Source organism: Artemia franciscana, chromosome 20 (genome assembly GCF_032884065.1).
Source record: "Artemia franciscana chromosome 20, ASM3288406v1, whole genome shotgun sequence".
In the NCBI taxonomy this organism is placed as follows: domain Eukaryota; kingdom Metazoa; phylum Arthropoda; class Branchiopoda; order Anostraca; family Artemiidae; genus Artemia; species Artemia franciscana.
Genome location: NC_088882.1, coordinates 11,040,214 through 11,166,005, shown reverse-complemented (window position 1 = coordinate 11,166,005; position 125,792 = coordinate 11,040,214). Strand labels below are relative to the sequence as shown.

Sequence of the window (125,792 nt, the reverse complement as noted above, 5' to 3'; positions counted from 1 at the left end):
TTTTGTATCCCCTTTCCCCGAAAAAAATCCTTGATACAACATTGATGTTATGCCATCACTAAGTGTAGTAAAATGTTTCAACATTATTTTTTGTTTTTTATTTCTATTTTTTTGTCATTTTAATCAATTTTGATGTCTCAACAGTATCAAGCTCATAAATTATTTCTTGAAAACTTATATTAACTTGAAAACTATATTAACTTGAATTACTGAACTGAACTTAAAATAACTGAACTTATATTAACTTGAAAACTAAATATCTTCCGCCTGTATAACGATACACTATCAGGATTTATTATGCCTTTTGGCCATGTTGAATTGCCAGGCTCAGATTCTAATAAAATTAATTAAGTAAGTAAATTAATCAAATTTGATAAAGTAATTAAATTAGAAATATTAGAAAAAACTATGAAAAATTAATTGCATACAAATATCAAGAATTTGGGTAGAAGAGGCTTTATCGCATGTGTGCTTTTACTGGTTTACAGTTTTAGGTAGTTCTCCTAAATTATGGTTCAGAAAAATAGCTACCTTTAAAATTTGCCAGTTTTTTGTGTACTGTTGTGTATTCAGTCTTCTTTTTTAATCTATTGCTCTTCGTCGATTTATTTATTTGTCTAGTTATTTATTACAGATAATAAATTAAATTAATCATATTAGAGTTATCAGAAATTTCTTGATAGGTAATCATAATCACGGTTTGGTTTTTTTTTTTTTTTTTTTTGCTCCACTAAAGATGTTTTCTTGGTAGTATTGTAAGCCGTTGTCAAGGATTAGGTTAAATGTTTACTTTCCTTCCAAGTGCTCTAAACTGGAAACTATGCTGCGAAGCTTCATAGTTTTCAGTTTAGACCACTTAGAAATCCTAATTCTAGAAGGGCATCCATTTCTGGTTGACCTTCCCCCTCCATGGGGCAAATTAAAAATGCGTAAAGTGGGCTTGCTTACAGGTAACATTACCTATAGAGCGAAGCGTATTAGTCCATGAGTCCCACGGACAGCGGGGCGAGGTCTTTATTCTATATTTATTTAATAAACCTTGTTTTTTTTTAGTTTTATCACTCTTTGTTGAATAAATATAGAATGAAGAACTCGCCCTACTGACCGTGGGGTTCATGGACTTCTACGCTTCCCTCTATAGGTATTGTTACCTGTAAGCAAGCCAACTTTATGCATTTTTAGTTTGCCCCATGGAGGATGAGGGTTAACCAGAAATGGATGCGCTTCTCTAATAATGACAAAGAAACAATATGCGATCATCAGAATCTTGCTATATGCAGTAACACGCACTTTAGAGCACTTGGAACGAAAGTAACATTTACCAGGATTAGAAATATGGCACTTCTGTAAAAATAAAATAACTTTTCAAACATCTAACGCCCCCCTCCCTCTATAAAATTTGTATTTGGTCTTGCTTTGTCTTCAGAAATCAGTGTAGATGCCTGTTTCCTAGTCTAGACAGAACCATCAGAAACCGTACGTGGTCGAACTACTGCTTATTCATGTATGTTCAAAAAAAAACTCGTTTATTAGCTTCTGAATAATACATAATTTAGTGCTAACCTCTAAAGGAAAAAAAAAAAACTAGATACCTAGTTGCAAGGCCTTATCCGAAGGGTCGGAGTTTTCAGGTTTGACCCCCCCCCCCTCCCTGAGAGTTTTGTGTGATTCGTAAAAATGTAACAAATATTAGTAGTACTACCTTCTAAGGTTTTCTCCTGATGCTATGGCAGATCCAACAGCGACACCCCCGGAGATTTTACGGGTCCGGTCATCACCCCTCAATACTTTCTACGGTGCCCACCGGAGTAGGCAACCCTCCGAGCGGCCAGCAAATGTCGTTAAATATTGAACTAGAACAGGTCTTTTGAATATTATTACAAGCGAGGATTTCGCCCAATCACGCGTAGTTCATCGGTTTATTTTGAATTGGAACGGGTTTTCTGAATGTTTTTACAAGTGGGATGTGAAATATGGTAAAATGTGGGACACAGTCAGTCATCAAGTTCGAGGATTTTGTTGTATGGCTTCAGACTTATCCTCTTTTCCACAACTATCCACAAACTACACATTTTGTTGCCATTGAAACTCAGTCTCAAAAAAGTATAAAAAATTGGTATGCATCAATACACACAAAGAATTTTACTGTTTCTGTAACTCCTTGCTAACCTGCGCAGGGGAAATGACAGGGAAAGGAATTTTTTAATCCAATCCATGGAATTTTTTTTCTAACTCGGGCCTTCATTGAAAAGTAAAGAGCAATATCAAACTAAAGAAAGCATCAACATGGCACCTGGGTTGCTTCCGAACTTAGCCCTTCATGTAAATCTCATTTATTTGATTCTGAACAGGTTGTTTTTGGATCTTAACTTTTAATTTCAACCTTTTTTCAATTAAACTCCTCGTAATTCAACATTATTTCAATCTGATATTAATTTAGTGGGATTTTTACAATTCTAAACGTTAAAATTTTTATTTGTCATGAATCGAATAAACCCAATTTAATTTCATTTCAATTTATTTCAATTTAAAATGGAAAACCGCCGACAAATTTCGGGTGTATGCGCCATGTATTTTAGAGACATGGAAAAATAGTTTAAAAAAAATCAGTCCTGAAAAAAATTTAAATCATGGAAAAAAATGTAATTGCAAAAGATATTTTTACCAAAGAAAAAATTGTGATTAATATACGTATGCCATTTTCATTTCATACCCCAAAAAGATTTTTCTAAATTTTTTGAAAAAAATTCAAGACCAGAACATAATTTGCGCTTTACTGAAGAAAAAACAACAATAACAAAACAAATGACTATGGATTGTCAGTTTAACTTACGCATACTGATATTTGTTCATTAAAAGTTTTGATAATTTTTTATTTATGAAAGTAAGAAAACTAAAAACATTTCAAACGTATTTTGTTTTCAGTAAAGTGCAAATTGTTTTGTGGTCTTGAGAAGGTATAGGGATTATCAGCGCTACTCATGTTAATTTTTGCTCCGTGTGAGTTTGACTTGGCCATTTATTGTGATTTCTGTTTGTTTTGAGTTTCATTTGTTTATTGATAGTGATTTGTGAAAGTTTTACGCTTGGAAGCCTTTAGACTTTATTTTTCTTCATTCTTAGCTTAATGGAGCTCTTTACTTTTCTTCGAAAAACTTGTTTTGTGAAAAAAGATAAAATTAATTTCTGTTCGCTTTTTATTGACTTAGTCTTTTTTATGGAAAAATAATATTTTATATCTATTCAGTTTTTCTTATAAGAATCCATAGTATGGGTTGCTATTTGTATGTTGAAGAAACTTTTTCAACAATTTTTAATCCTGACACAAACAGCATTTTTAATTTATTTTTATAGATTTTGAAGTTTACCTGACAAATAAAACTTAATATCACCCCCAAAAGATTCTATCTATGCTCTTTGACACCCTGGGTACACTTGCACCCTTTTTATTTATTTAAATTGTAAGAGCAGAAGTAGTAATAGTAGTATCCCCAAAAGTTTCAACATATTACCCCCTGTCGTGTTCGATATACTGCTGAGGCGGCTTATTGGTAACCATAAACACAATGCCTTTTGATTTATTTTAAAGTAACATTTAGTTTTAAAGCACAATGGGCCAATTACATAATTGTGGGGGGGGGGGTGGCAGGTCTAATATCCCTAAAGACACAGTTGTTGGACCGTTCCATATGCTGAACAGAAAGGTTGTCTCAAAATTCTGACTGGATGTGTTTGGAAAATGAAGGGGTTTGAGAGAAGGGTTGATTACCATCCAATCCCTTGTTACTCTTAAAAAGGGCACAAAAACTTTAATTGTGAGTTGAATTAGCTCCTTTAAAAGTTTCAATCATATTTCTAGCTTGGTGGTGCCTGTGATATTGCTTATATGTCCTTTTGAAAACCTGCATTCACACAGTTTTTTCTTTAATTGAAACTCTTAAACGTTCCCTAAACGTTTCATCTTAATACCTTTAGCATCATTAGTTACATTAACTGTAATGGTAGCATTAGAAGTATACATATAGTGCCTTCTGGCTGGTTGCAAATCCCCTACATCTTAGCCTTAAACCTTAACCTGTATGTTTATATACCTCTTTAAATTTTCATCACAATGGTCTTAGCTCTACAAGTAGTTGCAATAGAAGTAGTAGTAGTAATAGTAATTGGTGCAGTAAAAAAAGTATTAGCAGTAGTGTGCGCATATTGCCTTTTGGTGACATGATCATCCCCATTAAGTATTCTCTGAAAGTTTCAACTTAATACCCAAATCAATTCTTGAGATACGCTATTTTGACAATGTGCTTGTACATAGCGTCTTTTGATTTAGTTCAAATTTTCCCTTAATATTGCGACTCTTAAAAAGGGCATTAAAACTTCCGATTTGCAATCAAATAATATTAATGATTGCATACAATAATATAATACAATAATATAATATTAATGATTAATAATTTATTGCATGCAATAAATAACATCTGATCCAATTTACAACTATCCGTTTCCCTATATGCCCTGGGCGTAATTTACGACCCTTGTCCATGGGGCTCCGGGGAATTGTGTTCACTCTAAAGACAATGTTATATGATTTTTAGAGAGAGCCCCGGATCACTTTGGCTCTTCAAAAGGGAATTAGAACATCTAATTGCGAATAAAATAATCCCCCTCCAGAATTCATACGTCCCATCTTTCCATGAAAACTTTATTTGCCCTCGGGATATAATTTATAACCCTTGCGCTGACGGCTCTGGCGGGGCGTATCATCCTCAAAGACCTAAATTTATGATCTTTCAACTACGCTGAACAAAATGGCTACCTCAAAATTTTGATTAGATGTGTTTTGGGAATTAATGGGCGTCGGGGGGGGGGACTGTTGCCCTCCAATCACTTTTGACCATTAAAAGATTCCCTTTCAATCTCCAATCGACTGAGTCTTTTTTTGAAGTTACTACGACAACAAATGGCCATCCCAAAATTTCTATTAGATGCATTTCGGGAAAATAAGATGTGTCAGGGGGGGGGAGGTATCCTCCCTTCGATCACTTTTAATCTTAAAAAGGGTGCTAGAACTTCTGATTGCCAATCCAATAAGCCCCCTCGAATTTCATACGATCACCTTCTCCATAAAACACCTTATATACCCCCAGGGCGTAAATTGCAACCCTTGTCTTGAGGGGTCTGGGGGGTTTTCATCCTCAAAGATATAATTTCCGGACCTTTCAATTATGTTGAACTACATGGCTATCTCAAAATTTTGATTGGACGTGTTTGGGGAAATGGTGGGCATTGGAGAAGGGTTGGTTGCCCTACAATTACTTTCAACTATTGAAAGGGGTACTATCCCTTTCAATTTTCAATCGAATGACCCTTTTTTGAAGTTTCTACGAAAACAAATAGCCATCTCAAAATTCCTATTAGATGCATTTCTGGAAAATACAAGGTGTGAGGGGGGGGTATCCACCCTCCCATCATTCTCAATCTCAAAAATGACACTTAAACTCCTGATTAGCAATCCAATGAGGCCCCTCCGAAGTTTATATGATGAATCCTTCATCAGAAAATTTCCAATTTCCTCCGAACGCACTGAATCTTAAAAAGGGCACTAGAACTTCTGATTACCAGTCCAATAAGCCTCACCGAAGATTTTACGTTCACCCTTTTTATATATACCTTATGTACCCCCAGGCCATAACTTACAACCCGTGACTCGAGGGCTGTTGGGGGGTCGTTATCCTCAAAGACATAATTTCTGGACCTTTCGATTACATTGAACAAAATGGCTATCTCAGAATTTTGATTGGATGTGTTCGGGGAAATTGTGGGGGTGGGAGGAGAGGTTAGTTGCACTTCACATTCGACTATTAAAAAGGGCACTAGCCTTTTCAATTCCCAATCGAATGAACTAATTTCGTAGTTTCTACGACAACAAATGCCATATCGAAAATTCTATCAGATGCATTTTGGTAAAATACGAGGTGTGTGGGGGGGGAGTATCCATCCTCCCATCACTTTGAGTCTCAAAAGGCAATAAAACTTCTGATTAGCAACCCGATGAGCACCCTCGAAGTTTATACGATTACTGTTTCTATAGAAACCTTAGATACCCCCAGGGCATAACTTACAACCGTTGCCCTGAGGGCTCTGGGGTGGCTGTCATCCTCAAAGATATACATAATCCCAGCTTTTTAACAACGTTGAACAAAATGGCTATCTCAAAGTTTTGATTGGATGTGTTTGAGGAAATGGTGGCGCGGGAGGGGTGTCAGGTGCGCTCCAATCACTTTCGACTGTTAAAAAGGGCACTATTCCTTCCGATTCTCAATGGAATGAGTCCTTTTTAAAGTTTCTATGACAACTCCTTTGGTACAACTGCCCTGGTCTAAAACAAAAAAAAATAAACAAATAATATATTGCTCCCACATCGCTCTGTACTTAGGCAGCGCTATTGCGCTGCCTATGATTATGAGTGGACAATTGATTCAGTCGATAAAAGAGCTTTCGATGGTTATATCCCTGTATAATATACTAGATAAACACATTAAAGTGATTAGTGCTATATATGAGAACATAATTGCTGTGGTTAAGCTAGGAAATGAGGTAAGTAGCTATTTGGTAGTGAATAAGGAGCTATGCAGAGTATCAAACAATTCATTGCAATAAACTGTAAGCAAGGAATGACCCGACTCAATAGTAACCGAAGCTCTAAAATATTTACGATTTAAGGCCATCAAACAAAAGCAGAACACTTACTTTGTTTGGAACAAAACTCGACAAGGACGTGACTGGATCTAGTCGAAAGTCTTTCTCCAAGAATCGCAACTTCTGGTAAGTAAAGTCAATTTGCCTCTGTTCAAGATGTTTAAAGAATACTCCCCTCATGTCTATATTGAGGCTTTAAAAATGGATTAGAGACGTCTTGAATTTGTAATAAGTGAGGAAGATTTAGATCTTAATCTCTAGTTATTTTTTGGAAGCATATCGCCCTTTTTGAAAATAAAGCTGACAATTCTTCCTTAAAATTTTTGCCAAATTTTTTCCTAGCATTGACGTTTCTAACTCCATTCCAGTACTGGTGCAGAGTGTCCGTTTTCTGAGTTAAATATAATAAAGACCCCACATCACAATAGACTCAATATTGAATAATGCTGAATAATGTTGTAAGGAAAGCAAGAAAGTGGAAAGAATAAACTCAAGTTAACCATGTTCCATACTTGATTATGTTTGCTTCGCTGTATAAGTATAAAATATGTTTTATTTTACGTATGGATAAAAAGTAAGTTTTAAATTAAGTCCAAAACGAATTACTCTTTGAGCTGTTTATCTAGATTTCGCTAAAATAAAATGCAATTTTTTAATACACACCTGATTTTTTTTTCATTTCTCCGCCCTCTTGGAGCTTCTGTTTAAAAAAGGTGAGAAATTCCAAAATTGATTATGTTTGCTTCGCTGTATGAGTATCTGTATGTCTTACATGTGGAAAAAAAGTAAGTTTTAAATTAAGTCCAAAACGAATTTCTCTTTGAGTTGTTTATCTAGATTTTGCTAAGTTAAAATGCAATCTTTTAATACACACCTGATTTTTTTTCATTTCTCCACCTTCTTGGAGTTTCTGTTTAAAAAAGGTGAGAAATTCCAAAATTGATTATGTTTGTTTCGCTGTATGACTATCTGTATGTCTTACATGTGGATAAAAAGTAAGTCAAGGAGGCACACTCGTGCCTCTTTAAAGAGGCGAACCACGACAATGTTAAGCGATCTTCGGTTCCAGTGGTCACAAAGGGATGGGGAGGGATGCTTTTCGTAGCCCGAGCTCCAACTAAGAAACCTGCCAAATTTCATCCCCCTCCGACTTTTCCTTCATGGGGAAAATTCCCCCCTTTAACGTTGTCCGATCGGGCTGAAATTCACAAGTTAAGGTTCCCTAGGGCCCAGGAGCTTATCCGCGAAATTTCAGCTCGATCCGATAAGCTCAGCTCCTTCCCTGTTTTCCAGAAACCACGCATAGCCACTTAATGTTCATTTTCTTTTTTTTTCGCCACGCCTACAGGTCACAGCCGACATCGGATCTGGGTGTACGAAGACTCATTCGACGCGGAATTCTCCGAGTTATTGCCCTGGAAAGTTTCGTCGGAAAATCTTAACCCCCCGATTTTCTAGCTTAGAAAAACCCATTTCCCCATAAGAGCCCATGTTAATCTTTGAAATTCTTAAAAGTTATTTAAAAGCTATATTTATACACATGCAGGTATTTTACAAACATGCCCGGTTAGCTCAGTCGATAAAGCGTGGGACTTTTAATCCTAAGGTCAAGGGGTTCAAGTCCCTTATCGGGCGTTTTTTTTTCACAAAATATGAAAAAAACTTCGTTTTCTTAAAGAGTTAAAGAGGCTGCGTCCCAAAGTCGAACCTTAAAACGTACAGGAATTAAGAGAGGCAGTCCTAATTCCTGTACGAGGAGTACAGGAATTATTAAATTACATCCACCATGGATTGTAGAAAAACGTACAGAAATAATATGAAAAAAACTTCGTTTTCTTAAAGAGTTAAAGAGGCTGCGTCCCGAAGTCGAACCTTAAAACGTACAGGAATTAGGAGAGGCAGTTGGGGGGCTGCCGCCCCCCACAACTCATTTCTCCACCTTCTTGGAGCTTCTGTTTAAAAAACGTGAGAAATTCCAAAATTGATTATGTTTGCTTCGCTGTATGACTATCTGTATGTCTTACATGTGGATAAAAAGTAAGTTTTAAATCAAGTCCAAAACGAATTTCTCTTTGAGTTGTTTATCTGGATTTTGCTAAATTAAAATGCAATCTTTTAATACACACCTGATTTTTTTTCATTTCTCCACCTTCTTGGAGCTTCTTGGAGCTTTTGTTTAAGAAAGGTGAGAAATTCCAAAATTGATTATGTTTGCTTCGTTGTATGAGTATCTGTATGTCTTACATGTGGAAAAAAAGTAAGTTTCAACTAAGTCCAAAACGAATTTCTCTTTGAGTTGCTTATCTAGATTTTGCTAAATTAAAATGCAATATTTTAATAGACACCTGATTTTTTTTCATTTCTCCACCTTCTTGGAGCTTCTGTTTAAGAAAGGTGAGAAATTCCAAAATTGATTATGTTTGCTTCGCTGTATGAGTATCTGTATGTCTTACATGTGGATAAAAAGTAAGTTTTAAATTAAGTCCAAAACAAATTTCTCTTTGAGTTGTTTATCTAGATTTTGCTAAATTAAAATGCAATCTTTTAATACACACCTGATTTTTTTTCATTTCTCCACCTTCTTGGAGCTTCTGTTTAAGAAAGGTGAGAAATTCCAAAATTGATTATGTTTGCTTCGCTGTATGAGTATCTGTATGTCTTACGTGTGGATAAAAAGTAAGTTTTAAATTAAGTCCAAAATGAATTACTGTTTGAGCTGTTTATCTAGATTTCTCTAAATTAAAATGCAATTTTTTATTACATGCCTGATTTTTTTTTTCATTTCTCCACCTTCTTGGAGCTTCTGTTTAAAAAAGGTGAGAAATTCCAAAATTGATTATGTTTGCTTCGCTGTATGAGTATTTGTATATCTTACATGTGGATAAAAAGTAAGTTTTAAATTATGTCCAAAACGAATTACTCTTTGAGCTGTTTATCTAGATTTCGCTAAATTAAAATTCAGTTTTTTAATTCACACCTGATTTTTTTTTTCATTTCTCCTCATTCTTGGAGCTTCTGTCTAAAAAAGGTGAGAAATTCCCAAATTGATTATGTTTGCTTCGCTGCATAAGTATCTGTATGTCTTACATGTGGATAAAAAGTAAGTTTTAAATTACGTCCAAAACAAATTACTCTTTGAGCTGTTTATAGATTTCGCTAAATTAAAATTCAGTTTTTTAATACACACCTGATTTTTTTTCATTCCTCCATCTTCTTGAAGCTTCTGTATGTCTTACATGTGGATAAAAAGTAAGTTTTAAATTAAAAACGAATTTCTCTTTGAGTTGTTTATCGAGATTTTGCTAAATTAAAATGCAATCTTTTAATACACGCCTGATTTTTTTCATCCACATTCTTGGGGGCTTTTCTTTTAAAAGGGTGAATGAAGATCACTTTAATAGTTTTTTTCCGCGTGAGAACAAAGTACTGTTGAAAATTACTCGAGAGAAAAGGTCAAATATCACTTGAATCAACTCTATCTTTTAATGCATGGCTGCTGTTGCTGCAAAAGCAAAAACGGGTTCTAATTCATTAAAATTTAGAAAGAAGGAGGGGACTTTCAAATTTTTGATTAAAATACAAAAAGGGTACCTCTAAAATTTGAAGGGGAATTTTTTAATATGATTTCACAAGATTATATTTTTCAAAATATACAGTTAACAACTGTCCACCCCTTCTAAGTGCACTCTTGATAGCAAAATAAAGGCACCCTACCTTGAAAAGAAATCTTCCTATCAAAAGTTATGAAAAAGTTAGGTTTCTAAGAGTTTGGACGTTACGAATTTTTTGTCCGGTGTCAACCCTGGTAATCGCACCTACCTGGCTGGGGAGCTGCCTGGATCATGGCTGAGGCGCTCCGTGGGTGAGGCCTTTCCATTTCATTTCGGATTAGCTGGCACCTTTGATTAACCCAAATTGCGGTAGCTCAACAGCATAATTTCTGCGATTACGCGATAGATCCGTGCGACTCAAATATATATATATATATATATATATATATATATATATATATATATATATATATATATATATATATCACAGATTATACAGTTGAAAGGAAAAAGTATACAATTTAATGTTGTTAAGTCAATAACGGGACTTTTAAAATTAATCATTGGGTCCTTTTGAAAAAATGAATTTCTTGATATACTTAGATATTTGGAATATTACGGAAGAATTGTGATTTAAAATCTAAAGCTTGTGAGAGAGTTAAGCATATAGTCTACAGAAAATGCTTTTGGAATTTTCTCCAAAACATCGTAACTTAGATCTCTTATTTTAAATCTCAGCCAGATTAAGCGTCATTGGGGGGGGCAGTTGGGGGGGGGACCGGAAATCTTAGAAAATACTTAAAGCGGAGAGATCAGGATTAAACTGGATGGGAAGAATAAAAATCTGTCTAAGATACGTGACTGAAATAACCGGACCGGATCTGCTCTCTTTGGTGGATTTGGGGGGGGGGGTAATTTGGAAAAATGAGGTATTTGTAACTTACAAAAGGGTGACCGGATCTTAATGAAATTTGATATTTAGAAGGATCTTGTGCTTTAAAGCTCTAATTTTAAATTCCGACCAGATCCAGTGACATTGGGGGGAGTTGGAGGGGGAAACCGGAATTCTTGGAAAACGTGAAAATAGGGGTATTTTTATCTTACGAATAGGTGATCGTATCTTCATGAAATTTGATATTTAGAAAGAATTCATGTCTAAGAGATCTTATTTCAAATCCCGACCAGATCTTTTGACATTGGGGGAGTTGGAGGGGGAAATCTTGGAAAACACTTGGAGTGGAGGAATCGGGATGAAGCTTGGTGGATAGATTAAGCAAATGTCCTTGATACGTCATTGACGTAACCTTACTGGATTCGCTCTCTTTGGGGGAGCTGGGGGGAGGGGTTCAGTGATTTGGCGAGTTTGGTGCTTCTGGACGTGCTAGGACGATGAAAACTGGTAGGCGTGTCAGGGTGCTGCACAAACTGACTTGATAAAGTCGTTTTCCCAAATTCGACCATCTGTGGGGCTAAAGGGAGAGGAAAAATTAGAAAAAATGAGGTATTTATAACTTACGAGTGGGTGATCGGATCTTAATGAATTTTTATATTTAGAAGGACATCGTGACTCAAAGCACTTGTTTTAAATCCTGACCGGCATTAAGCCTCTGATTTTCCTTTTAAATCAATCTATTGATTCTTAGAATTTTGTTAGAGCTCATACCATATGAGCTCTTGGCTTTTGGCTCTTCTTGCCTTGTCACAAGTGCCATATGAGCTCTTAACTCTTGTTACTGAGGCAGCGCTATTGCTCTGCCTGTAATCAGTCGTTTGCCTTTGTGTTTATTGCTGGGAATCTTCAATGCTAAATTTTTAGCTTGCTAGATTCTTTTATTTAATTCAATTTTTTTGAATATATCTCATTAAAAAAGATTTATGATTACACACTTTTAACAGCCAATAAAGTGCTTCGCCAAAAGTTATTAAAAAAATTGAAAGGGAATTTAAACGATTTAATGTTTTCCAGTCTTATATTTTAGCTGTTAATTCCAGTTTAAGTTGGGAGGGTTTTAATAATTGAATGCTAATTGCTTATTTTCTGATTAAGAAATGCGGAACAGCAGTCATGGTAGTATATGCCCTTTCTGAACCTACAGACGGAGATAGTAGTGACTCAGATAAATACCTCCCACAGCCCCTGGGGAAACATCTTGAAAATATAGAATTTGCCCATTGTTTACGTATAATATCTGTTATTTGGAAGTCTGTATTTATTTTTCGGGTAAAGGATTGAATTTTTTCTGGAGGACTTTTCGTAGGTAGAACTTTCTTTTGGAAAAAGTATTTCCGGGAAATTAAATTTTGAGGGAGAGGTGAGAATTCCTAAACAAAATTATTTTTATTTATGTTAAGTTTCTCTTTGTAAACCCAATCTTACGCGTGCATATTTTAAGGCTAATTGTCTGGGATAAAATCTTAACAGCATTGAATTGTCTAGATGATTTTTTTGGGGAGAGGAATTTTTATGTGGAGGTAGAGCTAGATTTCCTGGCATTTTAAAAAAACCATTTGAAATAAAATAAAAGTTTTTTTTTGTCTGAAAGTATGCCTAAGGAGCAATATTCAAATGGACAAAAAATATTAAATATATGAAGGTGATTGGCCTCTCTCTCTTTACCCTTAAATTTGAACTTAGTTGCGATTCTGTAAGAACAACTCCCAAAACGTAATTTTAGTTTAATTAAAACAAAGAGAAGTTCAAGTACTAAAAAATTTCAGCATGAATAGTCGGGTGTTTAGAAAGGGCAATCCTCTTATTATGTTATCGTTTCTATTCAATTAATTTTTAATGCTGCTTGCTTTCTGGAGATTTTTTTGTTAAATTCCTGGTGTAAGTTAATATTTTTTTGCCGAAGAATTTCAATTAATTTGGAGAAATCATTGCACATGCTATTTCCCTGTTTTTGATTATTGCCTTTCTACTCTTTATTTTTGTCGTCTTTCTTGAAACGATATAAAAGTCTTATTTTTGGGCTAAGAGAATAAAGCAGCAAAAATAATATTAAGCCACAAGCATCAAATTTTCAGTGTTATTCGCCTATTTTTTTTAATTTGAAAACAGTTTTTTCGTTGTGTCCGCAATGTCAGCAATAATTTGTTTTTAGCTATGGGTTCCAATCCTGTACTTTGGCTCTAAAACCTACTCTGTTCGAAACTTGATTTACTACGCAGATTCAAGCCCTACTTGAGCCTGAAAAAAAGCTATAACTGATTTTGGCTCCTAAACGATTGCAAAAAAATTCCATTTCAAACTTGCCCTCAAAAATTCCCCGAATCTTGAAGACTTTCCCCGAAAACTCCCCGAATTTTTAAAACTTGTTCCCGAATTTCGAGATTCGAGAGCGGAAGAATTGTTATTGCACGTTGTGCTGGAAAGTATTTCAAAATGCTAGAATCCACGTGCTTTTCATCAGAAAAACGTTCGAATTCTTGAGGTGTTCCTTTGGCTTGCCAAAGTTTCATTTGGGAAGTTGGGTTATAGAAAATAAGTTCTGAAGCTTCAATAATAAACACTAAAAGAGAACTGAGTACCTTGATGAATGATTGCTCCAGTGAAACAATATGGGTCTAAGTAAGGAATTTGTGCACGACCCTACTCCTTCAAGGGTCAATGGGGTGACCTTTGGTATTGGCTCAAATGTGCAGATTAAGAAAAATTCAGTGGCAAGGGTATGTCGCAATCAAATCTTTGATGAGCAGATGAAACAGATAAAATATGGTATGTATTGGCAGGCTAGCCTATTCAGACTAAGGGGGTAGCCTATTTAATAAATCACTCTAGGTATAATTAGGGTTTATTGTAGATTAGTAGCTTTTTTGGTTAAATTGCAGGCTGTAAATTAAAGTTTAGTTTAATTTGACAAGGAAATAGGGTACTACAAAATTCTGGAAGCTACTTTAAAACATTCTTAAACACTTAGGCCACTTGTTGCCTATCATTTATAAATGTGCATAAAGTAAGCTAAACAGTATACAATTTGAAAATACTTGTGTTGAATTTGGCAATATGCTATTCCCATTATTGATCTATGAATTAGATAAACAAACCCCTCAATCTCTTTTCTATGTTCTTTTTAAATATAGGCTAGTAATCATTTTAGATAAAAATTTGATATTAAGCCTTTATGGACCCTTAAAGATAATATATTTTTGGCTATAGAAAATGGGTCTAAATATTGGTTAAAAACTTACTGTTTAATGATAGCCTAATTCCATTTTGTCAAAGTTATAGTAAAATTCTAAACAATTTATTTTTTTCTTTGTTTGAAAGTGGTTAGGTGAGGAGGATAAAACTATCAGAATGAAAGGAGTAATAAATCCAAGGAGTAAAGGAATAGAGAATAATAGGAGTAATGAATCCAGGTCTAAAAACTTGCTTCAGGAAGATATTACCAAGCTACTGTATTAACCCTCTTCTGATTTCCAAATCTTAGAAATTTGCCTACTTAACAGGTCTATACCAATGTGGATTTTGACAAATAAAAACATAATAGGTCTAGCTTAATTTTATGTTTACACTCTATTTTTCTCTAATTTTAGCTTTGAAAAATATAGTTCCTGTTATTTGAATAGAATTTTAAGCCATATCAAAGTTTTTTCTTCTAAATTTAGGAAATGTATTTGCACCAGTGTCATAATTTTGTCAAAATCCAGGGGTGGGGGGTGGAGCTTCCCCTGTGAAATGACAGTGAAAACTGAAGAATGAGTCCTATAATACTATGAAGGTAAATATATACCAAAGAAAACTGTTCAGTTTCTATAGATGTTTGAATTGTGAGGCTTATCTTAGTTTTGACAAGATTTTTTAAAAACTAAATATCAGCTGGGGGAGATCAATTAGAGCCTGAAACCAAGGTTTAGGAGGGGCAATTGTCCCCCTCCATGCCCCATAGAAAATTATGCCCCTGATTTGCCAATCTTTGAAACCTTACAAATTAGGATTCAGGAAAGCAATCAAACTAAAAATACTTTTCTTGCACTTCATTTAAGTGGAAGACCCATTTTGCAAGGTTTGATTTTTATCACACAATTAAGGTCATCAAGGGTCAGTAACCTCTAGAAAGGGAAGAAGAGGAGGTAGGTGCTTCAAAATACATTCCCAAGACATAGTCTTACTGAGTCTATACATCCATCCCTGAAAGTTTCATTTTCTTAACCTCACCCCTTTCAAAGATAGCTAAAAGTTGCCTGTCTAGAATTTTACCAAAGTTATAGAATTCACAGGTAATTGACTCATCATAGTACAATTGAACAAAAATTTATAAATCTTTTAAAAATTGCCATGTTTACTTTAAGTTGTTTGCATCATGACTATTAAAGCATATTTATCTATAAATTGAAATGACTGGGGCAAAAGGAAGGGCGAGAAAACACACATGAAATGTATAATTTGGAATATATATTTATGCAGTAGAGGTGTTAGGGTTAAAGTATGCCTATAGTGCAGCTGCAGTTGAAAAATGGTAACTACAATTATTCTGCATATTATGGGGCAAGAATTGTTGGTTTTTCCCTTTTCTATAGCCAAAAATAAGAGAAAATGGTATCATCTTTTATGGTTATAAAGGGCTTAAAATGGAATTTCTGAGTGTAGTGATAGTTATATTTGCAAGAATATAAAAGAGGCATGAGTAATATGTTTACCTAATTAGCTCAGTAATGGAAATATCTCCAAATTTACTGCCACTTAGGCTATACCATTCCTTAAAGTGTTTTAATTTATTCCCCCCTCCCTCAGAAGTATATTTAGGGTTTTGTTCAGGGGGGGGGTAACTAAAAGCTGCCAGAGGTCCAGAAACTTATTAGCAATCAAGTATATTACTTTCATAGTCCCCTTTCTGAGCTTATCTATTATTATGCTACTAAAAAAAAAAGATAAAATAATGGGTCCAATAAACCAAGTTGAAGAGCTCTTGCTAATACATCCTAATACTTATACCAGATACAAAACAACATAAGCATTGTAGATGCTTCTTATATTTTAAATTGTCTTGATTTTCTCCCAAAGGTACTTCAAATATTTTCAAAATCCACCTTAATATTGCAATTTATGGATATTTGTGTAATACTATTTAAACTGCCCTTCCCTGTCTGATTGTAGCACTATGTTTTAAGCAGCTTAAGTATGTTAAATGAATGCTCTACAGATATTATGGTAACAGGGATAGTGCAATCAAGGTGTTTAGGTGTCCTAATCATCCCATCATGTACAATAATGTGACCTGTTCATCACCTGAAGACAAGGCTAATGCATTACTACTACTACTCCTACTGCTAACAAGGCACCACTGCACCAAGCCACCTGAGGCCAATACAGCTACGCATGATCCTCCTCCATCCCAGTCTCTTCAAGGCCTCCCTCTTTACACCCTCTCAGGAATTCCCCATTTCCTTTAAATCTTTCTTTATAACATCCTCCCATCCCAATTGCAGACAACCTGATTTCCGTTTAGCCCTTGATGGCTCACTGAAAAGGACAATCTTTGGCAATCTGTCATTCTTTATCTGCAGAACATGCCCAAGCCATCTCAACCTTTCTCTCATTATAGTCCTAGAAAACAGGATTGAACTGTTCTCTTTGTACAACCTACTGTTTGAAATATGATTGGTCAGCCAGGTACCCTGAACAATCCATTGGCAATTTCTCTGGAAAACAACTAGCAAATCTTCATCCACTTTTTGGAGCACCCATGCTTCAGAACCATATTTGAGCAATATCATCACTGTAGCTTCCAATATTCTAATCTGCTTGCAAACTTATCTTTCTATTCTTCCAGACTTTTTTCAACCATGAAAAAACACCCTGAGGCTTGGCTGTTCCTCTTTTAACATCTTCACTGCTCCCACCATCTTTACTACTAATACTACCAAGGTAAGTGAAGCTGTCCACCTGACCAATCTTTTCATTATCCAACATCACCTTTTCATCTTCACTTATTCCTAGCCTTAGCAACTTAACATCAATTCTCAAACTTATTCTAGCACTTGAACTTGCAATCCCTTTAAAAGCTCATTCATTTTGCTCACACTTTCATCTAGTATGCTTAAATCATGTTAAGTCTAGGAAATTTTTTCCTCCCCATTTGATTCCTCATTTAATCCTCAGTTTTCATATTAGAGAATCTTGTATATCATCACAATCTACAAAAAAAAACCTAAAGACTGTACTGTAAATTACCATTCCACCAGCATAACTTCTGCTTCTGTCAAGATTCTTGAGAGATCTGTGAATGAAGCTTTAATGCAGCATTTTGTAGTAGTAGTAGAGGGTATATTAGCAGTAGTAGTAGAGGGCACTGACCTTTGATAGTCTTTCTGTTCTGAAAGTGGAACCTTACAATATGGTCCTACTACTCAAATGAAGCATAGTCTTTGAGTACTGCAAAATAGGGTTACTTTGTACTACTTTTCACACACTTTAGTCTGTAAATAAGTATGTGGAATTGATAATAGGGCGAAGTCTTTAGAGTTCTGTGGTATTATATCTCTCAAAAAGGTTTCCACCAAAAAATGATTTTTTTATTCATTTTTTTTTTAATTTAAGCTAATGTTTGGACCAATCTTGCGCAAGGGTGCGGGGTAACTTTGGGCCTCCTGTCTTTTAAGCATAATTTGATAGTTCCAGTACTGGTTAACTAACTTGGTCCAAAATTGGTATTTTAGAAATTACTTTGACTGCAAAGAATGAAAAAAAAAAAAACAAATAGCAAAAACACATGAGACTTTAATTGGTTATGGCATAGATTGTTTAATTGGCACCACTTTAGTACTTCCTGGGGGTTAAATGGGACAATTCCAGCTCAGTCGGGATTTAAAATAAGAGCTCTGAGACACAAGTTCCTTCTAAATATCAAAATTCATTAAGATCTGATCATCCATTTGCTAGTTAAAAGTACTGCATTTTTTCCCCTCTCCCTTCAGCCCTCCAGATGGTCGAATCGGGGAAAATGACTGTTATCAAGTCAAGTTGCACAGGTCCCTGACACACCTACCAATTTTCATCATCCTAGCACGTCTAGAAGCACCTAACTCGTCAAAGCACTAAAAAACCCCCCAACTCCCCCAAAGAGAGTAGATCTGGTCCAGTTGTAGGCTGTCAATCGTGTATCTAGAACATGTGCTTACTCTTTCCATCAAGTTTCATCCCGATCTCTCCACTCTAAGCGTTATCCAAGATTTCCAGTTTCTAAGATTTCCGTTCCCCCCTCCACCTTCCTGTGTCCTCGGTTCCGATTCTAATCGAAAACGGAGCATCTGAGACATAAGATCTTTCTATATATCTAGTTTCATTAAGATCCGATCACCCATTCATAAGATAAAGGCACCTCAAATTTCGCGATTTCCCATCCCTCCAGGTCCTGGTCCCCAAATGGTCGAATCGGGGAAACGACTGTTATCAAGTCATTTTATGCAGGTCCCTGACATGCCTGCCAATTTTCATTGTCCTGTCACGTTCAGAAGCACCGAACTCGCCAAAGTACTGGACCCTTCTAACTCCCCCAAAGAGAGTGGATCCAGTCCGGTTATGTCAATCACGTATACGACATGTGCTTATTCTTCCCACCAAGTTTCATCCCGATCTCTCCACTCTAAGTGTTTTCCAAGATTTTCGGTTTCCCCTCCAACTCCCCCGAGTGTCTCCAGATCTAGTCGGGATTTAAAATAAGAGAAAAAAAACTTTAGCATAAAGAGCGAGGTAATGACTAGGGGGTGAACCCTCTCAAATACTTAACAATTTCTGTTTGTTTTAAGTTTTAACGTTAAGCCCTCTGGCGATGCTCTAGGACCACTATATCGATAAAATCACCCCTGAAAAAAAAAATTAAATAAACACGCATCCGTGATCCTTCTTCTGGCAAAAACTACAAAGTTTCACATTTTTGCAGATAGGAGCCTGAAACCTTTACTTTATGGTTTTCTAATACACTGAATCCGATGGTGTGATTTTTATTAAGATTCTATTACTTTAGGGGTGTTTCCCTTTTTTTCGAAAATAAGGCAGATTTTTTCAGGCTCGTAGCTTTTGATGGGCAATACTAAACTTGACGAAAATTCTATTTTTGAAATCAGCATAAAAATTTGACTCTTTTGATGTATCTATTAGTATTAAAATTCCATTTTTTAGAGTTTCGGTTAGTATTGAGCCGGGTCGCTCCTTACTTACAGTTCTTTACAACGAACTGTTTGATCAAATAAAAAAGTTTTTTCAACCAAAAGTAAGCAGCAATATTAAAACTTATAACGAACAGAAATTATTCCGTATGTTAAAGGGGCTGTCCCCTCCTCAACACTCCGCTCTTTACGCTAAAACTTTGTATTACTCTAAAAAGGAGAGTTTTGACAAATCTTTAGCGTAAAGAGCGGGGCATTGGGGGGGGGGGCTTTCAAATACGGAATAATTTCTGTTCATTTTAAGTTTTAATGTGACTCCTTATTTTCAGTGAAAAAAAAAGCTTGTCTCTTTTAATATTGAATTTCTGAACGTTTTTCAACTAGTGCAGGTTCGAGTTTGTTCCACCATATATGAAAAATTAAAACAAAATGTGTATATTAATTTTGGAAAAGTCTCTCCCCCCTCCGTGTAAAATTTCCTCTTGGGCACAAAAAAGCTTCTTTGGTAGCACAAAAAAGCTATCAAAATAATGTTTTTAAGAGCTGAAATTATAAATAAGGTACATGAAATTGTTTTCTTTGCTGTAAAACTGTAGTAAACAACACAGTAAGCTGTTGCTGTTGACAGTAATAACAACTGTTTAAATAATCAAGTAATAACAACTGTTTAAATAATCAAGTAATAACAACTGTTATACAACAGTAATAACAACTGTTTAAATAATCAAGTAATAACAACTGTTATACAACAGTAATAACAACTGTTTAAATAATCAAGTAATAACAACTGTTATACAACAGTAATAACAACTGTTTAAATAATCAAGTAATAACAACTGTTATACAACAGTAATAACAACTGTTTAAATAATCAAGTAATAACAACTGTTATACAACAGTAATAACAACTGTTTAAATAATCAAGTAATAACAACTGTTATACAACAGTAATAACAACTGTTTAAATAATCAAGTAATAACAACTGTTATACAACAGTAATAACAACTGTTTAAATAATCAAGTAATAACAACTGTTATACAACAGTAATAACAACTGTTTAAATAGTTTCAGGAAATTTCGTTACTGCAAATTGTAAAGCTATTTTCCCACTTCATAAATCTAAAAAATGATGAGTTAACAATTTCATTAAGTAGCGCAAAGAGCAAGGTATTGAGGAGAGGATGGCCCAAATTGACTCCTCAATTTCAGTTGAAGAAACTAGACTTTTTATTAAATTTCTTATTATTTTTTTTAAGTATTACCGGGAAATCCGGCTTTTCCCTCCATGAAAAATTCTTTCGATATACCCCCCCAGGAAAGTTCCTATTAGACAATTTCATTCTAGCTGAAAATTATCCACGGGAAATTTCTTGCGGATGATAGGGGCTGAAAATTTTTTCTTAACCCACTTTTATTAGAAAAAGGCTTTTATTTTTCCGATTGATTATTAAATTACGCCGAAAATTTCCCTCCATATTCTTCCCAAAAATATTCCCCCGCCCCCTAGTAGAAAGGTGCTCCTGCAGATAATTCTCCCTGGATAATTTATTCTGTGGAAAACTCCCCATGGAGGATTTTTCTGTGGAATCCCCCCCACCTACGGAAAGATAATCTTGACATTTCAACCCGGGTAAATATTTCCCCTGGACAATTCTCCTGAATATGTCCATGTATAAAATTGAGTCGGCTAAGAGAAAGTAAGACAAATAGAAAGAATTTTGCGTAGGAATCCTGGCAAATTCCCCCAGTACAAAATTCCCCCCAGTACGAATCCGATGGTGTGATTTTCAATAAGATTCCTTGACTCTCAGAGGGTGTTCCCCCTCTTTTTTGAAAATCAGGCAAATTTCTCTCAGGCTCGTAACTTTTGATGGATAATACTAATCTTAATGATTTGTATATATTTGGAATCAACATAATAAATCGGTTCTTTTGATATATCTATTGATATTAAAATTCCGTTTTTTAGAGTTTCGGTTACTATTGAGCTGCATTGCTCCTTACTTACAGTTGGTTACCATGAACTGTTTGATGACCTCAAGGGTCGCCTCTAGTTAAGATCAAAGCTACAAGTCAACAACAACTCGCAGAAAAAAGGTGAATACTTTGACTTGCTTCTATACTTTTGTTCTTCACATATAATTTGCTTTTAAACAACCCTGGGTGCTTGACTGCTCTAACTTAATATTAAAAGCTCATAGCAACGCTCATCCCACGAAGATTTTGAGTTAACCATTTGATTGAGCAAAGTCGAAAGGTTCAATAACTATACCTTTGGGGATGACACAACCCCCCTTCCATAGTCCCCGGGAAAATGTCCAAGTTACGTAATTGTCCACTGTTTACATATAATAGGATATTTGCTATTGGGAAATATATGAATTTGGGGGGGGGGGGAGATTTCCCGTGAGGGAGGGAAGTCCCAGTGTGGAACTTCACGGGTATTTTTTACACCGAGGGAGGGGAGGGGTTTCCTGGTGCGTTTGAAAAACGGTAAAATTAAATTTAAAGACAAACAAGTTTTTCCCAACTGAAAACAAGGAGCACATTAAAAATTTATATGAACAGAAACTATTCCGTATACAAAGTGTGCCCTTGCATCAAACCTTGCTCTTTACGCTAATGTTTGATTTTTGTCAGAATTCTTTAATGACTGCTCAAACACAAGGGACGTTGTAATTTTCAATAACTTCAAGACTTGGAGTAAAGAGCGAGAATTAAGAGAGGGGCAGCCCCCTCGTATACGGATTAATTTCTGTTCGTTCTTGATGTGTATATGTTTCTACAGGTGTAGTAATAGGTTATTTTTACACAAAATTCAATACTAATAAGTAATTTGATTCTGCTATATTCTAGGTCCCTTGGACAAACGAATGGGACTTTCATGGAAAGCTCGAGCTGCTGGTCCTGAAGATGAAAGTGGAAGATGTGACACCTGTAAACAAGATTGGCTTATGTGTGTTGGCCACTTTGGCCATATTGATCTTGTAAGGCCTGTTTTTCATATCGGTTTTATGAGCCACATTCTGGGTATTCTGAATATGATTTGTAAAGAATGTGCAAGGATTTTGTTTGACAGCATTTATGTGGAAAAGATTCGGTTGAGATTGAGAAGAAAAGAAGGTATGACATTTGTAGAACAAAAAGCATTATTTAAGAAGATGGTAGCTGACGGAAAGAAAATATCTAGATGTCGTCATTGTAGTGCAAATAATGGCGTTCTGAAAAATGTTGCAAGATTTAAGATCACTTATGAACCGTTTAGAAATGCTAAAGAAGATGACCCGGAGTTTTTGAAATTTAAGGAAGAACAAGACGAAGCAATGTCTAAAAATCGATGGCTTGAAGCATTTCAAGGTGAATATGTGAAGTTTATAAACCCTCAAATGTGTCTGAATCTATTCGAAAAGATTTCAGAAGATGACGCTTCAATTCTAATGCTTCGTCAAGCAAAGAATGAAAAATCTTTAAATTATCCAGTAGACCTAATACTTACACGTTTGCCTGTGGCGCCATCCTGCATTCGGCCTACCGTTCAAAGTGATTTGAAAGATTCCACTAACGAAGATGACATCACTGTAGTGATTAGGAACATTGTTATTGTAAATGAGACTCTACTTGAAGGCCTTAGGAATGGTAGTTTGTCTAGCTCTAAAATGCAAGAGACTTGGGATATATTGCAAATGAAAGTTGCTTTGCTATTTGATGGAGACCCTAGGTATATTCCACAGGATGTGGAGAGGCAATCCTACCGAGGTTTTGTGCAAAGATTAAAAGGAAAGCAGGGCAGATTTAGGCAAAATTTGGAAGGAAAGCGGTGTAATTTCACAGCAAGGAGCGTGATATCCCCGGATCCCAACTTGAAAATTGATCAAGTTGGAGTCCCCAGACTCATTGCACAGACACTGACATTCCCTGAAAAGGTAACGCCAGCAAATATTGAATGGTTGAAGAAGCTCGTGATTAATGGCAGCAAGCATCCTGGTGCTAATTCAGTTCTTCCATCTTCCCCAGAGGTAAAGCGGTATAATCTGGGATTTTTAGACGAAAATAAGCGAAAGCTTTATGCCTCAAAACTTAGAAATGGTGATACTGTTTATCGTCATCTACACGATGATGATATTGTGTTGTTTAATCGGCAGCCAAGTTTGCACCGCATGAGTATAATGAGTCATAGAGTAAAGGTACTGGAGGGGCGCACGTTGAGGTTTAATGAGTGTGCATGTACTCCATACAATGCGGATTTTGACGGTGATGAGATGAATCTTCACTTTCCGCAAACTCAAGAGGCGCGTACTGAAGCTGCTACGCTCATGGACATCAAGCAGAATTTAATAACCCCCAGAAATGGTGAAATTCTAGTAGCACTCACTCAGGATTTCATCACAGGTAATTTTTTATGCTTAATGGGCGGTAACAAGCGTTGTCAGTGATGTAACTTCTTAAATGTCTGAAAATTATTAGAGTAGAACATAAGATAAATATGAACGGTAATTTTTTATGCTTAATGGGAGGTAACAAGTGTTGTCAGTGATGTAACTTCTTAAATGTCCGAAAATTACTAGAGTAGAACATAAAAATCAATATGAACTGTAATTTTTTATGCTTAATGGGTGGTAACAAGTGTTGTCAGTGATGTAACTTCTTAAATGTCCGAAAATTACTAGAGTAGAGCATATAAATCAATATGAACAGTAATTTTTTATGCTTAATGGGTGGTAACAAGTGTTGTCAGTGATGTAACTTCTTAAATGTCCGAAAATTACTAGAGTAGAGCATAAAAATCAATATGAACAGTAATTTTTTATCCTTAATGGGTGGTAACAAGTGTTGTCAGTGATGTAACTTCTTAAATGTCCGAAAATTGCTAGAGTAGAACATAAAAATCAATATGAACAGAAACCATCCATAGTTACAGTGTATTTCATGGAATCGATAAAAATGTAAAAAAAAAGTGGATTTTTTTTTCATCCTGAGGGGATTCCAAGTGTAGCTTTATGTTTTACACTACAACGTCAAAAAGTGAATCTGAAGACTAGCAAATCTGAAAATAGTTGGTCTAAATAGCAATATAAAGGTAAAAAAAAATCGAACAGACGTGAAATTATTTGACAACATGAAAAAGCCGAACGATGGAGCTTTTGGCCAGTAATAAATAGCTAGTTGTGGCAACCATGTTAATTATGAAAATTTTTCATTTTTACAAGATAATAATAAGAATAATCTTACATTTTTGGTAGTTATAAAAATAGTCTTTGAAGTTTCAAGTTAGAAAATTTAGAAAGTTAGAAAGGTCCATCTGAAACAAATATTCGCTTTTCCTTAGCCTTAAATTCATGTTTTTTAACCTAGTACTCTAAAGGCTAGGATATAGAGCAAAAATGCGATTTAGACAGTAAAAAGACTGAAATTAATTGCCAATAGGGAAAACAAAACAAAAATACTTAGTCTAGGGAAAAATCACTAGCTAAGGCAATCATGCTAGTAACTGGAAATTTTTGACAAAGATGATAAACTTTTTATTATTATAAGATAATCATAGGGATTTAAACGGTTTTGAAGCTAAAAGTACTAGTAATTAGAGCTAAAAAATAAAGGAGAATATTTTTAATTTTGTTTTTATTTATCTTACAAGGTAGAGAAAGCAAGATATCCAATTTTTGATTCTTTTTCATTATGGAACTTTATTATTTACTCTGAAGGTATTTCAAGTTTACCTTGAAATCACTTGTCTAATGCCAAAAAAAAGAATTAAAAGACATTAAAATACTTAAACAAGTGGTAAATCTTTGGGCATGACATTTTTGACAAAAATTGTGCCTTATTTATGTTTATCTGTAAATAAAATTGTTATTCATAAAATAAAAATGGGGGATAGTCTATAACCATTAGTCGAGTAGGGTCTGAATGCCTAGGTAGTAGGGTCTGAAAGTGTAGCGGGTCTGAATGCCTAGTGTGTTAGGTACAATTATTCTGCATATTATGAAGTAAGAATTGTTTTCTAACTTCACACTGTCCAAATACTTTACCCCACCTCACCCCCTTAATGTGCAAATATATAGCCCAAACTATATATTTCCCATCTATTCTGTCCCTTCTCTTTGTCTTGTCTCACGCTAAGCCGAAAGAAACTAACAAAAAAACCGTTTCTACTGTACGTCAATGGATGAACAACTTGAGTGGTCGTGACTTTATAATACAAGTACCAGACAAAAATTTTGACAAAAATTGTGCCTTATTTATATTTATTCATAAGTAAAATTCTTATTTATAAAATAAAAATCTGAAACAATCTATTACCACTAGTCGAGTAGGCTACTTGTTCCTTTTTTCACCCAGGAGTTTGTTCCATGTTAAAAGTTTCTGTTGGTCAGCTATAAAGGATTCTTGACCCTCACCTTCTACGCCCTCCTCTTGGTGAGCTAGGTTGTAAAACATAATTCAGGCTAACAGCTTCACGCTCTTTTGAGAATCAAACAACTAGTAAACCCTTTTGCAAGTGTGCATGTAGTGTTTGGCGCATTCAGTACTTATCTGATATAGCGCCTATGTTAAGTTCTTCATCTAAGTAGAACGTGTTTCTCTGACTAATCCTAATGAAATATCATAAAATATGATGAAAATATAATTCTTTAGAAACAAATTTGGGCTATATATTTGCACATCAGGGGTGGGTGTAAAGTATAGCGAGTCTACTTGCAAAATGTGTTAGGTACAATTGTTCTTCGTGTTGTGAAATAAGAACTGTTTTCTAACTTCACACTGTAAAAATACTTTCCACCCACCCGCTAGGCTGAAAGAAACTAACGAAGAAACGGGTTCAACAATGCGTGAAAGGATGAAGAACTTAACATAGGCGCTATAACATATATGTACTACCCAATCTTTGACTCATAGGAAGGGGGAGATCAATTGGTGCAGTATTTGTGGGAGGCTCTTCTGTGTGTAGATATACCTAACCTACACCATTCTACAGCTGTTGGATATATTCTAAGGGTATGGTGTCTGGAATACTCTTGCCTAGAGTAGCCTTTCATAACTTATCTGTATGCCCTGGTATATTGTGTTGCTAATTTTTCCATGTACAGACCTTAGATCAAGGTCATATCTAGGCTTTTTGTTAGGGGTGGGGCACAAAGTCTTTTAAAGACACATCAAGAATTTGGTTATATATTTTGTTATATTTTTACGAGTCGGGCCAAAATATCAGAGGGAGGGAAGTTAAACCCCTAGTTCCCTGGATACGGCCTTGCCTTAGACTAACCTATATTGCTCAGAAGGTGAAGGTTTATCAGAGGGTTAATAAATCTTCATCTTCACCAATTCAACTCAATCGCCATATAGAGTCTATTGGTCATTATTCCTAATGCTTTTTGGGGTGCCTTTTACACCAATATTTGGAGTTTAAGATTTTCGATCTTTCTCAAACCTGTCTGTATTATAACTTCAATTTTGCTATTTATTTTTTAGGTGCCTATCTCCTCAGTAGAAAAGATTGCTTCCTTGACAAAAACAAAGCACAGCAACTAATGGCCCAGATTCTGGTTCACGAAGATGCGAGTTTAAAGGTAAGTTAGATCTTCAGTGGCGCTAATTGACAATTTTTTGGGGAGGGGGTGGACTACGTGTGTATTCTTTTCTAGACTTTTTCAATGTAAACACAAAAAAGGTTATTTCCCATGAAAATAATGACAAAGGTATTTTTAAAAAATAGAGAGGGGAGGGGGGGGGCAAATTAAATAATATTACCTATGTGTTTCTATTTTTCTTATTTCGGCCTGAAGTTTGGCTTTACCACATGACACGGCATATCGAATGATTTTATTGATTTTGTTTTATGTCTTGTATCTTATTGAGGAGGGAGTCAACACACAGATTAAGTCGAAGTTGAACACTGCACAAAAATGTTCTTTAGTTTCGTTATATGAACAGATACCTTTTGTAGTTATATTTACCTTTTCGATAAATGCACTTTCCTTAAAAACCAAAAAACAGAAGAGAATGGGAGGGTACCTAACTTCCGTCTAAGTTTTTTTTTTAGAGAGCTACTACCTAGTAAAATTGGGGGATGTAACCTGATTTTACATTTTTCAAACTTATTAACTGTACTCATTTCCAGGACTCAATTGTTTTACCAACAACCACCTTTGTTCATCTGAAACATTCAGTGGAGTCAATTTGCAAATATTTATGGGGGGGAGGGGGATTTTTATGATTCGAAATCCAAGATAGGGAGATTCGTCGTTTATTTCAATCCAGGTACCAAAAAAGGCCGTTTTTCTATGAAAATTGCCCTCTCAAAAGGTATTTTTTGGATGCACCTCCCTCCTCCAATTGACCTCATTGTAAATGTTCCACCCAAGGGAAATCTAAATCATCTCAGGCTTATCAAGGTAATTTTGCTCACATTTGGACTTATATGAGGTCTTTGGATCCCCCTCTATGAACGAGATGATGTTATATATTGTAGATGGCTGTAGTTGGAAATGTTGTTATTTCTAGAAAGTTCTAAATATTTTATCTTTTATATCTTGCTGATGCATCAACCTTTTTCTGGTAGTAACTGAGACAAAACTAAATTGATGGTTCGCTGCTATTTTCGGCAAGACATTAGAGCTCATAATATCACTAATCGACTTACACAGCTAGTTTTCAATTACAAACAATTGTATTGAAAGTAAGAATGTTACGATTTTGCTTATTAAACTTATCCTAATAAGCTCGCACTATTTAAAAGAAATAATCGTGCTTTTTGGTAATAAGCTAAACATGTGGTAATTAGAACAGTTTGTTTCATGACAATGCTACTCTTATCAGGGCTGTATCCTGGGTTTTTGTTCAAGGGGGGGGGATACAAAAAAGCTTTATAAAAAACAATAAAAATATATTTACATATGTTTTTGTTACTTTTGTACGAGTTGGAGAAAAATTGGGGGGGGGGTTTAAACCAAGTACCCCTCCCCAGAACATTCCTAATATATTCAAATTGAGTGGACCCCATGTAACTCAATCACCGTTTGACTCGATCCCATTCAACTCAAACAGATTCAACTGAACTCCTATGCAATTCAGCCCTTATTACACTCTACTCCCTTGCAATTCCACCCTCAATTAACTGAGTCCTGTGTAACTCAACCCGTTTTTATTTAACCCCATTCGACCCAACCTCAATTCAATTCAACCACTGCAACTGGTCAGGTTGATAGGGATTGCGTTGAATAAATTAAGTTGGACGAATTTGATTTACACACATACCAAATTAAGAACATACTACAACCATTGAATAATTTTGGAAATTGTACACTGTATTTCTTTCCCATGACCCTTTAAGGTATTTGTAAACGAGAAAAATCTTAGGATACTTTTCGTTAGTTATGCTGCCCTTACGTTTTTACAATATTTCCTTATCTTAAATTAGCAATTGAGGATATGACTGCTATATTACAAGACATTTATTCGGCACACTCTTAATACGTTCAACTAGTGTGCAAGAGGTTGTACCGACTATTTTTGTTCAGGGGTGGGGGATAAAAAAAGATCAAAAATTTATTGAGATGTAATTTTGTTATGTTTTTGCAAGTTAGGCAAAAACTTGAGAGGGGGGCTCAAACATTCAATGTCTAAAGTCATAACAATCATCAGAAGCAAACTTTTCAAAGATTAAAAACTAAGAATGAAGATAAGAATTCTAAGTCTAATCAGGTGTAAAAATATTTTCGCGAAAAAGTCCAAAAAGTGTAAATAGTATCAACTACATTACTCAGTTCTTTTTTTAGATTAAAAATTGGAAAAAAAAGATTTTGTTTTGTTGAATAGATATCACACAAAAAAAACGCGTATGTACGGATCAGCAGTCTGTAGTTCAGTAGCGTGATGAGGGAAATGGAGAATAAGTTCCTCAGAAGTTTTCCAAATTTTCAGTATTTCTAGCATTCTAAACTTTCCAAATTTCCAACGTGTCATATTTTCAGTTTGAGATGCCCGTGCCAGCTATTTTGAAGCCAGCAAAGCTTTGGACTGGTAAACAGATTATCTCGTTCATTTTCAAACATTATCAAAATGAAGGCGTTGAAGGTGGCAAAGTGAAGATCAACCTTCGCGCACCAGGAAAACTGTATGAAAGAGATAAACGTCTTCTGGAAATGGATCCTTCTGATAGTTACTTGATCATCAGAAACTCAGACATTATTTCAGGTAACATTCACAGACATACTTGCACTTAGGGATGTTTATAGTTAGTTTTAACTATCAGACGGATGGTTAAGGTTGTTTAAGGATTGTTTTAACTATCAAGAGGATAGTTAAGGATTTTAAGGATAATTTAACTATCAAAAGGATAGTTAAGGACGTTTAAGGATAGTTTCAACTATCAAGAGGATAGTTTAAGAGTTTAAGAGTTAAGGACGTTTAAGGATAGTTTCAACTATCAAGAGGATAGTTTAAGAGTTAATGTTTAAGAGTAGTATAATTATTGCCCATTCTGTGCCACTCATCAAATCAATTAAATTTACTACCTTTTCAATCGAATTTGCATCATTTTAAATGAAAATCTACAACATTTTAACGATTTCCCTCATAACTTTTAACATCATAAAAGGTCTTGTGAAATAAAAATTTGATACATATTCTACTTACATTCAATATTTGTATTAAATACTACTATTTTTTTTAAATACTATTGGTGTAATTTAATTATTTAAAGGATAATTTGATGTAGTATGTTAGTATCAACATCTGAATAATTTTTATTATCTTTATTTTTTCTTTCAATGACTGTTAAAATCATATCTTTATCTAATTTTTTAAATTTCTTTTGAAAATCAGCTGCTGTAAATCAAATCGTTTTGGTGCAAAAAGGTCACCCGTTTCACCTTTAAAATTAATATTAATAACGAGTTTATTTCCATATTTAGTTTTTACCCATTTCATTGTTTTAATTTCATATTCATTTCCTAGATCCAAGTCTTCTTTTTTATCGTTCGATTGTATTTATTTTCGATTTTAATTTTTCTTAAAAGCTTTTCCGTTTAAGAATATTTTAACTATCAAAAGGATAGTTAGGGATCTTTAGGGTTAGTTTTAACTGTCAAAAAGGATAGTTAAGGATGTTTAAGGATAGTTTCAACTATCAAGAGGATATTGAAGGATGTTTGAGGGTAGTTTTAACTATCAAGAGGATAGTTAAGGATGTTTAAGGACAGTTTTAAATATCAAGAGGATAGTTAAGGATGTCTGAGGATAGTTTCAACTATCACAAGGACAGTCAAGATTGCTTAAAGATAGTTTTCACTATTAAGAGGATAGCTACGGATGTTCAAAGATTGTTTTAACTACCAAGAGGTTAGTTAAGGATGTTTAAGGTTAGTTTTAATTATCAATAGGATACTTAGGATGTTTGAGGATAGTTTTAACTATCAAGAGGATAGTTAAGGATGTTTAAGGATAGTTTTAACTATCAAGAGAATAGTTAAGAATGTTTAAGGATAGTTTCAACTATCAAGAGGATATTCAAGGATGTTTGAGGGCGGCTTTAACTATCAAGATGATAGTTAAGCATGTTTAAGGATAGTTTTAACTATCAAGAGGATAGTTAAGGATGTTTGAGGATAGTTTCTACTATCACAGGCATAGTCAAGGATGCTTAAAGATAGTTTTCACTATCAAGAGGATAGTTACGGATGTTTAAAGATAGTTTTAACTGCTGAGAGGATAGTTAAGGATGTCTAAGAATGGTTTTAGCTATCAAGAGGATATTCTGGTTTAGGTAATTGCGGAAGCAAGGATAATAACGCTCGGACGTGTTTTGAGGATAAAGGGTCGTAAGCCACTAAAATTTGTGGTTTATGGGGCCGAATTAAAACATGGCTTTCTCAAATGTATATGAATAGGAAGGCGAAAATTTACGTGAGGGAGTAAAGTGGAAAGTCGTGAATGAACTAACGTTTTGAAGAAGGGTGCACAGGCGTGTAGACACTAGGCAGCTTTGTGCCGTGATGAGTTGCTATTAGTAAATAATATAAATAAAAATGTGGTAAAACTTAGAAGGATTTGTCAAGAAGTAAAAGCTTTAATTAAGAAAGTGAATGATTTACTATCCTAATTATAATTTCTATCTGTTTTATATTTCTGTATGTTTGTTTGTATATTAAAAAGCATGAGAATCTAAGAAATTAGCTGTTAGTAGTTGTAGTAGTAGTGCTAATAGTCATATGATAATATGTTATAAGATTATGATCATTCTTTCCCGGCAGTGTTAATGGGAAACTCCAATATGTTCAACCAGTTTTGGGAAATTAAAATTAGTTTACCATAATGGAAAAAAACACTATGTAGATCCTGGTTGTAAAAAGGACGGATCTGCAATGTCTCAGGAATGGCTAAGTTGAAAGTTTCTGTACTGCCTTAGTAAAAATTATATGGTTTCAATGTTTTGATTATTTATTTTTATCTGGCCACTTCATAATGAAAGAGTTGTCATTGTAACTTTGAAAGGGGGCTATTTAATCAGAAATTGAAAGTTATTGTGCCGTTTTTAAGAATTGAAGGTTATTATAGGGTAACAAGCCTCCTCGCCTTTTTTAGCTGTACTCCTCCCATGGAATCAGATCAAAATTTGGAATTAATTTTCTGTTTAAAATAGTCGAAAGACCCAATAAGAATGCCCCCAAGGATGAAAGGCCCCCCCACAACCCGTGGGGCAAGGATTGTAAGTTATGCAAGGTGCCCGTTGTTTACATATAGGTTTTGCTACGGGAAAAGGGGGGCTAATTTGATCTTGTGTCACCAAAAAGAGTAAGGGTTTTAAGGTAAAACTTTTAAGGAATGTTGAGGGGGATGCTACACTAAATCAAAACACACTGCTGTTAAAACGGCGTATCCGCAATAAAGTGGGATTTTTGGGAAGTGTTGAGGGATATGTTAAACTAAAACAAAACACACTAGTTTCATCCAAGCGGTCAAAATCACGTGTCTTAAACCTTTCAGAAACACCTGAGGGTATAAAGTTGAAACCCCCTGGGATTGTTGATAGGGGTGTTGAATTAAATAAAGGCATTTTGCTCATCCAGTCTTTCAAAAGGACGTATGGGGAAATTCTCAAAAATCACTAAGGGTATTAAGTTGGAACTTGCTTGAAATTTTGAGGGGAATGTGGAATTAAATCAAAAGAACTATGTGCATTCTACTTGTACAAAATCTCAGGAATGGCTTTGGAACGGCAACTTTATCTTGAATACAATCCAAAGTAATGCTCAGATCACATTTTGCAACGAGATAACGAAAAATTAGAAAAAAGAATTCATCACGATTTTAATCGATATTATACCTTTGGCAATCAAAAGGGCATAGAGATTAATCAAAGAATAGTAAACAGGCATATTGAAATCTAAGCCAAGGACAAATAAGCTCCTAAAATAACTCAATCTAAATGCCTTTTAATCACTATCAACGATTAAATAAAGTTCAGAACGATTAGAAATTAAAATCAATAATCACAATAACTATAAGGATAACATATATTCATATAGACAATTAAAAAATCCTAAAATTACCATAAATTATAATGAATAATCAAATCGCTCTTTAGGCGAACTAAAACTATTAAAATCAGAAGTGGGTTTACTACCCCGCGCAACTCCGTAAAAAAATCTTACATATCTATAACGTGGAAAAATTAAAATTTCACAAGCATAATTATCATTACTTGAGACAAACGTCTTATATAGTCCTAAATATTGACGGTGTTTCTTGCATATCGCTTGAAATAATACAAAGGATTGAATACGCTGTCCTAAGTCCTTGGCGGTGTTCAAAATGCGAAAACAGTATCATCTTCGACTATATTATTTTTTCAGCAATTGCTTATCCACAATTACTTGCAATTATAGTATGCGTATTATATCCTTCACTGAAATTGCCCTTTGCAACAATAATTTAAAATTGAACATGCAACTCTTTTAGCGATTCTTGCAAGGCATAAAAAGGCAAAAAGTAACCTCTATGTTTGTATATTTCTAAGGCTTTTGATTCCATTCTTCACTCCAAGTAATTCTGTCTTTCTTTAGAAGTGGAGTTAATCCATTTGTTTGCACCTGCCTGTGGCAGTGGGATCCTCCTCAATCCGGATTCATTGGTAAGGTACTGTTAGTAATCGTATTCGTGTGCGCTGTGGTGTTAAGCAAGGTTCAGTTCTTAGTCCAGCAATATTTGCTTAACTCTATTAGAGAAGTTACTCGACAGATTCCACCATACTTAATTGAGCCATATATTGATGCAAGTCACTTGTCTTATGCCGATGACATTCTTCTTTTGGCTGACAATCTTGGGGCACTCCAAAACGCTGTTGACGTTGTTTCCTCCGGTCTGAAAGAAATCGGTCTTTCAGTTGCTACATCCAGGACAGAGTTTCTTGTCTTTGAACTGGATATCGCCTCCAATGACACAGTCTATGTTGGTCCTGCCGCAATCTCATCTTCCAGTTCATTTAGGTATTTAGGTCTTCCATTGGAACTACAGTTAGATCCACTAGGTAGCTTATAATTGCTTCTTTGAAAGATAAGATAAGAAAATCTTATGGTCTTCTCGCCAGGGTAAAGGGCCAGTTCGATAAGAGAACCCTTGGTCGGTTATATAATGCATTTTTCGCACCGCATGTGTTGTTTTTAACACCTGTTTGGAAATTTTTTCTCTGCATCTGATAAAAAGCAAATCAGACCGCTGTTCTTTAGGTTCTGCAAGTATTTTCTTAATATTCCCATTTGGACTCGACAGTACATTTCGTGACATTACGGTGTTTTTGGAATTTGTCAAAAGTGGACGAACTGTCACGTAGATTTGCTGACCGCTTCAATAGAAATATCGATTTTCCACGGACTTGCCCTCTATCAAGTGCCTAGTGTCGCTAGCTGTGAAAACTTATGATGTTTAATCCATGTACTAGAGCATGAAGAAGACAATGGATAAAGGGTAGATATAGTTATATTTATGTAATGTGCAGAAGAGAGCGGGAGTGAGTTTGAAGAGTCGTATTGGTACCGGCCGGCCTATAGGCCTTAAACTGCTGGGGACAGGAAGCTCAAGTACCCACACTTCCCACAACTCTTCATTAGAATTACGTAATTTCATAAGGAGAGCCCTTTGGTAGCTGATTGGAGGATATTTACTTTTAGTAAAAAAAAGTGTTTTAAAAGTGAAGTTGTCAAGAATTGTGCGTGTTCTTTTTTTTCTGTGCCCTTTTTGTTTTCTTTTCATTTTTTATGCTCCTCTTTAGTGCATTTGTGTTGTATGAAGAGGGTAACAATGAATTATTATTATTATTTGCAATGGGGGTATTTAATAACTGTTCAACAGACATGTGACTACTTTCCAAATTTGGCAAAAAACCTACCATAATATCCATAACAAAACTCAAAGATACTAGCTTCACGATTGATATACCCTGATTAGGTCATTTAACGGCTTAATTTTCAAGGTGACTGAGTTGCTCACTATTTTGGCTAGTATATGGCTCCCGTTGGTCCCAAGATTTCTAACTTCAAATATTTGTCACATGCCATATTCAATGGTTGTTTGAGCTTTGGCGTCTAGTACTCAGTTGTAAATAATTACGATCCAGCAAATTTTCTCCTATTGGCGGTCGCCCGCTTTGCGCAATCAGGGGAATAAAAATTTACAAGAACAGGAGGAACAATGTTATAGTTAACCCTAGTATGGAAACGTTAAGTGGACTTGATGTCTTTCGCAAGTATATGGATCGCCTTCTTGTTACTGAAGAGACCTAGGGCGCAATTGGGCAATGTTTCTCCACTTATCTTAAACAATTATTAGATTAGAAGAGTGTTCGGCTTTCTTTCCTGTTCTAAATCATCGCTGTGATATTCTAGTATTTCGATGCAGTTTTCTAGCGCCGTAACTCTAGTGTAAAATCCGTTGAAGATCTTTTCAATGTAAGCAAATTTAAAAGTTGTTGACTAATTTCTAATATTTAAACAGTCTAACGTTTCCCTTCCATAATAATTCAAATTATATATATAATAAATATAATATATTTTAATATATTTATATATAATAAAAAATCTGTTGATTTTCAAAACTACTAAACTTTCAAAGGAAAGCTAACCTCTTGTAAATTCAACTAAATAAGGTCCTTAACATTAATGCTTTTCGAAATGCTTATTCACCAGTTTTTGTAGAAAATTTAACATTACTGATTCCCTATTTCATCCATCATTTTCACTTTTCATTTTTATTTATTTGCTTTTCACTCTTTCTATTCATTTTATTTTTATTCACTCGTTTGATATTTTGCTTCTCTTTATTTTTATTTCTTATATTTTTTAGGAACTCTTGAGAAAAACACAGTTGGAACAGGGAGCCGAGTAAATGTGTTCCTAGAAATGACAAGACTGTATAATTCGACAGTTGCCACTAAAGCAATGTGGCGGATTGCCAGGGTGGCATCTTACTACTTGATGACTACTGGGTTTTCAATTGGAATCGGTGACGTCACACCGTCTGAAAGACTCTTAAGAAGAAAAGAAAAGTTGCTTAGAACCGGGTATTGTCTACCGTTCATTCTTAAGTTTTTCAATCACTTTTATTAATATTTATTTTTATTAGTTTAGTTATGTTTTTTTTTAATTTATCTCGTGTACAAATTTGCGCAAGACTAAATTTCAAACTGCGTAGAGAATTCAAAAATATAGATTCTCAGTTTCAATTTGAACGTTTTCACATCTGTGAAAACAATTTCTTAAGTTGTTTCTCTTGAAAATAATTTATATCTTCCTTGAAGAAGGAACTCTAGCCAATAGCAACCGAAAATTTAAGAATCCTTCAAATGAGGAAGTGTCGCTATTTGAAGCCAACTCGGATATGGTAACTGCTATTTCAGCTAAATTCTGTTATTTTTGTTAAGCTTACTTTGGCTTATCTTATTGGTAAAGTTTTTGGCGAAAACATTAAGGCTGAAACCCCTCGGAAATGATGTGGGATCGCTCTACCAGTGCACAACTGTACCATAGACAAATGCACCAGTACACTCACCATAGCTGGAAAACCCATTTAGGATTGGGAATTGCAATCCCTAATTTTGAGAAAGCCAGAAAATCATTCAGCCAAATTCTGCAGTGGCGTGTCTGTTTTTTTTTTTTTTTGTAGTTAGTGTGGGACTGAAACATCATAGAGAAATATTTAAGTCTCATTTTAATGGAAATTGCTGTATTTATTGCCTTTTGGAAGCGATAAAAATTAGTATTAAAATAAAATGCAGATTATAATTTAAACTGCATCTTCATATAGAAGAAATTTTCTTCACAAAGAAGAAAGTTTATCGGGAATAAAAGGTGAAAGGCTGGTCCATGTTTTTATCCTATGTGTGAAGCTTTGAATGAAAGTGTGTATCACTTGTGTGAATGTGAAGAACTAAATGATTGGATAGTTGCAGTGTTTTGTAGGGGGGGGGGGAGCTTGAGGGGTTGGTGAGTGTGTACGGATGAACCTTTACGATATTTGGCACGATTCCTGCGTCTCACGACTGACCATAGAGCTAGTTTTCTGTAGTATTATGTTAGGATTGTATTTAGATGTTATGAAAAGAATTATTTTCGCCTTTTTTTTAAAGAAAAGAGAGCTTTTTCTTGTCTTATCCAAACTGACATGCATTATACTAATTACTTTTAAAAATGCTAATTATTACCATTTTTTGAAAACCTGAAACCCCGTGTGGTGTTAGTGTGCACTCATTAATAGACTAAATTTTATATTTTGTTAGGAAAAAAAAATACTGAAAGAGTTGTGAATTTTGTTTATGCTAACAATTTTAGAGGAACAATATAAGCAGAGGTTTATTTCGAATCTATTCCATTTTTTCCTTACATTTTGCGTTGTTACTTATAGCACTTTGTTTGAAAAGTTTTTAGAACTACTCCAACATAAGAATGGTCTAATCAAAAGAATAAACACAAAAATGAGAAACACGCACAAAAAAAACAAACACAAAAATGATCACAGTCTCGGTAAAAACATAGTTCGTAGCAACGGGCGGTCTTACTTTAGACACGACTCGCTCTAAAAAATTACTTAGAATGGTATTAAAGGGAAGTTACCCTAATGACCAGCAGCCAGGTGACTTAACTAACTAGGTGATTTATTAAGAATATCTGCGCCGTAAAGGCTCAAAAAGCAAAAAAAAAAATACTAAAAAACCTAGCTCCTAGACTTTTTACTACGTGAAACTCACTTTTACTATGCCAACTTTAAAATAAGGATTAATATTAGATGGCAGCACCGGCCTGTTTGTACTGCGTAAAAGATGAAAGGGTAGAAAAAAACACGTAATTTCATGCATTAGCTTCTAGAACTGTTTTTTTTATTATTAAGTCGAAGTTGTTTAGTCAAACTTGCAAGAAATTACTTAGAATGGTATTAAAGGGAAGTTACTCTAATGACCAGTATAGACATCTTAAGAGCCACGAACACGGCTTGTAATTATCAAAATAACTACAAAAGAGAAAAGGATTTGTATTTGTATGTTGTTGCATGTTGTTGTATGTTGTTGTATGTTGTATGTATGTTATTTGTATGTTAGGATTTTTGTAATTTTTGTGTAATAGTTGTTTGTTTTATATGTTTTGCGACGGCCTATGGGCTTTAAGCTAAAATAAATTTTACTCATATGAGGTGATATTAAATACGTATATTGAAAAGTTGGGATAACATAATTATTTTTTTTTAAATCATCCAAACTGAAACTTATCAACTGAAAAGGATTTATCATGGACTACGATCTGCAATAATTTTTTGCTTTATACACCTTTTCAAGGAACTAGACAGAAATTTGAGCATTTCATCATGTCAGACGGTTTGTGGTTATGAACTGTAAGCGTGGAGTGACTCAGCCCAATAGTAACTGATACTCTAAAAAGTGGAATTAAATAACAATAGATATATTAAAGAACTGACTTTTTGTACTGATTTTACCCATCAAAAGCTACAAGCCTGATAAAATTTGCTTCGTGTTAGAAAAAAGGGAGGGACACCTACTAAAAGTCATAAAATCGTAATGGAAATCACAGCATCAGGGTCAGCGTATCACAGAACCCTACTCTACAAGTTTCAAGCTGCCATCTGCAAAAACGAGAAATCTTGTAATATTTGGTAGAAGAAAGATCATGGATTAGTGTTTGTTTATTTCAAAGGGTAAGCTCAGCGTATCAAACTATTGGTCCTAGAAAATAAGGGCTGAGCTTATTCGAACGGAAATTAAAAGTTTTAGTCCTCTTTTTAACTTACTAAAAGAATTAGCTTTCTTTTTTTCAATCTAACTAGCATTCTATCACGACCTTTCCCCTCCAAAGGTCATCGGATCAAACTTTCGAGATAACCATTTTGTTCAGCTTAGTTGAAAGGTGTAATAACTATGCCTTTGGAGATGTCATTACCCCCCCCCCCCCCCCACAACCCTCGGGAAAGGGGCTGTAAGTTATGCAATTACTTATTGCTTACATAAAATATTATATTTATTGTATATATTATATCTAAACGTTGGAGAATCTTATTGTACTGATCGCGATGGCATCAGCTGCGTAGAAGATCAAAAGTCACCCTGAATTTCTGTGAACAGTAATACCACTTTCCTTCCACCCGAAATTATGTAGTAAGGACTGCATTATTAAGGACTTCCTCCGCAAAAGTACTGTTCATAGAGTATTTTTGCTAAATTTTCAAAATTTTGTTTAACATTTTAATTCATAAGGAGGAAAACCGAAAAAGTGGGACGCTACTAATCAATTTATAGTTGTTTATAAACAGTTGTAACTGCATGAAACTTGGGGTTAATACGGTTGGGGTAGGTCTGGGTAAGATTTGAATAGCAGTCTGAAGTTAAATTAATTTTTTTTCAACTCAATGTAAGGAGCAAAATTAAAACTTAAAACGAACATATTATACTGTATATGAGGGAGGAGGGCTGTCCCCTCCTCAATCACTAGCTCTATACGCTAAAGTTTCATTTTTAACTAAATTCTTTAAGGACGACTCCTAAAACACAAGATTCTTTGAATGGGAATAAGAAGCTTGTGCTAAGTACTCAATTCTTCAGCTTAGCGAGTAAGGGATTGAAAAGGGGACATGGATTTATTTATATGGGTCATTTTGATGGACTTTATTCTAAGGACACAGTAAAGGCTTTGGGACAACATAGAATCAAATGGGAAGGTAAAACTCTTCTAGACTTAGATTTTGCATGTGATTTGAGTGTCCTAGATAAAAATATTACCAAAATGAATGAGTTTTTGAGTGTTCTGGGACTTCAGGGTGAAAGAGTTGGTTTGCAAATTAATGTTGAGAACGTAGACTAGAATTAAATAATAGTAAAGGAGTGGTGTTTGGTGACGAGGGGATCAATTAAGTGCATAGCTTAACATACCTGGATAATTTTATTAGTAAAAATCATGCATGCAGTCAGGGCTGTTCAAAGGAAGTGGGGGTGAACCTAGGCAAGGCGCCCTGGGAGCCGAGGCGGGGGCACCGCGGCTGGGGTTTCTCAGGTTTTTATATTTATATTTGGGTCAGGAGAGGGTACCGCAACTAATTTTGCTCCAGGTGCCACCAGCCCTAAGAACGGCCCTGCATGCAGTGAAGATTTAAAAAATAGAAAAAGTTTTTGACAACAGGAAGATGAATCTGCGAACCGCGATTGGGATATTATGAGCTATAGTGATGATTGTGGCCAAGTACGGTTCTGAAGCGTGGGTCCTTTACAGACGATGAAGAATATATTGTATGTTTCCCAGAGGAGCTGTCTACAGATTGTTTTCGGTACCCGTTTGATTGGCCGTCCTTCAAACAGTAAGTTGTACGAAAAATGTAGTTCTGTCCCGCTTTCTCGGGCGATAATGAGCAAAAGTTTGAGTTGACTTGGACACGTTTACTAATGAAGGATGACTGATTGTCCTTTCTGACCCCCCATGTAAAGCCAAACTCTGGTTGATTATCCCCAAATGTGCTGGAAATATGTTCCAAAAGGATTTAAAGAAAAATGAAACTTCTCGAGAGGGTTTTTAATAGATTGGATTGGAGGAAAAGTGGGTAGTTGTTTTTGCTTCAGGCTGCATGGTGTTCGAGTGATTTGTTGGTAGTAGGAGAAGTATATATATTTAGGCCAATATATTCAAAATACGTGACTTATATTTTACTTTCTATGTAAATTACGGGTTATGACTTTCCTATGAACTTGATTACGATCAGAAAAAGAGTGCCAAAACAGTTATTTTGTTCTTCTTTTAAAATCTAGATTTTTGTATTTGACTCTGTGTCGTACAAACAGGGTGGTATGTTGATTTTATTGTTGGCTCTTGCTTTTCTATTTTAATGTTTTTACCACGACTAAATTTATATCTTGTTTGTTTGAATTTTTAATTTAGATTTGACAGATGTGATGAAATTTTGAGAAGTCTTGCCATAGGGACTTTGGAGGTAATGCCTGGACGGACAGCTGATGAAACAGCTGAAGGGGATATTTTGCAAACTCTCTCCAGAATTCGAGATGATCTTGGAAAAGAATGTATCAAAGGTAAATATGGAAGCCCATATAAATTGAGGTTTAGTTGCCAAATCTAAAACTGAAAATCTAAAAAAACAGAGAAAAGTATTAGAAATATCCATCCCTTATCTCGATTGATGTATTTTTGTCGGGTGCTTTTTTTGTATTGTTACTGAACCTGTATACTCTTTTTAAATATGTGGGTTAGAAATGAACTAATTGATTAATTAATATTACTAGTATTACTACTAGTAACAACTCACCGCCGCACCAAGCCACCTGAGGCTAACACAGCTACGCACTCTCCTCCTCGATTACAATTTGTTCAAAGTCGTTCTCTTTACACCCTCCCAGTTCCCATTTCCTTTAAATCTTTCTTTATGACATCGTCCCACCCCAACCGCGGACGACCTGATTTTCGTTCAAAGGAAAGGCAATAGCCCTTGACGGTTTGCCGAAAAGGACAATGTTTGGCAACTTGTTATCCTTCATCTGCAGAAGGTGCCCAACCCATCTCAACCCTTCTCTCAATATAGCCTTAAGCGGGATTACCGTCTAGGGCAATAGCCCTAGACGGTTGGCCAAAAAGGACAATCTTTGGGAATCTGCTACCCTTCATCCGCAGAAGGTGCTCTAGTCATCTCAACCTTTCTCTCATTATAGCCCTAGAAAGCGGAATTGAGCCACACTTTTCGTACAGACTACTGTTTGAAGTACTGTCAGTCAGTCGGGCACCCAAAACAATCCGTAGTCATTTTCTGAGGAAAACATCCAGCAAATCATCATCCGCGTTTTGCAGCGCCCATGCTTCAGAGCCATATTTGACGACTGCCATCTCTGTAGCTTCCATAATTCTGATTTTGGTTTCTTGCTATTCTTCCAAACTTTTTTTAACTGTGAGAAAACACCCCACGCCTTGGGTATTATACTTCTAACATTTTCACTGCTCCCACCGTCTTTACTAATAAGACCACCAAGGTAAGTAAAGCTGTCCACCTGATCAATCTCTTTGTTACCCAAACATAAAAGGACTGAAAACTAATAAGGCTCCAGTTGCTGATAGTGTGATAAAATAGTTCCTTAAATATGGCGTCTCTGAGGTTAGAAATAAGCTACTGAAAATTATGAGTAAGATTTTAGAAAAAGGGAAAGTACCTAGCGATTTCAGAAAAATCTTAATCAAACCATTGTATAAGAAAGAGTGAGCGTGGTAATTTTTGAGGCATTAGTCTGGTCCCTGTTTGGTAGCAAATTACTTAGTAATATGATACTTTTTAGGATGAGAGATGCTGTAGAAGTGCCTGAGCTATCAAACACATTTGGTCCTCACTTTTATAGATTATGAGCAAGCGTTCGACTTTGTTGATAGAAGAGTTTTAGCAAATGTTTTATCGTTGTATGGTATACCAGACAAATATATTAAAGTGATTAGTGCTATGTACGAGAATAATACTGTCCTCACTACTTATATACTGATAAAGTCCTCACCTTTATAGCGTCAACACTAATGAGGTCCTCACCTTTATAGCGTTCGACTCTGTTAATAAAAGAGCTTTAGCAAATTTATTATCCTTGTACGGTATACCAGACAAATATATTAAAGTGTTTAGTGCTATGTACGAGAATAATACTGTCCTCACTACTAATATACTAATAAGGTCCTCACCTTTATAACGTCAATACTAATAAGGTCCTCACCTTTATAGCGTTCGACTCTGTTAATAGAACAGCTTTAGCAAATGTTTTATCCTTGTATGGTATACCAGACAAATATGCTAAAGTGATTAGTGCTATGTACGAGAATAATACTGTTCTCACTACTAATATACTAATAAGGTCCTCACCTTTATAGCGTCAATACTAATAAAGAGCTCGCCGTTATAGCGTTCGACTCTGTTAATAGAAGAGCTTTAGCAAATGTTTTATCCTGGTATGGTATACCAGACAAATATATTAATGTGATTAGTGCTATGTACGAGAATAATATTGCTGCGATTAAGATAGGAATTGAGGTCGGCAGCTGGTTTCGTGTTAAATCAGAAGTTAATCAGGGTTGTGTATTATCGCCCTTTATATCGATCATTTTGATGAGTTTTGTCTTAAGAAGCACAGGAAAGGGAATAGGAGACGACGGAATCAAACGAGGAGGAAAAACCCTCTTTGACTTGGATTATGCTGACGATTTAAGCATCATAGATAAAAGTTTGAGCGAACATGAAAGAATTTTTAGAGGTTTTGTGAGTCCAGGGTGCTAGAATAGTCTGAGAATAAACGTTAAGAAGACTAAGTCACTAAGGCTAGGAATAAATGAAGATGAAAAGTTGACGTTGTGTAGCGAAAAGATTGACCAGGCGGGCACCTTAACTTGCCTTGGTAGTGTCATTAGTAAAGATGGTGGGAACAGTGAAGATATTAAAAGTAGAATAGTTAAGGTTCAGGATGTTTTTCCACAGTTAAAGAAAGTTTGGAAGAATAAGTAGAAACCAAGATTAGAATATTGGAGCTTCCAGTGATGACACTTATCAAGCGTGGCTCTAAAGCATGGGCGCTCCAAAAAGCAGATGAAGATTCGCCAGATGTTATCCAGAGAAATTACCGACGGATTGTTCGGTGCATTCGGCTGACTGACCGTATTTCAAACAGTAGGCTGTATGAAAGGTGTGGTTCAGTCCCGCTTCCCAAGGCTATAATGAGAGAAAGGTTGAGATGGCTAGGGCACGTTTTGCAGATGAAGGATAATAGATTTCGAAAGATTTTGCTTTTCGGCGAACCGTCTAGGGCTAAACGGAAAGCAGGTCGTCCGCGGTTGGTATAGGAGGAAGTTATAAAGAAAGATTTGAAGGAGATGGGAACTTCCTGGGAGGGTGCAACGAGGGAGGCTTTGAATAGATTGGGATGGCTGAAGAGCCTGCGTAGCTTTGTTGTCCTCAGTTGGCTGGGTGCTGCAGTGAGTTATTAGTAGTAGTAGTAGTAGTAGTAGTAGTAGTAGTAGTAGTAGTAGTAGTAGTATTGTGGCGATTGTAGGTATCATTCAAAATTCTTTTTGGTCTATGAAACAAAAAGAAGAACCATGATGGGAGTCAATCGAATTGACTCCCAAATTTTGTATACCTCGCATTGGTTAATGTGCTATGAATACAAAGCTAACAACATGCTTTACTTTGACATTATATTTGCCTCGTTCTTATATCAGTCTATATTGAATGTAGTATACTGCTTCCCCGGCTTAGCCAAATGGTTTAGCCAGCCTCGGTTTAGCCTGCTTCCTCGTTTTGTACAGTTTCCTCGGCTCAAACGATATTCAAAATTTCTGTTCTTATTAGACCAATACTTTTGTTGTCCCTTCTTTTAATTGCACGGCTCATTCGTATTCGTTTGTTGAAACAGCTACCGTAACACACAAAAGTGAACGCTAAATTACGCTACTTTTACAATCACAAAATGGTCACTAATTAGATACACTTAGGAAATATGGTACAAAGGAGTTTGCGAATCTGTTCGTATGGCACTTGACTGGTTCTAGTTTGTTGTAATGCCTAGTATGTCTGCTGATTGATGCGGATGATGGAAGTATGGACTGGTGCTTCTCGTTAGTTAATAGTAATTTCCCAAATTTCATTATTAGCCCACAGGAGACCAAAAATTTTTGGTATTGCCACAAAAGAACCAAAAAACCCCGCAAAAATAAACATAAAAGTATAAAATGATGCAACATTTTAAAATAATGAATCTGTGCTAGCAATTTTTTTTTTTCAAACGCCCGCCCCTTTAAGGTTCATTCACAATGAGATTTTACTAATAACATATCAAGATAGCACTAACTTGACCCAATCCGATTTTTCATAGAATTTACTGATTAGCCGAAAATTTTTATGAAAGAATCTGATTGGCTCAAACTAGCGCAATATAAATCTTGGAATTGCTAAAATCCCGACTTTGTGAATGATCATTTCCTAAGCTTTCTATATAAATTGCCTCGCTTTACTAACGCAACTAAGATGTGAGAATTTTGGTTGTCAACCTTTCACCGGCTCCATATAATCTAATAAGTTTTACTGCGTGGAACCCTGATTTTAGGGCTTTTGTCTATACTGTAAAATGGCTATTTTTCAGAAACAAACCTTCTCTTGAAATAAATTATGAATTACCCATCTCTAATCCAAAAAATAAAATTAGCAATGCTTTTCATTAACAATAATCTAAATATTAGAAATCTGTTGATTCCCAAAACCATCTGCGTCTTTAAAGGAAAGTTATGCATTCTTAAGGCGTATGGTGTCATATGTTTTTAGCTTTTTTCTTACCCACTTTTCTTATTTTTTTAACTTGGCAACTGTTCCGGATCAATGCATGGTTCGTTCTCTGCATGATCTTAGAGGTATGAATAATGATTTCCTAAGCTTTCTATAATTGCCTCGCTTTGCCAGCTCAACCTAGATGTGTGAATTTCCGTTGTCAGCCTTTCATCAGCTCCACTTGATCTCGAGGAAATCAAGAAATCTCGAGGAAATCTCCTCGAGATTTCTTTTACCAATGGTTCTCTATGTTTTGTTTTATTAATTTACGTTTGTTTTCTTTTCTTTTCCCTTCTTCTTCTTTTCTTTTCTTACCTTATATTTCTTTTCTTGATGATTGAATGAATACTGTCACCCGTTACGGGCAGTGCTCTCTTAGGGTGTAGTTAGTTTATAATGTGTGATTTGTTTTTTGTTAATAAACGAAATTGAAAAAAAAAATTGATCTAATAGGTCTCACTGCGGGGAGCCCTGATTATTATCTCTGATTTTTAGTCCCCTCATATTGATTAATTGCCATCTAATTATTGACTGTAATAATAATTAATTAGGTGATATTAATCAGATAATTGATATTAATTAGATAATTACAAAACTAGATAATCCTTTTTCCTCAATTTAGCCGAATAACCCAATTTTTCCCCAATCGAAAATGGTTAAGCTGTTTTTACCTTCTGTTTATTATTTTTTTTAAATATATTTATTTTGTCCTTTTTAATGTTAATTAAGAGCTCTTACATTTGAGTTTTGGGATTGACAAAGTGAATTCCTGATCCAAAACATGTTTTAATAGCCTAAAGAACTTGATAACTCAAAGACCTATAAACTAATAGTATAAGTTTTGTAAACAAACCTTAACCTTCCATCTCCAATATCATGTTAATCTTACGCTATATTTTTTCATCTTATAATATCTTTATAAGATAGATTTAACTGCTTAAAACAATAGCTTTGTCGAAATAAAAACTATTTATATAGTTCAAATCTCTTTTAAAAACTGAGTTAGTATTACGATGTATTTCAAAAATACCCGTATTTCGAAGTTAGCTTTGGTATGAATGATAGACTGTTGATAAAGAAATGTAACAGTTAGGCAGAATGTTTTACACCAAGTTTTACGATAAATTTTACTGTCTGACAAAACCATACTTCTAGGTTTTCGTAAACCTAAATGTATTTTGCTTGATTCTAAAGGGTTTTTGCAACAGGGCTTTACTCAAGATGGTGATGAGTGACTCTAAATGTTTGAACATCGACATAAGTCAGGCGGCCCTTTCTGTTTGTCTACGTAAACTAAATGACGCTGCAAGCTCCCTCTCTCAAATCACATGTACGTCTCATGGCTTGAACCCCAGGTTTGGAGGGGTGCATATTGCACTCCTCCCCCTTTCAGATGAATCCAAAGTACAGACACGCTACGGCAAAATTGGATCGTTTGTAACACACAGGCTTTCAGGTGTTATGTTTATAATGTCAGCTTCCTCGCAATAATGCTTCTTTTCTGGTAAATTATATTTATGCCACTACAGAATTACATTATCTCAAAGTTGCACAGTTTCAGGTTCCTCTTTTTTATTTTATTTTATTCTAGAGCTTCCCCGTAATAATGCTCCCCTTATAATGGCGTTAAGTGGGTCCAAAGGATCGAACATCAACATTGCTCAGATGGTTGTTTGTGTTGGTCAACAAGCACTGAACGGCAAACGGGTACCAAACGGGTTTGATGAACGAAGTCTTCCCCACTTTAAAAAGAAGTCCAAGGAACCTGATTCAAGAGGATTTGTGTCGGCATCCTTCTATTCGGGTCTGAAACCCCCTGAATTTGTTTTTCATGCCATGGCTGGTCGTGAGGGTCTTGTGGATACAGCTGTGAAAACTGCAGAAACTGGTAAGTTTGATCTATTGTTTTTTTCAAATATATTAGGAAATAACAGAGAATAGGACCTGACAAAAAACTAGGACTAAGACTAGGAAGCTCAGTTAGTCCTTAAAAGGAAGGTGAAGACAGTATGAGCGGAAAAGAACAGGGGAAATTCTCAGATTATAAAACAAAAAGAAAACGAAAAGTAGACTATGGAAATATAAAAACACGACACAAAGCTGACTTCTTTTTACGTTGTAAAAAGATCCAAAAACAAGAGAAAACAGTTTTTTTTTATAATTTCTGAATATTTACTGGTTATCTGCTAGTTTATAATTGGCTAAATACAAATGTCCTTGATACTCCCCCCTCCCTTGATGAATTTGATCCTAGATAAGCTACTGTAAAATTGCAGAGTCTTAAACACACTTATTTATAGGCTACATTCAGAGGCGTTTGATGAAGTGTCTTGAAGATATCGTCACTGAATATGATGGATCAGTGCGTACATCCTCATCTGATCTGATTCAGATTCGCTATGGAGGGGATGGTTTTGATCCAGTTATGATGGAGACTGAGACATTTCCTATTGATTTGGAGAAGGCTATAGAAAGGAGTTGTCTTCTAATCTCCGATTTACATGGAAAGAAGTTGAAGGTATGTTATGTGGAATTTGTATTCTTTGTTATAAGGTTTTCAAATTTGTATTTTTTTATATCGATTATCTTTCAATTCATATCACTTATCTTGCAATTCATATCAATTTTGCTTTTATGCTCTTTCAGGCATAATAAAATTTTTCCAATGAGTAAACTATTAGCTGTTTTGTAAACTGTTAAGTGTAAACTGTTAATTGTTAAACTAATAAACTGTTAATAAACCGTTTATGCATGCTTCTTTTCTTACTTATTTCTTACTTGTATCACCTTTAATCTCGAATTTGGTTTCTTACTATGTTTCAAATGAACTCCCTTCGAAGTTTTACTACCACCTATTCTATAAAAACCTTATATGCCCCCGGGAGAACTTGCCCCGGGATCTAGGGGGCTGTGTTGACTCCGGAATTTTTGTTACCGGATCTTAGAACTATTTGAACAAAATGGCTATCTCAATATTTTGATCGGATGCATTTGGGGACAAGAGGCCACCCCTTCCATTTGAAATGCCTCTTGAAAAAATAAATAAAACATTGAAGCCTTTTAGGCAATATCGTTCTCTCTGATTTCTCGTTATCACCTTGATTCCCAAATACTTTAATCCCAAATGCTTTAATAAATGTTTGTTTTTAGTATGAAATCCAATTTACGACATACACTCGAATTCAAGGTCGGACATTTTCAACTCTATCCTCATAGCTGAAAAAAATATGTAGGCTATCCTCTTTCTGAGTAACCCCCTGAATGACATTCTTTTGTTATATGTAATGTAAAGAGCAGTTTTTTGAATTATCATTATGATGGAGATGAAACTGAAATTTCTGAAAATTTAAGAAAAGAAAAGAGATTGCTTTCCTATGTTGAAAGGTTTACTTTATTTGATTGGCTTTCGTCTGTTGCGTATTTTTGTAAGCTGATCAAATTATCCTTCAATGTTAAAGAGGCGAATAACCCCGCCGCTTAAAAAGCGAATTAGTGTTAAAATCTCATTTGGGAATTTTAAGGTAGGGAAAATAACGGAAGATTTAATTCCATCTATTTTGTTCTTCTGTGTGAAATTTTAACCCAGTAACAGCGTCTCGTTTTTAATCGATTAATTCATAAGTAAATACACGTAAATTATATTTGAAAACAGAAAATTTTAATGGTGAGTGGTACATCCTAGCGTTGCACATTTGGCAAGCAGAAATGAAACTCGATGTCCATAAACAAACCGGTACAAATCGACCTATGGCAAATGCTATAGATAAGAAGTAAAATGCTAGAAAAGATGTTCCCCGGTTGGAGTCGAACCAGTTGACCCTCAGGTAAACTTCTACCCAGAGACTAAGACATGAGGAAGAATCCTCATGCAGAAAAATGTGTGAAACTTGCAAATCGTCCTGAAAAAGTGTGCTACATATGAAAAACCATTTTTACAAACGATGTAAATATGAAAAACGTCAAAACTATTTTCAGCGTCGAATGACGCTGAAAAATGTATAGGAACAAATTATTTATGTCTATAGCTCTCAGACTCTTCAGCTATTGTCAATAAAAAAAAAATCGTCATTCATTGTCCTGTGTTTGTTTTTATGTTCTTCCGATGTTTTGTTTATGTTCTTCCGATGTTCTGTGTATATTTCTTGATCATATGTTTCCTGTAAACCTTCATTTAGTTGTAAATGAAAATGATTAGTCCAAGGCTAAAAAGACGGTTTTTGATATCCAAATTATTCAGTTTTTGTGCTTTTGATCTCATTGTTTTTTTTCGGAGGGGTTTTATGGGGGGTTTATGTAATGAATGGGTAGAATTAGTTTCCTAAAAAACAACAAAGAAAGAAAAAACTCCATGAAAAACTAAAACGACGCGGATATTTCGCCTGTATGAAAACGAGGCGTCTTCAGCACAAAAGAAACAAAGATAGAAAACTAAAATAAACTAAAAATAAATGAAACCACCACTAATATTAATCCAATACAATTGTCGTAACTGATCCACACAGGTCACAGAAGCTAATAGAAGTACTTCGATGAGTACACCAAAGCAACTCATCGAAGTAATACTCAGTTGCTCTGATGTTCTCATCGAAGCAACTCTATTAGCCTCTGTGACCTATTTGGATCAGTTGCAACAGTTGTATTTTATTAATATAGGCGGAGGTTTTATTTGTTTTTAAGCTTATTTTAGTTTTTTATCTTTGTTTCTTCTGTGCTGGAGACGCTTCGTTTACATACAGGTAAAATATCCGTGTCGGTTTAGTTTTTCATCTTTTCTCTCTACTGGCCGCAGTCTCGTTTGTTGTTTTTCATTAAGTTTTTATCTCTCTTTATTGTTTTTGTTATGGTTGGCCAGTTCGACTTAAGATTTTTTCATTAGTTTCTTCCAGTTTTTGGTATAAATAAAGCTATGCCGGATAACTCTGTTGTCTAGTGTTTTTTATGTATGGATATAATGCTCTATTTGAAATTATGATTTTTCGTATAGGAATATTGTATTCATATGGTGGAATATATGCATGGATGACCCTTGTAGAATAGTTCTTATATCTCCGGCATTCTAGTAGTATTCTAGCTTATGGCTTAATATAGCCAGTTGGAAAAAAAAATTGATGAAATATGTCTAGCTTGGGAGAATTCTAAAACTGCCTATATGTTTTTATACTTTAGACACTTTATTATAGTGACAGTGAAATTAACAACACTTCCTATTATAATCTTCAAAGTTCTGGTAGGAAGGTTCTAAATTTTCGAAGCATCAGAAAGCTGGCCACTGTTGACTCAGCGTTGACGATGAATCCACCGTAGCAGTAATTACCTGGTTTTTTCCCAGTGTGCCTTTCTCCAACTGGTGGCTTAGCAGTTCGTAGGAGGAGTGGCACGTTTTTGTTAATTGTAAAAATTGGGGTCATTGCCGCACTGCTGTTTGGATCAAAAATTTGAAAGTCAGAAATATCGACTGTTAAATCTATCCACTGTTCCGAGCTGTAGTCGCATTTTCGTCGGACGATCTTTTTTGCGTTAGAATCTGTTTGGGAATCTGTCTGGGAATCTGCCTCATCTTCAATGACGGTGATAGTTAGCAGTTGGTTATACTGCTGAATATCTTCGTGGAATCTTTTAATAAATTGTATATTTGATGTTTGATTCACGCAGACATTTTTAATAACGCCATATTTGTTCGTAACCCAGTGAGTTTTGTTATTAACTTGAAAATTCCATCCCAGAATCAAGCTGTTCTCCTTCAGTAGTGTCTTTGACAATGTAGACAGTTGCTCTTGTATTTTTACCACATCTATCATATCAATTTCTATTAAAAGTGGTATATTCATTTCTGTTGCAATTTTTGCAAATTGGCACAATTTTTGAGTACCTATTTTCCTAATTAAGTAAGGGTTTAATTTTACAACACCCATATCACCCCCTGTTAGTTGAAGTGCCACCAAATATACATGAAAAGAGTCTGTGTCTGTGTGAGGATATAGTTTAATGTAAGAGCTTATAGGGTGAAATGGTCTACCATTTAAGCAGAAATGTTTTCTCAAGGCATATATTTGTGGCCCTGGACCTAAGCACGGTTGTGATGAAGGAGTTGATGATATTGCAACTTGTGATTTTGTCACCGCCTCGGGTTGTTGCAACCCATTCAGCTCATCGTTCCTGGTATCAATTTCATCAGTTTCGTTGTATTCATTTCCGTTTTCTATTTCGTCTTGAAGGTTTGTGACCTCTGCATCATCCCAGTCACCGTTGTCATCTAATGTGTTACATTCACCGTTGCAATAGGGCACAGAAGAAGAGTTATTAGCTAAAATGTGAACTTCAGCTCCCCTTGCATTATTTTGATAATCGGCCTGACTGCCAGAATGAACTGTTGACCCCTGCGTTGTTGACTCAAGTCTAGTAATTAAGAATGGTTCAGTACTAGCATATATACTATAATAACTTGTTTTTTTCTCGTTCTTGTCCTCGTGGGTGACATCAAAATCTATTGTTGTGCCATGATTATATCTTTCTGCGTAATCCTCTGATGTTTTGAGATCTGATTTGATTGATGTTTGGGTATGCAGACCATATCCTTCCACTCTTAACTCTGCATCAAGTGTTTTACTCTCAGTGATATTCTCATGGGTAAACCCAGAATTTGTTCTTGTGTCTAGATTTGGTCTTTCTGTATCATCTTCTGATATTTTGAGGTCTGTTTTGATTGGTGTTTGGGTATGCATATCATATGATTGTAGTTTCAATCCTAGGTCGAGTATTTTTATTTCGTTAGTGTTGTCGTGGGAGAATCGAAGATTTGTTCTTGTGTTGTAATATTGTCTTTCTGTATCATCTTCTGATATTTCAAGTTGTGGTTTGGTTTGAGTTGGTACAGAATATGCTTCTACTTTTATCCCGGGATCGAGTGTTATTATTTCGTTTATGCTCTCAGGGTTGAACCCACGATCTGTTGTTGTGTTTGGATTATATTTTTCTGTATCTTCTTCTGCTGTTTTAAGGTCTGGTTTGATCGCTGTTTGGGTATCTACAGAACCTGCTTTTACTTTTATCCCTGGATCGGATTTACTTGAAGGAAATCGATTTTGGAAATATCCATCCCTCTTTATTTCTTCTGAAGTAAATTGAGTTGGTGTAGAAGTTAGCTTAGCATGAAGGTCTGTCTGTTCTGATGTATCATAAACTCCGAAGTGTTCGGTTGAGTGTGGCTCAGACATAGAATAAAGATAATTTTTGTCCGTAGAGGATATAATGAAGTTTGTCGCTGCCTCAGTGCTATCTTCTCGTATTTTTAGTTCAAATTGTGGAAGTGCCGTCTCTTCTTCTGTCTCAATACTCTCCACTAGCTGTTGATCATTACTCCTCTTTTCACTATTTTCTGTCTGCGTTCTACTTCTTTCTTCCTTAAAAATATTGAATAATTCAGTTATTATATCCTTGTCTTCTGGATTTTCTATTTTGCCTTTTATAATACCTGAATCATCTACTATCTCCCATAAAGAGTAAATAATATCTAAAGCTGATTGTACTGTCTCGGTTATATTTTCTGGTTGATTCTTTACGAAAAGCTCATTATCCTCATTATTGGAGTATAATCTGTTGGAATGTGTTTGTGGCAAATCTTTCCCGAGTAGATTTAGTATAGCCGTCAGAGAATCACTGTCTCTTAGCAGAACTTCTTTAGCCTCTTTGAAAATGGCTAAGGGGATTGCCGAACTGGTTTTTGATGTTGCAGATGGTGAAACGTGTCTTAGTAACGAAAAAAGGGTTTCAGCCCCAGGGTTTCTTGAATGAATGTTATTCTGAGGGGTCGTTGGAGCCTCACTTGACTGGCCAATTTGGTTATTTGAATGGTATTCTTGGGTTGTGGACTTAGCCTCGTCATGCTCCTCTTGATAAAGATAGGTATTGAGTGATGAAGGCTTATCCTCTACATTTAAGTTAAAATTTGAGGACACATATACAGAATCGTTCTTTTCTTCGAAGCCATATTTGGAAACATTAGATATATCTTCATTTTCTACGTCTAAGACTTCACCTTGCTTCTCATGGTAATATTCTTGCTGATGATCTTCAACTATGTTTGATTCTAGCATTCTCTCGGTTGTATGTTGTTCAGCTTGTGTTTCATTGTCCAATTTGAACTTGTCGTTGGCGTCAACCGATGTTTCTAGTATTGGTAGCTGATATTCTTTTGCAATAAGACCGATCTCAGTCTGGAAGGTTTTTGTTTCCCCTGTACGTGACTCGAGTTTTGGTATACTTTCTTCATTTGAGGAACAAAAAGCTTCATCAACGCCACTGTCGCAATCAATAAGGCCATTACAAACTAACCAGCCTGGTAGACAGTCACCCTCGCACATAAACTGGCCACTTCCGCCGCACTTGCTTTCATACTGTAAAGAGAAAAAATGTTCTAAATGCCATTTTCTAAGAACTCTCTTATGTTCAAGATTTTTTCAGTTTACACGATAAGATTTAGCTAATGCTGAAATTTAGGTAACCCTGGGCCCATTCGTATTAAGGGGATTCGGTACATTAAAGGATCACCCTGTTTCGCTTATTACTAACTATTTCGGTTTGTATAGCTAAACTGTTTTGAATTGATCGGGGGGTCTTACCATAACCTATAGAGCTTGGATAAGAGCTCTGAACAAACGACAAAACTAATATTCAACACTCTCTTTCTCGTCAGACGTCTCTTTCTCGACGAGAACTCTCTTATGTTCAAGTTTTTTTTTTCAGTTTACACAATAAGATTTAGCTAATGCTGAGACTTAGGTAACCCTGGGCCCATTCATATTAAGGGGATTCGGTACATTAAAGGATTACCCTGTTTCGCTTATTACAAACTATTTCGGTTTGTGTGGCTAAACTGTTTTGAATTGATTGGTTGATCTTATCATAACCTATAGAGCTTGGATAAGAGTTTTGAACAAACGACAAAACTAATATCCGACACAGACTTTCTAGGAAATCTTTGAAAAGCCCTTTTACTTCTCCTGTTTATATCGGAGATAGAGAAATTCAAATTTATTGAAACTCATATCATTAGAAAGGGTTTGTTTTGTTGTTTTGATTGAACTGAGTAGGATTTTGATTCAGAGAGGGCAGTCCCTAAAAACATTCTATCAGGGACTAAAAAGTCCTTTAGGGGTTGAAAAAAAGTCTCTAGTTTTACTTTAGGGGCTAAAACGTCCCTAAGAAACATACTTGCTTGTAAAACATTAAAAATTATTACAAAGAAAGTATCATTTGAGTAATCTAACTGCTGTGGGAGTTCCCTGTTGTACTATCTGCCTTGATTGAAAACCTTGCTGTCAAAGGATTCATAATATTTACTAGCTGTTGGGGTGGCGCTTCATGCCACCCCAACACCTAGTTGGTGGGGGCGCTTCGCGCCCCCCCCCCAAGCCCCCCCGCGCGCGTAAGTCGTTATGCGCCATATTAGTTACGTGCCATTGTAGTTGTGTCCCTGTGTCCCACCTGTGAATATATATATATATATATGTATATATATTCATGCGAAATATATCTTATATCTTGCGAATATACAACATTCTTGGCTTTCCCATTGTCTGTGCATATACAAAGCCTTATATACTTATAATGACGTCATATGCAAACGCTCTTTTTACAAACAAACAAACATGCATACATACAACTCATTTTTATATAGATAGATAGATAGATAGATAGATACAATACAAATTAACTGCGTAAAACTTGTGAATATACAACATTCTTTGCTGTCCCATTGTCAGTGCATATAAATAGATTGTCAGGTTTACCGACTCTTGAACATGCAACATATAATTGTCCATGGGAAAAACAACCCGTATTCAGATCTATACCTTATTTTTCTAATGATTGACCTTGAGTTTTGTTGATGGTGATTGCAAATGCTAATCGAATTGGGAATTGCAATCTTTTAAATTGAAAAGGCAGATCCGTTGGAATCATGGGAATGCGAGGAATAAGAACAGCCTCACCCTCAAAAGGCCCTGTCAAGATTGTTGCCTCTATTACGTTTTCCATTGTTTTTTTGGTTTTTTTTTTTTACGGCAAGTCGCGTGCCATTGCAAAGCTTTGGAGGGTTTATATTTCGTAACAATATTATTAGTACGCCTATTTTTAGTTGTAGCACGTGTGGTGGAAACCCTATGAGATCCAGGGAATTTAAAAATTCAGATGGATAATTAACCGCTTCATTTGGTTCCACAACTGTTTCGACTGACTTGTAAAGGACTGACTGGTCTCGAAACTTGGTCAAAACAATATTGTTGATTTCGTGGACGTCTATAATTTTGGCTGCCAGAATCACTCGTTCACTTAGCCATTTATGATTTTTATAATTGGTTAGAATATTCGAAAATACTTTTTCAATCAATTCATTTTTAGACGTCACTAAATTACAGAATTCAGCAGGTAGTTGTATACATCTTGAAATTGAGTCTACTGGGAGCTTTCCGTCTCCAATTGCCAGCAATTGATCTGAAAATGTTTGACCAGAGTCATCGTTTTGCAATCGGACACGCATATTTGTAGTTAATTTTAGTGTCTTTACGTGTGCCCATAAATTAGAATTTTTCAGGCAAGCATTCATTTCGTCTGCAGGGGTTGATCTAGGTATTATAGGTAATGTTTGCCTGAAATCTCCCGCAAGCAATATTAATGTGCTGCCAAAGGGTTCCGAATTCCCTCGCAAATCTCTCAAAGATTGATCCAGAGCCTCGAGCGATTTCTTGTGTGCCATTGTGCACTCGTCCCAAATAATAAGTTTGCATTGCTGCAATACTTTACCCATCCCAGATGATTTGGAAATTTTGCACGTGGGAGTTTCTGTAGAATGCAAATTCAGAGGCAGTTTCAAAGCGGAATGAGCAGTTCTTCCACCAGGCAGCAACGTTGCGGCTATTCCGGACGACGCAATTGCCAACACTATATCATTTTTTGATCGAATTGATGCCAGAATCAGTTTTATCACAAATGTTTTTTCAGTACCTCCTGGCGCATCCAAAAATAAAATTTCTCCAACGTTGTTATCGACACAATGCATTATGGTAATGGTGGGGGCGCTTTGCGCCCCCCCAAGCCCCCCCGCGCGCGTAAGTCGTTACGCGCCATATTAGTTACGCACCACTTTAGTTGTGTCCCTGTGTCCCACCTGTGAATATAGATAGATTATCTATACATATAAAAATAAGTTTTCTGTGCATGTGTGGGTCTGTCTGTCGGGTGACGTCATGTTTGTGTGTTGACTGACATCATGAAGTTAGTTGTCGTCATTTTTGTTATGACGGTGACGTCATTAAAGATATTTAAGACATGCGTTCACGTAGAAATATATTAATGTTTAACTGTAAAATGACTGATGAACTTACAATGGCAACAGCCGAGGAAGATGCTCAAAGAGTCTATGCCAAAAAACTTGCTGCTGATAGAGAAAGTAAGAAAAGAAAGCGTGCCGAGGAATCAAAAGAACAGCAAGGAAACAGGCTTGAGGCTGATAGAGAAAGTAAGAAAAGAAAGCGTGCCGAGGAATCAAAAGAACAGCAAGGAAACAGGCTTGAGGCTGATAGAGAAAGAAAGAACAGAAAGCGTGCCGAGGAACTACCAGAGCAACGCGAAACCAGACTTGCTGCTAAAAGAGGAAGTGAAAAAAGAAGGCGTGCCGAGGAACTACCAGAGCAACATGAAACCAGACTTGCTGCTAAAAGAGAAAGTGAAAAAAGAAGGCATGCCGAGGAACTACCAGAGCAACATGAAACCAGACTTGCTGCTAATAGAGAAAGTGAAAAAAGAAGGCGTGCCGAGGAATCACAAGAACAGCAAGAAATCAGGCTTGTTGCTGATAGAGAAAGTAAGAAAAGAAAGCGTGCCGAGGAATCAGAGCAACCCGAAAGTTATCGCCTGGCATTCAGGTACAGCCCAGTCGATGATTATAGCTTGAGTAGATGTGTTCAAATCGGGACTATGTCTAAAATTTGTCCCTATTGCAAGGCCTTGAAATTCAATGGTGAAACAATGGGAATGTGTTGCGCCTCAGGAAAAGTTAAACTTCCTCTATTGGCTGCACCACCAGAGCCATTGAAGACTTTCCTTACTGGAACTACGTCAGAATCTAAGCGTTTTTTGTCACAAATCAGAAAATATAACTCATCTTTCCAAATGACGTCGTTTGGAGCCCAAATCGAAAATCCAGATCAATTTATGTCTACTTTCAAAGTAAAAGGGCAAATTTATCATAGAGCAGGGTCCCTTCTACCATTCTCAGGCGAGAATCATAAATTTTTACAATTGTACTTCATCAGTGATAGAAATTCTGAATTGAATGCACGTTGTGAAATTTCTCCCAACGTTGAAAGGATAATCGTTTCCCAATTGCAACACAGGGACACAACTACAATGGCGCGTAACTAATATGGCGCGTAACGACTTACGCGCGCGGGGGGGGCTTGGGGAGGCACGAAGCGCCCCACCAACTAGCTGTTGGGGTGGCGCTTCGCGCCAACCCAACACCTAGTATATATATATGTTTTTAACTACGTAAAACTTACGAATATACAACATTCTTCGATGCTTCATTGTCTGTGCATATAGATAGATTGTCAGGTTTACCGACTCTTGAACATCCAACATAAAATTGTCCATGGGAAAAACAATCCGTATTCAGATCTATACCTCATTAAATTTCTCTTTGAGTGTCCCGGTCGTCATTTATATTCCCTGTGTCCCGGTTTTTAGTTTTCTTTTTCTCCTTTATTTTTCAGTTTTTTTCCTCTTTTTAGTTTTTTTTAGTTTTTTTAGTTTTTAGTTGCTTTTCTCTTTTTAGTTTTTTTTTGTAGTTTTTAACTTTTTTTTAGTTTTTTTTTTAGTTTTTTTTTCTTTTTTAGTTTTTAGTTTTTTTTTATTTTTTTTTTATTTTTTTTTAGTTTTTTAGCTTTTTTAGTTTTTTTAGTATTTTATTAGTTTTTTTTTGTAGTTTTTACCTTTTTTAGTTTTTTTTCTTCTTTTGTATTAATGCTAAAGCCAAGGTTCGAACCTGGAACCTCTCGGACCTAGAACCTGGAACATAACGCTTTACCAACTCAGCTACTTCGGCTTGAATACATTCGTTTTTGAATTGGTATATGATGACGAACTTCATGACGACATGCAGCTCAATCCTTATAATGACGTCAGTCGACAGACAGACAAACAACTTATCTATATATATAAAAATAAGTTGTCTGTGTGTGGATCTGTGGATCTGTGGATCAGGTGACGTCATGTTTGTCCGCATATGACGTCTGAATTATTTCACACTAATACAAAATAAGAAAAAAAACTAAAAAAGGTAAAAACTACAAAAAAAACTAAAAAGAAAAAAAACTAAAAAAGCTAAAAAACTAAAAAAAACTAAAAAAAGGTAAAAAACTAAAAACTAAAAAAAAAACTGAAAAAAACTAAAAAAAGGCAAAAACTACAAAAAAACTAAAAACTAATAAAAAAACTAAAAAATCTAAAAAACTAAAAAAACTAAAAAAAGGTAAAAAACTAAAAAAAACTAAAAACTAAAAAAGAAAAAAACTAAAAAAAGGAAAAGACTGAAAAATAAAAGAGAAAAAGAAAACTAAAAAAATATGAATAAAAATACAAAAAAATAAAAAAGATAAAAACTACAAAAAAACCAAAAAGAAAAAACGAAAAAAAACTAAAAAAGCTAAAAAAATAAAAGAAGCAAAAATATAAAGAAGGTAAAAACTACAAAAAAAAAAGAAAACAAAATAAAAAAATCTAAAAAAGCTTAAAAACTAAAAAAAAAAACTAAAAAAAGATAAAAAACTAAAAAAAGGAAAAAACCATAAAATAAACTAAAAACTAATAAAAAAAAATAAAAAAAGATAAAAAACTAAAAAAACTAAAAAAAACTAAAAAAGGTAAAAACTAAAAGAACTAAAAAAGAAAAAAAACTAAAAAAAGGAAAAAACTGAAAAATAAAGGAGAAAAAGAAAACTAAAAAAATATAAATAAAAATAAAAAAACTAAAAAGATAAAAACTTCAAAAAAAACTAAAAAGAAAAAAGAAAAAAACTAAAAAACCTAAAAAAAGGTAAAAACCAATAAAAAAAACTAAAAACAAAAAAGGGAAAAAATTAAAAATTTATTTCATCATAAGTTTTCAACTGACGAAATTACAGACCGGGACATCGGGACACAAATGACGACCGGGACACCGGCACATAGGGAATATGAATGACGACACTCAAAGAGAAAGCGACCGGGACAAAAGGAATGTTCGATTAGCAATCAACAAAGCACCGGGACACAAATGACGACCGGGACACAGGGAGTATAAATGACGACCAGGATATAAGTAAAAAAAACTAAAAAAACTAAGAAAAAGGTAAAAACTACAAAAAAACTAAAAAGAAAAAAAATAAAAACTAATAAAAAAACTAAAAAATCTAAAAATCTAAATAAACTAAAAAAGAAAAAAATAAAAAAGGAAAAAAATAAAGGAGAAAAACAAAACTAAAAAACGAATGTATATACAGACCGGGACACCGGGATACAAATGACGACCGGGACACAGGGAATATAAATGACGACCGGGACACAGGGACACAACTACAACGGGGACGCCGGGGGGCACAGGGGGATATAAATGACGACCGGGACACCGGGACACATGGAATATAAATGACGCCCGGGACACTCAAAGAGAAATCACAGACTGGGACACCGGGACACAAATGACGACCTGGACACAGGGACAAAACTACAAAGGGGATGCCGGGGGGCACAAGGGGATATATAAATGACGATGGCGACACAGGGAATGGTAGATTAGCAATCACCATCAACAAAGCTCAAGGGCAATCATTAGAATCATGAGGTATAGATCTGAATACGGATTGTTTTCCCATGGACCATTATATGTTGCTTTTTCAAGAGTCGGTAAACAATCTATTTATATGCACAGACAATGGGACAGCAAAGAATGTTGTATATTCGCAAGTTTTACGTAGTTAAAAACATATATATATATATATATATATATATATATATATATATATATATCTATATTCACAGGTGGGACATAGGGACACAACTACAATGGCGCGTAACTAATATGGCGCGTAACGACTTACGCGCGCGGGGGGGCTTGGGGGGGGGCGCGAAGCGCCCCCACCACCTAGGTGTTGGGGTGGCGCGAAGCGCCACCCCAACAGCTAGTTTATATATATATATATAGATATTGTATATACATTGAATAAACAGCACTTCAGAATTAGTAAGACATAATATGCTTTTCCCATTTTAAACAAGCCTCTCGCTACCTTTTCAAACTGTTGGCACGTTTAAGATGTCCTGTCGACTTTTACCAAAATTACTTCGGGAGTTCTCTGTGGTTAATGAAAAATTTGCTTATTGGCCTTTTGTCTTGGAGATGGTCAGCCAATGCTGAGACTCGTAAAACGATTTTAAAGGTTTCTAATCCGGAACTTGTTAAAGCCGACACTGAAGTTCGTTTTTTTTAAGGCCAGTCCTTAGAAAGTTTCATTATCAGTCCTCAGTTGTACAGAAAAAAAACTGCATGGGAATTTAAACGGAGGATGAAACTCTATGGTGGCACGGTAGCTCTGCTTGGTAACGCGGTATCTGGAGTTGAATCCCAGCTGCTGCAAATCCTGTAATTGTATGCAGATTATGCATTAGTGTCTCCTAGTTTCTTCTTTGGATAACGACGCTTCTTGATTTGGGACTCCACTACTGTCCCCAAGTAATCAAATAAGAAGAAAGAAGAAAACAATAATGGGGCAAATTAACCGTAAAACAGCAGATGTGATGTTATCCTTTGGAACCGAAGGATCGAGTTCAAGTTGCTATGTGGTAACGACGATCTTAATTAAAAGAATGTTTAGTCGGAAACTTTTCCCTCCGAACTAGTCGGAACTAGCCGATTAGATAAATCTTGTTATGAAAGAGTCTGTCCTTGACTAGATGTCGATAAAAGCCAAATCTTGGCATTTGCTAAATCTTCGTGTAAGTAGGCTTTGAAATAGATTGTTGCAATATCAGTTGTGCTTATGCACAATATTAAATAAAAAACAAGTTTTTTCAACTGAAAGTAAGGAGCGACATTAAAACTTAAACTAACAGAAATTACTCCGTATATGAAAGGGGCTTTTCCTCCTCAACGCCCCGCTCATTACGCTAAAGTTTGACTCTTTCTCTTAATTTTACTTTTTAAAACAGTATACAGCTTTAGCGTAAAGAGCGGGGTGTTGAGGAGGAATAGCCCCTTTCATATACGGAGTAATTTCTGTTTGTCTTAAGTTTTAATGTCGCTTCTTACTTTCAGTTGAAAAAACTTGTTTTTTTATTTAATTTCTGGACGTTTTTGAATTAATTCATGTTTTGATCTTGGCTCTCCCTACATAAATAATTAAAACGAAATTTGCATATTAATTTTTTTGGGCTAAATGGCTTTCTCATAGTTTTAATCGGAAAATTATGAGAAAAAAAAGGAGCGAGGGAGAAGGCCTAGTTGCCCTCCGTTTTTTTGATTACTTAAAAAGGCAACTAGAACTTTTAATTTTTTACGAACGTTTTGATTGGTAAAAAATATACATCCCCATATGTTCTAAAATGAGGCAAATTTTCTCAGGCTCGTAACTTTTGATGGGTAAGACTAATCTTGATGAAACTTCTATATTTAAAATGAGCATTTAAATGCGATTTTTTGATGTAACTGTTGGTATCAAAATTCTAATTCTAGAGTTTTGGTTACTATTGAGTCAGGGCGCTCCTCACTACAGGTCTTTACCACGAACTGTTTGATATATGCTATAGTAGAATGAAAGCAATGTAAATATGTTTTAAGTTTTTGATGGTTGTTAAGAAGCAATTTTTTGTCGAAAGAAGATTTGTTTGGGCTCATAGGACGACGCAACAATTTTTTTCATCAAAAGCTTCAGTTGCTAGATAAAAAAGAGAAAGTTAAAAATATCTAAAGAACTACACAAGGATTGAAAAAAACACATTCAACCATTACAGAGAACATTTTAGGTTTTGAGGTGTAAATCTACAGCTTTTCCGACAGAGGTCGCATAACGCTTTTGGAATTATCACATTCAACCTATCATAGCCTTTCTAATCGGCTATCCTCAGCCATAGCCTAGTATTTGCCTTCTTCAAACTTCCGAGAAATTGAAGAAGATACAGAATTTTTGGCATTGGGTTTTACGAAGTCCATTTCCTTCTGGTCCTTGCCACACTGTTTTCTGTTGGATCTTACATACTGTTTGTTGTAATTCTAGTATGCCCGTACTAGGTTTGGCTGTGGAAAACCGTTAAATCAATTTTTACTCATGTAGATGGTAAATCGTCTATTAGAAAATATAGCAGAAATCTTTAACATCTTTAATAGCAATGCTGTGTTTAGCATAAAATATATCATTCAACATTAATTTAGTAATAATTTAACGGTAATAAGTTAATTTTGGAAAGCCTTTATTTTTAAAAGCTAAATAGATTGTAAACATTGTTTTTTACTCCAAAACAGAGAAAAAACCAGACTCACATTTGAAAACATTTCTAGTTTTTTATGAGAAGTGCTTAATATCGCAGCTCCCAAACTGTTCAAAGTAATATTCCAATAAACTTAAATCACTACGATTGCGCATGTCAACAGAAAGAATTGTGTTTTCCAAAATGAGATTCTAACAAGGTGGAATGTAAAGTAAGTTCTACTGCATCTTTTTAACGTATTAGGATACGTTAAATTCGTGATAGACAGTTTTGCGGGATGCTTGAATAAATGTTGATGGTAAAATTCTATGTTGGGGGGGGGGAGCCTTTTGAAATCTTGGAAAATAACTGCATGTGAAGAATGAAACTTCCAGGGACGGATTGGAAGCACAAATAATGCCCTTTTTCCAAGCTCCTGTCTCCTGTCCTTCCCTATTTCTAAGGCCTATAAGCTGCATAGACTCCATACCTATACACATTTTATTAGTGTAAACTGTAAAGGAACATATTCTATTGTTTTTTACTATAGATTTTTAAAAGACAATTCCAATGACATCATTCGAATTTTATGCCATATAAGAATTTGTTTTTTCAGTTGAAGTGATATTTTTCTAAATTATTAGAACCTTCTAAACCAGCATTTAATAAAGTTGTGCGACTCAAAAACGATTTCCTTGATTTTTGTGTGTGCTGTAGATTTATTTCTGAGACTTCTACTTTTACAACATAAAGCTTTCCCAAATTCATCAAAGGTTAGTCCTTTTTAGAGGGGGGGGGAGTTATAAGTGGTTCCTTCGAAAAACTTCTCCAGGCTTTGGCTCTGGAAACATTAATGAAATTTTCAATCACTTAATTGGACTACTTTTCAATGCAGCAAAAAGCACCTCGGTTAGAAGAAAAGCCCTTTGCATATGGATACATAAATGAATATGGGTAAATTTGTGTGTATGAAAACTCTCTTCCAAAGGTCAAAATTAAAAAAAAAAATCAAAAATTAACTTAACATCTTAAAATCAATGAAGAATTGTTTAAAAAGAGAAGAATTGGGAAATTTTCAGGAAATTCATTACTGGTTTTGATTTCAGGTCACCAATCATGTATTCGGAATTTATAAATCATATTTTAGATATATTTCGTAATTAAATTATGATCAACTAGCAACAGAGCCTATTAGAAGACAAGCATTAAAAACAAAACAAAAAACAGAAATGACCTCTTGTTAAAATCATACGATTCGCCTGAGGCCAACAAACTGCGTATACTCCTTCACCCAAGCTTTACTATTTATATTTTCCCGTGAAGCTTTAATTTCCCTCAAATCCATCCTTATGATATCTCCCTCCCACTAGGGAAGGACTTGCTTTTCGTTTGGCCACAGATGGATGATCAAAAACAAAACGATCTTCGGCGATATGTCATCCTTCATCTCTAAAACATTTCCTAGCCATCTCTACCTTTCTCTCTCTATAGCAATAAAAAGGGGATTGGGACCACATTTTTCAGTTTTTGTTTGATATACGGTCAGTCAAACGAATATCTGAAACTATTCCTTGACAATTCTACTGGGAAACAATTAACGGGTCTTCCTCTACCTTCCGAAGTGCCCATGTTTCAGAACATAACACTGTAATTACCGTATTTTCCCATTTGCTCATTCTGATTCGTGGACTTACTTTTATATTCTTCTAATATTTATTCAACTGTAAAAAACACCCTGGGCCTTCGCTATTCTTTTTTTTTACATCTTCACTGCATCCGCCATCTTTACTAGTAATGCTACCTAGGTAAGTGAAGCTATCCAAACGTTTCCTCAACCCTTGTTTGAGTGGATGCATATGGAGAATTTTATTAAGCGTAATCTGGAATTAATTTAGTCTAATTGTCTTCTAAAAAAAATACTTAGTTGGCAATGACAAATAATTTTTTATTTATTTTATGTTTCGAATCTTTATTTTTAAGCTTATAAATTATGACTGTGTAGTCAAACCCTTAAAAAAAAAAGTACTTGGTCAGAATAGGTTCTTATTAGCTTCAGATTAACTAATCTATAAATAAGAAGTTTGAAACTACATTTGTTTAAATATCAAAAATAGATAAAATCGCAATATTGTAAAATAATAAAAAGTTATAGTTCCTTTTCCCCTCTTAACAGACCAAATTCTGTGTTTGTAGTAAAATTGTACGTAAACTTAAATAATATAAATATTTAAGTGTTTGATTTTATACTTGGAGTTTTATTTAGAAAACTTTTCGGGGGTTTGAACGAGGAAAAAATTAGAAATGTAACAGAATGGACTGATTTGTTTGATGCTTACTTTTTCAGAGTTTAACCTAAAAACAAATGACACATACGAGGCCAGAGGATACAGTTTGAAGCATCCTGATATGATCTGAGGTGCTTCTTAAAAATTATTGATTGTTGCACTTTTTTTTACCCTCCGTGCCCTCCCCCCCTTGAAAAATTCATTAATACCATGCAAGGGTTGAATCTGGTGACTCGCACAATTTTGGGATGGCTGATTTCCTAAACACCTACTACAACTTTGATTATTAGCTATTGGCTAAGATCCTTACGATTAATAGCAGTTCTGAAATCTCTTGCGCCTGGAACAAAATCTTGATTAGCCCCCCCCCCCCGCGCCTGCCTTCCACAAAATTTTTACACAAAAGAAATTTTTATTTATTAATGAAGTTATTTTTGATTTAATAATTAATTAATAATTCATTTTTAGTTTTATTATTATTGTTTAACTATTTGCTATTTTACTTGTAATTATTGATTAATTGAAAATTTATTGAGTATTTTCATTTATTAACTGCGACCTCTACTTTATTTTAACGAAAATAAAATTCCGTTACCGTTAGGTAAACCGTTAGATTATTTATTTAAAATTTTTGCGGCCGGGGCAAAATGCTATTTCTGCCTCCTCCCCCTAAAACCGCCTCTGCTTGCAATTTGGGCTGAATCAAACATTTAAACAGCAAACTTATCTTTGGTGCAGTTATATTCGTCGGAAAAATCTGTGCAATCATTATAACCATCGCACTGATATTCACTTGTTATACATGCACCATTTGCACACTTGAATTCGTCATGATTGCACTTTGAGCCTGAAATGAAGGGACATGAATTAAAATTTGATGCCTGAAAATCATCCTGATCACTTTTAATTATCTTAGTATTGTAAGCTATTTGTGAATTAAAACCGCAATGTACTAGTTAAAATTATAAAGCATTATAATCACAAATCATTAGTTGGTACTTACGTGTTATAGCGACCACACCAAAGAAGTGAAGTTAGGTTAATCCTAGTGAAATATATTAAAATATGATGAAAATACTGTAGTAACAAAATTATGAAAATTACAACAAAGAGTTATTGAAAGAAGATGGCCCAGAACGCATTGTTTTAAATACCTAACCAAATCTATCAAATATTTAATTAAAATATACCTGCATAGTAGTTTATCTCACTGAGACTAAGCTAATTATTTCCAAATGCAGACAGAGAAACCGGTTTTATTCAGATCAAAAAATTGAGTTTAGTCAGGAAAACACGTAAGTACCGATTAGTTGAAATACTTAAATTCATAAATAATAATTATATTAAATCATAATTAAACAATAATTACATTAATAACTAATATAATTGAATTCACATGTAAATAATACTTAAATCAAATCAAGGGTTAATACTTTACTTCTCGTTAGACCATTAATTAATGTCATAGGACAAAATTTGTCAGTTGAAATAACGGATTCCCTATTCTCTACACTAAACACGTTATAGGCAATTATGGTTTTAGCTTACGGGCTGTCATGAGAAATAATAGCATTTGACTAGTATTGAGATTTAAGAATTTATTCTTTATCCCTTCTACCTTGCCTACAAATACGCCTTAAATAGTTTTAACTGTTAGTAATTGTCCAACTTTTGGTATATGTCAATCCCTGTCAGTGGATCAAATAATTTTCCACTTCCTCCCTTTTATTCAGTTCTTCCCTTGTTTTTCCAGTGCTGCGGTAAGAAGTCACAGATTTAAGGATATTTAAGGATAATAGTATTTTCAGTATAGTGACGCAACTACTTATTTGTTATATCCTACTCCGACCTCCAAATTCACGGTAAACAATTTTGCCGGCGGCCGTTGGTTATTTTAACCGCTAAGTGTCAGTACCTATCAACGGGTAGAAGGCTATTTAATTGTAATGTCTTCTGTCTGATTATGTCTAAGTAGAAAAGCCTGTTACCAGTATAGCTGTTACCGTGTTTCCTTTCTCCCCGGGAGGTTTTTTTTTATTATCTTGGTTAAAAATGGGGAAACTGACTAGTAGTCTATCTAGTGGGGTGCTTTATGCTAGAAATGATTTTCCATTGAAAAACGGGTATGCTGATTTACGTCTCCCTTAATAATATGTTATTTTTGTTACCCTACGTTGGAACATTTGTGTCGCGAATACAACTTCAAAAATTTACCGACGATTTTGCAGTTTTGACATGGGAAAGTTTCAATCGCGAATTTTCTAGTTATGATAGTTCCGTTTAAACTTGTCGAAATCTTTGTATTTCAGTCATTCAAAAGAGTAAGTATGACCTAAATTTAAATAAGGTTCATCAGATGGCGAAATTTGACGTAAATTCCCATCCCCCTTCCTAGCTAGCTTGTTGCCTTGAAACTGGGAAAAGACCATAACTCCCCCATAATAGTAGCAATCTTCAACTAGACAAGTTAAATCACCTGGCAGTCAAAACGTCGTATAATTACGAGGAGTATTTTCAATGACTTTAGCAACCCTCAACAGGACCTAAAGTCGGTATCTCATGACCAAGGCCGTATCCAGGGGGTTTAGGGTGTTTGACCCCCCCCCTGAAATGTTTGTCTGACTCTTAAAACCGTAACAAAAATGAATATAAATAAATGTTCTTATGCGTGTATTGAAGTTTTTTTGTACTCCCCCCCCGAAAAATTTCCTTTGTAGTTCTCCCTCCCCAGCAAAAAATCTTTGATAAGACCCAGCTCATGATACATGCCTCTGGAGCTGCAATAATGAGCTTTTGATTGTTTCGGTATATCTTTTTTTAGTGTTTAAAAAATTTGCAGTGTTTGTATATTTGAATAGTCCTTTGATTTAGTAGTACCAAATGAACTGATATATTTTCTTTAAGACTTTTAAACTTTTCAAATAATAAATGTTAAGTTTGAAAATATGTTTTTTGCTCAAAAATAAAGTTTGGAAGCTTTTCGCAGTTGTTTTTCGTTCAAGAATTCAACTTAGAAAACATCTTTAAAATAACAAAGTGTAATTAAATGATATGGATTCATTTTAAAATCTTGTATGGAATGGAATATATATATATATATATCTATATATATAAAAATAAGTTGTCTGTCTGTGGATGGATGGATGGATGTGTCAGGTGACGTCACCTGAAAAAACTGGATTAGGTGACGTCAAAACTGAAAAAACTAAAAAAAGGCAAAAACTACAAAAAAAACTAAAAACTAATAAAAAAAAATAAAAAAGCTAAAAAACTAAAAAAACTATAAAGGTAAAAACCAATAAAAAACTAAAAAAAAACTGAAAAAACTAAAAAAAGGCAAAAACTACAAAAAAAAACTAAAAACTAATAAAAAAAGTAAAAAAGCTAAAAAACTAAAAAAACTAAAAAAACTAAAAAAAGGTAAAAAACTAAAAAAAATAAAAAATAAAAAAAAACTAAAAAAAAGGAAAAAACTGAAAAATAAGCTAAAATAAAGGTAAAAACCAATAAAAAACTAAAAAAAAAGGAAAAAACTAATAAATGACGACACTCAAAGAGAAAGCGACCAGGACAAAAGGAATGTTCGATTAGCAATCAACAAAGCACCGGGACACAGGGAGTATAAATGACGACCAGGACATAAGTAAAAAAAAAAAACTATCTATATATATAAAAATAAGTTGTCTGTGGATCTGTGGATCGTGGATCAGGTGACGTCACCTGAAAAAACTGGATCAGGTGACGTCAAAACTGAAAAAACTAAAAAAAGGCAAAAACTACAAAAAAAACTAAAAACTAATAAAAAAAAATAAAAAAGCTAAAAAACTAAAAAAACTAAAAAAAGGCAAAAACTACAAAAAAAACTAAAAACTAATAAAAACGCTAAAAAACTAAAAAAACTAAAAAAAAGGCAAAAACTACAAAAAACTAAAAACTAATAAAAAAAATAAAAAAGCTAAAAAACTAAAAAAACTAAAAAAAGGTAAAAAACTAAAAAAACTAAAAACTAAAAAAAAACTAAAAAAGGTAAAAACTAAAAGAACTAAAAAAGAAAAAAATAAATGACGACACTCAAAGAGAAAGCGACCAGGACAAAAGGAATGTTCGATTAGCAATCAACAAAGCACCGGGACACAGGGAGTATAAATGACGACCAGGACACAAGTAAAAAAAAAAAATTAACAAAACTAAAAAGAAGGTAAAAACTACAAAAAAACTAAAAAGAAAAAAAAACTAAAAACTAATAAAAAAACTAAAAAATCTAAAAATCTAAATAAACTAAAAAAGAAAAAAAAAGGAAAAAAATAAAGGAGAAAAACAAAACTAAAAAACGAATGTATATACAGACCGGTACACCGGGATACAAATGACGACCGGGACACAGGGAATATAAATAACGACCGGGACACAGGGACACAACTACAACGGGGACACCGGGGGAAACAGGGGGATATAAATGACGACCGGGACAAAAAAACTAAAAAGAAATAAAAACTAAAAACTAATAAAAAAAACTAAAAAATCTAAAAATCTAAATAAGCTAAAAAAGAAAAAAAAAGGAAAAAAATAAAGGAGAAAAAAAAAACTAAAAAACGAATGTATATACAGACCGGGACACCGGGATACAAATGATGACCGGGACCCGGGACACAGGGAATATAAATGACGACCGGGACACAGGGACACAACTACAACGGGGACACCGGGGGAAACAGGGGGATGTAAATGACGACCGGGACACCGGGACAGGGAATGGTCGATTAGCAATCACCATCAACAAAGCTCAAGGGCAATCATTAGAATCATGAGGTATAGATCTGAATACAGATTGTTTTCCCGTGGACCATTATATGTTGCATGTTCAAGAGTCGGTAAACCTGACAATCTATTTATATGCAAAGACAATGGGACAGCAAAGAATGTTGTATATTCGCAAGTTTTACGTAGTTAAAACCATATATATATATATATATATCTATATTCACAGGTGGGACATAGGGACACAACTACAATGGCGCGTAACTATTATGGCGCGTAACGACTTACGCGCGCGGGGGGGCTTGGGGGGGGCGCGAAGCGCCCCCACCAACTAGGTGTTGGGGTGGCGCGAAGCGCCACCCCAACAGCTAGTATATATATAAAAATAAGTTGTCTGTGGATCTGTGGATGGATCAGGTGACGTCACCTGAAAAAACTGGATCAGGTGACGTCAAAACTGAAAAAACTAAAAAAAGGCAAAAACTACAAAAAAAACTAAAAACTAATAAAAAAAATAAAAAAGCTAAAAAACTTAAAAAACTAAAAAAACTAAAAAAAGGCAAAAACTACAAAAAAACTAAAAACTAATAAAAAAGCTAAAAAACTAAAAAAACTAAAAAAAGGCAAAAACTACAAAAAAAACTAAAAACTAATAAAAAAAATAAAAAAGCTAAAAAACTAAAAAAAACTAAAAAAACTAAAAAAAGGTAAAAAACTAAAAAAACTAAAAACTAAAAAAAACTAAAAAAAAAGGAAAAAACTGAAAAATAAGCTAAAATAAAGGTAAAAACCAATAAAAAACTAAAAAAAAAACTGAAAAAACTAAAAAAAGGCAAAAACTACAAAAAAAACTAAAAACTAATAAAAAAAGTAAAAAAGCTAAAAAACTAAAAAAACTAAAAAAACTAAAAAAAAGGTAAAAAACTAAAAAAAATAAAAAATAAAAAAAAAATAAAAAAAAGGAAAAAAATAAAAACCAATAAAAAACTAAAAAGAAAAAAAGGAAAAAACTAAAAAAAATTTTCATCTAAAAAACTAAAAAAAACTAAAAAAGGTAAAAACTAGATTAAAGTAATTCGAAAAAAGAAAAATGGTAAAAAACTAAAAAAAAAACTAAAAAGAAAAAACTAAAAAAAAATTAAAAATTGAAAAAATAAAAAAAAAGAAAAAACCCAAAAAGAAAAAACTAAAAAAAAAGAAAAAACTAAACAAACTGGGAATTGCACAAATATTTCAATATATTTTGACAATATATATAAAAATAAGTTGTCTGTCCATTACGCCAGATTATATCTTCTATATATATACAGGGAATATAAATGACGACCTGGACACAGGGATACAACTCCAACGGGGACGCCGGGGGCACAAGGGGATATATAGATGACGACGGGGACACAGGGAATGTTCGATTAGCAATCATCATCAACAAAGCTCAAGGGCAATCGTTAGAAAAATGCGGTATAGATATGAATACGAATTGTTTTCCCATGGACAATTATTATGTTGCATGTTCAAGAGTTGGTAAACCTGACAATCTATTTATATGGACAGACAATAGGACAGCGAAGAATGTTGTATATTCGCAAGTTTTACGTAGTTAAATATATATCTATATATATAAAAATAAGTTGTCTGTGTGTGGATCTGTGGATCAGGTGACGTCATGTTTGTCCGCATATGACGTCTGAATTATTTCACACTAATACAAAAGAAGAAAAAAACTAAAAAAGGTAAAAACTACAAAAAAAACTAAAAAGAAAAAAAAACTAAAAAAGCTGAAAAACTAAAAAAAACTAAAAAAAGGTAAAAATCTAATAACTAAAAAAAAACTGAAAAAAATAAAAAAAGGCAAAAAAAATAAAAACTAATAAAAAAATAAAAAAGCTAAAAAACTAAAAAAACTAAAAAAAACTAAAAAAAGGTAAAAAACTAAAAAAAACTAAAAAAAGGTAAAAAACTAAAAAAAAACTAAAAACTAAAAAAGAAAAAAAACTAAAAAAAGGAAAAAACTGAAAAATAAAAGAGAAAAAGAAAACTAAAAAAATATGAATAAATATATATAATGACGACCAGGACATAAGTAAAAAAAAAAAACTAAAAAAACTAAAAAAATGGTAAACAACAGAGAGAAAACATGAGAAATACTTCTATTCGAATTAACAACATGTAGGAAAATGTATCAATTTACTACTGAAAGTAAAGCGGTGTACCCGCAATCATGTTAAAGGTTTGACAGTTGTTTTGTGACTAACACTGAAAGCTATTGCTTTTCACTGAAAGCTGGATTTGTAGAGGTTCTAACAAGAACATTTGCGGTATTATTAGTGGTTCATTAATATATACTATGGCTTTGCATGCTATGCACTATATGTACGTATTTACTGGTGCTGAACTTATTGCAATGAATTATTGGGGATCAAACTAAGTTCATAAGTTCAGATGCAATAGTAAAAGAGCTAAGAAATTTCTTCTTTCGGCTGGAGGGTATTTCCATTTATGGGTTTAGACTGTTAGGATAAATCGATTAGAAAATGCCAAAGTCCTTTTAGATCGACGACAATTGCTGGTCTCTGTCAGAATTTGCCTTTACTGAAGGGATCAAGAAAAGTGAAAAACAGGCTTCTGGTTTGTTTTTCTTTTGCTTTTCTATTTAAGTTTTGTTGGAAAGCGATCTTCCTTGATCGTAACGGTGGTTGAGTAGTATTGCAATTGCTTGTTGGCTTTAAACAATTATATTTAAACGACTGTTTAACAATTTTTTAACAATTATATATATATATATATATATATATATATATATATATATATGGGTAGAAACATATAATTGTTCGAACGGTATGAGGTCTCGATTTATCTTTGCATCATGTGTTTTCTTTCCTCCTCATAATTGGTGGTAATATGTTTCTATGTTTATCATTGCTGAGAAGACATACGCCCAATTTGAAGAAAAAAGTAACGCTGGTTAATATTATAGGAACGGTAGCTGGAAGTTAGATAATGCCAGAATAAAGTAGTCAGGATCAGAGTCTGATATTTCTCTATGCTTAACAATGTAAAAACATTACAGATTTTTGTTTTCTTCTATAAAGCTATGGGGAAAAGAAAGCATTCGGAAAAACCAATTTCGTTCACTCATCTTTACAGAATATTTATGATATTAAAGGGTAAAAAAAAAAAGAATGAAATTCTGTCGAAAGGCCAATGTTGTTCACTCATTTTTGTATAAGCGAGAGCGTTGTTGAAAAATTTTGATTTTCAGCTGGAGATGAATCGTAATCGATGTCTAGCGATTAAGGATTACGAAGGGTGTGCACTGTGGCTTTGTATGCTACAGAGATTAGAAGAATGTAGGTAAAATCAGATACACGGATAAAGGGGTATTTATTGGAGATATGGGGTAAAGGATCATGTGAGCTTTCGCGATACAGGGCTTACCTCTTGATTTGACTAAAATAAAATATAGTCTTATCTTAGAATATACTTGAATTTAATTCTGTAAGAATTATTTAAATTCATTTTCCAGACGAGCGTGTCGTTACCACTGCCAATAACAAGATTGATGGAAGATGGGGTGTTAAGGAATCGTGTAAGCCTAGGCGAGACAGTGCATGCCCCTTTGATTTAAAAGAAAATAGAACACTTACTCGTGTCTTGGCACCATGTTGAGTGTAACTCTGGAAGAATCAATATGATCCATGTTTTCCAGACAAGCATGTTCTTACCACTGTTAATATTCATAGAAACAAATGGGTGTTTTTCTTCAACTTAACTTCCGTTCTTCAATTGCCTACGAAGACTCATATTTTGCAAAAGCGTTATCTTAAAAACACTTGGCAAGATATATTAAAAAAGAAACCCCAGTTCCAATTAATAATGCTTTTCTTATAGGGTTGTGAATAGTATTTAAAGTAGTAATTCTCCAAAACAAAGATTAAGACCATTGGACTTTTAAATCTAAAAGCTACTTTACTATAAAAATCGCTAAATGTGGTCAAGCGGGTGCTTGCTTACAACCCTGTTTTCCTAAAGTGCACGAAATTAATTTATTTATTATGAAAAAATGGATCTTGTCTAGTTTGGTGAAGTAGCCAAATTAGAGTACTTCTCTATATAGTGGTGTCATATTGCCATTCCGTAAGGTACTTAACGGCAGAATGTAAAGGGTTTAAAACTGACTGGCAAAAAAATAATCCGCCAATCAGAATTGAGTTTGTACTCTAACGAACCTTACGTAAACCAGCGTGATTAGGCAATGCGGAACCACTATTGTTTGTTATTAGCAAAATCTATCTTGGCTATTTAAGCACTGTTTGGCTTGAATTGCGTTTTTCGGTTAATTTTCATTTGGTCCATAGTATTTTGTCTTCCTGTCAAATTGATAGCATTAGTATTGCGATTATTGTGCGAACACGCGTCACTAATTGACTTATTGAGAGAAATTTTTTTGCGTTGCTGTGTTTTTCCTCATAAGCAATTACTATATTGTCGCATAATTCTTTCCAAATTGTTTTTTCTTCTGTTTGGCTATTTTTAAGCCTAAACCTAAGCTTTCTCAAGATAAAATGAAGTTTTTAGTCTAAAAGTAATTATTCGTGGTCATAGACTAGGCAACCTTGTTTTTCACAAATTTATCAAATCAATTGTATAAAAATGGCAGAATCATTCACTTGTGAGCAGTGGTAACCCTGTGATGGAAAATAAAATTGTAGGCTCGAAATATATGAAATAGGTAAATCTTGTGAATATGGAAATAGCTTGTTCTGAATGAATTTCCTAGATGATATTTTTTTATTTAACGAGAGGAAGGTTCCTTCCCGCCACAATTTTTGCACTATTATTCTTAATTTTTACAGAAAGTCCTTTACGTGAAAATAATGAATTGAAGTTACATGTCTACTAGAGACAGATGAGTTGAAGGTCTTACTTCAAGTGCAACTTCTTAGCAAGTATAGTAGCTTGGTAATTGTTTGTAATTTAATTACCTTAATTAATTTACCAACGGTAATTGTAATCTAATATTTTTTTTGGACAACAATGTTTCACGTGCTATTGTTATATATAAGACACTAAAATTGATTTATTTTTATTGCTTACTTAGTTTATTTTTATCTTTAGGAGGAAGAAGTTATCGAAGTAGCTAACAGACGGATGTCTTTGCCAGATTATGATATTTTGGATGTCTATTCAAAGGACTGGGACGTTGGCGGTGCAAAAAGACGAAATGAAGAGAAACGCCCAAAACCAAGAGAAACGTCAAGGGTTCCGCTTGTAAAAGTGCAATTTAAAAACTATATCTTGGATTACCTACGATCAAAATGCAACAACATTGAATCGTCATGGAAAGCCCTTGGTTTGAATCCAGATAATCAGGAGTTGTGGAAACCAAGTCATAAATCTTTAGAAGGGGTTACGGAAAAACAGCTGATGAACTTTTTGGAATGCATACCGGACTTGTTTCAGAAATCCTTGATGAAACCGGGTAAGGGTAACCGTGTAAGGATGAAAGATGTGGTGGTACACATGGGCTGGTACAGAGGGACTTGGGGGACTGAAGTATCAAATGCTAAAACGAACACAACAAAAAATTGCTCAAACCTATTGGCTTCAGGAACGATATTTTCATAGAATGAAAATAATTTAATGATTATTTAGATTAGTTTCTTATTAGTTTATTGAAAAACTTATGAAAAAAATAATTTACGTTAAAATATAAAATCAAAATAGAAATTTAATAAATTAAAAAAAAACTTGTTTAATTTTTAAAATATGTGAAGATCCAAAAATGGCTGATTTGGGTCTGAAGTATTAAATGCTAAAAAGAACACACAAAAAATATTGCTCAGTACGAACTATATCTATCACAGTACAAAACTATTAAATTAGTTTTTTTATTAATTTATCAAAAATTTTATAAAAATAGTAATTTAAATTCAAATATAAAATTAAATTAGAAATTTTATAGATAAAAAACCGTTTTATTTTTTTAATTTTATTCAAAATAAAAATACACTTGTCTGCTTTTAGTATTTAAAATATGTGAAGCTCCAAAAATGGCTGATTAGGGTCTGAAGTATCAAATGCTAAAACGAACACAAAAAAAATTATTGCTCAGTACAAACTATATCTATCACAGTACAAAACTATTAAATTAGTTTTTTATTAAAAATTTTATAAAAACAATAATTTACATTCAAATATAAAATTAAAATAGAAATTTAATAGATAAAAAAAATGTTTATTTTTTTTAATTTTATTCAAAATAAAAATACATTTGTCTGCTTTTATTATTTAAAATATGTGAAACTCTAAAAATGGCTGATTAAATTAAAGCAAATATATGTATGCTCTTCTTAATTTTTCTTCTTCAAATTCAATTTGTGCTTGACCCTTAAAATAGAAGAAGGATGTTCTTGCGTTTAGACTGCCGTTAACTGACATTTGATTTTGCTGAGCCTTCATCCGACTATATCCGATTTTTTAAACCTAAATGTTTGTTTCAAATCATTATTCTTAATATTTCAGCGAATACACAATTTAGCCGTGGAAGAAGAAACACAACCTAATTGGCTTTAATTAGACTTTTAGTTAAAATAGAAATTCAAATAATTAAAATAAAAATTAGACCTTTAATTAAAATAGAAATTCTAATAAATTTAAACTAATCTTTTTTTAAGTTTATCTAGTACTGCTAGGCAGCGCTGAACTGTGAGTGTTGTCAATAGCTCTTGTTTCCTATTAGACTCATATCAAAATCCATAGTTTATTTTCTTTTACCTGTTTCCTTTACCCCGGCCTTCGAATACATTTTCAAAGTTTTAGGATAATATAACGCCAAAAAATGTTTTGTTACATTTTTCTTTAAAATGTCAGGCTTAGCTTCCTTTCCTGAAGCCACGGAGGGGGGGGGGCTATATTACAGCCTCTTTTGTTACGTTTCCTTGAAGTTTTATTCCGTGGATTGTAGGACAGTTGCGGATGTCCAGGGCTGCCTGAATCGAATCAGTCACATTAGCATTGTCTCTGAATTCAACTAATTTAAATTGACATTAAAAATTGGGAAGTCAATGAATAAGTGTCTGCAAGTTGTACCCAGAACTTTTATAGAAAAGTGTTTGAAAAAAGACTTTGAGTAGCGTCCTATGGGGAAGGGAAACTCACCCGTGGGTTTTAGGACAGTTGTGATGGTCCAGGGTTGCCTGAAATGAATCAGTCACAGTAGAATCGTCTCTAAACTTGACCGGTTTTAATTGCTAGTCAAAATTCAGAAGTCGAAGAATAAGTGTCTGCAAGTTGTATCCAAAACTTTTATAGAAAAGCGTTTAAAAAAAGGACTTTGAGTAGCCTTCTAAAGGGAAGGGAAACTCACCCGTGGGTTTTGGGACAGTTGCGGTGGTCCAGGGTTGCCTGGAACGAATCAGTCACAGTAGAATCCTCTCTAAATTTTAATTTAGACGATTCTACTGTGACTAAATTAAAATTTAATTTTTAGTGTGATTCTACTTATGAATTTTACAAGTAAAAATTCAGAAGTCGAGTAATAAGCGTCATTGCAAGTTGTACATAAAATTGTTATAGGCTAGTGTTTAAAACTAGACCTTGAGTACCGTTTTAAGGGGAAGGGAAATTCTGTTTGGATTGTAGGACAGTTGCTGGTGGCCACAGTTTTCTGGAGCTTATCAATCACACTAAAATTGTGTTTAAATTCAAGTGGTTTAAAATGAAAGTCAGATTTCAGAAGTCGAAAAACTAGGGTCACTACAAGTAGTACCCAATCCGCTGCACTCCGATTCGATGATTTGCTGATGGCATTAATTTTCTTATTGGTTCAGCAGGCCTTTAACTCGGGTTTAAATAAGATCCCTCAGAATCTAAACTTGGTTCTGATTGGTAGATCATTTTTAACTGATGGGTCATAGATCATTTGTATTCTTATGTTAAGTAGTGCACGTTATGGATGGCAATATGAGACCACTTTAACCCTGACTAGTGTTTAAGCGCCTGTATATTTGTAGGAGAGCCAGTCGGTGCTATCTGTGGCCAAAGTATCGGTGAGCCAGCAACACAGATGACTCTGAAGACGTTTCACTTTGCCGGTGTTGCTTCTATGAATATAAGTCAAGGTGTTCCTCGTCTTCAGGAAATTATGAACAATGCTAAAAACATAGCCACGCCCCTTATAACTGCTAAACTTTCTGATCCCTATGATGAGAGGGCTGCTAGAAGGGCTAAGGCTCTACTTGAGAAAACTACTCTGGGGCAGGTATATTTTTTTTTCTTTCTATTGCTTTCTGTTTGTTATTTGTCCCCAAAAACTGCTAATCTTACTGCTCCATAAGATGAGAGGGCTGCTAGAAGGCCTAAATCATACTTGATAAAACCACTTTGGGTCAGATATGTTGTTTTTACTTTGTTTTCTCTTTGTTTCTATTTGGATAATGGTCATTCTTTAATTTGCTTTAATTTTTATTTTCTATATTTACAAGATATTTAACTTTGGTTTTGCTTTCAGAGATAAGATTCAGGTATAAGCATTTTCTGATTTTGTTGTTGTCACTGAAATTTAAAAATAAAAATCCTGGCTGCAGCTTTTCCGACCTTCCGACCTGTGTCATTTCATATTCTGCTGGTTTTGATGGACAATTAAATTAAAATAACAAGTTTTTTTCAACGGAAAGTAAGGAGTGACATTAAAAATTAAAAAGAGCAGAAATTAATCCGTTACATGGAAGGGGCTGTCCCCTCCTCATTACCTTGCTCTTTACGCTAAAGTTTGACTTTTTGTCACAACTCTGCCTTTTAAAGTAATAAAAAAAAACTTCAGTGTAAAGAGCGAGGTATTGAGGAGGGGGCAACCCCTTCCACGCAACAGAAAAATTTCTGCTTGTTTTAAGTTTAATGTTGCTCCTTACTTTCAGATGAAAAATTTGTCTTTTTTTTATATAATTTCAGATCGTTTCTCAAATAATTTCGGGAAATACATGATACACCACATGGTAGCAACACTGCCATAATATTTTTATTTATTTTTTTCTGGGGGGGGAGAGACAGTCCACCTCATATACGAAATAATTTCTGTTCGTTTTAAGTTTTAATGTTGCTTCTTACTTCCACTTGAATTTTTTATTTTGTTTGTTAGAGTTTTTCAATAGTGCCAGGAAAATCCCTCCCTCGGGTGCAAAGTTTCTCTTGGAAGGTTCTCTCACAAACTTTTCTTCCCATAGAAAACTCTTCCCGTGGAAAATCCCCTCCCTTGCAAAATCTCACCTCGAAATCGCTCAAATTTTGGCAATTAATCGTGATTTCTTGGCATGGTTCGAAAAAACACATGGGTTTAGAATTACCATAATCAGCTCTAACAAAGATAGGCTCTTGGCATAACCATATAGAAAGCACAAAACCATGATTTAAAAATACGCCCGATATTGATACGTCCAATACCGCTGCGCTCGATACCGATACACCCGATACCACTTACAGTCCTTCCCCCAGATACCGTTGAGATTCATATTATCACCAAGAGCACTATTATTGGACCTTTGAACTGTGCTGAATAAAATGGCTATCTTGAAATTTTGACCGGGCGACTTCAGGAGGGTGGGAGCTAGCTGCCCTCTGGTCTTTTTAGTCACTCAAAAAGGATGCTAGAACTTGTCTTCTGAATGAGCCCTCTCCTGATATTCTAGAACAATTAGTTCGATACGATCATCCCCTGGGGAGAACATCCAAAAAAACAATAAACACGCATCCATGCTCTTTCTTTTCGACAAAAATTTTAAAATTTCTCATTTTAAAGATGGGAGCTTGAAACTTCCAAAGTAGTGTTTTCTGGTACGCTAAACCTCATGGTGTGATTTTCGTTAAGATCACTTGCGCCTTTGGGGGTGTTTCCCCCTTTTTCAAAAATTGGGCAAATTTTTTTAGGCTCGTAACTTATGATGGGTAGCACTAAACTTGATGAAGCTTATATATTTTGAATAAGCATCAAAACTGGATTCTTTGGATGTATCTATTGCTATCAAGACTGTGTTTCTTAGAGTTTCGGTTCCCGCGTACTGTTTGATTAATAATAGTTGACTAGTACTAGTTGATGACTAATTTTGATCTTATTGCGATATAGATTGATTTCTACTTGACAACTTTTACTGTTTATCCTATTTCTCTTCTTTGATATTCTTTCTCATGTTTATACAAATTTAGTGCGTATCTAAAGACTCTTGTACGTTCTTTTTTTCTGTCCTGTTTTATTTCGCGTTCTGTATCTTTTATTAATGAAACAGTTATTGTTTCTTGTCTATTTTGTGTTATTACGATGTAGACCAGATTGACTTCTTCTGGACAACTTTTGCTAGTTATACTATTCCTTTTCTTTGACAGCCTTTATCATGTTTATACTATTTTAGTGTAATTTTCAATGTTCTTTTTCTTTTGTCCTGCTAAGCAAGAATATTGTATGGGCAACATTTTACATTAGGACTCTATAATAGTAATTTGTTTTATAGCTTTTTTATTACGAAAATTAGCCGAAAAGTATAGCTATCGTCCTTCGCAAGGGCCAGAGGAAATGTTTTGCTTTTCATCCCACCCCCCCCTCAAAAAAAAAAGAAAATGAAATTTTTCTTTTAAAGATTTGTTTTGGATGTCTGGAACGGGACAAAAAGTCGCCTAGGAGAAGTAAGTCTGGTCTAAAGCTTCTGTCAGATCTGTCCAACCGGAAAAAACTTCGTAGAAGGACTAATTTGCGATGCTTAAGAACTCCAGAAACAGACGTTATTGATACCGAAACGATCATTAAAGCATTACGGTTATTTTGATCAAGGGTGGTTGATTTTAGGATAAGCCGATATAAAGGAATGAACTTCAGGGGGAGGGGGTGATGTTTTTATATTGCTTAAAACAACAAATGACAAAATCAGCACACAGATCACTAGATTGTTGAAGAAAATCACTAAATCAACCAAAATATCACTAAAATATAGTTATTTTTTCACCAGATGGCCACCCTGAGTAGAGGTCTTGGTCAAATTATTTGTGTTGTATTCTTCTTTTCTTCACTGGCTGGGATCATCCTCTTTTCATTTCTTCGTGGCGACATTTCTTTTTGTCAATGTTTGCCATTATGGTCACGAAAATTATTTCAAAATGGGTTTTGTCATAAACCAAATTTTAAATAGGCTTAAAAGATGGCTGAGTCAAGTTTTATGTTTCGTTCTCAACAATTCTAGTAAAAGTTTGCATGTGCGATTTCACAATATCGTTAGTGTAATTTTTGGGTTCAGTGTTACTTACCCTTTGCACGGGATATAGTTTAGTAAAGATAATGGAGGCATTGTAGCTCAGTGCAGAATTTGCACTTTGAATTTAAATCCTACATCCAAAAAAAATCGGCAAAAATTTAAAAAAAAGCATTGAGTTGGCTGTAGACATTCCAGTTGAAACATTGGTGGATTGCCTGATTTCATATTAGCAGATAAGCTTCTTTTTCGACAGTGGATAAACATTTTTCGGCAAAGGGTTAAGCTTGTAGTTGTTTTACTCAGATTCATTATCGCCGTTGTAGATCGCAGTACTAATGACAGTTCCAATATCTTTCATTTCAGGAAATGTCATTAGTCATGAGCTTCGTCACCAACCAAAGTTTTGCACTTTCGGGTATCTTAAACATACTCGTCCTTAGGTAACACCACATCACTTAAGATTGAAAAGACACCATATATTTTGCATCCCATCTTGCGACAACTGGCAAAAAAATTTGTCTGATATACCACTAATTTTTAGAAATAGTCTTGTAGTCATTACTTCTCTTCTGAATCTAGGGCCAAAGGCCGCTGTGTGTCCTCATTCCATTTATTTTAATAGAAATAATGACTGATTTATTTTAAGATTGCACTAGAGGTGGATTACCGACAATCCCGTGATGGTGCTTGTGTTCGAGTCAAAATTGACATCAACCGTGTGCGACTTCTTCAACTTCATTGTAACATCTACTCTATAGCTGAGTCTATTAGTAAGTCAGTATTTCAGTATTTAAGTAAAGGATGAGACTTATAAATCATCAAATTAAGTTTTATTGGTACAATATTCTAATATTAATCAACGTATAAAAGAATAATAATAAATAAATGAATAAATAAATAATAAATAAATAAATAATAATAAATTAATAATAAACAATAATAAATAAATAATAATAATAATAAATAATAATAATAAATAAAAAAATAATAAGAAATAATAAATAAATAAATAATAAGTAAATAATAATAATAAATAACAATAATAAATAAATGACACGCCAAAAGCTAAGCTTTCAAGGGTTGCGCTGTTGTGAAAACAATGAAAACCAAAATGGAAAAATAATAATAAGTAAAATTAAATAAATATAGCGTAAGTGATTTAAAAAAAATGTTTTTTTTATAAATAGAAATCAAGAGGTGAAACCGTGTACTGAAATAAACTCAATTGAAATTTTTTGTTTCATCGCCAAGAAAAATATAGCTTTTCATTCTGTTTTTTACTATTTTTTCTTTGCTGATTGTTTTTGAATATATATTTGTTTATTTCATTTTTAGTATTTGTTTATTTCATTTTTAGTATTTGATAAATGGTAGTAATATTAAACTAAATACAAATGGGGCTGGAGTAAATTTTCTCAAAATTTTAGTGAAGATTATTCTCAAAAAGAGAGAAAAAAGGAAAAAAAAACACGAAAACTAGTCCTTACCTAACGTTGACCTACCACCCATCAGCTTCTACCATCTACAATTACCAAATCAGATATTATGCTTGCACTTAACTTGTTGAGCTTGTAGATCTGTAGAATTGGGAAATAATTAAAAAGACGTCTCAAAATTTTTGGAAAGTTTTTTTTCGGGAAAAAAATGTCAAGTAAAGTAAGCTCTTAGCTTAAGTTGACATGTTTCTCGTTTTCATCAATTACTTTACCCTGCGTAATAAAGTCGGCAAGTCAGTTAGGAGAAATTACTGAAAGGGTCAATTGAATTTCTTTTTTTTTAATTTTTGCGTTATTTATCGCTAAAAAGAAAATGCAAAGAAGTAAAGAAAAGGATAATAAAAGGAAAACTGTTAACAGCCATCAGAATGTTGGGATTTTTATGCTAAGAGCTGAAAAGGAAATCAAATGAGAATAGAAGAAAAAGAGAAGGAAAACTCTTAGCGGCCATCAAAATATTATAATTTTTTTGGCTAAAAGCTGAAAAAGTAAAGCGAATGAGAATAGAAGCTAAAGATAAGGAAAACTCTGAGCGGCCATCGAAATGTTGGAATCCTTTTGCTAAAAGCTGAAAAAGTAAAGGAAAATAGAAGGGAAAGAGAGGGAAATAGTAGAGGGTTATCAAAATATTGCGATTCCTTGTTGTTTCTTTTAAGTTTCCCTGTTTTTTCAAGAATTTTATGTTAAAAATTCTTCTCTTAAAGATAATCTTTAAGGAGCCTTTTAACAGAGACCATACAGAAAACATATGGAAACAAGGAACCTAATTCAACTGTCCTCTAGATAAATTCATGTGTTTTTTTTGCCCCTCATTCCCTGATAATTCTCGTCGAGGTGCAGTTATGATACCGTATAGTATTGTAACCAGCTTGATGATTAAAACATTCAGAAGCCAAACAGATTAACCCTGACTGACTTGAATTGACTTATGGCTCCTGCCGCGTTGGAGGCGTTGTGAACAACATTGCAACTCTGCTCTTCCAAGCTCACTGGTCTATTGCTAGGAGTGCCTTGTCGACAGCCATATTAGCTATCTCCAAGAGTTTGTTGTGGCTATCCTTCTACCTTGTCCGGAGTCTGTCCCTTGGGTGGGACCAGCCATGTGCTTGTAAGTCGAAATCGTAGACTGTATGTGCCGGGATCGTCGCTGGTGTACCTAGGAGGTGCCCGAACCGTCGGAGAGTACATTCCAGGTGAACATACAGAGGCCACTTTGGTCAAGGAGGTTTAAACAATGGCCATTTCTCAGTCCGGAGGCAACCAAGGGTTGTGATAGGATGAAAGAAAGTTGATCATCTGAGGCAGGTTCTAGACTATTCGTTGCAATGAATCTTAGGTGAGTGGTTGTATGCCCATCACCGACCCTAGGCCTATATTCTGATCAGAACCATGATTTACCTGGATACTGAGAATCCTGGGATGTAACCTTCCCTGCTTTTTGAGGCTGAGGCTATCTTGATTGGAGCCTTTAGTTAGGGAAACCGCATTTTCAGAGACTCATGGTCTGCATCATTCCAGACGAACTCCATCACCTCCGAAGAGATTAACCCCAGTCTATTAAATTTTTTGAGATTTTAAAGTCAAGATAATTGGATGATATTAACTGTATATTGAAAAAGATTAACAGTTTAATAGCAACAACACCATTAGAAGCCGATTTAAAGAAACGTCCATATTATAATATTGGATAAACGGTCACTTTCTTGAGAAAATTTATTTTATAATTTTCAAATAAAAATATCTTTTAAATTTCGTCTGGTGGGGTGCCAGCTATGGCGTGGTGAGTAATAAATCTTACGTTTATAATTTTTTCTAAAATTATTTTTTTATTTTATCAAGTCTCATTTTGATTCAGTATCTGTTTATTTCTTTATTGTATTTTTATTTTTACGTCTGTGCAAAACGAGCTCGTCTCTTTGCCAAATATTTTGACATTTAGTATGTTATGTTTGTATGATATAAAAATAAATAAACCTGAACCTTTAAATTGGTTTTTAGAAGTTTTGTCTAAAAAGCGATTGTTTACCCTTTTTGTGTGAATATATAACTACATCACGAATAAAACCTCAAACATTTTCCCACTTGATGAGCGGCAGAATCAACTAAGACATCTTCAGTAGGTTATCTTCTTTGACATATTTTTTGATATTGTTGTTTTTAAGAAACTGGCTGTTTTGGCAACTGATTGACTCAAATAAAGACAAAAAAAAATATCCTAAAACCCTTTTATGATTAAAGAATTTCTTTTTCTTTTATAGGGAATTCAAAAATTCTCAAAAGTGCGAAACTTGAAGTAGCTGACCCCGTATCTATAGAAGATAACACTATAGAAATCGATATATCGCACACTAAGCTTAGAGGTGGTCCAGAAGCTGCAGCCTCAGTCCTCCGCAGCAACTTAGCCGCTATTCCTATATCAGGAATACCTCAGGTTCGTCGATGTGTTATATCAAAAGAAGGAGGAAAGATGGAGCTACTTATTGAAGGGCTAGGAATGAGAGAGGTGCTAGGAACTCCTGGAGTCAATGGTAAAATTATTTATGCTATTTCTTTGCTTTATTAGCATTTTTCATGTTTGTATTACTTTAAATAATCTTAAACATTATTATTCTGTCTCTCTAAAAGGGAGTGCCATAATGGTAAGTTATTTATAATTTATAGCCCTCTTTTAGTTTTCAGCCCATATAGCTAAAACTTAATTTATAGTCCGCTTTAATTTACAAACTAGCCAAAGAGTCTATGAATTGTATCAAAAGAAGGAGGAAAGATGGGGTTACTTATTGAAGGGATAAGAATGATGAGCAGTGTTAGAAACTCCTGGAGTCAATGTTAAAATTGGTTATGTTATTTTCATGTTTGTTCATGTTTGTTTTACTTTTATGTGACCTTAAATGTTCTGGTTCTGTCCTTCTTAGGAAGAATATCGTAGCTACAACATTCTACATTTGGGCTCTTCCATTTATAATTTGTAGCCCTCTTTCACTTTTTAGCCCTTATAGCCAAAAGTAATTTATAGCTTTCTTTAATTTACAAACTTGCCAAGGAGTCTATGAATTATGTCAAAAGAGGGAGGAAAGACGTGTCCCTCTACTTATTAAAGGGACAAGAATGAGGGATGCTAGAAACTCTTTGAGTCTAGGTTAAAATTGGTTTCGCCATTTCTCTTCTTTATTAGCCAATTTCATGTTCGCATTACTTTTCTGCAATCTTAAATATTCTTATTCTGTCCTGCTAAGAGAGAATGTCGTAACTACAACATTTTACATTTGTCCTATTTATTCTGTCCACCATTTGAAATCTACTAAGGAAGTACACTGATTTTTTTTTTTTTTTTTTTTTTTTTTTTTTTTATTTTTTTTTTTTTTTTTTTTTTGCTTTGCACTTATTTAGGTTGAAAAGTACATTGAAAAGGTTACGCAAAATGCGAAAATAGAAAAAAGTCAAAATTTCAAAGAATGCTTAGATCCAAATACAGAAGAGAGAATAATGAGGACTTTTTTTCCCAAGACAGTGAACGAATAAAACCTGTTTGAATATTTCGGCCCTATATCTAAGGGCCGTCTGCAGCGAAGAAAATAATAAGCAATATTATTGTTTATTATTTATTAAATTATTGTTTATTATTTATTATTACAACATTATTATTGTTTATATTATTGTATATTGTTTATTATAAATAATATTGTTTATTATTTTCTTTGCTAAAGGCGCCCCTTAGATATAGGGCCGAAATATTCAAATAGGTTTTTTTCGTTCACTGTCTTGGGAAAAAAAGTCCTCATTACTCTCTCTTCTGTATTTGTATTATGGAAAGGCAGTGTTGTCCTCGTCATTATTCAAAGCTTAGATCATCATGTAAGATAAAGCGTTAATTAATATTGTAATTCTGACTCTGTAAATCAATAAGTATGAGACTAGTGAATCCAATTATAAAAATATCTGGTCCTTTGGTACAATCTATAGCTGAAGGCTTGTCATTAATGTGCATATTTTAACTATAGAACTAATCATTTAATAATGTTTGAAATTTTATTATTTTCAAAACAAGGTAGAGGGCGCAGTTGGCAGTAAGTATAAGCAAATTGAATCAGAAATTTTCATTGATCCCATATCTTCATCACCCTTCCTTGAGAATAAAAGCAAGCAGACCGAATTTCTTTAATTATTGACTGATTTAAATAAATAGTATTCTTTGTTGATAAGAAATTATTGTTATTAGATGATAATTTTATTAAAATTTGGCCTGAAAATGTTTGGAAGACGGGGGGGGGCGAATCAAGATTTTGCGCCGGGCGCAAGAGATGCTAGAACCGCCACTGTAGATGCCTTGTTATGGTCGCACCCTTTGTGTGCCAGAGGATCGTCCTTGTCGGCCAACCATCTTGGGCCAAAAAAGTAGGTCGTCCCCGAATGGTGTGGGATGTTGTAAGGAAAGATTTAAAGGAAATGGGAATTTCTTAGAAGGGTGTACAGAGGAAAACCTTGAACGGGTTGGGATGGAGGAGGAGTGTGTGTAGCTGTGTAGGCCTGTGGTGTCCTGGTGCTACAGTGAGCTGTTTGTGGTAGTATTAGTAGTTTTTACAAATGCATGGGTGTTTTTCGTTTGAGGAGGATGGCTTCAAGAAAGCGCAAAATAATAGACTATTCATGGAAAATTATAAGCATTGTAGGAAACTTGAAAACCTGGAAATTTAGGTGAACCCGGGCTCAAGGTCCGGGACCAGGCTTCCCCTCCCTAGCCTAAAAAGGCCCTTTCGTTCAAGACTGACCCAATTTTATTCTTAGGTCTTGCTTCAACATCAAATCACATAGATGAAGTTTACAAATGCTTGGGAATAGAAGCGTCACATACCATGATTGTCCAAGAGATTACAAATACAGTTAAAGGGCACGGTATAACCATTGACCGAAGGCATATTGAACTACTGGCTGCAAACATGACCTGCACAGGAGTTGTAGAAGGCACCACGAGGTAAGTCTTCTTTCTAGATACTCGTCTTGACACTGAGGGACGGTCACTGACTAAGAGAAATAATTCGATGCTCCAAGAGGCACTCAAAGACTCACCACCGTAACAGACAACTTGTATAACGCATAAACGAAAGAAATAAAATCATAATGCGTGGGCTTATAAGTACATGTACTGAAATCCCCCCCCCCCAAAAAAAAAAAAAAATATTATGATTCCTCGCCCCAAATTTTGGCTTATGTGCCTAGGCTTGCTTCTTCTAGAATCTGGTATAAAAAATTGTTAAATATTGAAACTACAGATTCGCATAACTGCATCAGCCAACTGAAAGGATAGGCTTTCTTGGACTTGTTCGTTTAACAAAAGCATGAGCGGGGAGTGTTTTTATTAGAATCATATGCTAAGGCCCAGTTAATCGTCTTATTATATCCTTTAGTAAGGTTTTTAAATAGCTGCATCTGTGTAAATGTAACAATAGCTTGAAACGGAGTGACATGTTTGTGCTATATGTATAAGACTATAAGATAGTTAAGGTGAGGCTCAATATATTAAAATGTAGAAATAAAACCCAAATTTACCTTGCTTTGGCCTTAAGGGCCGAGCGTAATTAACAATGATTCCAATATATTTCCCAACTATCAAATATATTGAAAAATTTTCCATTATAATGGAAGAACCGAGCGTGAATACCTTGGTAGCACCTCAACACAACTATTCCATTTTAATTCAAATGATTAGGAGAGAGTGATGTACGGAAAAATAAGGGGTATATAAATGACCCTAAACTATTAACAAAATATAAAATGAATCAATCTTTATATAGAAGAACTAGGAATATTATTTATTAAGAAATAAATTTTCTTACTAAATTTAAAGTTTTATTTTGTTACTAAATTAAATTGTCACGCGAGTAATTAACTTGTTCTTGGATCCAGATGAAATATAAAAAAAAAAAACAAGTTTTTTTAACTGCAAGTAAGGAGCAACATTAAAATTTAAAGCGAATAGAAATTATTCCGTATATGAAAGGTGTTGTCCCCTCCTCAGCACCTCGCTCTTTACGCTAAAGTTTGACTCTTTGTCACAACTCTACTTTTTAAAACAATAAAAAACTTTAGCGTAAAGATCACTTTTTATTGTGCTTTATTGGTTTTATTGTTTTAATTTATTGTTTTTATTGTCTTTAAAAGTTTTTTATTGGTACTAAGGAGGGGGGCAACCCCTTTCATATACGGTATAATTTTTTAAGTTTTAATGTCGCTCCTTACTTGCAGCTAAAAAAAACTTGTTTTTTTTTTATTTCATTTCTGAACTTTTTGTATCAATGCCTGTTTTGATTTTGGCTCACCGCACATGAATAAATAAAATGAAATTTTCACATAATTTTTTTTTTGCTAAATGACTTTATCATAGTTTTGATCGGACGATTTTGATAAAAAAAGGGGTGGGGGAGGAGGCCTATTTGCCCTTCAATTTTTGGTCACTTAAAAATGCTACTAGATTTTTTTAACTTTTTTACGAACTTTTTTGTTAGTAATAAACATACGAACTTTAAGTGTGTTTTTATTTATCTTTTTTTTTAATTTATTTTCTCATTTTTTTAAAAATTATGCTAGAAAATCCCGCGCCCCCTTCATGGATATTCTCTTCCCTCATGAAACATTCCTCCATGGAAAGATCCACATCCTCCCATGTACCCCCCTACCCCCAACCCACCCGCACCCCAACGCGAAAAATTCCCCTACACTTTATAATAATTATTACTATATGTAAACAATGGTCAAAGTTTGTAACTTACAGCCCCTCCCCCGGGGACCGTTGGGTATTAAGTCGTCCCCAAAGATATATTTATTAAGTTTTTGATTAAACTGAACAGAATGGCTATCTCAAAATTTTGATCCAGTGACTTTGGGGAAAAAATATATGGGGGAGGGGGCCTAGGTGCCCTCCAATTTTTCGGTCACTTAAAAAGGGTACTAGAACTTTTAATTCCCGTTAAAATAAGCCCTCTTGCGACATTCTAAGACCATTGGGTCGATACGATCACCACTGGCAAAAAAAAATAATAAATAAATAAACACACCTGTCTTCTGTCTGTCAACATCTGTCTTCTGGGAAAAAAAAAAAAAATACAAAATTCCACATTTTTGTAGATAGGAGCTTGAAACTTCAGGTTTTCTGATACGCTGAATCTGATGGTGTGATTTTCGTGGTGTGATTCTATGATTTTTAGGGGGTGTTTCCCCCTATTTTCTAAAATTATGCAAATTTTCTCTGGCTCGTAACTTTTGATGGGTCAGACTAAACTTGATGTAACTATTGGTATCAACATTCAGTTTTTTAGAGTTTCGGTTACTATTGAGCCGGGTAGCTCCTTACTGCAGTTCGTTGCAGTAAGCAACGAATATTGCAGTAATAGACCACGAACTATTTGATAAAATAGTAAATATAGTGACAATATTACTTCGCAAAGTGCTTCTTGTAGGTCCGGTTCAGTCTCCGTCAAGATCCCCCCAATGTTTGTTTTTTAACTAAGAGGCAAATAAGAATCTTTATTGACTTGAAGGGAGGGAATTTTTAACCTTAACAAATTGATACAGATGCATAGTAAAAAAAGGCTATAATAGTAAATGAAATAGGTTCATATATATATATATATATATATATATATATATATATATATATATATATATATATATATATATATATATGTATATATAATATATATATACCGAAAAGAGAAATCATCAATGCAACAGCACAAACACATTAGAATAAGCCCTCTTGAGACATTCTAGGACCAAAAAAAGAAGAAGATAGAAGGAGAAAGGGAAATCTGTTTCCCTAAATTAGTGATTAATATAGACCAGCACTTGAATGAACCCTATATATATATATATAACCCTTAACCCTATATATATATATATATATATATATATATATATATATATATATATATATATATATATATATATATATATATATATATATATATATATATTTCATATTGAACACATTCAAATGTGAATTTAATTTTTTAATCAAATATTTATTTTCTCTGAGTACCAAAGCTTTTGGTGCACCCTGTATATAAATTTATACTATATCATTGTTTTTTTTCTGTTAATTCTTGTCAAATCAAGTGAAGAGAAGGGGACGCTTATTGATAAGCGTCATTCTTTGTCAAGAATTATTTAACTTTTTTTATTTTTGGCTGAGAGGGGACTAATATCCTTTCTTCCCTCCTCTATTGGCGCCATCGTCTCCTTGTGTATCTGTTGATCCTCTCGTTGGTATTTGTAAACTTTTTCACGGATTAGATCTATTCTTCCTATAATACGATTACCCTTTAGCATGTCTTTCGGCTATGATGACTATCACTGCGCAAATCTGAAGAAGAATATGAAATCTTGAGCTTTCTCTTTCGAGAGTTCGATTCTCTGTTGTTCTCTGTTCTTTCCAAAAGTCTGAGCTGTTATTTAGTTTTAGTTAAACTTAAAGTACGAATAGCACCAAAAACCGATAAGAGGGGAAACTCGAGTTCGAAAGATCTGAAAACCAGACAGCCTAACAATGACGAAACTCAATTGTGTATTGTGTTTTTTTTTACTTTTTCAAGTCTCCGTTCTCCTTTAATCTGCTAATTCTTTTTTTTTTTGCTTTTCAGCTTTTATCTGCCCTGATATTTTTTTTCTACGCTTTCAGAATATTATTCTTAGAATATTCGAAAAATATTAGAATAACACATTAGAATAGTATTATTACTTTTTTTTGCTAGTATACAACTGGTATTACACTTTTGTTTTGTTTTCAGGTATGGCTTGCAAAAGATGCGAAATTCTGTCTTTTTGCTATCTTCATTTGAGCAAACTAGCAAACACTTGTATGATGCTGCCTTTTTTGGTGTGACTGACGACCTTTCAGGTAATTATATGTTTTATTACCTGCAAAATATTTATTATCTTATAATTGCCCAATACCTGGTTTATTACCTGATACCCAATTTCATCACCTGACAGAGTGATGCTTCTTCCATTAAATATTTTACCTCCAAGGTATGATGGGTGGGTTGTATTTGATGTTATCGTACTTCTGTGATAATTGTCTAAAAGTGTTAAGCTGATCTCAAAGGGAAGACCAACTGGGGAATAGATGCTCAATAACACTGTTATCATGACCTATATTGGTCGATTTCTCTCTTTTGGTAATTGTCATAGAAGTGTGAAAACATCGGATACCACCTATAAGGCATGAAAGTGGGATGTTTGGTCTAATTAAAAGGCGTTGAAGTATGAGTCGTGGAGTCAGCGTTTTAGTAAGTTTTTGCTGAATGGAGTCGAAGCTGGAATCAGTGTGTTGAAAATGTCTGGAGTCGGTGTCGGTTGTAACTTATAAAATCTAGTTAAAACGAAGCTTTAGAACAGGGCTGCTTAGTCGGAGTCAGAGTTTTAGTAATATTTTGCTAAATGGAGTCGGACCTGGAGTCAGTATATTGAAAATGTCTGGAGTCGGAGTCGGTTGTAACTTATAAAATCTAGATAAAACGAAACTTTAGAACAGGGCTGTTGAATCGGAGTCAGAGTTTTAGTAACATTTTGCTGAATGGAGTCGGAGCTAAAGTCAGTATACTAGAAATGTCTGGAGGCGGAGTCAGAGTTTTAGTAACATTTTGCTGAATGGAGTCGGATCTGGAGTCAGTAAATTGAAAATGTCTGGAGTTGGAGTCGGTTGTAACTTATAAAATCTAGTTCAACGAAGCTTTAAAACAGGACTGTGGAGTCGGAGTCATAGTTTTAGTAATATTTTGCTGAATGGATTCGGAGCTGGAGTCAGTACATTGAAAATGTCTGGAGTTGGAGTCGGTTGTAACTTATAAAATCTAGTTAAACGAAGCTTTAAAACTGGGCTGTGGAGTCGTAGTCATAGTCTTAGTAACATTTTGCTGAATGGAGTCGGACCTGGAGTCAGTGTATTGAAAATGTCTGGGGTTGGAGTCGGTTGTAACTTATAAAATCCAATTAAACAAAACTTTAAAACAGGGCTGTGGAGTCGAAATAAGAGCTTTAGTAATATTTTGCTGATTGGAGTCGGAGCTGGAGTCAGTATGAAAATGTCTGGAGTCAGAGTTGGTTATAACTTATAACCGACTCCACGGACCTTTAGCGACAGGATACTTGGAATTTGCGTACAAAAGAATTCTACATCCTCCCGCCCCGCCCGCCTGAATATCACATGATAGAACACGATAGTCGATAAAACATAACCGGCACAGAAAGAACGTGAACTCTGACACTGGTTTGATTGATATTCTTTTTCAAAATTTCTGTTTTTTGAACATTCTGGCAAGGCCACATTCAGGGGTGGGGCTGGAGGGTTTTACCACCTGAAACCTTTGTCTTGCTCGTAAGAACGTCATAAAGATGCATGAAACATATCTTTGATGCATTTAAAAAATCTTTTTCTTCTCGAATAGGCTGGAAAGAGATTATAGAGTGAAAGAGGTCAAGGGTAGAAAGAGTAGAGAGAAACCATATAAAAAACTTATGAAGGTTCTTCACGAGAGGTATTAAAGAGTCAAGTGAAGCTCATAATAATTTAGGGCGGACGAGAAATGGGTGTAAGCCTAGATTAGGGGTGTATTTCGAGGCTTTTTTTCTCCAATAGGCTAAAAGGCCTTAAACATAGCTGTAAAATGTAATAAAAATGCATAAAAACACATTTTTTATGCGTCTTTTAAATTCATTTTATCTCACCTTCCCCCTCCCAAACAAAGTCCTGGATAAAGCCGTCCATTCTGGCATATTAAGTAATATACCGTTGTTACACATTCTGGCATGAAATCCATATTTTCCTGTCACGCCTAGGAAAATTAATTCCAGTGTGCTAGGTTCTTCAAAACCAATTTAAGCAACTATGTTGTCTATCATGTTTGTTTTTGCCAAATCACAATAATTCAGGTTTGGACAAGGATTATATATATATATATATATATATATATATATATATATATATATATATATATATATATATATATATATATATATATATATATATGTATATATATATATATATATATATATATATATATATATATATATATATATACATACATATATATATATATATATATATATATATATATATATATATATATATATATATATATATATATATATATATATATATATATATATATATATATATATATATATATGATGACAGTGGTCAAATATGGCTCTGAAGCATGGGCACTCCGAAAAGCAGATGAAAATTTACTAGATGTTTTCCAGAGAAATTGCTTACGGATGGTTCTGGGTACCCGGCTGACGACCGGGACACAGGGAGTATAAATGACGACCAGGATATATGTAAAAAAAAACTAAAAAAAAAGGTAAAACTAAAAAAAAACTAAAAAGAAAAAAAAACTAAAAACTAATAAAAAACAAAAACTAAAAAAACTAAAAAAGAAAAAAAAGAAAAAAGGAAAAAAATGAAAAATAAAGGAGAAAAACAAAACTAAAAAAAAAAACGAATGTATATACAGACCGGGACACCGGGATACAAATGACGACCGGGACACAGGGAATATAAATGACGACCGGGACACAGGGACACAACTACAACGGGGACGCCGGGGGGCACAGGGGGATTTAAATGACGACCGGGACACCGGGACACAAGGAATATAAATGACGCCCGGGACACTCAAAGAGAAATCACAGACTGGGACACCGGGACACAAATGACGACCGGGACGCAGGGAATATAAATGTCGACCGGGACACAGGGACACAACTACAAAGGGGACGCCGGGGGGCACAGTGGGATATATAAATGACGACGGCGACACAGGGAATGGTCGATTAGCAATCACCATCAACAAAGCTCAAGGGCAATCATTAGAATCATGAGGTATAGATCTGAATATGGATTGTTTTCCCATGGACCATTATATGTTGCATGTTAAAGAGTCGGTAAAACTGACAATCTATTTATATGCACAGACAATGGGACAGCAAAGAATGTTGTATATTCGCAAGTTTTACGTAGTTAAAAACATATATATATATATATATATATATATATATATATATATATATATATATATATATATATATATATATATATATATATATATATATATATATATATATATCTATATTCACAGGTGGGACATAGGGACACAACTACAATGGCGCGTAACTAATATGGCGCGTAACGACTTACGCACGTGGGGTTGGCTTGGAGGGGGCGCGAAGCGCCCCCACCAACAAGGTGTTGGGGTGGCGCTTCGCGCCACCCCAACAGCTAGTATATATATATACATATGTATGTTTTTAACTACGTAAAACTTGCGAATATACAACATTCTTCGCTGTCCCATTGTCGGTGCATATACAAAGCCTTATATACTTATAATGATGTCATATGCAAACGCTCTTTTTACAAACAAACTAACATGCATACATACAACTTATCTATATATATAAAAATAAGTTGTCAGTGTGTGTGTGTGGGTCTGTCGGGTGACGTCATGTTTGTGTGTTGACTGACGTCATGTTTTCGACTGACGAAATTACAGACCGGGACATCGGGACACAAATGACGACCGGGACACCGGTACATAGGGAATATAAATGACGACCGGGACACCGGCACATAGGGAATATAAATGACGACCGGGACACTCAAAGAGAAAGCGACCGGGACACAAGGAATGTTCGATTAGCAATCACCATCAACAAAGCACCGGGACACAAATGACGACCGGGACACAGGGAGTATAAATGACGACCAGGACATAAGTAAAAGAAAACTAAAAAAAGGTAAAAACTACAAAAAAACTAAAAAGAAAAAAAAAACTAAAAACTAATAAAAAAAACTAAAAAAAAATAAAAAAGAAAAAAAAAGAAAAAAAGGAAAAAAATTAAAAATAAAGGAGAAAAACAAAACTAAAAAAAATAAAAATAAAAAAAAACTAAAAAGAAAAAAGAAAAAAAAACTAAAACAAAAGTAAAAACCAAAAAAAAAACTAAAAAGAAAAAAATGGGAAAAATACAAAAATTTATTTCATCATATACCATTTCAAAAACGAATGTATATACAGACCGGGACACCGGGATACAAATGACGACCGGGACACAGGGAATATAAATGACGACCAGGACACAGGGACACAACTACAACGGGGACGCCGGGGGGCACAGGGGGATATATAAATGACGACGGGGACACAGGGAATGTTCGATTAGCAACCACTATCAACAAAGCTCAAGGGCAATCATTAGAATCATGAGGTATAACTAAAAAAACTGAAAAAAAGGTAAAAAACTAAAAACTAAAGGAAAGAATGTATATACAGACTGGGACACCGGGACACATCTATATATATAAAAATAAGTTGTCTGTGTGTGTGTGGGTCTGTCGGGTGACGTCATGTTTGTGTGTTGAATGACGTCATGTTTTCGACTGACGAAATTACAGACCGGGACATCGGGACACAAATGACGACCGGGACACCGGCACATAGGGAATATAAATCACGACCGGGACACTCAAAGAGAAAGCGACCGGGACATATATAAAAATAAGTTGTCTGTCTGTGTGTCTGTCTGTGGATCAGGTGACGTCATGTTTCTGTGTTGACTGACGTCATGAAATTAGTTGTCGTCATTTTTGCTTTGACGGTGACGTCATTCAAGATATTTAAGACATATGTTCACGTAGAGATCTATTAATGTTTAAGTTTACAATGACTGATGAACTTACCATGGCAAAAGCCGATTAAGATGCTCAAAGAGTCTATGCCAAAAAACTTGCTGCTGATAGAGAAAGTCAGAAAAGAAAGCGTGCCGAGGAACTACCAGAGTAACGCGAAAGCAGACTTGCTGCTAAAAGAGAAAGTGAAAAAAGAAGGCGTGCCGAGGAATCAAAAGAACAGCAAGGAAACAGACTTGAGGCTGATAGAGAAAGAAAGAACAGAAAGCGTGCCGAGGAATCAAAAGAACAGCAAGGAAACAGGCTTGAGGCTGATAGAGAAAGAAAGAACAGAAAGCGTGCCGAGGAACTACCAGAGCAACGCGGAAGCAGACTTGCTGCTAAAAGAGAAAGTGAGAAAAGAAGGTGTGCCGAGGAATTACAAGAACAGCAAGAAATCAGGCTTGCTGCTGATAGAGAAAGTAAGAAAAGAAAGCGTGCCGAGGAATCACAAGAACAGCAAGAAATCAGGCTTGCTGCTGATAGAGAAAGTAAGAAAAGAAAGCGTGCCGAGGAATCAGAGCAACCTGAAAGTTATCGCCTGGCATTCAGGTACAACCCAGTCGATGATTATAGCTTGAGTAGATGTGTTCAAATCGGGACAATGTCTAAAATTTGTCCCTATTGCAAGGCCTTGAAATTCAATGGTGAAACAATGGGAATGTGTTGCGCCTCAGGAAAAGTTAAACTTCCTCTATTGGCTGCACCACCAGAGCCATTGAAGACTTTCCTTACTGGAACTACGTCAGAATCTAAGCGTTTTTTGTCAAAAATCAGAAAATACAACTCATGTTTCCAAATGACGTCGTTTGGAGCCCAAATCGAAAATCCAGATCAATTTATGTCTACTTTCAAAGTAAAAGGGCAAATTTATCATAGAGCAGGGTCCCTTCTACCATTCTCAGGCGAGAATCATAAATTTTTACAATTGTACTTCATCAGTGATAGAAATTCTGAATTGAATGCACGTTGCGAAATTTCTCCCAACGTTGAAAGGACAATCGTTTCCCAATTGCAACATCTTTTCCACGAAAATAATAATTTAGTGCGTCTGTTCAAAACAGCCATCGATTTGATGCCTACTGATACGCATAAAATTGTTATTTCCGCTGACAAAACGCCTCCTGGCCAACATGTGCGTAGATACAATGCTCCAACTATCGACGAAGTGGCAATCGTTATGGTCGGTGATCAGTTTTTACCTCGAGATATTATTCTTCTTAAGCAAAACGCTCAGTTGTTAAGAATTGCTGAAACTCATCGATGCTACGATGCCCTACAATATCCTATCATTTTTTGGGATGGAGCCGACGGCTATCACTTTAATATTAAATTGATGAATCCAGCCACTAACAAAGAAATGAATAAGAAATGCAGTGCAATGCATTATTATTCCTATAGACTAATGATTCGGCAGGATGAAGAAAATTATATTTTAAAATGCCGTGAATTGTTTCACCAATTCGTCGTTGATATGTATGCTAAAATTGAATCAGAACGTTTGCTATATATCCGCCTGAATCAGACCAAGCTCCGCTCTGAATAATACATTCATTTGCGAGATGCAGTTATAAATGACGGTAATACCACAAACGTTGGAAGATTAACAATTTTACCTTCGTCATATGCTGGCAGTCCCCGTCATATGCATGAATATGCTCAAGATGCTATTGCGTATGTTCGTCTCTATGGTCGTCCAGATTTATTTATTACATTTACATGTAATCAATCTTGGGACGAGATACTGCAGCTTTTACTTCAAGGACAATCGGCGGTTCATAGGCATGACATTACGGCCCGTGTCTTCCGGCAAAAGTTGAAATCACTGATAAACTACATTGTAAAACTAGAAGTGTTTGGGTCAGTGCGATGCTGGATGTACTCAGTGGAATGGCAAAAACGAGGTTTGCCACACGCACATATACTAATCTGGCTACATAAAAAAATTACGTCGAACGAAATTGATGATGTGATTTCCGCTGAAATACCTGATAAAAATGTCGATAAGGGGTTACATGATATTATTGTAAAAAATATGATACATGGACCTTGCGGTGCACTGAACGAAAATTCACCATGCATGGCCAAAGGAAGGTGCACAAAGCAATATCCTCGACTTTTAGTATCAAACACAATTACTGGCAATGATGGTTACCCACAATATAGAAGAAGATCTACTGAAGATGGCGGTAAAACAGCAATAATAAAGAAGCGTAACGGTACCACCATCGAAGTAGATAACCAGTGGGTTGTTCCATATTCCCCATTATTATCAAAAACATTTAATGCACACATAAACGTTGAATACTGTAACTCCGTAAAGGCAATCAAATACATATGTAAATACGTCAACAAAGGCAGTGACATGGCAGTTTTTGGCTTGCAGCCCGAAATCAAAGATTTCGATGAAATCGTACAATATCAGGCTGGAAGATACATAAGCAGTAATGAAGCTGTTTGGCGAATTCTTTCATTTCCGAAACATGAACGTAGTCCAGCTGTTGTTCACTTAGCGGTACATTTACAGAATGGTCAACGTGTTTATTTCACGGAAACCAACGTGCAACAAAGAGTCCTGAATCCACCGGATACAACATTAACAGCTTTTTTTTCGCTTTGCAAAAATGATTCTTTTGCAAAAAAAACTGCTGTATACTGAAGTGCCTTCGTATTACACGTGGAATACTAAAAATAAAGTATTTGAACGTCGAAAACAGGGTAAGTCAGTCGACGGCCAACCTACCATCTTCAAAGATACCACGATAGGAAGACTCTACACCGTTCACCCCAATCAACATGAATGCTTCTTTCTACGCCTGCTTTTGGTGAATGTACCCGGTCCGACATCCTTTGAGTATTTGAGGACTGTAAATGGTACTATACATGACACTTACCGTAGTGCATGCCAAGCTCTGAATTTATTGGAGAATGACCAACACTGGGATAACTGCATCAATGACGCGTGCGAAACGTCAACCCCAAGTCAAATTCGTGCATTGTTTGGCATCATTTTAACAACTTGCTCTCCATCAGCTCCTACAGTGTTATGGGAAAAATATAAGTCAAAAATGTCCGAAGATATACTCCATCGAAAACAGTTAGAGACGTCAGATATGACTTTTGATTTTACATCAGAAATTTATAACTACACACAAAAAATCGCTCGAGGCTCTGGATCAATGCTTGAAAGATTTGCGAGGGAAGTCGAAACCCTTTGACAGCACATTAATATTGCTTGCGGGAGATTTCAGGCAAACATTACCTATAATACCTAGATCAACTCCTGCAGACGAAATGAATGCTTGCCTGAAAAATTCTAATTTATGGGCACACGTAAAAACATTAAAATTAACTACAAATATGCGTGTCCGATTGCAAAACGATGACTCTGGTCAAACATTTTCAGATCAATTGCTGGCAATGGGAAACGGAAAGCTCCCAGTAGACTCAATTTCAGGACGTATACAACTACCTGCTGATTTCTGTAATTTAGTGACGTCCAAAAATGAATTGATTGAAAAAGTATTTCCGAATATTCTAAAAAATTATAAAAATAATAAATGGCTAAGTGAAAGAGCGATTCTCGCACCCAAAAATATAGACGTCCACGAAATCAACAATATTGTTTTGACCAAGATTCGAGACCAGGCAGTCCTTTACAAGTCAGTCGACACAGTTTTGGAACCAAATGAAGCGGTTAATTATCCATCTGAATTTTTAAATTCCATAGATCTTTCAGGGTTTCCACCACACGTGCTACAACTAAAAATAGGCGTACCAATAATACTTTTAAGAAATATAAACCCACCAAAGCTTTGCAATGGCACTCGACTTGCCGTAAAAAAAACAATGGAAAACCTAATAGAGGCCACAATCTTGACAGGGCCTTTTGAGGGTGAGGCTGTTCTTATTCCTCGCATTCCCATGATTCCAACGGATCTACCTTTTCAATTTAAAAGATTGCAATTCCCAATTCGATTAGCATTTGCAATCACCATTAACAAAGCTCAAGGTCAATCATTAGAAAAATGTGGTATAGATCTTAATACTGATTGTTTTTCCCATGGACAATTGTACGTTGCATGTTCGAGGGTCGGTAAACCTGACAATCTATTTATATGCAGCGACAATTGGACAGCGAAGAATGTTGTATATTCGCAAGTTTTACGCAGTTAATTTGTATTTTGGAACCAAATGAAGCGGTTAATTATCCATCTGAATTTTTAAATTCCATAGATCCTTCAGGGTTTCCACCACACGTGCTACAACTAAAAATAGGCGTACCAATAATACTTTTAAGAAATATCAACCCACCAAAGCTTTGCAATGGCATGCGACTTGCCGTAAAAAAAAAAAACAATGGAAAACCTAATAGACGCCACAATCTTGACAGGGCCTTATGAGGGTGAGGCTGTTCTTATTCCTCGCATTCCCATGATTCCAACGGATCTGCTTTTTCAATTTAAAAGATTGCAATTCCCAATTCGATTAGCATTTGCAACCACCATCAACAAAGCTCAAGGGCAATCACTAGAAAAATGCGGTATAGATCTTAATACAGATTGCTTTACCAATGTACAATTGTATGTTGCATCTTTGAGGGTCGGTAAACCTGACAATCTATTTATACGCACAGACAATGGGACAGCGAAAACTGTTGTATATTCACAAGTTTTACGTAGTTAATTTGTATTGTATCTATCTATCTATCTATCTATATACAAACGAGTTGTGTGTATGCATGTTTGTTTGTTTGTAAAAAGAGCGTTTGCATATGACGTCATTATTAGTACATACGGCTTTGTATATGGACAGACAATGGGAAAGCCAAGAATGTTGTATATTCGCAATTTTTACGTAGTTTGAAACACATATATAAATCTATCTATATTCACAGGTGGGACACAGGGACACAACTACAATGGCGCGTAACTAATATGGCGCGTAACGACTTACGCGCGCGGGGGGGCTTGGGGGGTGGCGAAGCGCCCCACCAACTAGGTGTTGGGGTGGCGCGAAGCGCCACCCCAACAGCTAGTATATATATATATATATCTATCTATATTCTCAGGTGGGACATAGGGACACAACTACAATGGCGCGTAACTAATGTGGAGCGTAACGAATTACGCGCGCGGGGGGGCTTGGGGGGTGCGAAGTGCCCCCACCAACTAGGTGTTGGGGTGGCGCAAAGCGCCACCCCAACAGCTAGTTCTTATATAGATAGATAGATAGATAGATAGATATACATATACAATACAAATTAACTACATAAAACTTGCGAATATACAACATTCTTCGCTGTCCCATTGTCTGTGCATATAAATAGATTGTCAGGTTTACCGACCCTCGAACATTCAACGTACAATTGTCCATGGAAAAAACAATCTATATTAAGATTTATACCGCATTTTCTAATGATTACCCTTGAGCTTTGTTGATGGTGATTGCAAATGCTAATTGAATTGGGAATTACAATCTTTTCAATAGAAAAGGCAGATCCGTTGGAATCAAGGGAATGCGAGGAATAAGAACAGCCTCACCCTCAAAAGGCCCTGTCAAGATTGTTGCCTCTATTGCGTTTTCCATTGTTGTTTTTTTACGGCAAGTCGCGTGCCATTGCAAAGCTTTGGTGGGTTGATATTTCGTAACAGTATTATTGGTACGCCTATTTTTAGTTGTAGCACTTGTGGTGGAAACCCTGGGAGATCCAGGGAATTTAAAAATTCAGATGGATAATTAACCGCTTCATTTGGTTCCAGAACTGTGTCGACTGACTTGTAAAGGACTGCCTGGTCTCGAATCTTGGTCAAAATAATATTGTTGATTTCGTGGACGTCTTTATTCTTGGCTGCCAGAATCGCTCGTTCACTTAGCCATTTCTGATTTTATAGTTGGTTAGAATATTCAGAAATACCTTTTCAACCAATTCATTTTTGGACGTCACTAAATTACAGAATTCCAGCTAGAAGTAGATACAAGCCAGAGATTTCCCCTGAATTGAATGTTAAGATGGAGGACATAGTGGGGGAAGAAAGAGTCTGAAAGCTTGAAAATAATGTAACAAGGGTGAGGAAGGGGCAAAATTCATCATTGGTCCCCTACGAACCATAAGTTTTTGTTGTTGTTTTTTTTTTTGGGGGGGGTGTTAATGATCCTATGCAGCCTGAGCCTTAACCAAGAGTGTATTGATTCATCCCCCATCCCACCCCAACATACAATTAAAGCTAAATGATCCACTTGTGAATAGAACTACTATTTATCGAACCCATATCTCAGCATCAGAGTATCCCCTCTTATCAGTTTCCCGTATTTGTATCTCATGATTTAGCCCTATCTGTATGATAAGGGGACCAGTGGCTAAAAAGAATAAATGAGATATGTGTAGTGAATGTTCATGTTGAGTTGATTGGTACAATTAAAAGTACTGTCTTTGGTGCAGTACCTTCATGAATATTCATCGCTCGTATTTTGTTATCTTAATCTACTAGAAGCTACGGCAGGGCCGTACCCAGGGTTTTTTTCAGGGGGTTTTTTACTCAAGGATTTTTTGGGGGAAGGGGGGCTTACGCAAAAAAAAGGCTAAAAAACCTACGCAAAATTTGTTTATATCCGTTACGTTTTTACGTGTCAGACAAACATTTTTGGGGGGGAAGGGGGTCAAGCCCCCTAACACCTCCCCGGGTACGGTCTTGAGCTACGGGGACAGTGGTCGGGTATGGGTATATGTCTAGTATGGACAATTTGAAAGGTAAAGGAATATGCGCCATATGTTTTCCTGAGAGATTGTCTAATTGCTCCTTTGAAGGTCAAGTGGAAAAACGGGACTTCCTTGAATAGGCTGGAAAGAGGCTATAGAGAGAAAGAGGTCACAAAGAGAAATAGTAGAGAGAAAACATATAAAAATTTTAGGTACTTCACGAGAAGTCTTAAAGAGTCAAGTGAGGCTCAGAACAATTTAGGGTGGAAGAGAAATTGGATGGAAGATCAAAATCCAGAAGCGTGTCAAAAATGAAAATGAAGAACAAAGACACGGGCGGTTGGAAGATATGCAAAAACGACAATTGGAGCGTGTCAGAAATGAAAATAGAGCAATTTCACACGTGGTTAGAAGAGCAGCGGAGGCGTGTCAAAATGAAAATGATAGCGATGATGATTGGGTTTGAGATTTTGATATGGAAAAAGTCATCAATGCCTGCCATAACTTTGTTAAAAAACAAAGGTCCGGCGATATGTATTTCATAATGACGAAAGACAAGCCGAGGTAAAACGAACCAAACAAATTGAAAATTATAGCGATGATGATTCGGTTTTGGATTTTGACATGGGTAAGGTCATCAATGTCTACCATACTTCTGAAAATAAAAAAAAACTGGACTAGATAAATCGTAGACAAAAGAAGAAGTTTTTGTTCCACATCTGGACAATTAAAAGAAAAAAGGTTTGGCGATATGTCTTTCATACTGATAGAAGACAAGCCGAGGCAAAAGTTAAAGGACTAGTAAAAAAACATAATTTCACAAAGGAACTACTTCTAATTTAAGGCCCGTTTGGACGTCATAGCATCAAGAAAAGGCTCAAATTGTCTTAATTTAGAAAACAAGCGACAGTGAGAATGCAAATATAGAAACCTGCCGCGGGCCGAATGCCGGGATCCGACGGCAACGCTTCGCTGGTGCTGGTACTTCGGCCCGCGGCAGGCTTCTATATATGGATTCTATATATCTATGTATTTTTTCTTGAAGATGACTCCATTTTAAAAGAAAACATATTATTTTATTTTATGGAAAACACACACACACTCATATATATATATATATATATATATATATATATATATATATATATATATATATATATATATATATATATATACCAATTTTATAAGTGAGCAATAATTCTGTGTTTATGTACTTATCTATTTTTTCTCGAAAATTGCTCCATATGTTTTAGGGAAAACACACACACATATATATATATATATATATATATATATATATATATATATATATATATATATATATATATATATTTATACAACTTATTTTTATATTTTATATATATATAGTTTTTTTTTAGTTTTTCTTCTTTTTTTCTTTTTTAGTTTTTTTCTGTTTTTTATTTTTTTCTTATTAAGCTTTTCTTTTTTTTTAGTTTTTATCTTTTTTTTAGTTTTTCCTTTTTTAGTTTTTTCTTTTTCTAGTTTTTTTCGTTTTTTTCTTTTTATTTTTTTTAGTTTTTTACCTTTTTTTCTTTTTTAGACTTCATTTTCTTCTTTATTTTTCAGACGTCATATGCAAACCCTCAAACATACAAAAAAAAGCAAACATGTATTAATTTTTTTCTTTTTTAGTTTTTTCTTTTTTTTAGTTTTGTAACTTTTTTAGTTTTTTTAGCTTTTTTTCTTTTTAGTTTTTTACCTTTTTTGATTTTTTTTAGTTTTTTCTTTTTAGGTTTTTCCTTTTTTTTAGTTTTTACTTTTTTTTTTAATTTTTGTTTTTTAGTTTTTTTCTTTTTTTTAGTTTTCTAGCTTTTTTAGTTTTTTTTTCTTTTTTTAGTTTTCTTTTTCTTCTTTATTTTTCAGACGTTATATGCGGAAACACACATATGCGGACAAACACAAAACATGGACAAACACACAAACTTATAACTTATTTTTTATATATCTATATATATATAAATAAGTTATTTGTCTGTGTGTCTGTCGAGTGACGTCATGTCATGTCGTCATGAAGTTAGTTGCGTCATTGTTATGACGATGACGTCATTAAAGGTATTTAAGAAAATCGTTCAAAGACAAATTTTTAATTGTAAGAAGATCGTGGACGGAAAAATGTTTAATTGTAAAATGACTGAAGAACCTACAATGGCAACAGCCGAGGACAAAAAAAAGCTGCTCAAAAAAGCTTCCAAAAAGGAAGCTGCTGCACAAAAAAAAAACTAAAAAGAAAAAAAAACTAAAAAAACTAAAAGAAAAGGTAAAAACAAAAAAAAACTAAAAAGGGGTAAAACACAAAAATTTATTTCATCATATACCAATTCAAAAACGAATGTATATACAGACCAGGACACCGGGACACAAATGACGACCGGGACACAGGGAATATAAATGACGACCGGGACACAGGGACACAACTACAACGGGGCCGCCGTGGGGCACAGGGGGATATATAAATGACGACGGGGACACAGGGAATGTTCGATTAGCAATCACCATCAACAAAGCTCAAGGGCAATCATTAGAATCATGAGGTATAACTAAAAAAAGGTAAAAAACTAAAAACTAAAAAAAAGACCAATTCAAAAACGAATGTATATACAGACCGGGACACCGGGACACAAATGACGACCGGGACACCGGGACACAGGGAATATAAATGACGACCGGGACACTCAAAGAGAAATTACAGACTGGGACACCGGGACACCAATGACGACCGGGACACAGGGAATATAAATGACGACCGGGACACAGGGACACAACTACAACGGGGACGCCGGGGGCACAGGGGGATATATAAATGACGACGGCGACACAGGGAATGTTCGATTAGCATTCACCATCAACAAAGCTCAAGGGCAATCATTAGAATCATGAGGTATAGATCTGAATACGGATTGTACCCCAACAGCTAGTATATATATATATATATATATATATATATATATATATATATATATATATATATATATATATATATAAATAAGTTGTCTGTCTGTGTGTCTGTCTGTGGATCAGGTGACGTCATGTTTCTGCGTCGGTTGACGTCATGAAGTTAGTTGTCGTCATTTTTGCTATGACGGTGACGTCATTAAAGATATTTAAGACATTTGTTCACGGAAAAATGTTTAATTGTAAAATGACTGAAGAACCTACAATGGCAACAGCCGAGGAAGCTGCTCAAAGAGTTTATGCCAAAAAACTTGCTGCTGATAGAGAAAGTAAGAAAAGAAAGCGTTCCGAGGAATCACAAGAACAGCAAAAAAACAGGCTTGCGGCTAAAGAACGCAAAACCGCGCAGTTAGATGAAAATCCACCTGGACAGCGAGAGTCAAAACATATCAAAACTGAAAATGATAGCGATGATGATTGGGTTTAGGATTTTGACTTGGATAAGGTCATCAATGCCTACCAGATTTAAGTTAAAAAAAACAAAGGTTCGTCGATATGTACTTCATAGTGACGCTGAAAAATAAAGAAGAAAAAGAAAACTGAAAAAAGAAAAAAGGTAAAAAACTAAAAAAAAAACTAAAAAGAAAAAACACTCAAAGAGAAATTACAGACCGGGACACAAATGACGACCGAGACAGAGGGAATATAAGTGACGACCGGGAACCTCAAAGAGAAATTACAGACTGGGACACCCGGACACAAATCACGACCGGGACACAGGGAATATAAATGACGACCGGGACACAGGGACACAACTACAATGGGGACGCCGGGGGCACAGGCGGGATATATAAATGACGACCGGGACACAGGGATTGTTCGAATAGAAATTACAGACCGGGACACCGGGACACAAATGACGACCGGGACACCGGGACACAGGGAATATAAATGACGACCGGGACACTCAAAGAGAAATTACAAACTCGGACACCGGGACACAAATGACGACCGGGACACAGGGAATATAAATGACGACCGGGACACAGGGACACATCATTAGAATAATGAGGTATAGATCTGAATACGGATTGTTTTTCCCATGGACAATTATATGTTGCATGTTCAAGAGTCAGTAAACCTGACAATCTATTTATATGCACAGACAATGGGACAGCGAAGAATGTTGTATATTCGCATGTTTTACGTAGTTAAAAACATATATTTATATCTATCTCTATTCACAGGTGGGACACAGGGACACAACTACAATGGCGCGTAACTAATATGGCGCGTAACGACTTACGCGCGCGGGGGGCTTGGGGGGCGCGAAGCGCCCCACCAACTAGGTGTTGGGGTGGCGCGAAGCGCCACCCCAACAGCTAGTATATATATATATATATCTATATATATAAAAATAAGTTGTCTGTCTGTGGATCTGTGGATCAGGTGACGTCATGTTTCTGTGTCGGCTGACGTCATGAAATTAGTTGTCGTCATTTTTGCTTTGACGGTGAAGTCATTAATGGTATTTAAGACATATATGTTCACGTAGAAATCTATTAATGTTTAAGTTTAAAATGACTGATGAACTTACAATGGCAAAAGCCGATGAAGATGCTCAAAGAGTCTATGCCAAAAAACTTGCTGCTGATAGAGAAAGTCAGAAAAGAAAGCGTGCCGAGGAATCAAAAGAACGGCAAGGAAACAGGTTTGAGGCTAAAGAACGCAAAACCGCGCAGTTAGATGAAGATCCACTTGGACAGCGAGAGTCAAAACATATCAAAACTGAAAATGATAGCGATGATGATTGGGTTTGGGATTTTGACTTGGATAAGGGCATCAATGCCTACCAGATTTTAGTTAAAAAAAACAAAGGTTCGGCGATATGTATTTCATAGTGAAGCTGAAAAATAAAAAAGAAAAAGAAAACTGAAAAAAGACAAAATGTAAAAAACTAAAAAATACTAAAAAGAAAAAACACTCAAAGAGAAATTACAGACCGGGACACAAATGACGACCGGGACAGAGGGAATATAAATAACGACCGGGACACTCAAAGAGAAATTACAGACTGGGATACCAGGACACAAATGACGACCGGGACACAGGGAATATAAATGACGACCAGGACACAGGTTTTTAAGAATATCGTTCAAAGACAAATTTTTAATTGTAAGAAGACCGTTGAAAGAGAAATTTCTAATTGTAAAATGACTGAAGAACCTACAATGGCAAGAAGAAAAAGAAAACTGAAAAAAGATAAAATGTAAAAAACTAAAAAATACTAAAAAGAAAAAACACTCAAAGAGAAATTACAGACCGGGACACAAATGACGACCGGGACAGAGGGAATATAAATAACGACCGGGACACTTAAAGAGAAATTACAGACTGGGATACCGGGGCACAAATGACGACCGGGACACAGGGAATATAAATGACGACCAGGACACAGGTATTTAAGAATATCGTTCAAAGAAAAATTTTTCATTGTAAGAAGACCGTTGAAAGAGAAATTTCTAATTGTAAAATGACTGAAGAACCTACAATGGCAACACCCGAGGAAGCTGCTCAAAACGAATGTATTCAAGCCGAAGTAGCTGAGTTGGTAAAGCGTTATGTTTCAGGTTCTAGGTCCGAGAGGCTCCAGGTTTGAACCTTGGCTTTAGCATAAATACAAAAGAAGAAAAAAACTAAAAAAGGTAAAAACTACAAAAAAACTAAAAAGAAAATGTATATATATATATATATATATATATATATATATATATATATATATATATATATATATATATATATATATATATATATATATATATATATATATCTCTTCTATATATATAAAAATAAGTTGTCTGTCTGTGTAACGATGACTCTGGTCAAACATTTTCAGATCAATTGCTGGCAATTGGAAACGGAAAGCTCCCAGTAGTGGGAAAGCCAAGAATGTTGTATATTCGCAATTTTTACGTAGTTTGAAACACATATATAAATCTATCTATATTCACAGGTGGGACACAGGGACACAACTACAATGGCGCGTAACTAATATGGCGCGTAACGACTTACGCGCGCGGGGGGGCTTGGGGGGGGGCGCGAAGCGCCCCACCAACTAGGTGTTGGGGTGGCGCGAAGCGCCACCCCAACAGCTAGTATATATATATATATATATATATATATACATATATTATAAGTGAGCAATAGTTGTGTATTTATGTATGTATGTATTTTTTTCTTGAAAATGGCTCCACATTTTCAGGGGAAACTGGCATCCTGAGATGTTCTGGCCTAAAAAAAAAATGATCTAGATAGGTCAGAAGTTTGAAAAAATTCGTTAAATGACTTAATTATTGAAAAAAATATTTATGGGATTTACGTCATTTTTATATACATCAGTATTACAATAACGTTGTCATACTTTGTCGCACTTATGTGGAAAAATTGAGGATTTTCATGCATGGAGAAGTTTACATTAAATTGCTTAAAGAGAAAAAAAAACTGGTAATTACAAAAATATTTGTATTTTATATTTTAACAAGAGATTACAAACATTATAAAACCTTAAAAACGAAAACCAAAATTTTGAAGGTTAGTAGAAATCGTTGTTAGAAATCGGACTTGCTTGAATAATCAAGTATCTTTGAAAAGGGACAGTATGAAAAGACATTAAATTGTCTAAAGTGCCAAAAACTGGTAATTGCAAAAATATTTGTAAATATTTTAACAAGGGATTACAACAATTCAAAAACCTTAAAAAGAAAACCGAAACTTTGAAGCTTAGTAGACAATCGGTGTTAGAAATCGGACATGCTTCAATAATCGGATATCTTTGAAAAGACTCTTTGAAAAGTATGGAAAGACATATTAGTATGAAAAACTTATCTAGAGGTAGACCGAAAAACAAAAATTTACAAGTGTTATAAACGATAAGTCGTTGGAATAAAAAGAAGTTTTTGTCCCGCAACCTGAACAATTAAAAATCTACAACATGTATACTTATACATATACATATATATATTTATATGTATATATATGTATACACGTATTATTGAGTACATGTATATTTCATTTCAGGTGTGTCTGAGAACATCATCTTTGGAACCAATGTTCCGCTTGGTACCAACAAGTTCGATATACTTTGCAAGCCCGACCAGTTTAAACTCGATAAGGCGTATTTGTGTGAATCTTTCAATTAGAATGTTTGGTTTATTTCAAATAAAATGCAGTTTTCTTTTAAGAGTGTTGACTAAAATCGTTGAATTGATACAAGCATCTGTTAAATGCTGACGTAAATGGTTTAGGTAAGTTACGACAGTGAAAACTTGTGTTAGTGTTGACAAAAAAAAACTACTAGCGCTATCTAGCCTTTGACCTTTTTAGCATCTTTTAAATCTTTTTTTTTTCTTAAACTGAGATCAGACGCTTTCTACTAAATTAGTTTGGCCATATAATTACACTCAAGAACGCTAAGAGACACCAAACAATAGATGGCACTGGAGATTCATTTTGTCCACACCAGTGCCAGTTACTGCTCTTTCAAGTAGATCTACTCGTTGCACTGACGCATCATTAAAACTAAATGGACTTAAGAAGTTGTTTGCAAGTTAGGAAGGTGGCTTATGTCTGTTTAAGGATTTTGGGTGGTTTTTTATTTTGTTTTTCGTCACAAGTGATAATATTACTTTTCTTTGTTTTTACTGCTGAGAATTTGGCCCTGTGAAGGGGTTGCGTAGTCCATAATCTCGTCACTTCCAGGAACAAATTCCTGATATATGTTGTTCAAACTCAGACAGTAAAATCACTGGACAACGCTGAATCACTGGTGTAGAAAAAGGCCCAAATGAATGTAATAAGTGCTTTATGCGCGTTGTAGACGGTTTTAGCCTGATTTGGTTTCTGATTTTGTTTTTACTTTTGTTTGCCATGAATGGATGTAAAATGTTCCCATGTTTATCACTGTTGGCAGATCAAACTAAAGCGACACTTGTGAGGATCGTTGTAAGGTATCTTCACTACACAGGACGTGTATAAGCGTTGCACCAAATTATTCTCACGGTTCTTTTTCTTTATGACTCAAGTAAACCACTTAAGTTATCTAATACTGTGACAAAACAAGGTTTCGCACAAAATAAGGGTGTAATAAGATTAGTCTGATGTAAGGTAAGCCATTTTCGGTTGTGATGCTCAAGAAAAAAGAATCAACGCGGTAAGATAAGAGTAAGCATTTTACAATTTTCCCTTTTGATAATTGTTTCAACACGAGCACTAGCAGAGCAATCGACACCGAATGTGAAAACAAGAATTACGGACAAAGATGCACATAAAATTCAGGGGGTTAAGCTGAAACCGTCTGATACGGCTTTCAGTCTGTACAGTATTTACATTTGGACTTATACACATAGTATATAGTTTCAATCTTTTTCTGACATTTGACGTGTAAACATGTATGCTGGGTAAATTTTGAAACATCTTTTGGAAGTTATCATAATCCCCACTAAGTCATTGACTTGTTCCGAGTTTTATAATCTGGATTATTTGCTTTACTATTATGTCAAGGCCCATGAAATTCACATGCCCAGAGTGCAGGCTTTGTGCCGCTAGTGAAACGGTGCAGTGCAGTCGGTGTCAATTAAGGTTTCATCCTAAGTGTGCAGGTATTTCTATTGGGGAGAGAAAACAATACAGTGAGTGGTTATGTTTAAACTGCCAGTCCCCCCGTTCTCTGAATGATAATCCTGAACCTCCTTTAACTCCACTGTCTCTACTCCCCGGGTCTAAACCATGTAATCCCAAGTCAGTCACAAAATCAACAACCCCAAAATCAGTTAAAAAAAAACAGCTTCCTAAGTCCCCCCTTGTACTGACTGAGTTAAATATATCAAACAACTTGCTGACCTCCGAGGTAAATACAATTCAGAGTTAGAGAATAATTTAAACCATCAAGAAGCCATAGGAGATTTGAAAAAGCAAGTTGACGTATTTCTTAATGACAAAAAAAAAGATAATCATATACTCCATTAACGTGATCTAGAAATTAAAAAACTAAGAAGATATCAACTGCAATAATTCCCATCGCGTTGGGATGATGTTGTGTCATGTGTAAATCTTAATTCAAAGGTTAGTTTGTTTCAAACAGAATCAATGACAAATTACTGAAAATGTTTCCCAGAGGTTACCAAGAAGGTATGTTCCTCAGATAAATCTTACACTAATGAAAAAACAAAATGAATAATCCATTTGAAACTAAGACTTTTTCGCCTTGGAAAGAAAGATGATGCCTTAACCCTCGTAAAAAAATAAAAACAGAAATATATCGTGCTACTTCTCATTGTGGTAAGAATGAACTAAACTGCTTAAAACAGAAAGTGAAAGAAATAGGGGGTCGCTCGTGCAAGAACCTTGATTTTCTTCTGAATGAACCGCCTGAACAGACAGCCAATAAGATTGATAAAAACCTAGCTAACAATGTGCAAATGTCCCCCCCCCCTCGGAAAACCACCTAATCCCTGGAACTCCGAAGATGGGAGGCCTGAACGGTTTTACTAGAGCACAGCCAATCACCCTGGCCCCAGTTCTCAAAAACATACGAGAGTTCAGATTCCTGAACTAATTGGCATAAAGCAGTACGAAAACTTGAAGGAGACATCTACTCCACACTATCTTGTTAGTCTTCTTGACACCAGTCTTAAAAACCTTGAAAACCCTGATACTTGGTTAATACTTCTATTAATTGATCTCCAGAATGCGTTGGACCTAATTAACCACAATATCTTCGTAAATGAACTGTTGACGAAGTTTCAAGTGAGTCCTTTTCTGGTTGAAATTGTTGCCTCCTTTTTAACAAATCGTTCTGAAGTGCTTAAATATAAAAATATTTTTTTCCGATTCCCTTCCTATCTTTTGTGGGGTCCCCCAGGGAACTCTGATGGGGCCTGTTATTTCTTATAATGATAAATAGCCTCATGACTCATCACACAGATCGATGGAAGTGTGTAGACAACGTGTCTGCCCTTGACGTTTGTCGAAGAAACATTAAAAGCTCAATTATGACATTACTTGACGATGTCACACAGGAAGCTTCTTTGAAGAAGATGGAAGTTAATCTTTCACCTTTTGCCTCAAATGAGTCTAAATCTTTCCACAGGTTGTAGCCTATAATGAGTTGGTGCTTATCACTAGCCGTAGGGCGTGAGAAACCTATCAAAAAGAGGCAATTTATTTTTAAAAAAAGGTTAATTGAGCCACAATTGTTAAATATTATTCTAGAAATGGTGAATATTTTCCGATTGGGCGTAGTATGGACCCATAGTGTACTTAGTTTTTGTGTTCAGTTCATACAGTAAGGACAGGAGCACTACTATGCCCTAGACAAGTTCAGCCCCATTTATGAATAAGTTTGACATCCTCCCTACTTCCTTACAATCATCAGGAACTGCAAACTAAGGTGATATACCAGTTAAAGGTACATGAAGCACAGGTTTTTGTTTCAAATATAGATTGACTAATATTCTACAAAAATCTGTGAATAACATGTCATCGTAAATTGTAATCACTATAAATTTAAAAGTTTAAACTCTCTGTATAAAGAGCATTTTCATCTTCCTTTGAATTACCTCAAAGTAGATATTCGGATAAACTACCAAACGGCAGCGGTGCTAAAATTCTAACAACAGTAACTGATGATAAAAGTAACTGATGATAAAAACAGTAACTGATGATCTAAATAACAGTAACTGATGATAAAATATTAATAAAATAGTGCCAGTAAAATAGTAGCTCTAGGATAACATTTCACACTTCGGAGCGAATGATGAACTGCCACGAAAGTTGACTGTAAAACTATTAAAATAAAGACTACAAAACATAATGTATAACTGTGAAACAATAGACTGTAGTCTATAGTTTATGAGGACAATAAATTTTGAAAAAAAGGGATTGTATCAATTCGTAGCGCCAAAATTAGGTTTTTTTTCTACGCTTGATTCACTTGAAAATTTCAGGGCACGTAGATATTGCAAAGAGAACCCAAATGAAATCAAAAAATGAAAAACAATTAGCACGCTAGACTTGAAATCCTTTGTCCGAGGGGCACGGGTTCAATCCCTGTCATCACTGGTTATTTCGGTTGCAACGGGGGTTAATAGCGTGACTCTGTAACTTCAGCCAGAGTCAACCCAGCTCTAAAGAGGTATGTTAAGAAATCTGGGGAAGGTAAACAGGAAGGGTATGTGTGAGAGTTGGCACAGGGTGGCTGACCCTCACCCCCCCCCCCAAATGCACTTCCTGGCTGACCCTCAACCCCCCCCCAATTGCCCTTCCTGGCTGAAGGACCATGCAACGGCAAGGAGCACCGTCGGAAGAAACTTTAAAATCCTATATTGTATTCTTTATTTTTTTTTTTACATTTAATGTGACACAGACAAAAAAAAAGGCTAGAATATTTGCTGTCAGATACTTAACAAGCTATTGTATTTCAAACTTACAGACGTCAAAATATTTTACGACAATAGTATTGCCGATGATAGTTCCTTACTTACCAGTCTGCTAAGGTAAATGTCACTTCAACTTCAGAATTTAATTTAGCAGGAAATAGCTAACAGGTTTTGCTAATCGTGCAAGTTAAATGGCAATTGAAACACTGACTATGTGGCCACAAAAGCAATGAATATATGGCAATACAGCCATAAGCGTCCGTACCGTCCGTCAGCCATAAGCGTCCGTACCGTCCGTCAGCCATAAGCGTCTGTACCGTCCACGACGGCAATACAGATATTACTTCAAATAAATCACCGCAACACCAAGCTACCCGAGGTCGACACAGCTGCAGCGGCTCCACCTCCACTACAATATAATCAAAGTTTTACTCTTTACACCCTCCCATAAGATTTTCTTTTCCTTTACACCCTCCTTTGTGACCTCCTCCCACTCCATTCAGGGGGATGGCTTTTCGCTTGATTTCAGCACTGGCAATCCTCCGTCCTAAGAACGTGTCCAATTATCTTGATATTTCTTTCGTCATAGCCTTAGAATATGGGATAAGACTACATTTTTATACAGCTTGTCTGCAGGGAATAAGTACGATTACAGGAAATAGGTTGTTTCTACTTTCTGCATAATTTGTATGTTTATATAATATGCCGATTTGTATTATTTCTTAATACAGTCTTTTAATCACGTGACAACTGTGACAAGGCAAGGGTGCTGACTTCCATTAAAGGCAACAGTAAAATTTTCTTCACCTCTTTATATGGTGTTTCAATTGAGGACTGCGGTGTGGGCACACATAACTGCTCTGTCCCGAAAAAAACAAAAAATCTGATTTTTCATCTATTTTTATGATTTTTTACGACTTGTAATATCTTTCAATACAATTTTTAATGCAAGGACCAAAATGTTATGTCACCATACATAAATATACATTAAAACTCTTAAAATACCAAGGGCAGTAAAAATAAAGTCTGATTGGTTGAATTGGTGGAAACTTACATACATATCTATATCTTCAAAAAAAAGAAGAAATGGGAATTCATTTTAAATTTTTTGTGTTGGATAGCGCTAAATAAAAAAAAAGAAAGCGGTTTCACAGTTTCCAATGCGGCAACACTTAGGTTTCGTCTCCAACAACTGATCTTTGGTTTCATATTATAGAAACCAACATTTTCTTCTTTTTTTCTGTTAGTTTTCTTAAAGATATGAAGTTTTTAGGGCAGTATCACAATTTTGACAGTGTTTGTTGCTACATTTTTTTTTTTTTTTTTTTTTTTTTTTTTTTTTTTTTTTTTTTTTTTTTTTTTAATTTGTCACCCGCAACTACGAAAAATTGTATCACTTCCCCACGTTTCGCTTTTCCTAATAATAATACAGTTAATAATAATAAATATAGTTAAAAGTTCTAATTCTTTAAATTTCAATAGAAACAATCAAAAGAAAAAAAACTTAGAAAAACTGCAGTTTCCAGTAATGAGTAGACCTATGATACAGGGGTTTTTCTATGGAGCGGGGTGGGGGTTTGGGTGAGGGTGGCAAATGCCCCTCGTAGACCTCAGTTTGCCCCACCCATACCCCAGCTAAAATTTAGTTTCTTCAAAAATATTTTCAAAACTAAGATAAGTCCTCATAATTCAACCATCCACAGAAACGAATCAGTCTTCTTTAGTATATCTCTACCTTTGTGGTACTATATGGCTAATTATTCAGTTTTCATTGTCATTTTCACTTGATTTGAGAAACTTGGCTCCAACTTTGCCTCCTCCCGCAAGATTTTGACGAAATTACGCCACTGCTATGACGGGCCCGGATTCTGAAAAGTATCTATTCTAATGTCCTTGGTACTTAAAATTCCTTTACGAATTATCCATACAAAAACCATAGACAGAACATTTTACAGTTTTATTGTGCTTATCAATACAAAAAGACATCCATTAACATCAAAAGTACAATTCACGATTGTAAAATCAAATGATAATTAATTAGTAAATATTCAGGGTTTGGTCGCTCATAGGACAAACACAAAGGTAGGTCCCTCCCAAATCTTCCACCTGAACAATTCGTATCGGATTAGCCTTGACATAAAGCAAAAATTAGTCCGCGAATAATTTAGCAGATATCTTAAGCAGTTGTACTTAATAACAGTGCAAGAAAAGTTGTCATAGCGACAAGTTCAGAATAATTGAAAGAAGGAGTTTGGGACCACGAAACGCGGGCAATAGTAAAGGATTTGATGAAAATAATGACAACTCCCCTGATATTGGAACCATCCATCATAGGGGTATACAGTTTTTAGTCTTGAGGAGAGGGGTGCGCAATTTTCCGATGGGGGTGGGGGGGGGAATAGCATGCAAGTAAATTATAATGAGCAAGTCAAAAGAATTTGAGTATTTGCTCCAAAAGCTAATATTCATTAATAATGACTAAACATTCATTAATATTTTCGTTCTAAAACTTACGCTGACAAAAAAATGATTCATTGTCATTATTGTATGCGCAAAATGGGTTGTAAAGTTTGCCGTTTGTTGTTGTTCTGCTGACGTTCTAGCGAATCACCGTCAAATATAACTTTGGAATACCTTGGAATCAATATACGTGAAATCCTGTTTTGCCCCTTGAGGTTTATATCAATCTGTGACAACTTGAAGTCACGCAAATGAATTTTGGCCCGAGATCTTGTTAATTTTAAGTTATCATATGGGTTGGACATAGATGTCCAACCCCTATTTTATATTTATATTATATAGTATTTAGATAATAATATATTTATTATATTTTTATTATATTTGCTTGGCTTCTTCCTTCTTTAATTTACATGTGCTGATTCATATTTCAAAATATTATCCAACTGTCGAAGTATACCATACATAAAACACAAAATAAATATTTACAATGCACAAAAGAACATAAAATTGCAAGCAGAAATATATATAAAACAGATTACCCTGTCCTGCCAATTTTTTTCCGCAATCATTTTGAATATGAAAATTTAGCATTTCACCTTGAAAAATAATCACGCATCAATTCCCAATGACTATATGTAGATGACCAGGAAGTACAGGAAGTACAGGAAGGAATATGGAACTTAATTTCAAACCAACGTCTCAGTTTCAACCAATTAGCTTGGTCAGACTTAACTGAATTTACATAATGGACAATATCAGAAAACTGAACTGCTTTTCGAAGAGCATGCATAGCAATTCAACGTAATCTTGTATGACTCGAATATGTTTCTCAATTATAATTAAACTGAAAAAAAAGTATGACGAGTAAAACTTTTAGCTAAGAACAGTGAACGTTTAGAAATTTTCTTTAGGGGAATTCTCATTGAATTTCTTTCCTTTTAAGATCGTAGCAACGCGTGACGGATAAGCTGGTATACTAATGAAAGTCCAAATATTAGTATGTGTACCAAAAACATTTTTTCCAAACGTTTGGTGTCTTAATGAAAGTTTCATCCGTTATTGTATTTTCAATCAATTTTATATTTTCAGTACAACAAAATATCGGCTGTACAGCCACTGGGGGTGGCAGGTGAGAGGCCACGTAGAATTTTACCATGTAGGCTATGGTCCAAGGACCACGTATCATAAGGGAACTTACGAAGAGCGTAAATTTATCGTTAATTTAAAAGTTAAGGTATTAATTCATATTTAATAGAAAACAAATAGTTAAATTAAGCACATAAAGAATGTTTTAATGTAAAGAATGTTGTTAGGTAAAGAATGTTTTAATTTCCTCTATGAAAGCTTACCGAATTCCTCTTTCTCTTTCTCCTCCTTGCAACAAAAGATACAAGCAGAATATGTTCTTGATTCTTTCTCCTCACGTGCTCAAATTTCAAATTTTTTGCGGATAAAAAATGACCGATACGAAAATACCGTGTGAACAACAAGGCAACGAAAATTGCCAATTGCCAATTTCCCCTATGAAAGCTTACCGAATTCCTCTTTCTCTTTCACCTCCTTGCAATAAGAGATACAAGCAGAACATGTTCTTGATTCTTTCTTCTCATGTGCTTAAATTTCAAATTTTTATGCGGTTAAAAAATGACCGATGCGAAAATACTGTGGCAACGAAAATTGCTAATTGCCGCGATTGACGAAAATTGCCTTTCGCAGCAACTTCTTGTGTGTGAACCTAAGGCTACCATGTCTCTTTCCCCTCCTTGCAAGAAGAGATACAAGCAGAACATGTTCTTGATTCTTTTATTATTTTATTATTTAAGAATTAACGACGCTTCTTGACTACTATGGTCCCTGCGTCGGCCCTGCAGTGCATTCCTGCAGCGTGATTCGACCCCTTTCTTCTCACGTGCTTTAATTTCAAATTTTTTTTGCCGATAAAAAAAAAGACCAATGCGAAAACCCTGTGTGAACAACAAGGCAACGAAAATTGTCAATTGCCGCGATTGACGAAAATTTCCTTTAGCAGCAACTTCTTGTGTCTGAACCTAAGGTTACAATTAACGAATATGGACGACATTAGATACTTCAGCATAAGAAAAGTGAAGCAAGGTGAAACAAACAACATCCAAGGTTTTAGTGATTACATAATCAGAAGTAAAAGACCATAATTAAATGCAATTAAAGAAATCAAAACGCAAGAACAAATCAGAATAAAGAAATCAAAGGAAAAAAAAACAAAATCAAACAATATATCAAAATCTAGCACAAATTTGCCAAAAAAAGTTTGATTTAATATTGGATATATTTTAAAATTATTAGCAAAATTATTTGGCAACTATACAAATCGGTAAAGCAAAAATTATTAAGGAAGTGATTTAAGGGGGGTACTTGGGATACTACAACATTAATTATATTTATTATAACCAATTATACGTAAATTATACATAGAATGATATAGATTATATACAAATTATAAATTCAATATAATTACAACTACAACACTAAATAGTAGGGAGTTAGAGAGGTCACTTAAGCCTCCAAAAGATTTGAGCGATAACTTTTTTAATTTATGCCTATTTCCAAGTTTTCGAAAAGAGAAAAATAATTGAAACAGACCCATTTCTTACAGACTGAGGCAAAAAGTACATATTAAAATTTCAGAAGAAAGGCGCAAAGACAGAGTCTAAGATCGCTTTTGTAATAAATACATTAAATGTACCTCATATATTATTTAATTATTATAACTTTAATATAACTTAAAGTATGTTAAAATTATACACATTTTAATTATATAATAATTAGATTAATTGCATAATACAAATTACATCAAAGCAATAAAATACAAATATTATTTAATATAAAACTATTACATTTGATTATAAGGTTAAGTTTCTTACTTATTATGTATTTTTGATGAAAGCCAAGCATTTGAAGAGATAAAGAATCAGAACAAATCCAAGCCTGACGAAATGAGGTCGAAAACATTGAAGAAACTTTTCGAGGAGAATTCAAAGATTGATTACGTTTTTCCTTAGTTAGAGAAGAGTTGTATTCATTTAGAATATAAATCACGACATGCCATATTTCTCGCTTACATTCCTAAGGGAGGGGGTTGCCACCTCTGAGCCTCCCCTGGTGGAACGAACGAAACTTAAAAAAGCTTGTATTAAGGACCTATTTCCCCCTTCCGTTCTAGGGGGGGTGTATTACCACAGCTTAGCCTCCCCTGCAGGCAGCAGTGATTTTCCTACTTCCAAAAAAATGTACGAAGGGTGCATTTTCACCTTTCCTTCCTGCAGGAGGGGAAAGCGGTTGTCACCCACGAACCCCCTCTAAAAGCACCAGTGAAGGACCTATGTGGTAAAATTTGCTTCTGGATTTTCAACTGAACTGAAAAAAGCGCTATTTACATCTGAATTTCCATTTTGTTTTAGTTTAGTTAAAAATTAAGACAATACTTTTGTTTGCTCAAAATACCATGACTTGACATTTCAAATTTTCTGCCAGTTTGTTTAACTTTCTCAAGAACCTTTTCAACATTTTTAGTAACTTTGCCACAGTGACTAATGTCAACATATTTCACATTATCGGCAGCTAAAAGTTGAAACACAAGGTCTTCCGTTACTTGAGTGCACCCAGCTAAAGAAATGGCTTCAATGTGGCTCAGATGTGGGGACTCAAAATACTGACTCAACCCAGCTGATGTTAATCGGGAACATTGGCTTAAGTCTATATGGGTAAGATCTTTCAGGTTTTCTGACAGTATCTGAAACAAAACAATGAAGATACAGATTTATACAGATACCTTAAAAAAGAAAATAGTGGAAGAAAAGGCAAAAGAGAAATATAGAGAGGGAACAAGAGGGAAAAGAAAAGCTTGCGAGATAAATACATAAGAATTTAAATTAGGGTCTCAAATTCCTCATAAGTAATATGAGAACGGGGTTATAGTTCCAGAATTTTACCCGTGCTTAGTTTTATTGAAGGACTCGTACGAGTTCTTTATTAAAACTAGATTTGAAAGATCAGAAGTTTAGAAGGATTAGAAGGTTTAGAAGGTTTAGAAGGACTTTTCTAAGCCACTAAATGGGGTTATCTAAAATTATAGGGTACATCCGAATTGGACAGCTGTTCTTTCAGAAATTTAACTATGATAATTAGAAGTGTTTGGACATCATCCATTAGTTTAACATTGATTTTTGACTGGATAATTTCTAGTTGGTTAATTATAAGCATATTTAAATAGGATCATAAAGAGTGTTAAAATAATTAAGTTTAACAAATTTTGAGTAATGCATTAGGTGAAGTACCTTTCAATGAACTCTCTCAAAATTTCGGGCCGAAATCATCATGGAAAAGCTAATTACAAACATTTTAAAGTTACTGATCACACTCTAAGGGAAAAGGTTACATCTGTATGTAGTTTTTTTTACGTTTTTACGGGTTGGGACAACATTTCTAGCGGGAGGATTCAAACCCCTAGCCCCCTCCCAGGGTACGGTCTTTCAACACTAGCACCAATTTACCTTCTTACATATCACGTATATTCTTTGGTATTAAGTTTGGAATTAAGCTCAACTCAAGGAAGCTTGATAACAGCTTTGACATTTCAACATGTCGGATAAAAAACAAGGATAAAAAGGATAAAGATCCCTCAGAGCCATTGCGGGCGCACAGGGTGTCAAAGCAACGTTTCAGTTGCTGGGTCTTTTTTAAAGGGGAAAAGTAGCAAGCTTGCAATCCAACCCTACTGCTACAAGTATTAATAAAGGATAAAAAACAAGGATAAAAAGGATAAAGATCGCTCAGAGCCATTGCGGGCGCACAGGGTGTCGCAGCAACGTTTCAGTTGTTGGGTCTTTTTTAAAGGGGAAAAGTAGCAAGCTTGCAATCCAACCCTACTGCTACAGGTATTAAAAAATGATAAAAAACAAGGATAAAAAGGATAAAGATCCTTCAGAGCCATTGCTGGCGTACAGAGTGTCGAAGCATCGTTTCAGTTGCTGGGTCTTTTTTAAAGGAGAAAAGTAGCAAGCTTGCAATCCAACCCTACTGCTACAGGTATTAAAAAAGGATAAAAAACAAGGATAAAAAGGATAAAGATCTTTCAGAGCCATTGCGGGCGCACAGGGTGTCGAAGCAACGTTTCAGTTGCTGGGTCTTTTTTAAAGGGGAAAAGTAGCAAGCTTGCAATCCAACCCTGCTGCTACAGGTATTAAAAAAGGATAAAAAACAAGGATAAAAAGGATAAAGATCCCACAGAGCCATTTCGGGCGCACAGGGTGTCGCAGCAACGTTTCAGTTGCTGGGTCTTTTTTAAAGGGGAAAAGTAGCAAGCTTGCAATCCAACCCTACTGCTACAGGTATTAAAAAAGGATAAAAAACAAGGATAAAAAGGATAAAGATCCCTCAGAGCCATTTCGGGCGCACAGGGTGTCGCAGCAACGTTTCAGTTGCTGGGTCTTTTTTAAAGGGGAAAAGTAGCAAGCTTGCAATCCAACCCTACTGCTACAGGTATTAAAAAAGGATAAAAAACAAGGATAAAAAGGATAAAGATCCCTCAGAGCCATTTCGGGCGCACAGGGTGTCGAATCAACGTTTCAGTTGCTGGGTAAAGGGGAAAAGTAGCAAGCTTGCAATCCAACCCTACTGCTACAGGTATTAAAAAAGGATAAAAAACAAGGATAAAAAGGATAAAGATCCCTCAGAGCCATTTCGGGCGCACAGGGTGTCGCAGCAACGTTTCAGTTGCTGGGTCTTTTTTAAAGGGGAAAAGTAGCAAGCTTGCAATCCAACCCTACTGCTACAGGTATTAAAAAAGGATAAAAAACAAGGATAAAAAGGATAAAGATCCCTCAGAGCCATTTCGGGCGCACAGGGTGTCGAAGCAACGTTTCAGTTGCTGGGTAAAGGGGAAAAGTAGCAAGCTTGCAATCCAACCCTACTGCTACAGGTATTAAAAAAGGATAAAAAACAAGGATAAAAGGGATAAAGATCCCTCAGAGCCATTTCGGGCGCACAGGGTGTCGCAGCAACGTTTCAGTTGCTGGGTCTTTTTTAAAGGGGAAAAGTAGCAAGCTTGCAATCCAACCCTACTGCTACAGGTATTAAAAAAGGATAAAAAACAAGGATAAAAAGGATAAAGATCCCTCAGAGCCATTTCGGGCGCACAGGGTGTCGAAGCAACGTTTCAGTTGCTGGGTAAAGGGGAAAAGTAGCAAGCTTGCAATCCAACCCTACTGCTACAGGTATTAAAAAAGGATAAAAAACAAGGATAAAAAGGATAAAGATCCCTCAGAGCCATTTCGGGCGCACAGGGTGTCGCAGCAACGTTTCAGTTGCTGGGTCTTTTTTAAAGGGGAAAAGTAGCAAGCTTGCAATCCAACCCTACTGCTACAGGTATTAAAAAAGGATAAAAAACAAGGATAAAAAGGATAAAGATCCCTCAGAGCCATTTCGGGCGCACAGGGTGTCGAAGCAACGTTTCAGTTGCTGGGTAAAGGGGAAAAGTAGCAAGCTTCAAAAACAAAAAGGCTTAAAAAGGATGAAGATTCTCCATAGCCATTGCAAGTTCATAGGGCATCGAACAGATGTTTCAGTTGCTGGGTCTTTTTTACAGGGACAAGTAGCAAGTTTGTCGCCAAACCACCGCGGCGACAAAAATACCAGCAAACCTCTGATCAAGAGGCAGATGTACTGTGATGTACATCACAGATGCAAAGATGTGCGGATGTACTTTCATCCAATGTACTGTGACAAGCTTTTGATCTTTACTTTAAAATAAAATCTATCTATAAACTTTATAGATAGGCCTATTAAATTTTATCCATGAGTAATATGAACTATGACAAATTTTCGAAAATCCTTATCTCACTTTAGTTTAATATTTTCCAATCACCGCATCTTACGTTCTAACCGCAGACAATTTGCTGTCTTCTCATATTGCAGTTTTTTCAAAGAAATTTGATTAAGGCAAGTCTAATTTCTAACAATTAGACATAATGTGTAAAAAAAAAGACCAAATTGGACCAAATTAGTAAAAAAAGAGTCATAAAAACACTTTAATAAATATATAACAAACAAGTGTTAGTAAAACATCATATGTATACATAATAAATTCATAAATAAAAAATTAATAAAAGTCATAAAAGCAACGTCAAAGTCTTAGCTATTTTAAAAAATCAATTTTTTGAAATAAATTTACAGGGCCACGTTTTTTTTAGAAACCATGGGAAAAAGTCATTCTTTTTGTTGTTCAAGATGGGGGACAGTAATTCAAATGACAGGACTCTCCTTATTTTCTGAAGAATTCGAGTTCAGCGCATACTGTAGTAATGCTACGGTCTTTACAAGTGAAATGGAGGGGTCTTCACAAGTTATCTGATAATCACCTTTGAAATTCGAATAAGGAAACACAATCTGGACGCAACAAATTTGGTCGTAACGGTCTTCGTCTGAATATTTTCGTCTGAGTCTTTTTAATATGTCATATTGTCAGGATAAAATTGTCAGATATATATTTCTTTTGTAGCTATGCCTTATGTTTAAACTATTCTAGACACTCATAACAATCCTGTTCTTAAAAATAAATAGAGGAAAACTAATAGGAGCATAAGAAATATATGGAACATAAGATATATGTCTTAGACCACAGAGGGATATTTCATTTTTTAGTCTTTTATCATTCCTTAGCTCATGTTTTGACAATTCGACAGCTCTTCGTACTTCTTTGCCACGAAAAAGTGGAGGAATTTGTACTATCCAGTTAATAGCAAGTAGTTAGTATGTAATATTCCTCATGTGTTTCATGAATGGAACCAATATAACTGCCACTTTGAGTGGCTATGTCTGGATCTGTGGATTATGTCATATATATTATCAGGATATCACTTTCTTCAATAGCTAGACTTACGGTTTTTTCTCAGTTGGAATAGAAAAGACGTTCCGGTACCCCACTAGCCCAAAGCACTTGAGAAATAACTCCAAAATGCAGTTTTTCGTAAAAAAAAATGATTATAAAAGTATTCTTCTTGTTAATTACAAAACCGACTATTGTAGCAAATACCTTTAAAATGAGCCATTAACATTAAACATTTCTCTATGCTGTTCTTATAGCCTACTAGCTCTAGTGAAAAAAGGAGACAAATGTATGCCAGCGATGCAAAAAAGTGATTTTCCTCGTCGTTCAACTGTACTTGCCCTACAAAAGGTTTCAATCATGCTGATTCCAACGTCACACGATCCGTTTCGACCTTACGCCCTTATCAAGGGGTTTCAGTCTTCTTTTCGAAATCACCATTAATTTCTTTTCGCAATAAACTTTTACTTTTAAGATGAACCAAAGTAATATTTGCTGTTCCTGAATCAGGGTCAGGCGGCAATTTTTCCTCATTAAGTAATTTTTTTTTTTAAGTTTTTTAACATTTGGTTACAATGGGCTGCAGTTCACCTTTTACTAGGTTGCAGCTACAGCTGCAACCATGATAAAAATTATTTATATAGAAAAAATATCTTACCAGTAACGCAGCATCAGTAATATTGCAGGCAGCCAAGCTAAGCTTTTTCAATCGATGGAGACTCGGTTTTCTGCTACTTGCACCAGGGGGTCTCTGAACTTGGCTTTTAGGTACAAATACGTCGCGTAAAAATCCGTCGTTTAATCCACAGGTAAAACTCAAATCTAAACTGGTAAGAGGCGGACATAAAAACTCGGTCAAGGCAAACGCTGTTGCTACACTTGTTCCCTAGAAATAAACCCTGTCTTAAATCAGCTACAGTCACTTTAACCATATCTATATATATATATATAAATAAGTTGTCTATATATAAAAAAATAAGTTGTATGGATGTTTTTTTGTATGTTTTTTTGTAAAAAGAGTGTTTGCATATGACGTCATTATAAGTATATAAGGCTTTGTATATGACGTCATTATAAGATGACGTTACAGACTGGGACACCGGGTCACAAGTGACGACAGGGACACCGGGACACAGGGAATATAAATGACGACCGGGACACTCAAAGAGAAATTACATAATATACATCTCACATGGTCGGAGACGGGCATTAATCCGCTCAAAGCAAAC

General features: G+C 34.9%; 3 protein-coding genes and 1 non-coding gene across 4 annotated transcripts in view; 2 read left to right on the top strand and 2 right to left on the bottom strand.

Moving 5' to 3' along the window:
* Positions 1-10,507: 10,507 nt before the first annotated feature.
* On the top strand, positions 10,508-10,664 carry LOC136040498 (U1 spliceosomal RNA). Its single transcript, XR_010620776.1, has one exon. It is a non-coding gene; the product is annotated as a U1 spliceosomal RNA (small nuclear RNA).
* Positions 10,665-13,631: 2,967 nt separating this feature from the next.
* LOC136039751 (DNA-directed RNA polymerase III subunit RPC1-like) lies at positions 13,632-110,047 on the top strand. The gene is made up of 15 exons (XM_065723600.1): positions 13,632-13,965; positions 22,217-23,749; positions 26,831-26,928; positions 29,332-29,554; positions 35,699-35,915; positions 40,783-40,931; positions 46,788-47,084; positions 47,497-47,714; positions 74,854-75,217; positions 77,751-77,998; positions 81,619-81,742; positions 84,727-84,996; positions 87,254-87,440; positions 91,252-91,361; positions 109,885-110,047. The coding sequence occupies exons 1-15, from the start codon at positions 13,809-13,811 to the stop codon at positions 110,004-110,006; spliced, it is 4,317 nt and encodes a 1,438-aa protein (XP_065579672.1). The 5' UTR covers positions 13,632-13,808; the 3' UTR covers positions 110,007-110,047.
* LOC136039752 (uncharacterized) lies at positions 50,349-73,512 on the bottom strand. The gene is made up of 3 exons (XM_065723601.1): positions 73,383-73,512; positions 65,705-65,824; positions 50,349-53,591 (listed from the first exon to the last, which is right to left on the bottom strand). The coding sequence occupies exons 1-3, from the start codon at positions 73,474-73,476 to the stop codon at positions 50,413-50,415; spliced, it is 3,393 nt and encodes a 1,130-aa protein (XP_065579673.1). The 5' UTR covers positions 73,477-73,512; the 3' UTR covers positions 50,349-50,412.
* Positions 110,048-116,184: 6,137 nt separating the features above from the next.
* The window catches only part of LOC136039750 (lysine-specific demethylase 2A-like), a gene marked incomplete in the record, with an annotated part of 107,872 nt that continues 98,264 nt past the window's right edge, over positions 116,185-125,792 (bottom strand). Inside the window, 2 exon segments of the mRNA XM_065723599.1 lie at positions 116,185-120,471; positions 125,222-125,449. Coding sequence (XP_065579671.1) covers positions 120,145-120,471; positions 125,222-125,449 — 555 coding nt within the window.

Excerpts from the sequence above, each read along its gene's own strand:
- LOC136039751 (XM_065723600.1), top strand. The coding sequence starts at position 13,809 with ATGGGTCTAAGTAAGGAATTTGTGCACGACCCTACTCCTTCAAGGGTC. Across the intron at positions 26,929-29,331 it reads ACGAAGATGCGAGTTTAAAG|TTTGAGATGCCCGTGCCAGC; the intron begins GTAAGTTAGATC and ends TCATATTTTCAG. Across the intron at positions 81,743-84,726 it reads CTCTATAGCTGAGTCTATTA|GGAATTCAAAAATTCTCAAA; the intron begins GTAAGTCAGTAT and ends TTTCTTTTATAG.
- LOC136039752 (XM_065723601.1), bottom strand. The coding sequence starts at position 73,476 with ATGAATATTAACAGTGGTAAGAACATGCTTGTCTGGAAAACATGGATC. Across the intron at positions 65,825-73,382 it reads AACATGGTGCCAAGACACGA|GCTCAAAGTGCAATCATGAC; the intron begins GTAAGTGTTCTA and ends CCTTCATTTCAG. Across the intron at positions 53,592-65,704 it reads CGAATATAACTGCACCAAAG|AGTATGAAAGCAAGTGCGGC; the intron begins ATAAGTTTGCTG and ends TTTTCTCTTTAC.